The 144179-nt window shown below is 42.0% G+C and overlaps 1 protein-coding gene across 1 annotated transcript; it reads right to left on the bottom strand.

Annotated features, from left to right (window-relative positions):
- Positions 1-841: 841 nt before the first annotated feature.
- Positions 842-59042, bottom strand: LOC139370753 (pleckstrin homology domain-containing family G member 4B-like). The gene is made up of 24 exons (XM_071110440.1): positions 58743-59042; positions 35213-35410; positions 32821-34429; positions 31509-31718; positions 31227-31350; positions 28061-28154; positions 27355-27441; positions 26698-26814; positions 26423-26521; positions 26187-26335; positions 25560-25698; positions 25217-25339; positions 24372-24569; positions 22865-23916; positions 20350-20599; positions 19611-19700; positions 12129-12353; positions 8365-8535; positions 7634-7811; positions 6398-6514; positions 5950-6222; positions 3130-3383; positions 2684-2734; positions 842-2477 (listed from the first exon to the last, which is right to left on the bottom strand). Exons 1-23 carry the CDS (start codon positions 58743-58745, stop codon positions 2696-2698), a joined length of 5799 nt encoding a protein of 1932 aa, XP_070966541.1. The 5' UTR covers positions 58746-59042; the 3' UTR covers positions 842-2477; positions 2684-2695.
- Between the last annotated feature and the right edge of the window lie 85137 nt (positions 59043-144179).

A 144179-nucleotide genomic window follows, 5' to 3' on the forward strand; every position in this document is an offset into this window, starting at 1 on the left:
GGCACGATTCCTACGGTGAAGCATGGTGGTGGCAGTATCATGCTGTGGGGATGTTTTCGAGGGAAAGATGAACTGAGCAAAGTACAGAGAGATCCTTGATGAAAACCTTCTCCAAAGCACTCAGGACCTCAGACTGGGGTGAAGGTTCATCTTCCAACAGGACAACGACCCTAAGCACATAACCAAGACAACGCAAGAGTGGCAAAGGTGCTTCAACAAAGATGCTTCAACAAAGTACTGGGTAAAGGGTCTGAGTACTTATGTAAATTAACTATTTCAGTTTATATTTATTTAGACATTTGCAAAAAATGCTAAAAACTTATTTTTGCTTTGTCATTATGGGGTATTGTGTGTTGATTGACGAGGGGAAAATAACATTTGAATACATTTTAGAATAAGGCTGTAACGTAACAAAATGTGGAAAAAGTCAAGGGGTATGAATACTTTCCAAAGGCAATGTAATTTCTATGACATAAAATGTTTCTTCATAAACTACCTATTTGATGGATAATTCCTTTAAAATGTTGGGCACCATATCACAAATCAATTTCCGTTTGGAATTAAATAAAATATTTTTTAATTTATCAAAGTAAAGAAAAAATACAAACACACAAAGGCTAAATATTTTGACCAGTTTCATAATTTAATACATAAAATTGAGCTAACAACATGGAAATAAGAGTAAAAAGATGTTAATGTTGAGGAATCAAAGTGAGAAATGTTCATTAGTCTCAGACACCGTTATGAACTTGTTACGAGACTAGCCATATTGTCATAACAGTCCAATACTGTGCTTATACCTGTACTAATAAAATCCAATAAAACACATTACAAGCAAGCACAAGTTAACGTTAGTTTAATTGAGTTGAGAAGCCCTATTCAACATAAGATTTAAAAATCATGGACAGATCTTGTCATGGCTCTCCTACTGAATGGAAGGCATGGAACCAATTTATGGTTCTGCTGTTAAAAGATGTTTGGTCTTACACATTTGATACAACAATGTTTGTCGATCAAATAGCTTAAACTAGTTTGCAAGTTTGGGCTATTGTAATATTGTTATTGCACGTGACGCACCATACCTAGGGTCTAAAGCATGGCAGGTGTAAATGTAATGTCATGCCAGAACTGCTTATTTCATGTAATAAGAGCATATGTAAAAAAATAAAATAAACATATCTATACTGAACAAAAATATAAACGCAACATGCAACATTTTCAACTGAGTTACAGTTCATATAAAGAAATCAGTCAATTGAAATAAATTGATTCGGCCCTAATCTATGGATTTCACATGACTGATCAAGGGCCTAGACTTGGGTGTGCCTGGGAGGGCATAAGCCCACCCACATGGGAGCCAGGCCCAATCCACTGGGGAGCTGGCCCAGCCAATCAGAATGGGGTTTTCCCCACAAAAGGGCTTTATTACACACAGAAATACTCCTCAGCTGTCCGGGTGATTGAGCTCAGACGATACCCCAGGTGAAGAAGCCGGATGTGGAGGTCCTGGGCTGTAAGTGGTTACACATGTTCTGCAATTGTGATACCAGTTGGACCTCCTGCCAAATACTCTAAAACGATTTTGGAGGCGGCTTATGGTAGGGAAATTCTCTGGCATCAGCTCTGGTGGACACTCCTGCAGTCAGCATGCCAATTGGACGCTTCCTCAAAACTTGAGACATCGGTGGCGTTGTGGTGTGTGACAAAACAGCACATTTTAGAGTGGCCTTTTATTGTCCCCAGCATAAGGTGCACCTGTGTAATGATACTTCTGTTTAATCAGCTTCTTGATAGCACACACACACACACCTGTCAGGTGGATGGATTATCTTGGAAAATAAAAAATGCTCACTAACAGGGATGTAAACACGTTTGTGCACAAAATATGAGAGAAATACACTTTTTGTGTGTATGGAAATCTCTGTGGTCTTTTTACTTCAGCTGACGAAACATGGGACCAACACTTCACATATTGCGTTCATATTTTTTTTTTCAGTATTCATAAAAAGAAAGTTGAAGTTGATTTATTGATTGATTCACCACTGTATTTATGAAAATGTTACCCGCACAGTTTACTGAGATCATGTGTTATTGGTTTAGCTTGGCAGATAACATGCCTGGCATGACATTCACACCTGCCGCTCCAGATCAGAGCACCGCTCAAGGACAGGTATGATGTTTGCATCACGTGCAACAATTTCTTTGTGACATTTTGCAATTCACTATAACCTGTTGAATCTGAGATAACACTAAGGTTAATTACATGTTGAATATACTTGTCTTACACAACACAAACACAATTCAGACGCAGATGTTTAAATTGCAAAACAATATAAGAACATATGTGAAATACAGTACATTTTAGTGGTCAGATAAAAAAATAATAGAAAAAGTAGAGTACAGTAAATGTCATATAATAGTCCCCTTTATACAGTGACACAGTTCATGGTGTCCTTCTGTTGTCGATAGGTCCAATTCTGTGAGGAGGGACAAATATAGGATTGTATTTGGATAACCTGGGGAAAATGACTGAAAACATCCATGTGTAAAATACATTACATACAGTAAATACAGTTACATACAAAACAAACATGTGGATTTTTTTTTTGTTTAACTCCCCAGACATGAATACAGGCAAACTACAGATGGTGAATCGTGACCTCATTATTACAAACAAACTTACCAAACTCAGAGCTCAAACCTCAGTTGACTTTCTAATGGCCACATTTTGAACCTGTGGTGGAAAAAAATAAAAACATAGCAAAATATAACATAACAAAATATAGCTTACCAGATCACAAAGAGGTGAATTTTCACTTAGCCTCCCATTGACATCAGTGTATGACTTAATTTTTTTTACTATTGTTATTTGCCATTTTTATGCTTTATTCAAACAGTGCAGAAGTAGATGGTGATGCAGGAGGTTAAGAAGGGAGACGCAGGCGGTAAGGCCGGACCTGGTCTTCAGTGGGGAGGCATACCTGCGATAGCGCCAGCCGTGTTTCCACTATACCACAGGCTCTACACCACCCCAATGCATGACTAGGTTGACGTTTGATTTAGAATTCACCCTAATAGTATTATAATCCTTGCGAAGTTGTACAACTTATGGTTAGGCTAAACCCACACCTTAGGTGGATCCTTAGTCATGGCTGGTGGTCTGTGTGGGAGCAAGGGCGTGGTGGTTCTCTCTGTGGACCGGGTGGGACTCTTGGCCTTGTGGAGGTTGGCTTCGGGTCTGCGGGCTAGCACCTCCTTCAGGCCGACGACGGAGGCGCACACGGAGGAGGCGTCCTCCGCCTCTCTACCAATTGCGGAGTGACAGCTGTGGCTGGAGCTGCTGAAGCCGCTCACGCTCTCTCCTGAAGACTCGGAGCTGTTCACTGGAATAGGAAGGGGAACCCGTAAGACTTGTCCACATTCTAACCTGAAAGGAGTGCTCGGAGAAAGGAGTGCTCGGAGAAAGGAGTGCTCGGAGAAAGGAGTGCTCAGAGGACTGTTGATTTAGGATCAGGTCCCACCTCTTATTCATTGTGACTCAAATGGTCCAAACTAATCCGAGATCAGCACTCCTACATTACTAGACGCTTAGTAAATATGGGCTCAGGGCTTTTAAATGACTGATCCTTTATACATTGTCTTTAGTTCAATCATAAATGAGAACATAGATCCTCTGTCATATCAATAAAGCATTCCCACATGCAATAAGTTATCTGCCTGGCAGTGAGACTCAAGTTTGGGAAAGCACATATTCACCATAAAAATTCCCCTTTATAATAAAGCATTCCATTCATTGTTGCGTTTGCAGACTTATGTAAGATAGGCTACTATTGCTAATGTGATGAGTAAATTGGAAGGTCATAATTTAAGATAATAACATAACTCTCTCTCTCACCTATTGTCTCGACCTCTGAATGCTCAGCTATGAGAAGCCAACAGACATTTACTTCTGAGGTGGTGACCTGTTGCACCATGTATAACAACTGTGACTATTACTTGACCCTGCTGATCATCTGTGAATGCTTGAACATCTTGAAGAATGATCTCGCCATGTACTCTTATAATCTCCATCGGCACAGCCAGAAGAGGACTGGCCACCTAGGTTCCTGCCTTTCTAGGGAGTTTTCTAGCCAATATTCATCGTTTGCTCTTTGGGTTTTAGGCTGGGTTTCTGTATAGGCACTTCGTGGCATCTGATGATTGAAATTGTATTTATTTGTTTACAGAGAATTATGGGGGATCTGTGATTTCTTAATCTGGCCCTGTGGATTTAAGTAAAACGTTTTGGGGGAAAAAGAATACTACATTTATTTATGTTGAGTTTCAGCAAATCCAATCAGTTTTTCACATTGAATCAATGTCATCAGCTATGAATCAATGTGAATCAATGATATTGAATCACCAGATATTACTTTGCCCAGTGGGTTGTGTGCATGATTTATTCTATGAAGTAAATTATCCCATGTCAGTTTTTGATTCCCAAATGGTGGGTTGGGTTTGGGACCAAGTGCTGGGCCATCATGACTGCGTGGCCACGCACGCCTCCAACTCAATCATCAAGTTTGCAGACGATACAACAGTAGAAGGCTTGATTACCAACAATGACGAGACAGCCTACAGAGAGGAGGTGATGGCTCTGGGAGTGTGGTGCCAGGATAATATCCTCTACCTCAACATCAACAAAACATAGATGATCATGGACTTCAGGAAACAGCAGATGGAGCACACCCTTATCCACATCGATAGAACAGCAGTGGAGAAGGTGAAAAGCTTCAAGTTCCTCGGTGTACACATCACTGACCATCTGAAATGGTCCACCCACACAGACAGTGTGTTGAAGAAGGTGCAACAGCACCTCTTGAACCTTAGGATGCTGCAGAAATTTGACTTGGCACCAAAAACCCTCAAACTTTTATAGATGCACAATTGAGAGCATCCTGTCGGGCTGTATCACCGCCTGGTACGGCAACTGCACCTCCCATAACCGCAGGGCTCTCCAGAGGGTGGTGCGGTCTGCCCAACGCATCAAAGGGGGCAAACTACCTGCCCTTCAGGACACCTATACCACCTGATATCACAGGAAGGCCAAAAAGATCATCAAGGACATCAACCACAAGAGCCACTGCCTGTTCATCCCGCTATCATCCAGAAGGCGAGGTCAGTACAGGTGCATCAAAGCTGAGACCGAGAGACTGAAAAATTGCTTATATCTCAAGGCAATCAGACTGTTAAATAGCCATCACTAACACATTAGAGGCTACTGCCTATATACATAGACTTGAAATCACTGGCCACTTTAACAATGGAACACTAGTCACTTTAATAATGTTTACATATTTTGCATTATCCATCTCATACAGTACGTATATACTGTATCTTAGTCTATGCCGCTCTGACATTGCTCGTCCATATATTTATATATTCTTGATTCCATTCCTTTACTTAGATTTGTGTGTATTGTTGTGAAATTGTTAGATATTACCTGTTAGATATTACTGTACTGTTGGAGCTAGGAGCACAAGCATTTCGCTACACCCGCAATAACATCTGCTAAATACGTGTATGTGACCAGTAAAATTTTATTTGATCATAGCTGCTTAATTTTGGGCTGTGGTATGAGATTAGGTCCTCTCTAGAAATAGATCACTCGCTCTTCATTTTTGGGGTCACAGAAAAATCCCCACCATTTTTGGAGGCTGGGTCACTCATAGCACAAACATTTCTGAGAACCACCTAGCCTCTCTCAACAGTAGCTGTGTCTTACAACAAATAGGAATGATAGGAAGAGAGTCTGACCCTGTAAACAGCATTTGGACAAGGAGACAGCAATTCATGCTTTGGATTTGTTTAACTGGCTACTGTCAAAACCAAATGCAAACTTCTCCCCAAATTAGCATGTTTTAATGTATATTCCCCAAACGAGCTACCCTTCTCATTATATCCACTCACTCAGTAGATTCTGACTTCCGCTCTCCTGGTCCATGTCATCCTCCTCCTGGACCCCAGGGGGTGGGGAGTACCCCCCGTGACCCCCTGCCCCCCTCCGCTTCGGGCCACACAGGTACCCCTCCACGGCGGACGACAGGGACCCTCTCCCAGAGGACGAAGAGGAGTGGCTGCCGGAAGACGACGAACAGCTCCCCGAGCCAATGGAGTTAGGCCGCAGCACAGGACACCCGCCCTGCGAGCTAGACGTCCCCGAGGAGGCCAACGCCTTGGATTCTGGGAGGGCCAGATGAAATCAAATTGTGTAAGACGGGACATGAATGAGACAAAAATAGAAATTCCAGAGGATCAACCAGGACCTCGGAAACACATATTTATGATGGTGTTAATTTGTTACTAAGAAGAACCATTCCAATTATATTCTAATTGAAATTCTATTATGGGTGTGTACCTCTTCCCATCAGAGCACAATTGACTGCCCTGTCGTTGATGGCCGCATCGCTAGGCTGGATGTCCATGAAGGGCTTGTTCCCAATACCCATGAACACCCTCTCCTGCATACGAATCTCTAGAATATAGCAAACAAAATACTGTTTAAACATTGACCTATTTTGAGAAATGGGCTGGCCGAGATACATTTGTCTTGGAGCAAGGCACAACATGTTACCATGGACAGAGGGAAGTGGAAGGATCTAATTTTGGCCTTACATATGTGACAAGGGAATGAAAATGATTTAATTGACATATAAGGGTAGGAACACAACACCAAAACTCAAACATTGACCCAATAAATACTATGGCTGTGTACTAGTCTCATTCCAAGATGTGTATTTGAACAGTACATCAGGTAGAGTGCTTTAATTTACTACTTTGTTGCAACAGCTTCCCGTCATGACCCTCGCTGCTTCTACTTAAAATCCAGGTTAATAGTACTGGCAAGGCGAGCTGCATGCCAGACGCCTGACATTTTTATTTTCATTGCCTCTATTCCTTCATGACCACCTGACCAAATGATCACAGTTGAAAGTGTTGGATTGGTGTACGTCATATTGCACTCACCCATCAATTCCATTCACATCAGTGGGAATGCGGGAAAGAGAATGGCATACTACATGACTGCGAGAAACCAATAAAACCTACAGGTGTTGGATCTTAATTTGATCACTCTCGTTCAAATCTTGTTGCTGCAGGATCATTTTGCAGTGACAATACAGGTCAAATTAAGATCCAACATCTTTACTACTACTACATACTTCACTTCTGGCACATGAATGTATGACAGTTCTGAAAATGTTACCACAGGTGTAGGATCTTATTGTGGCCAGTATTGTAGCAGCAAATTCATTCTGCAGAAACAGGATTTTATCATTTAGTCCATAATGTTGCTTGATCAGTGGTAAGGCTATTAGCTGGCCAAAATTAGGCTACATGAAAAGGGGAATACTGTTCATATAACCGTGTGTTGTTCTATTTATTTCAGTGCATTTATATGAATCATGAAACTACATTTCTTCAGTACAGAAAAATTCTCAGCAACAAAAACTGATCCAATTAAGATCCTACATCTGTAGCTTTCAAATCCTTGCTCCTCAATTGACGTTTAGTAATGTTTTCCGTCACAGACCAGATCACCTGAGGACTCTTTCTGGTAATTCTGAGAGACCTGAATGGCTGGGTGACTTCTGACCTCTATTGTGTACAGCCTGCTCCCAGAGGATGCGCTCAAGGTCTTTGGTCCAGGCATCCTTCACCTCACTGTTCCCGGCCTGCAGCGTGTACGTGTCCTGGGACTTCCTCCTTCGGAACCAGATCTCAAAGCACAGCCCGCTGTCCCCCGAGTTATGGGTCATCCCAATGTCAGAGGTCTGTCAAAATAGACATGGCTTTTACATAAATACAACGTTATGAAGACTATAAAGGCCTACACTTTACGGATATTACTGTGTACAACTTCGTCTTAATTTCTGCTTAGAAATTAATCACCCTAGACCACGTGTCAAACTCATTCCACAGAGGGCCGAGTGTGTACTTGATTGATAAATTAAGGTCACTAATTAGTAAAGAACTCCCCTCACCTGGTTGTCTAGGTCTTAATTGAAAGGAAAAACCCAAAACTCGCGGACACAAGGCCCTCCATGGAATGAGTATGAAACCCCTGCCCTAGACAGACGAGGTCATCTGCAGTGCACGGTTCCCTTCTCCATTTTAAAGTAGGGGTATGTGTTAATGTATCATATACAGTTCTGCTAAGCAATAGTGGAAGTTAAATGTTAGGAGTGTAGATAATGGGACATTCCATATAATGCTCTTTTGTGTCACACAAGGCCTTTTTATAACTTAAACATGTGTTTCAATGAAAGCCAAGGGAAGTGGCTTTAGCAAAATATTCATATTGGGGTATATTGACTGTCTGCACACCTTAAATGACTGTTTGTAGACATAAGTGTCATTGCCCACATCAGTCCACTTGGTCTTGCTGAAGAGGACGAGGTCCTGGAAGAGGAAGATGTGGCGGAAACATTTCTTCTTCCTGAAGGACACCAGGAACTCGTCCTGACGAATCAGCTGCCCCTGCTCCTTCAGGTTGACCTAGAGGCAAAAAAAGATGACATTGAGGGCAGGCTGTATTCTGCCAGGATATTTCTAAGGCAAGATAAACCATTTCTAGTACCTTGACATTTGACAATATACTGTAATTCACCCCCTGATAGGAACAAACTAGCATGTTTTTTAGGTTCCCGAACAACCTCACAAATGTGGTAGATGGTTATCTGGGTCAGGTGGGTAAATCATTATGCCAAAGTGAGTTTCACCTGAAAAAAAGGTTGATGACCTCTGCACTATACTGTATGACCGCAAGGTCAGTTGCCAATGCACAGTAGACCAGAGCCAAGTGGTGCATTGAAGTTCAGAGATAACAAGTGCGGTCAACTGCATGGGAAGTATACAGGTCTAAAAGGAGTGAAAGGTTTAAACAAGCTTGTGATCTTACAAAAAATGAACGCAACCAAACTACCTCACAAACTCGTTATCTCTCTCAGAACGATCTTCTTGGCCCTAACCTAACTTCAAGGCAGGTCACTCAACTGAGACTGCTCTTCTCTGTGCCAGAGAGGCTCTCCGCACTGCCAAAGCTGACTGTCTCTCTCTCCTCTGTTCTCATCCTCCAAGCTCAATCCACCGCCTTAGACACTGTGAACCATCAGATCCTCCTCTACACCCTCTCAGGGCTGGGCGTCTCAGGCTCTGCACACTCTCTGATATCATCTGTCATGACTCTCCTGGCTGAGGATACAAGGCCCCAGATCAGATTAGCAAATGGCTGACGATGACCAGGGTTTCAAGCCCTTTCGGAGAGCCTCTGACACAGAGAAGAGCAGTATCAGTTGAGATATTGGATAAAAATGTTGCTTTTCTATGTCTTGTCACAATAAAACCAGGATCGGTGCTAGAACATTGGTCGTGGATGAAGTGAGTTCCCTGGGCCACAATGAAAATGGCTTTGAGCACTTGTTTTTTTTTAAACTAACAATATCGGACCACCTATTACTCTTGTCCACTCCCCCATACCCCAATCCATCGTAATTTCCTATTCTTCCCTATCTATTCTACAGTTTGTTCTTACATACTGGAACTGATATGAGACAGACAACTAGCATCCCACACAGTTGTTCCAAGGATAAAGTTGCCTCGGAAGTAGTATGTCCTATGCAACACTACAACAGTGAAAAACCAACAGTCCAGTCTAGTCCTGTCCTGTCCTGTCTTGTCTTGTCTTGCCCAGACCTCTCCTCTACTCTCAGATGACCTCATCCCCCACCCAACCCCACATGTCTACTACGGTACACCCAGAAATAAGAGGATGTGTAAGAACGTAATGTTTAGATAGGGACATATACTACCGGTCAAAAGTTTTAGAACACCTACTCATTCAAGTGTTTTTCTTTTTATTTACTATTTTCTACAGTGTAGAATAATAGTGAAGACATCAAAACTATGAAATAACACATATGGAATCATGTAGTAACCCCCAAAAAATTAAACAAATCCAAAAATATTTTATATTTGAGATTCTTCAAAGTAGCCACCCTTTGCCTCGATGACAGCTTTGCACACTCTTGGCATTCTCTTAACCAGCTTCATGAGGTAGTCACCTGGAATGAATTTCAATTAACAGATGTGCCTTGTTAGAAGTTAGTTTGTGGAATTTCTTTCCCTCTTAATGCATTTGAGCCAATCAGTTGGTTGTGTTGTGACAAGATGGGAGGAGGGGGGGGGGGGGGGGGGGGGGGGGTATACAGAATATAGCCGTATTTGGTAAAAGACCAAATCCATATTATTGCAAGAACAGCTCAATAAGAAACGACAGTCCATCATTACTTTAAGACATGAAGGTCAGTCGATATGGAATATTTCAAGAACTATAAAAGTTTCTTCAAGAGCAGTCCCAAAAACCATCAAGCGCTATGATGAAACTGGCTCTCATGAGGACTGCCACAGGAAAGGAAGACCCAGAGTTACCTCTGCTGAGGATAAGTTCATTAGAGTTACCACCCTCAGAAATTGCAGCCAAAATAAATGCTTCAGAGTTCAAGTAACAGACACATCTTAACATCAACTGTTCAGAGACTGTGAATCAGGCCTTCATGGGCAAATTTCTGCAAAGAAACCACTACTAAAGGACACCAATAATAAGAAGAGACTTGCGTGGGCCAAGAAACATGAGCAACAGACATCAGACCGGTGGAAATTTGTCCTTTGGTCTGGAGTCCAAATTGGAGATTTTGGTTCCAACCTCCATATCTTTGTGAGACGCGGTGTGGGTGAACGGTTGATCTCTGCATGTGTATTTCCCACCGTAAAGCATGGAGGAGGAATTGTTATAGTGTGGGGGTGCTTTGCTGGTGACACGGTCAGTGATTTATTTAGAATTAAAGGCACACTTAACCAGCATGGCTACCACAGCATTCTGCAGCGCTATGCCATCCCATCTGGTTTGCGCTTAGTGGGACTATCATTTGTTTTTCAACAGGACAATAACCCAAAACACCTTCAGGCTGTGTGAGGGCTATTTTACGAAGAAGGAGAGTGATGGAGTTCTGCATCAGATGACCTGGCCTCCACAATCCCCCGACCTCAACCAAAGTGAGATGGTTTGGGATGAGTCAGATCAGAGTGAAGGAAAAGAGGCCAGCATATATGGGAACTCTTCAATACTGTTGAAAAAGCATTCCAGGTTCCAGCATTCCTGGTTGAGAGAATGCCAAGAGTGTGCAAAGGTGGCTTTTTGAAGAATCTCAAATATTGTCACGTTGTATGAGACAGGAGCAGGAATAGGAAATAGTTTTTTTTAAATCCTCTACTCAAAATGGAGTACATCATGAACATGACGAGGACGAAGCTCAAACCAAACACATATATACATACGTGTGTGTGTGTGTGTGTATGTATATATATATATATATATATCACATATATATCACATATATATCACATATATCACATATAAAATACAGGGCTGTAATCCAAACAAAGAGCTAGGTATAAACCTGTAATAAATACACAGGACGAAACCCGTAATAACAAGTGCACACTAACACGGTAACACGCAAGCCTATACAACAGACCACAGGCACTCACAAGACCAACAGACATGGAACAATAATCAACAAGAGCAATGGGGAACAGAGGGCACATATATACACATGCTTATCAGTGGGAATGGGAACCAGGTGTGCATAATGAGACAAGACCGTCCGGGGTTGGTGGTAATGATCGAGTTCAGTGACGCCTGGAAAGCCGGTGATGTAGACCTGAACGGAATGAGCACAGGTACTGGGGGAACAAATATTTGTGACAAATATAAAATATATTTTGAAATGTTTAACACTTTTCTGGTTATTACATGATTCCATATGTGTTATTTCAGAGCTTTGATGTCTTCACTATTATTCTGCAATGTAGAAAATAGTAAAAAGAAAGAAAAACCCTGGTATTAGTAGGTGTACTAAAATTTGGACCGGTAGTATATATGGAATAAAGATGGAGTTTCTGCCTCTGCTTGCTCTTTAGGGTCTAGCCCAGGTTACTGTAAAAGCACACGTGACAGCTGCCGATAACCCCCACTAAAAAAGGGATTCATGAATACATGTGATTGATTGGCTTCACCCCCTAACACTCACGTCACAGTCCTGTATGTCGTCCATGGCCAGCAGGTTGTTGCCATGGCGCAACTGGAACTGGATGACTTCAAGGGCACGCCTGACTTCGGCCTCCTCGCGGCCCCGGTGGGGCCCGCAATCCCTCACCATGTCCTGCAGCAGCAGGCTGTACTTGCTGATCCGCTGCACCGGCTTCAGCAGATATGATGACAGGTCCATCTTGTCGCCCAGCTCTATCTGTTTTTGCTAAAGTGTTGGGAAGATATACAGTGCATTCGTAAAGTATTCAGACCCTTTGACTTTTTACACATTTTGTTACGTTACAGCCTAATTCGAAAATGTATCAAATATTTTTTTCCCCTCATCAATCTACACCCAATAACCATACTGACAAAGATAAAACAGGTTTTTAGAAAAAACTGAAATATCACATTTATATAAGTATTCAGACCCTTTACCCAGTACTTTGTTGAAGCACCTTTGGCAGTGATTACAGCCTTGAGTCTTCTTGGGTATGATGGTACAAGCTTGGCACACCTGTATTTGGGCAATTTCTCACATTGTTCTCTGCAGATCCTCTCAAGCGCTGTCAGGTTGGATGGGGAATGTCGCTGCACAGTTATTTTTAGGTCTCTCCAGAGATGTTTGATAGGGTTCAAGTCCGGGTTCTGGCTGGGCCACTCAAGGACATTCAGAGATTTGTCCCCAAAGGCACTCTTGCATTGTCTTGGCTATGTGCTTAGGGTCGTTGTCCTGTTGGAAGATGAACCGTCGCCCGAGTCTAAGGTCCTGAGCGCTCTGGAGCAGGTTTTCATCAAGGATCTCTCTGTACTTTGCTCCGTTCATCTTTCCCCTCGATCCTGACTTGTCTCCCAGTCCCTGCCGCTGGAAAACATCCCCACAGCATGATGCTGCCACCACCAGGCTTCACCGTAGGGATAGTGCCAGGTTTCCTCCAGACGTGATGTAGGGTCAAGGAAATGGTTTACACTAGAGAAAGCTTGCTGACAATGACTTGTTGATAAAAACACAAGCTGGCAATCCATAGACAAGATGTTGGTGTGTGTGACCCGAGATAGCCTGGATGAGTTTAGAACACTCTCTCAACAATCTCAGATCTTCTTCGAATCTGGGAAACTAAGCCGGGTTGGGAGTAAAACAACATCCCGTGCGGATAACCAAGAGATGGACCAAGGTGGCTTATGGGAGGGGTTGAACCAGCCCTCACTAAGCATTTTTAGGTCCTATATTATATCTGTTTGTTAATTTTCAGTTAGTCAAGACTGTTGGTTGGACCAGTCTCAATATTGCAGTAATTAATCCATAATGAATAAAGATGATCGTCTGAAGAAATGACAAAGTCTCTCTCACTTGATTAGAATATTCCACCACAGCTGTCATGTGCCTTTTACTGTGGAGTGGCTTCCGTCTGGACACTCTACCATCAAAGGCCTGATTGGTGGAGTGCTGCAGAGATGGTTATCCTTCTGGAAGGTCCTCTGTGGAGATGAGAGAAACTCTGGAGCTCTGTCAGATTGACCATAGGGTTCTTGGTCACCTCCCTGACCAAGGTCCTTCTCACCCAATTGCTCAGTCTGGCCAGGCTCTAGGAAGGGTCTTTGTGATTACAAACTTCTTCCATTTAAGAATGATGGAGGTCACGTTGTTCTTGGGGAGCTTCAATACTTCAGGAATGTTTTGATACCCTTCCCCAGATCTGTGCCTCGACACAATCCTGTTTCGGAGCTCTACGGACAATTCCTTCGACCTCATGGCATGGTTTTTGCTCTGACATGCACTGTCAAATGTGGGACCTTATATAGACAGGTGTGTGCCTTTCCAAATCATGTCCAATCAATTTAATTTACCACAGGTGGACTCCAATCAAGGTGTAGAAGCATCTCAAGGATGATCAATGGAAACAGGATGCACCTGAGCTCAATTTTGAGTCTCATAGAAAAGGGTCTGAATACTTACGTAAACAAGGTATTTCTGTTTTTGTTTCTAATAAAAAAAATTCTTAATCTAAAAACCTGTTTTCAATTTGTCTGTCACGACTTCCGCCGAAGTTGGCTCCCCTGCCTGTTCGGGCGGTGCTCGGCGGTCGTCGTCACCGTCCTACTAGCCACCATCGATCCCTTTTTCGTTTGTCTGTTGGTTTTGTCTTATTAGTTTCACCTGTGTGTATTTTAGTTTATTGACGTCCTTATTTATAGTAGGTTGTCCCGCCCTTGTTTCGTGCGGGATTGTTTTGGTTTCATGTATTTTAGTGATTACGTATCGTGCTATTTGCTCCGATATATCTTAATCCTGTGTTGGATTATTTCACCCGTGTTTTCGGGTTTTCAGTGTTTGTTCCGGAGAATAAACTATCGACTCATTGCACCTGCTCTCTGCGCTTGATTCCACCTACCTTGTGAATACGTGACAGAATCCCGCACCGCCCATGGAATCAGCAGGAGCAGCCGCGTCTCCTCTCCCATCGATGGAGGAGAGAGTCCTCCACCACACCAGCGTGCTCCATCGGATTGGTTCTGCCATGGACCAAATGATGGAGAGGATGGATCGATGGGAGAGGAGTGGTCTTCCCACATCATCACTAGCACCCCCTTCTCCAGCACCTCCTGTTCCTGTGACCACATCTGGCTCCGGGGCTCTGCGGTTGACGCTCCCACGGGAGTATGACGGAACGGCGGCTGGGTGCCAGGGTTTCCTCCTTCAACTGGAGCTATACCTGGCTACCGTGCGTCCTGCTCCCTCTGGAGAGGAGAGCGTGAGCGCCCTCGTCTCCTGCTTGACTGGGCGAGCCCTCGAGTGGGCCAACGCAGTATGGAATGGCCCGGACTCGGCGAGGGATAATTACCCAGAGTTCACCCGCCGATTCCGAGCTGTTTTTGACCATCCACCAGAGGGTCGGGCGGCGGGTGAACGGCTGTTCCACCTGCGGCAGGAGACGAGGAGCGCTCAGGACTTTGCTCTGGAGTTCAGGACCCTGGCCGCAGGAGCAGGATGGAACGACAGGGCCTTGGTCGACCATTTCAGATGCAGTCTCAGGGAGGACGTCCGCAGGGAGCTGGCATGTCGGGACACCACCTGCACACTGGATGAGCTCATTGACTTGGCTATCCGTCTCGACAATCTGCTGGCTGCTCGCGGGCGTTCGGATCAGGCCCTGTCGTTTCCACTTCCCAGCCCTCCTGCCCCTATCCCTATGGAATTAGGAGGGGCAGCTTCGAGGGAGACCGGAGGAGGAGTGTCCTCCTGCACCAGTTGTGGTCGACGAGGGCACACGTCAGACCGGTGCTGGAGGAACTCGTCTGGGAGTCGGGATGGCAGGCGGAGCACTGCTCGATCACCCCAGGTGAGTAAGCACCAGACTCACCCAGAGCCTCCTGTCGGTCATGTGTATGTTTTGATTTCTTTCCCTGGGTTTTTCCCCTCTCTACAGCATAAGGCGCTAGTCGATTCAGGCGCAGCTGGGAATTTCATGGATCGTGGGCTTGCGTTAAGGCTAGGGATTCCCCTGGTGTCGGTAGATCAACCTTTCCCCGTGCACTCATTAGATAGCCGACCATTAGGGTCAGGAGTGATTAGGGAGGCTACGGTGCCACTGGACATGGTAACGCAGGGGGATCATAAGGAGCAGATTAGTCTGTTCCTTATAGATTCACCTGCGTTTCCGGTGGTGTTGGGGGTTCCCTGGTTAGCTCAACACAACCCGGTGATTTCCTGGCGACAGGGGGCTCTTAAGGGGTGGTCAGAGGAGTGTTCAGGTAGGTGTAGAGGAGTTGCCGTTGGTGCGACTACGGTGGAGAGTCCAGACCAAGTTTCCACCGTGCGCATTCCCTCTGAATATGCCGATTTGGCTATCGCCTTCAGTAAAAAGAAGGCGACCCAATTACCACCTCATCGTCGAGAGGACTGCGTGATAAACCTTCTGGAGAACGCTGCACTTCCTAGGAGTCACGTGTATCCATTGTCCCAGGAGGAGACGGTAGCGATGGAAACATACGTTACTGAATCACTGAGACAGGGGTACATTCGGCCCTCCGCATCACCCGTCTCCTCGAGCTTCTTTTTTGTGAAGAAGAAGGATGGAGGTCTGCGTCCGTGCATTGATTATAGAGGTCTAAATTCCATCACAGTGGGGTTTAGTTACCCACTACCTCTCATCGCCACGGCGGTGGAATCATTTCACGGGGCGCGCTTCTTCACAAAACTGGACCTGAGGAGCGCGTATAATCTGGTGCGTATCCGGGGAGGGGATGAGTGGAAAACTGCATTCAGTACTACATCTGGTCATTATGAGTACCGCGTCATGCCATACGGGTTGAAGAATGCTCCAGCCGTTTTCCAATCCTTCGTAGACGAGATTCTCCGAGACCTGCTCGGGCAGGGAGTGGTAGTGTACATCGATGACATCTTGATCTATTCTGCCACACGCGCGGCGCATGTGTCTCTGGTGCGTAAGGTACTTGGGCGACTGCTGGAGCATGATCTGTATTGCAAGGCGGAGAAATGTGAGTTTTTCAAACAGTCCGTTTCCTTCCTGGGATATCGTATTTCCACCTCTGGGGTGGTGATGGAGGATGACCGCGTTACAGCCGTGCGTAATTGGCCGACTCCGACCACGGTGAAAGAGGTGCAGCGGTTTTTAGGGTTTGCCAATTACTACCGGAGGTTTATCCGGGGTTTTGGTCAGGTAGCTGCTCCCATCACCTCGCTGCTGAAGGGAGGACCGGTGCGCTTGCGCTGGTCAGCAGAGGCGGGCAGAGCATTCACTCGTTTGAAGGAGCTGTTCACCAATGCACCCGTGTTGGCGCATCCGGACCCCTCTTTAGCGTTCATAGTGGAGGTGGATGCGTCCGAGGCTGGGGTCGGAGCCGTGCTGTCCCAACGCTCGGGCGTGCCACCCAAACTTCGCCCTTGTGCTTTTTTTTCGAGCAAGCTCAGCCCAGCGGAGCGAAACTATGATGTGGGGGACCGGGAGTTGTTAGCTGTAGTCAAGGCTCTGAAGGTGTGGAGACATTGGCTTGAGGGGGCTAAACACCCCTTTCTCATCTGGACTGACCATCGTAATCTCGAGTATATCCGGGCAGCGAAGAGAATGAATCCACGTCAGGCTAGATGGGCCATGTTTTTTACCAGATTCCGGTTTACCCTCTCATACCGGCCCGGCTCCAAAAACACCAAGGCCGACGCGCTGTCCCGCCTCTATGATACCGAGGAGCGGCCCGTTGAGCTAACTCCCATCATTTCACCGTCATGTCTCGTGGCACCGGTGGTATGGGAGGTGGACGCAGAGATAGAGGGGGCCTCACGGTCAGAGCCGGCCCCCCCCAACTGTCCAGTAGGAACCCAGTACGTACCGAGGGGGGTCCGGGACAAGCTGATTCGGTGGGCTCATACTCTCCCCTCCTCGGGTCATCCGGGCATCGAGAGGACAGTGCGGAGTCTGAGAGGGAGATACTGGTGGCCCACGCTAGCTAAAGACGTGAGATTTTATGTCTCCTCCTGCTCCGTGTGTGCTCAGAGCAAGGCTCCTCGGCACTTGCCTAGAGGGAAATTACAACCCCTCCCCGTTCCACAACGGCCGTGGACACACTTATCGGTGGACTTTCTTACCGACCTTCCCCCGTCCCAGGGAAGTACTACAATCCTGGTCGTTGTGGATCGGTTTTCTAAGTCCTGTCGTCTCATCCCGTTGCCCGGTCTCCCTACGGCCCTGCAGACTGCTGAGGCCTTGTTTACCCATGTCTTCCGGCACTATGGGGTGCCTGAGGACATCGTTTCTGATCGGGGTCCCCAATTCACGTCCAGAGTATGGAGGGCGTTTATGGAGAGACTGGGGGTCTCGGTCAGCTTAACCTCAGGTTTTCACCCCGAGAGTAATGGGCAGGTGGAGCGCGTAAATCAAGAGGTGGGCAGGTTTCTGCGGTCCTATTGCCGGGACCGGCCTGGTGAGTGGGCAAGGTATGTTCCCTGGGCTGAACTAGCTCAGAACTCCCTACGCCACTCCTCAACTAACTTGTCTCCTTTTGAGTGTGTGCTAGGTTACCAGCCGGTCCTGGCTCCATGGCATCAGAGCCAGACCGAGGCCCCTGCGGTGGAGGAATGGGTACAGCGCTCCAAGGACACATGGAAAGCCGTTCAGGACTCACTACGGTTAGCGGGCGAACGGCAGAAGAGGAGCGCTGACCAACACCGCAGTGAGGCCCCCGTGTTTGCACCGGGGGACAGGGTCTGGCTCTCGACCCGGAACCTGTCCCTCCGCCTGCCCTGTCGGAAGCTGGGGCCGCAGTGTGTGGGGCCGTTTAAAGTCCTGAGGAGAATAAACGAGGTGTGTTACAGGTTACAACTTCCTAGGTATTACCGTATTAACCCCTCGTTTCATGTGTCTCTCCTCAGGCCGGTGGTGGCTGGTCCCCTGCAAGAAGGTGAGGTGCCTGAGGTCCCTCCGCCCCCCCTGGACATCGAGGGGTCCCCGGCGTACACAGTTCGGGGCATTCTGGATTCGAGACGCCGGGTGGGGGGCCTACAGTACCTCGTGGACTGGGAGGGGTACGGTCCGGAGGAGAGATGCTGGGTTCCGGTGAGGGACATTTTGGACCCTTCTCTCCTGAGTGATTTCCACCGCCTCCACCCGGATCGCCCAGCACCTCGTCCTCCGGGTCGTCCTCGAGGACGGTGGCGGCGCGCTGCGGGGGCCGCGCGTCAGGGGGGGGGTACTGTCACGACTTCCGCCGAAGTTGGCTCCCCTGCCTGTTCGGGCGGTGCTCGGCGGTCGTAGCCACCATCGATCCCTTTTTCGTTTGTCTGTTGGTTTTGTCTTATTAGTTTCACCTGTGTGTATTTTAGTTTATTGACGTCCTTATTTATAGTAGGTTGTCCCGCCCTTGTTTCGTGCGGGATTGTTTTGGTTTCATGTATTTTAGTGATTACGTATCGTGCTATTTGCTCCGATATATCTTAATCCTGTGTTGGATTATTTCACCCGTGTTTTCGGGTTTTCAGTGTTTGTTCCGGAGAATAAACTATCGACTCATTGCACCTGCTCTCTGCGCTTGATTCCACCTACCTTGTGAATACGTGACATTGTCATTGTGGGGTATTGTGTGTAGATTGATGACATTTATTTAATACATTTTTAGTAAAGGCTGTAACGTAACAAAATATGAAAAAAGTCAAGGGGTCTGAAACTTTCCGAATGCACTTTATAGGTTACAATAGATTTAGGGTAGATACAATACATCAGGGCCCTACTTTAGCATTGATTTGTTAGGCCTTTGCCCATGCAAGTTATTCCTTCAATAGCGTCTTAGTAGGAATGTCGTACAATAGGAAAAGATTATGAAAATGCAGGAGTATTGGGAAGTTCATGTTAAAATATACTCTTAAAGGCCTCATAATTCTTTGCAAAACCGGTTGTTCCAGTGTTCCACTTTCACAACAAATGAATTGATCTCATATTAATGTACTGTGAGGGATGGTTGAAGTCCTCACCTTGAAGAAGTCATGGCCGTGGTTGAGGAGTAAGCTGTCTGACTTGGGTTTGTTCTTGCTGTAGAGGGCGTACAGACCAAAGCACTCTCTCTGGATAGAGGAAAAACAATCCAAGCAACAAAGTTGAAACATTGGATGAAAATGGGTCTTTCTGCCTCGTTTTCAATTTCCAATGAAAGACAACAGAACATATCCCTATGTTTCATATTGTTGGGAAAACAGGAAATGGGATAAAACATCTTAGGAAATTCCCAGGAACTCTGTCTAATCTCCAGTGTGCACATCTGGAATATTTTAGACAGTGGTAGACACTGCCTGCTTGTTGATTCAACAAGATTTTAATTGAACTGACTTGTGGCATGCGGTCCACATCACTTGTTGGTGACTGCAGATCACAGATAAGATACAAAAAAAGTCTGAATCGTCTCTCACCCCAATAGGTTGTTGTTGATTGTTTGTATAAGAGCAGTTGGATTACAAGATACTGTAATACCAGTGTTACTTTTCTTTTAACTTCCCTGTGAAGTGATGGGGACACTACCCTGGAAAGGGTGCCGTCCTTCACTTAAACCTATCATCATCATCATCATCATCATCACAGTTTTTGATCTTGAAAACTATAAAACAATTGATGTTTTATTGATGACTTATGAACAACATAATGAAAGATTTTTTTGAGTGAAATATCCCTTTAATGTTAGTTATCAAACGGTTAAGGCACGTAACTATGGGAACCCACATGTCGTAGGAAGCTGCGTCCCACCCTGAAGGGCTCTCGGAGGCAGCCCTCCAGCTCTTTCAGGAAGTGGTGTCGATGGAAGTCATGGAGCTTCTCCAGGTTGCCGAAAATGCTCCCCCTCTGGCCCCTTAGGTCCTGAGGCACGTCAGGCCTCTCCAGCTCGGGGAAGTAGTGCTCTCGGACATAACCTAGAGATCGTACATACTCCCTCTCAGTCAACAAGAGCTCCTCCATGATCCTCTGCAACTTCCTGTCCACACAAGAAACATGGAATAGGGATTTTTTAAAGATTTATACAAAGCATTCGCAACATTTAAGAAACATACATGCCAAATATAGACCATATATTGTGTTCCCTACAGGTTATAGAAAAGAAAATAAGCTTTCCATTCAGCCCTGCCTACCTACAGGTTATGGAAAATGTGATCTTTTAGTTTTTCACCAGTAGATTTTCTCAAGGAGAACGCTTCCACTTCTCAGCCAAAGATAATAAAACAAAAACACTACAGTAACGTCTGCAAAAACACTACAGTAATACTACATTATACCTCAATCAGCAAAAACACTACATTTATTACAGTATATACTACAGTTCTTTTACTACTTCAGACCCCTTTTTCCACATTCTGTTACATTACAGCCTTATTCTAAAATGTATTAAATGAACTTTTCCCCCATAATGACAAAATTAAAACAGGTTTTAGACATTTTTGCTAATTTATAAAATAAAAAATAAAAAAATACCTTATTTATGTAACTATTCAGACCCTTTGCTACGAGACCTGAAATTGAGCTCAGGTGCATCCTCTTTCCATTGATCATCCTTGACATGTTTCTACATCTTCCTTGGAGTTCACCTGTGATAAATTCAATTGATTATCATGTCTATATAAGGTCCCACAGTTAACAGTGCATGTCAGAGCAAAGAACAAGACACGAGGTCGAAGGAATGGTCCGTAAAACTCCAAGACAGGATTGTGTTGAGACACACATCTAGGGAAGGGTACCAAAACATTTCTGCAGCATTGAAGGTTCCCAAGAACACAGTGGCCTCCATTCTTAAATGGAAGAAGTTTGGCCGCCCGGCCAAACTGAGCAATTGGGGGAGAAGGGAGTTGGTCAGGGAGGTGACCAAGAAACCGATGGTCACTCTGACAAAGCTCCAGAGTTCCTCTGTGGAGATGGGAGAACCTTCCAGAAGGACAACAATTTCTGCAGCACTCTACCAATCAGGCCTTTATGGTAGATTGGCCAAACTGAACCACTCCTCAGATAAAGGCACATGACAGTCCGCTTGGCGTAAGCCAAAAAAAACAAGATTGAACTCTTTGGCCTGAATGCCATCTGGAGTAAATCTGGCACCATCCCTACAGTGAAGCATGGTGGTAGCAGCATCATGCTGTGGGTATATATTTCAATGTCAGGGACTGGGAGACAAGTCAGAATCGAGGGAAAGATGACTGGAGCAAAGTACAGAGAGATCCTTGATGCAAACCTGCTCCAGAGCAATCAGGACCTCAGACTGGGGCGAAGGTTCACCTTCCAACAGGACAACGATCCTAAGTACACAACCAAGGCAACGCAGGAGTGGCTTCGGGACAAGTCTCTGAATGTCCTTGAGTGGCCCAGCCAGAACATCTCTGGAGAGACCTGAAAATAGCTGTGCAGCGATGCTCCCCATCCAACCTGTAAGAGCTTGAGAGGATCTGCAGAGAAGAATGGGAGAAACATCTCAAATACAGGTGCCAAGCTTGTAGCATCATACCCAAGATGCCTAGAGGCTGTAATTGCTGCAAAAAGTTGCTTCAAAGTACTGAGTAAAGGGTCTGAATACTTATGTAAATGTAATACGTTTTTTTATTTTTAATACATTTTGTAACATTTTTGAAAAACCTGTTTTTGCTTTGTCATTATGGGGCATTGTGTGTAAATTGATGAGGGGTTTTTTAATAAGTCTAATCTAACAGTGTGGAGAAAGTCAAGGGGTCTGAATACTTTCCGAATGCACTGTATATTATAGTTTACTGTAAATTACAGTATAATACAGTACATACTAGTGTTCACTGTAGTGTCTTTGGAGACTTTAGCCCGCAAAAAACACTACAGTGAATACTATATTGTTTACACTATAGTATTTTTTCATGTAGGTATATCCTAATAAAGTGTGACTGGTATACTTAGTGTAGTTATTGTCAAGGTTTCAGGCAAATAATCTTCATCTGAAGACCCAAAGAAAAACCATCTCTATGCTGCCCTTCTACTAACACTGCATGCTGTAAATGTCATTTGTCACTCAGTTGCTTATTTAAACTGCCAGTAAGCATGATATCAAGACTTGTTTCCCAGATCCATTTCAATAACAATGCCATTTTGTTTGTCTGAATTGCAGATTGTGAATAACTCTTGGGTGACTGTTGGCATGTTGGTTTTATTGGAATTTATGGGGAAACATTTGCATGTTATTTTGGGATTGCTTTTCTCATAGCTGTTGAGAAGGGGGAGGTGCATCACTCACAGAACATTGTTGCCATTATCTTCAGCTTGTGTGTCGGCCAATGACGAGACATTCTGGGTCCTGTCACCAGTCGGGTCACAGGGGTCAAGGAAGGACACTGAAGACACCTCTATGGGGTCACCATCTTCTCTGTCATCGTCTCTTTCCCCATTTGTCCTACAGCAGGAGTTGCAAGAGCAGAAGCTTCCATTATGGGAGATATCATAAGGGTTTTGGGGGGACTGCAGGGCCACTACTGAGGGCTGACTATGGGAGTGTCTTGCCGACAAGGGGGAGGAGCCATACTTTGAGGACAGGGGAGAGCTGATACAGGAACCCTCACTCAGGGATCCCCCCAAAGTGCCATGTTTCCATGGAAACGCCTCACACCCAGCAACCAGATCCCCCGTTTTGAGGTCCGTCTCGCTGTGGTGCCTTCCTGGTCCACCATCTCCATCTTGGGACACCGCTGGTGTCAGTTTCCCCTCTATGCCGGGGGATTTGGCCAACTGGGATGCTTCTTTGGCTCCTTTGCTCCTTTTCAAGTCATCTTTGAAAGGGAGGTTAAAGCATGCAATGTTAGCGCTGTGCCTAGCACGGCTGTCTCTGCTCTCCATCTGTTCCACGGAGGCCCTCCCTGAGTTATTGGCCATATCGGCCACCCCTGGAGGGGAGTTTGAGGCTTGGGTTAGGGAGCAAGGGGCCACAACCACCTCCTCCTTGTCTTCCTCCTCTTTCTCCCTCTCCTTCCAAGTCTCCAACACCCTGTCTTTCACTTGAGCTCCACCAGCTGTGAGCTGCTGCTGGTATTTGTTGGCTGCATTCCCCTGCTGCAGCCTCTCCCCCAGCCGCTGGCTGACTTCCTGGCACTGGACCCAGGTCGCATTCCACAAATTCATCCCCCTGGAGCTCTTCACGCTGCAGGCTTTGATCTTCTGGAAGTGTCGGGACGAGAAGCAGTTACCCAATCTCTCCTCGTAGGTCTTAAGCATGCTTAGACAGGCTTTGGCAGGATAGCACCCTGTCTCTAGTTGCTCAAGATATTGCCTGCATTCCTTGGCGAGGGCAGCAGCCTAGAGGAAACAATACAGAGATCAGTGTTATTTCAGAAGTGTTGGAGAAGTTAGAAGTGTTTTTATTTGTGTGTATCTTGGATGGGGTGTCAGGGTTCTGAAAAGATTGATGGGAATATTGATGACTGTTGTGGCTAGGGGTTAAAGGGGTGGCCTGTCCGTATATTTTAGAAATGTATCAATCCTTCCTTCAGTTCCTCAGTTCATACGTGATATGAGTTACAACAGACAACATGGTAGTGGTGCTCAAAGTATGGTTGGAAAAAGGAAGCAGAGTTAAGGTCAATTTCATATCAATTCGCATTAGTTGACATTCCTCCATAAAAGTCAGATACATTTCTGGCAATTGGGAGGAATTTAAATTGAATTAAGAAGGTAAGGACTTAAGAAAGGAAGAGAAGGAATGGACTATTTTTCGGAGTATTTTGACAGGACCAGGGTCTTCCTCAACTAACCTCTTCACAGAAGCGGTAGACATGCACCATGTTGTCAAGCTCGGTACGCCGTTGCTCAGCGCGCAACATAAAGTCGGCCATATTAGATTTGAACGTGTTCATCACAGTCCTAAAAACCTCCGTCTCGGGGTTGGAGTTGGTGGAACCCAGAATCTTCTCCACCTCCATCACCAGGGTCAAGGTCTTCTGTTTCTTCTCCTATGATGAACAACAAAATATGTCAACATTTCCACCACCATATTTTACAGTAGGGTTATTTTCTGCCCATGCACCCTTATCTCAACGCTAAACCCACCACTGGTGTGCATGGCAAAATAACTCTATTTTCATGTCATCCTACAAATGTAGATGCCTGGAGTGTAATCGGTGCTATGGTCAAATGACATGAAAATAGAGCTCTATGGCTACACACACCAGTGATGGGTTTGGTGTAAAAATAAGGATGCATAAACAGGAAAGAACCTCAGATTTTTTTATGTAATTGGGCTCTTTTGCTTCCATTGACGGGCCTTGTTAAGGTCAACGACATCATGAACTTTACCCAGTACCAGGACATTTTAGCCAATAACCTGGTTGCCTCTGTCAGGAGGCTGAAACTTGGCTGCAAGTGAAACTTCCAGCAACCCCAAGCACACATAAAAATCACCAAAGAAATTGTTAATTTAACACAAAAATCTACATTTTGTATGTCTCCGGACTTGAAACCCATTGAAAACCTGTGGTTTGAATTGAAAAGTGCAGATCAAAGATATCAAGGATCGGGAAGGCTTTTGTATGGAAGAAGGGTCTAATATCCCTAATGTGTTCTCCAATATTATAAAACCATTTACAAAACCCAACTGTACCTTGGCTTGAGTGAGGATGGTGTCAAAGCGCTGAAGGGCTTGGTTCACACTCTCCAGTGTGTCCTCAGTGGAGTTGGAGAACTTCAGCCATTGCTCTCCTTCTGTATCAAACCATGCCTTGGCCTACAAAAGGTACAAATTCAGATATGCAATAATACATCATAAGGCATACGAACAGACCGGGGTGAAAAGAGTATTAGTTTTCTTTCAATAATGTTAGGTGTGCTTGATTCAGCAAGAGCAAGCAGGCACAGTTCCTTAGTGACAAGGAAGAAAGTATGTACTACACAATATACAGTACTTCTAGCTGAATGTTCTGTAAGGTTAGAACCTCCTGACCTACCGTGTTAAGATTTGACTCCGCCTCCCTGAGTTTGAGCAGGAAGTCCAGATACTGTAGTGATTCATTGGACTTCATCACCAGGGTGTGAACATTCTCCTCCACCTGGTTATATAGGACCGTCACCGAGTCCAAGGCATCCCTGTAATGAGAGTTGGACGTTGTCAAACATTCACTCCAGTCCCTTACCTCTCCAACTTGATAGATTATGTGTGGTCAGTGGTGTTCTGGCAGAAAAAGGCTGCCTTGGTATTACCTAGATCCCTCAAACTCATCTCCGGACCTCGGGGCTAGTTTCACTGCATTTTTATTTTATTGTTCCCCTCTAATCAGGGACTGATTTAGACCTGTGACACCAGGTGTGTGCAATTAATTATCAGGTACAACAGAAAACCAGCAGGCTCCGGACCTCGTAGGGGTAAGAATTGAGTACCCCTGACATAGATGGTTGCTACCATAGAGATGGATAGAGGGTTCACTTGCCAAGAAGCCTGTTTTAGAATGGGCAATGCAACGGACTGGGTAGGTGGGACATAGAAGCAATCAAATATAGTTGTGCCCTCTTTCCATCTCTAAGGGTGCTACACACAGTTAATCACAACCATTTATGAATCAGATAAATAACAGTACCTGTAGTCGTCGGACTTGGTAAATCGAAACTCCTCCCTCCTCATTCTGGTCAGAATGGCCCCACCTTCTCTCTGTAAAGGGACCAATCGGGCATCCTGCAGAACTTCTTTCATTGAGGTCTTCTGATCTTGAATAGATCGCTGAACATCCTGAACCAAAAACAACGCAATGTAAAAAAAAGTCGGCCCCGAAAAAATAATGCTATAGACTTTTAATTTATAATTGTAATGAGCTACCTGGGCGGTGTCCGTTTTTGGATTACCATCAATTTTCTTGATTGCTCTATGTAGTAAATGGGCTGCCCCTTGCAAGTCCGACACAAAGGAAACCAGTTTCTGAAACAAAGGAAAAAGATTTTAGGATCCAGACTCATCCAAAACAACGCCGATACAATAGATTTTGTCGATTGATGCTTCAGAATAGCAAAGACAACAGCCACACGAGTGCGAACAAGTTCACTTCCAAACCGATTTCTTGCCCACTAAAGCCATTTATAAATATTATACTGTACCTGGTGAAACTGCAGCCAATCAGTGTGGCTGTAGGGAAAGTTCCCACCTAGGTCAGAGGTCAGCTGTTGTCCCTCCACCATCTTGTGCAGGGCCTTTAGAGAGGTCACCACTTCCATCTGATTGACAGGAGGCATTTTTATTATTTTCCCTTTATTTAACTAGGCAAGTAAGTTAAGAACAAATTCTTATTTTGAACGACGGCCTCGGAACAGTGGATTAACTGCCTTGTTGATAGGCAGAACGACAGATTTTTAGGGCAATAGGGCTATATTCTGTATACCAACCCTACCTTGTCACAACACAACTGATTGGCTGAAACTCATTAAGAAGGAAATCAATTCCACAAATTAAATTTAACAAGGCACACCTGTTAATTGAAATGCATTCCAGGTGACTACCTCATGAACCTGGTTGACAGAATGCCAAGAGTGTGCAAAGCTGTCATCAAGGCAAAGGGTGGCTACTTTGAAGAATCTCAAATATAAAATATTTTGTTTAACACTTTTTTCATTACTACACGATGCCATATGTGTAATTTCAAATATTTGATGTTTTCACTATTATTCTACAATGTAGAAAATAGTAAAAATAAAGAAAAACCTTGGAATGAGTAGTTGTGTCCAAACTTTTGACTGGTACTGTATGTGCTTTCTGACCTGTAGCCCAGGGTGTCTTTCAGGGCGAGGGCTTGTGTCTTTATCCACCAGTATCAACACACTATGGACTGCATTCAGGGCTTGTTCCTTTGGGGCCGACCAATAAGGAAACATGTCAGGACTAAAGGCATCATGCAAGGTCATCATAATGTGTTCTTCACTCTCGGGATTCACATGTGTATGTGTCCCCCAATATGTGTTTAAATGGTCGGTAAATATCTATGATAGAAAATGATAGATCATTATCAATGACATGATTGACTACTGTGCAGTGGACAGAAATCCCTATGAATTCATATAGGATACATTTAGTGAAGTCAGTCACGTGCAGCAACCAAAATCTCCTTGTGAACTTCCCAAGACACGGCGATCCCCAAACTATCATTAACTGCAGCAACAATGCTTTATTTGACTCAGAGCAATAGCTTGTGTTGTATGACCTGTTGTTGTCATCTATGCCATGTTGTCTTTGTTGATAGTCTTTTTTTTTACCTCAGTGCTTGAGAATGCAAGAAAAATCTGGCAAAAGCCCAAAATGTGAACTAAACTGATCTGAACTGATGAACTGCTTGACCTGCCGCCATATTGCATTGGAACGGTGAGTAACTAGATACACCACAATCCGCTCTCTATCTCCAAATCTAAATGGGTGGATTACGGTTTAATAGTTGACTTATTGTGATGTGATGACTCATATTTTCCTAACCTGAACCATCATTAGGGCTTTGTAGAAGAGGGAGGGAGGGTGCATCTTCCTGGCATTGATCACCACTGTCATTCCCAGGTCCCGGACCTCTTTTCTAGAAAAGAAAAAACAGGGAAGCATGTTGTGGCACATTTAAAAGTTGTTCACACTGTCCTGGAATTCTCACTCATCAGATCGAAGTGTTATTTGAGCGTTTTTAGTGGTTTCACCTCTCCTCTCCCACTGACTGTGTCTGTCCGTCTCATGCACGCACATGCACTACATGCACTACATGCACACACAGTCCCCCCCCCCCCCCCCCCCCACACACACACACACACACACACACACACACACACACACATGCCTCACCGTAATTGCTCCATCTTAGGTTACCAGTTGGGTCTGTCTGTTCTTTAGAAGACATGCATACCAGATAGTTGGCAGTCAGCCTATGGCCTGCGGGCAATAGTGTTGTTATTGTGGTTTGTCAGGACGGGATGCCTCTTAAAAGGTTAAATGAGGAACATTCCCGGGAACGACGTTAAAGGGCCAATCTGTTTTAACGAGACAGCCGTCACCTTGAAATTCAATGTGTGTCCATTGAAGCTGTGTAAAGAGATTAGATTGTAAAATGTGTATTATGAGGACGTTTGGCTTTTAAACACCTCCGGCTGCGAGACCAGTGTCAGCTGGGGGTAAAGCTATAGGGTTAACTGAGAACACAGTGGATGACATGTCTTTGTTTCTTCATCAGTTTAAGAAGTGGGAGACTATGGCCCTGTTCAAATACTTTACAACTGCATCTTTCCTTCCTTCCTTCCTTCCTTCCTTCCTTCCTTCCTTCCTTCCTTCCTTCCTTCCTTCCTTCCTTCCTTCCTCCTTTACCTCCTTCCTTCCTTCCTCCCTCCTTTACCTCCTTCCATCCTTCCTCCCTCCTTTCCCTCCTTCCTTCCGTCCTTCCTTCCTCCCTCCCTCCTTTCCCTCCTTCCTTCCTTCCTTCCTTCCTTCCTCCCTCCCTCCTTCTGCCATTGGAGTAATCACTGATATGATTGAACAATTTCACAACAAACCATGTCAGTTTCGCTGATAAGTTCAAGGAAGGGTGGAAGGAAGGATACATTATCAATGTATTCGAAAAGGGCATAGTAGGGTTGCATGAGACATAAGATTAGTGGTATTTCACTGCCCTCCTGTGGTGAAAAGATATAGCCACAAATCCATGTAAAATGTTTTGACGGCATGCATTAAAAAGTGATGAGAGGGTTACCTAAATGACTTCCAAACCATGTAGAATATTTACTTCCATTTCATAGTGTGTTTACAATACGTATTACAAGGACACACGAAAAAAATGCACGAATCACAATTATAGTAAGGTAAGAGTGGACAGAACAGGGCCTGGTTTCCCGATAGCGATGGAATTTAGGCTTCCGAATATGTAACATGATTCCCAAAACACCACAATGAAAGAACGTTTGGCTAAATGCGTTGTTGATACTGATATCATCAAAACAACAGCATTGCTGATCTCGGATCAACTTTCTCCAATCAAATCTTACTTTAACATTAGAATTATTACACAATACCGACGACGGATCAGCTCCTAGAGAGATATTATCGCCCAGGCTTATATCGCTGCAACTATTGTGGAAGCTTATTCTAAAGCTAAACCAATAATAATGCATTAAATCACAGATTTGGCACATCATTGCAGACATGTTACACATTATGAAATATACTGAACCAAAATGTGAACGCATGTAAAATGTTGGTCCTTGTTATTGAGCATTTCTCCTTTGCCAAGATAATATTAAGAAATTGATTAAACAGCATGATCATTACACAGGTGCACCTTGTGCTGGGTGCAATAAATGGCCACTCTAAAATGTGCAGTTTTGTCACAAAACACAATGCCACAGATGTCTCAAGTTTTGAGGCAGCGTGCAATTGGCATGCCGACTGCAGGAATGTCCGCCAGAGCTGTTGCCAGAGAACTTAATGTTAATTTCAATACCATTCTCCACCGTCTTCGATGGACACTGGCACGCTGGAGAAGTGTGCTCTTCATCAGATGAATCCCGATTTCAACTGTACCAGGCAGATGACAGACAGCATGTACGGCATTGTAGGGACGATTGGTTTGCTGATGTCAACGTTGTGACAGAGCGCCCCATGGTGATGGTGGAATTATGGTATGGGCAGGCATAAGCTATGGACAGCGAACACAATTGCACTTTATCAATGGCAATTTGAATGCACAGAGATACCGTGACGAGATCCTGAGGCCCATTGTTGTGCCATTCATCTGCCGCCATCACTTCATGTTTCAGCATGATAATGCACGGCCCCATGTTGCAAGGATCTGTACACAATTCCTGAAAGCTGAAAATGTCCCAGTTCTTCCATTGCCTAAATACTCAATAGACATGTAACCTATTGAGCATGTTTGGGATGCTCTGGATCAATGTGTACGACAGGGTGTGGGAAGCAAGTGGGACAACATTCCACCGGCCACAATCAACAGCCTGATCAACTCTATGCGAAGGAGATGTCACGCTGCATGAGGCAAATGGTGGTCACACCAGATACTGACTGGTTTTCATATCCACGCCCCTACCTTTTTTTATTAAAGATATCTGTGACCAACAGATGCATATCTGTATTCCCCGTCATGTGAAACCCATAGAGTTGGGCCTAATTCATTTATTTCAAAAGACTGATTTCCTTATATGGAAACTGAATGCATTCAACTGAAATGTGTCTTCCGCATTTAACCCAACCCCTCTGAATCAAGGAGGTGTGTGAAGGGGTGCCTTAATCGACTTCCACGTCTTCGGCGTCCGGGGAACAGTGAACTGTAACTCAGTAAAATCTTTGAAATTGTTGAATGTTGTGTTTATATTTTTGATCCGTGTGTATTGAGTCAAAAATAACAGACAGTGCAGCCTACAATTTGCAAAACAGAACTCATGCAGTCATTTCATTTTTCATTCATTTAAAAAAAAAAACAATCCTTTGCTTGTTTGAAACAGTTGCAAAGACATTGGCAACTTTGTATTGATAGTTAACTTCAGAAACATTGCTTTTGGGAAACTGGGCCCAAACCAGTTGATCACCTACACCCTATACAAAATCTTGAACCTTGAACTACCACCAAAGATGTTTAGGGATTGATTGGTATTACCTGGGGATGGAGTGGAGGTAAAGTAGCACTTTACACACCTCCTGGGCAGACAGCAGAGGAGACATCCAGGCCTGCCTGTTCCCATGGACCTCCAGCACGGCCCTGCCCACCCTGTCTCTGCTACCTGGGGGTGGAGGGGACAGTAGAGGGTGTCATGGAGAGGTTAGATAAAGAAAAGTGTGGACCAGGGGCGTATTCATAAGGGAACAACGTAGCTACATTTGTGTTTCTTATTGGACAACACTGGGTAACACTGGATGTCATGCAGAACAAACACAATACCTGGTAGACTGACGAAGCCCAGGTGAAGTAGGCCACTGATACTTCTGAAAATGGAGTCTTGGGAGGGAGGATATGGAGGAGCTCTGTGTATGGGGGAGGGGGGTAGGATTGGGGGCGCTGAGGGCTTGGTCTCTGGACTCTGGAGTTTGGTGTCAGGTCCGATGGAGGGTGCAGTAGCCTGCGTTTCAACTTTGCCAGAGGGATCTTGAACTAAAAAAAAACGACAGATACATTTGTCCAACCAGAAAGTGAATGTGTTCACGTCATTTATTGCATCTTCTCTAATAGGTATCTGATTACGTCTGTGTTTATCATTTTAATCAACTTAATCCGTGTTGTTCAAGACTGTGCTTAGACTTCTGTTCTAGCCTAACCCCAACACATCGCATCCAACCAAACAACTAATCATCACATACTGTATTTTAGTGCTGGGATAAAACAAAAGCCTGCACACAGTCTTGAACAATACTGATTAAGTTGATTAAAATGATAAACACAGAGGGAGACATCAGTGACGCATTAATAGATGTCTCACTAACCAGGATTGAAGAACAACGCTCTACTGTAAAGTCTTCCTGGTCAAGATTTGACCTTTTAGCATTGGGAGCATTTATTTGGGGGACATAGATCTCAATGGCTGTCTTTCATACAAATCTTAACCTTACGTGCTACAGTTGCACTATGTAAAGCCTTTAAACATGGCACATGCTCTCTCCCTGTAACCAAACACTGCCAGGCTGTTAAGCATGGCTTTGATTTCGAGCACTCTAATTGGCTTCTTCTAGAGCCAACAAAGGCTTGTCTGTGCTCCCTCTCCCTCACCAGTCCATTAGTCTTGAGTCCTCGGAGGGCCCTTGTGAGGGTGTAGGGAGGAAGGGTTTAATAGGGAATGGGGACAGTCCCCTGTCTTTCTTCCCTAGCCCCTGCTAGACCTCTGAGCGCCCTTATGAGTCCTCGTGTGAGGGTGTAGTGAATGGAAACAGTGCCTTCTCCTACCTCACCACCACTCTCTCTCCATAAAATGAATGTCTTGTTTACTACCATAGCTAATAGCCACTGGCCTAAGGGCCCCCTTCGACACAGCACACTCCCTTCAGCAAAAGGGGGCCGAGGTTGAGTTTAAATTAATTGGTGTACACAGAGATGGTTTCAGTGTCCCTTTGAAACATGCACTATTTATGAAGCAAGACAGTAAGCTGGATGGGGTACAACAATACTAGTCTATGTTGCAATGTTGTTGCAATACCAAAAACATCACTGTATGGTTCAGGTCAGTACAAAAGTGTGTAAAGGGAACAGTAGTCCCTCTTACCATTCTTTGCAGACTGCCGCCTCTCCAGCTTGGGGGACACCAGGCCGAAGGCATTGATTTTCTTACACTGCACCTCCTGGACACAAACGGGGGTCATCTCTGGACAGATGTCACTGTGGCTCCTGTTGTTCAGTTTGTGGACCAGAGGACTTCCTCTGGCAGTCTCGGACACAGTGGAGAGTGCCCTGGGCTTGGCCTTGTGTTTACCAATGGTTTTCACTGCCTCCGGGTTCCAAACTGGCTTGGAGTTGAAGTCACAGTCAAAGGCATCAACCACACCCTGGTGATGGCCCACCAGAGGTAACATTAGCATTGAGTCAGGTCCTGTTTGATGGGCTTTGTGGTTTGTTTGAAGTTCCTGGTTATGAGGTTCCACTTGGCAGAGTTTATGAATGACTTGATGTTCTTTAGTATGTTTTCCTGGTTTGTGAGTTATGGCAGGTTTGATAGATTTGTGTGGTATCTGATTTAGGTTTGGGGATTCCTTAGCAAAGTGCCCATGTTGGTGTGGCTCGTGACTTACAATAGGCTCCTTATAGTGGTTACAGCACTCCCAGTGATCCTGACTCAGACTTCTGGCGTGACCATTGAAGCCCGACTCCTCCCCTCCACAGGGGCCGGACTCCTCCAGAGCAGCTAGCAGTCCTACGCTCCCCCTCTCAAACTGAACTGGGTTGCGCAGTGCTGCTAGGTAAGAGTCCCTGTACCTGCACTTTAGTTCATGCCCACTAGGCTCCTGCCCTAGCCTCCTCTGGCTGCATGGTGTGCAAGGCTCCTCCGAAAACCTGAGGGTGCACACACAAGGGGTGCTGCTCCCAAGTGGTATAGGAGGAGGGGGCCTGACCGGTTTGAACAAAGGGGGAGGGTTAGAAGGTTTGGGAGTCCTACTGCATCCCGCAGGAGACTCTTTCTCCTTGGAGAACTCCACTAAATCCACATAGTCACCTTCAATCTCGCAGTACTTCCAGCTGGTGTCCCAGGTGTTGGGCGACACCCAGCCCACAGGCTTGACTAGTGGTTTGGCATGCGGTTTGGTGACAGATTTTTCATGGTCACCCTTGATTAGTTTCGAGGTACCGTCCATGAGTCGCAAGGACACAGATATCCCGTCCCTGGCAGGAAGGATCATGGTCTCCAGAGAAAGGGCGGAAGCGGTAGAGTCGGAAGAGGATGGAATCTGCAACTGCCGTGACTCAAACGGACCGTCCCGGATAACACTTGATGTAGTCATGGTCTTGTGCTTGACCAGAAACTCGGGGATTGCCACTTGCGCCCAGGGCACCTTCATCACTCCCTGGTCGGTGGAAAGCAGGCATTGGGACAGCGGGGTGCCATGGCGGCCGTCGTTCACCTCCCTCAGCCAATCAAGGGTAAAGATATAGGGGTAAGTGGTGTCGGGGATGGGGGTCTCCTCCACCTCGTGGCAGCCCTCCTCCAGGAGACTCTTGAGGACAATACGGGCTGCCTGTTCGCCAAAGGGCTCCACCTGCAGGTAGAAGTCTCCGGGGCGCAGCAGGAGAGGGTTGAGGGGGGCCAGCTGGATCACGGTCCTGTCACGGAGGCACAGGGGCCAGCCCTCACAACGGAACAGCACATCCGAGTATGCAGCCTGGGGAGAGGGAGGGAGGGATTGGAGAGGGGGTGAGTTGCATGGATTTATGTTCCCTTATGTCAGAGTTTCTCATCGTCAGCACTGCAGTAGGATGGCACTTTTTTGTTCCAGCCCAGCACCAGCTCAAATGATCTCAACCAATCATCAACTCCCTTGATAAGTTTAATCAGGTGGGTTAATGCTGGACTAGATGAAAACATACTAAATGATCCAACATTTAAATTCCTGTGGTTCCCACTAGGGGTGTTCTTCAGTTATGTATTATGTGACATGAGAAGACTATAATCCAAAACAAATCAGGCTTACTTCTACTTTAAATTGCATTTTACAGACTGGAATGCAATGAGGGAAGGATGAATAACTAAAATTAATCTTCACATGTGCACTGCTGAGCTGTGGTTATGAAAAACTGAACCCCAGATTCTGGCCTAACCCCAACTTTTCTTCAGCCTCAAACAAATACAAATGGAATCCTAGACTGTGTTTTCTCTTTTCTATTAAACACTTTGAGGAGAAACAATCAAATGTGATCCTTTGCTGAGCGATGTCAGCTCAGTTGCATGTCTGGCTAGGATCCACAGAAAATTCATAAAGCATAAACAATAGCTTGGATGTATCCCGCGACAGACAAGTAAACCTTTTGTAGATGTCTTTTGTTTCAATACAGTTAGAACCACAATGTGAACCCCTGCGGTTTTACTGTTACTGAACTCAAGTTGCTCCGTCTATTCTGTGTGTGCGTGTGTGTGTGCGCATGCTTGAGTGCTTCTGTGTACTCACACACGCCGCCTGCTGCACACTCTCCAAGAGGTGTTTGGACGGGATGAGGAAGTCCAGCAAGCAGTGCAGTGCGTCACCGTGGAAGCGCTCCTCGATGGTCCTAAACAGCTGACTGAGGACAGTGGGCGCTGTGACCTCAAAGGGTGGGAACAGAGCCGACAGGGCACTCTGGATGGACGAGTCCAGGGATTCTGGGTTCTGAGGGACGGGGCAGAGTAGATGTTTTTTGTTTCAAGTCACCTCCCACATCAACAAACATGTTCACACAAGTCCCTTTTTATTTCATTTCACTTTCATATAAGATAAGAGAACAAAGAGTGAATGATAATGTCATTGTACCCTGACCCTTTTTTTCATTGCAGAAATTGGAATGCAAGTATGTTTGCCAGAGTGCAAATCCCCAAGTGTGTGTGTGTGAGTAGCTTCAGAGGTCCGTGTCAATTTTCACTTCCACTGGTGTTGACAGCACCACTTTGTTTGAAGAAAGTAGACATAACCGCAGAACTTCCAAAAATATCAACACACGGTAAATGTCAAGCCACAGGACAGCTATTTATCTTGGCCTTTACCCCTATACTGGGCCCTTTGGAATGACTCTAAGCAAATCACTTTAGCATCTGCAACCAACAAATGTTGAACTTTGAAGTACTGTACGTTAGTGGAGGTTCCTCAGAGGAGGAAAGGGAGGACCGATTTTATATATTTTTTTCAAAAAATATATACAAATGTATCCTTTTAGATAAAACTATACTAAATATATTCACGTCACCAAATACCTGATTAAAACACATTGTTTTGCAATGAAGGTCTACAGTAGTCTCAACAACACACACTAGGCAAGCACCATGGTGTAGCCGGAGGACAGCTATTTTCTGTCCTCCTCTGGCTACATTGACTTCAATACAAAACCTATGATGCTCGTGCTCCTCACCCCCTCAATTATGACAACTTCCGGAGGATGTCCTCCAACCAATCAAAGCTTTTGCAGTAGGAACTAACTTGTTGTCCATCCAATCAAAGGATCAGAGAAGGAACCTAATACTACGCATGTGTGATTTAGAAGTGTGGTGCGTTGGATAGATTGATATTGAGATAGTGAATAGTACAGTGAATTGTTGTTGTTGAAGAACCCTTTTCATTCTCTGGAGTACACAGAAAGAGATGCCCACATCAGATTCAAGCTTCTGGAAAAAAGCTGCATTGATCATTTAATGGACAAAGGTCTGCGTAATTCCATCTGTGCAACACAACGAAAAGGTAAGAAACGGGTGTTGTCTTATCGACGCTACTGCATTTTTGGGCAAGCAAGAGTTGTCTTTTAGGGGGCACGATGAGAGGGAAAGTTCCGCTAACCAGGGCAACTACAAGGAGCTTGCAGAGTTGCATATTATGATGCTTTAATTACTGAGCATATAGACCTTTCTACTGTCTTCTCTGGGATGTCAAAGTCAATTCAGAATGACTTGATAGCTTCCATCGCATCATCCATTAAAAGGGAGATAAAAAGAGGTTGACGCAGTGCCTTTTCTCACACGGCAAATGGAGAAACCACAGACATCAGCAGTCACTAGCAGTGGTCAGTTATCATCAGGTATGTGGACGATCGGGTCTTTATTCAGGAACGTTTTTTTGGTGGGGCTACTTTGATGTGTCAAGTGGGCGAGATGTGCAGTCTGTGTTTGATTTAGTGAAATCTGAGATGTCAGAGTTTAAGTTCATGGAGAAACCTGTTGCCCAAACCTATGAAGGCGCTTCTGTAATGGCTCCTGACTTAAATGGCCACCTTTGTGCATTGCCATGCATTCTCAAAGATAAGGTTTTCCTTGTGACACTTGGAGGCTTCACCACTTTTTTGGGGGGGGGGGAGTCGACCAAGAGGGTGATGTTGCTTGAACAGGCTGGATGTGCATGCTTGACGAAAAATGCACAAACGCATTGGAGTTTCACTTCTAGAATTGTCAACCCTGTTGCGAATAATTGTGAGCAATGGAAGGACGCCGTCACCCTATTATAGAGCACCCTACCATGGATGATGATACTGTGTCATGTGCAGATGAGTTCAAGGCAAAGCTGGAAGATATTTGTATTTTCACTTTTGATTAAATATTTTTTCAGCGACATATATGAGAAGGCAGCAAGCATGACAGAGGTTCCAGAGATCATGAACAGAAGAAAAGCATCGGCAGGTACACCTAAAATGTACTGCATGACTCAATTCACGATAACATCAAGTCTCAGATAGCACAGAGGTACAAAAGCTTGGACACCACGCGATTCCTGTAGTTGTTAGATGGTAGTATTAGATTAATTCAAGAGAGAGTTCCCAGATGACGCTTTGACAAGCCTATCGCAGACCTTTTGACATTTTTTTTCATGTCTGAAAACAGAGCAGCACGTGTTTTATGGTGATGGGGAGATTCAGGCCCCTGGTCCTCTGCCCTCCTGGCCTACCCAAGGCCCTCTGAAGAACTGAAGCACCTGGTCCTCTGCCCTCCTGGCCTACCCAAGGCCCTCTGAAGAACTGAAGCACCTGGTCCTCTGCCCTCCTGGCCTACCTAAGGCCCTCTGAAGAACTGAAGCCCCTGGTCCTCTGCCCTCCTGGCCTACCCAAGTCCCTCTGAAGTACTGAAGCCCCTGGTCCTCTGCCCTCCTACATGTGTAACTCAATGCATCTGCTATTTGTATTTGACCGCTCTACTCCCAGTGTCAATTCTCTCCTGACATGAACTTAAGCCATGTCACATGTGCCCTCTCATCCACTGGCTCTACATGGTGCATGTATAGTCAATCACATACACATACACAAACACAAACACAATCACATTATTACACATCAAGTTAATTTTACTTCTTGCTTGGACTAAGTCATTCTTAGATATTTTGTCTAACTGTGTTGTGTCATTGTTTTTTTTAATCTTCCCAGTCAAATCCTGTCCGCTCATCCATGATGAGCCTGTCCAGCACTGAAGACAAGCCTCTGAACACCCCAACCCCTGTCCAGCACTGAAGACAAGCCTCTGAACACCCCAACCCCTGTCCTGCGCTGAAGACAAGCCTCTGAACACCCCAACCCCTGTCCAGCACTGAAGACAAGCCTCTGAACACCCCAACCCCTGTCCTGCGCTGAAGACAAGCCTCTGAACACCCCAACCCCTGTCCAGCACTGAAGACAAGCCTCTGAACACCCCAACCCCTGTCCTGCGCTGAAGTCAAGCCTCTGAACACCCCAACCCCTGTCCTGCGCTGAAGACAAGCCTCTGAACACCCCAACCCCTGTCCTGCGCTGAAGTCAAGCCTCTGAACACCCCAACCCCTGTCCAGCACTGAAGACAAGCCTCTGAACACCCCAACCCCTGTCCTGCGCTGAAGACAAGCCTCTGAACACCCCAACCCCTGTCCAGCACTGAAGACAAGCCTCTGAACACCCCAACCCCTGTCCTGCGCTGAAGTCAAGCCTCTGAACACCTCAACTCATGTCTCATACGTCCTTTAATCACTGCGTAAGTAGCCCTCTCATGTTTGGATAAATACCATAGTCGACCAGTAACTTGAAAAGATCTTGAAAGATGGGACAATCTCAACTTTTTTCACAAATATTTTTTCTTATTAATAATAACAACATTTGAAGTATAAACTGTATTTTGATAGACAAAAGTATCAGCTATTAAACCATGTAAAGGATCAACGTCCAAATGTTTTAGTTTTTTTCCATAAAACGCAACTAAATGGATTCATGTCCAATCCGTCAGACACAATAAAAGGGATTCAATTCTTAAATCTATTGTCCAACAAGTGTAAAGGCCTTGATTGTTTGATTCTAACATGGGATTCTTCAAATATATAATAACAATATCCAAACTTTTTGGGGTTTTATTTTATAGCGTTATATTATGCTCCAGGGCTAATTCCGTTAGCATTTTGCCATGTTTTTCTAGATTCGGAACATGAAACAACATTTATAAAGCAAAGATTATCCCTTTGACCAGCACAGCAAATACCTCAATAGTTTAAGGATATATAATGTTGCAGAACAGTGATTAAAATATATATTTTTTGAATATTTACAAGTAAATCGATCTTATGGGGGTTAGCCATCAATGACGGAGTTGACATGCCACTGATGGAGTTGACAACAAATACTCAAAACAGACATATTTTTGTCTCTAAAAAGAAAAGTTCAATACTAACATTTGTAAAATAGAGAAAATTATTCATAATAGTAATAAATATATACATAAATAATCATTCTATCAGATCTTTCAGCACCCTGACGGAGTTGACGTTAGACAAAAATCTGACGGAGTTGATGTTTTATGGAGCTACAAAGTAGCAATTTAGTTTTTCCCTCAGTTGCTTTATGACTCTAAAGCCTATTTTAAAAGAAACCTATTTGAACCAAAATGAACATCCTTTCTTAATCTATCAGGGAGATGGAGTTGACCATTTATGATTGTGACCATGGTGATTTCAATATTGTTTGTTTAAATCTATCAAAAGTAGAGAAATTTACAGACCATGAGTGGTCTTGTTGCACTACATGTAATGAGGACATGAAGAAGGGGTCACTATGGTATAGCTGCCCCTGCTCATTCCTGATCAATTCAGGATTTTAGACAAATCTGACGGAGTTTACCAATTTTTTTTTTAGGAGTCACAGTTTTGAGATAAATATTATTTAAAGTTAGAGTCTACCATCCTCCTAATTTTTACAAGTCACCAGCCTCCACTGCTGCGCAGTAAACAGTACAGGTTTAATTTTGGGGGCTTTGTAGCCTTTAGTTTTGTCTTCATGTTCGTCATAGACATCCACATCATACAAAAGTGATTTGAATGCTGAAAAGGAGGAACAATGTACCCAAAATCAAAACATTCCTCTGAAATGTAAACATTTCAGTCTATATCTTCGTTCTTAGTTCAAGAGGGAAATAAAAAACAGACATTTGGAAAGATAAAGGTTTCTGTTTGAGTAGTGAAATAAACTCATCAGAAAGCCTTTGCCATGCTCTGGATATGATTTGAGCTCTGTCCTCTGTGAGTGTTTCATGTCCTTCCAAGATACACCTCATTTGAGTTGGTATACTTCAAGCTGGGGAAGGGTGAGGTTCTGATCAGATTCAAGCGGACAAGTATGAGCGAGAGAAAGAAGAAATGCACGGTCTCCATCAGAGGTCCCTGTCGAAAGAAGGCTGTATAAAAGGACACCATTGTGCGCTTAAGTCATGCATGATGGCAGTGTTTACAACATATATGCTAGGCTACACATGTCTGTTTCAGATAGTCATGGCAATAAGAACTAAAAACAAGGCCACATCTGTGATTATGCCCCGGTTTCTGCTACTTTCGACCAGCTGTGGAGAATAGTGGAAACAAAACACACAGAAACAATTTGGGAAAAGGTTGAAAAGGATGTTACACGCAAAATCAAAAGTCCAACGGGTCGTTCCAAGAAATGAGTGCCCTCTGCATCCCTTTGACATTTTATGTAGAAATTGTGCACCAATTTTACATTTTAAAAGCCTGTTATATTCAATGAAGTGCCGTTTAATATAGACCACATGGAGTATTCAATATATTTTTTCTATGAATAAAGACTTGCTAATGTGCATTTCGACATGTCCATCCATGCACCCTCTGTGACTTACAGCAAGATTTAAGCCCACTTCACCCCAACATTTATCCACGTTTTCCCCATGTTAAAGCCCTAGTTATAATGGTGCCTTGACAAAGGCATTTGCTGAAGATCCTTATTTATTTAATGCGATTAGTGATTCAAGGTCAAGCCTACTACGTAAACTGATCTCTCATGTTAATTTGTTGGAGGAGTAGTTTCACCATATGTTTTACCATATGTTTTACAAAATAAACATTTGAGAGTCAAATCATAGTGTAAAAGCAACTTTTTGGTTGTTTTGTGGTGGACAACTGAGTGGTTGAAGTTTAAAACGAAAACTCCTCACGAATAGGTCCTCACGAATAGACAGTCTAGAAATGTTTTAAAAATCCTTTGCGAACATTTGTAAAACATTGCATTCAATTGCCCTAACCTGTTGTACCCAATGTTTATAAACAAAGTATATGTAAACAAACAGCACATAGCCTCAAAACATTTAAAAACAATCACTGTGATATCATGGATGATCAGTCCTTGCATCCATAGCGTTGTCTATGAACGTGAGAGTGGTAACATTTATCCAGACCCATCCCTCAGCTTTTTATCGAAACAGGGGCGGGGACACACCATTCTGTGTTTTTCTCTTTTTCACACTACACTGAACAAAAATATAAACGCAACATGCAACAATTTCAAAGATTTTACTGAGTCACAGTTCAAATAAAGAAATCCGTCAATTGGGAAAAAATCATTAGGTTCTAATCAATGGATTTCACATGACTGGGAATACAGATATGCATCTGTTGGTCATGATGAATGGTACGACTGTGGGCCTCGGGATCTCGTCGCGTGTTCAAATTGCCATCGATAAAATGCAATTGTGTTTCTTGTCCGTAGTTTATGCCTACCCATACCATAACCCCACCGCCACCATGGAACGCTCCGTTGACACAACGTTGACATCAGCAAACCACTCGCTCCTACCACGCCATACACGTGGTCCGCGGTCGTGAAGCCAGTTGGACGCACTGCCAAAAGCCCTGGTGGACATACCTGCAGTCAGCATGCCAATTGCACTCTCGTGAAACATGGGATCAACACTTCACATGTTGCGTTTATATTTTTGTTCAGTATATTTCTATTATCTTTTAAGACTTTTTCTAAGACCCTTTTTCCATCTGTTTATCCATAAATCAAAGCCTTTACTTGTGCCAGATGTTTTAGAACGTCAGTGGTTGAAAGTTAGCTTTCATTTGACACCCAATTTGATATGCTACTATGAACTTCAACCTCATAAAACACACTCTTTTCACGCCATTTCGCCCCGGTGGGTGGTGCTATACGTCACTGTGCGCATGGGTGCAAGGGCACCTAGCTAAAATGGCAAACACACCAAAAAAAACTGACAAGGTCTATTTTAATCCAGACAGGCTAAACTCATTGGACATTTCGGCTCCAACCTTCACTCACTCCACCTCATGGGTGGCTTGGCTGGTGATATATTCTGGTGAGTGGGACCCACTTGAGATACAGTAAACATACACTAAATGACCAAGAGTATGTTGAACATCTCATTCCAAAATTATGGGCATTAATATGGAGTTGGTCGCCCCTTTCCTGCTATAACAGCCTCCACTCTTCTGGGAAGGCTTTCCACTTGATGTTGGAACATTGCTGAGGGGACTTGATTCCATTCAGCCACAGGAGCATTAGTGAGCTAGGACACTGATGTAGGGCGATTAGGCCTGGCTCGCTGTCGGCGTTCCAATTCATCCCAAAGGTGTTCAATGGGGTTGAGGTCAGGGCTTTGTGCAGGTCACTCAAGTTCTTCTACACCAATCGACAAACCATTTTTGTATGGCCCTCATTTTGTGCATGGGGGCATTGTCATGCTGAAACAGGAAACGGCCTCCCCAAACTGTTGCCACAAAGTTGGAAGCACAAAATCGTCTAGAATGTCATTGTATGCTGTAGCGTTAAGACGTCCCTTCACTGGAACTAAGGGGCCTGGCCCGAACCATGGAAAATAGCCCCAGACCATTATTCCTCCCCCAAACTTTACATATTTATTTATTTTTACCTACCTATTTAACTAGGCGAGTCAATTAAGAACAAATTCTTATTTGCGGTGATGGTCTACCCCGGCCAAACTCTAACCCGGACAACGCTGGGCCAATTGTGCGCCACCCTATGGGACTCCCAATCACAGCTAGTTGTGATACAGCCTGTAATCAAACCAGGGTCTGTAGTGATGCCTCTAGCACTGAGATGCGGTGCCTTAGACCGCTGCGCCACTCGGGAACCTAGTTGGCACTATGCATCTGGGCAAGTAGCGTTCTCCTGGCATCCGCCAAACCCAGATTGGTCCGTTGGACTGCCAGATGGTGAAGCGTGATTCATCACTCCAGAGAACGCGTTTCCACTGCTTCAGAGTCCAATGGCGGCGAGCTTCACACCACTCCAGCTGACGTTTGGCATTGCGCATGGTAATCTTAGGCTTGTGTGCGGCTGCTCGACCATGGAAACCCATTTCATGAAGCTCGCGACGAACAATTATTGTGCTGACGTTGCTTCCAGAGGCAGTTTGGAACTCCGTAGTGAGTGTTACAACCGAGGACAGATGATTTTTATGTGCTATGCGCTTCAGTACTCTGCGGTCCTGTTCTGTGAGCTTGTGTGGCCTACCACTGCACATTATGCTGTTGTTGCTCCTAGACGTTTCCACTTCACAACAACAGCACTTACAGTTGACCTGGGGAGGCTCTGGTAGGGCAGACATTTGATGTACTGACTTGTTGGAAAGGTGGCATGCCACGTTGAAAGTCACTGAACTCTTCAGTAAGATCATTCTACTGCCAATGTTTGTCTATGGAGATTTAATGGCAGTGTGCTCAATTGTATAACACCTGGTAGCAACGGGTGTGGCTGAAATAGCAGAATCCGCCAATTTGAACGGGTGTCCACATACTTTTGTGTATATATAGTGTAGCTCCGCAGCTGGACCTAGTTCAGACTGCCCCTAAGCCAAGTGGAGTGAGGATGAGGTGGTGTTATGAGTTATTTTGTATCCTGTCAACTTTGACAAACTGCCAGCGCCACATGCTAAAGAGGCCGGGGCCATTTACATACACTTCCCAGGGAAAACATGTTGTGTTTGTTGGCAGATGGGTCAGGTATTTTCATAAAGGAGCCATCTCTCTGATGGGGCTCTGATAGCAGCCTATTTGGCCTCAGACTACACGCTAACCATTGAATTAGACCAGCTTTGGACCAGGCTTTGAGCAGCTTTACATTTTCGTCATTTAGCAGACACTCTTATCCAGAGCGACATACATGAGCAATTAGGGTTAAGTGCCTTGCTGAAGGGTACATTGACCGATTATTTTTTGTTACCTAGGTGCCTCAGGGATTCAAACCAGCGACCTGTCGGTTACTGGCCTAACGCTCTTAACTGCTATGCTACCTGCACTCTAAAATCAAATGAGTTGTGATTAAATGGAATGTGATGGTATGAGCAACTCGGTAACAATAGCAAATCACCTAAAATTGGAAACCAGAATGCAAACCCTACTGCCCACAATAACCCCATACTTTTGTGTAGGGGGAGGTGAGGATACATTTTTTGTTGCTTTGTTTTAGGCTGTGTTTCTGTATAAGCACATTGTGACAACTGCTGATGTAAAAATGGCTTTATAAATACATTTGATTGATTAGTTGATTGATTGATTGATTAATAGTGTAACTTGTACCGTATACCTCACACATCAAGTGTCAGCAAGTAGAGCTACTTTCCACCACCGCACAACATAAATGGGCTCTATATACTGTAGGGCAAGATACTTGTTTTAGTGAAGACATGTATAATAAATGTGCAGTACATTTATAAAAAAACTAATATTTTTAAAACTGCCTTAAGGTATAAGAAGGCCTGTATTTCCAGCTTCCAACGTGCAACAACCCCTTTCCCTGTTTTCAGCATCTCATCCCCTCCTCCTTTCTTCAGGAGAGCGTTACTCCTGTTGGTTGGTGGGACAGTAATGTCTTTGTCTGAGACCCTCTTGTAAACCTCGGCTCAGGGCTTTGGCAAAGGGGCACACAATTGAACCAAGCCATTTGAAATCCTTTAATGCTGAACGGACCTAATAAAAAAGTCCCCCAACAAGACAAGACCCCCTGCATGTTTCCACCCATTCATCTATCTATCTATCTTGTTTTGCGAAGTCTTGTGTGGTGCCTACAATTGGATTTGGCAGGGCCTATATAATACTAGTTTTAACAGGCCTGTAAGACTCTCAGGCTGTGTTAGGGAAATTAAGAGGCCACATAGAGGACATCCGTTAACGGGTGTCTGATGTTTTGTTTGTCCTTGTCCTCGGAAGGGCCAGCATTAAAAAGGTCCCTGTGGGTGTGCTGGGATTCCAACTCAAAAACAAATGATTTGAATCTTGAGTTACAGATGAAAAAAATTATATAGGCCTTTACTGTACTGTAAACATTAGTCATGCAGAAAATATGTGAGTATTGTGCCATGGCTATGAGGACCATGGGCTTAGAGTAATTAAATGGCACCATAAACCATGATGATTGCTTTGTATGACAATCTAATCAAATCATATTTTATTTATGACATGCTTCGTAAACAGCAGTGGTGACTAACAGTGAAATACTTACTTACTAGCTCTCTGCTTACTTACTATGCTTACTTCCTCTGGTAATTGAAATCAGTTTATTCCATCTTAAATTTGATTGGTTACTTAAGTTTAAAAATACCTAAAGTTGGATTAGGAAAGTTGTTTGAAATGTTTGGATCAAGTTTACAGGTACCTAATTAGATAATGTTTAGTCATGTTGGGCGAGTTGGAACCGGTGTATTTTCTGAATCATACGTGTCAAATAAATTGACTTTTTGGATATAAAACGATATATTCGAATTTATCGAACAAAAGGACAATTTGTGATGTTTAATGGACATATTGTAGTGCCAACAGAAGAAGATCTTCAAAGGTAAGGCATGAATTATATGTTATTTCGAACTTTTGTGTTGTGCCTGGCGGGTTGAAATATGATTTTCATGTGTATGTTTGATGGGGTGCTGTCCTCAGATAATAGCATGGTTTGCTTTCACCGTAAAGCCTTTTTGAAATCTGACACTGTGGCTGGATTAACAAGAAGTTCATCTTTAAACCCATGTATAACACTTGTATGATTTATTAATTATTATTATGAGTATTTCTGTTTTTGAATTTGGCGTGCTACTATTTCACTGGGTGTTGTCAAATCAATCCCGTTAACGGGATTGGCACGCGAAGGGATCACTAAGAAGTTAAACTCATTTTTCAACCACTCCACAAATGTTTTTGTTAACAAACTATAGCTTTGGCAAGTCGGTTAGGACATCTACTTTGTGCATGACACAAGTCATTTTTTCCAACAATTGTTTACAGACATATTATTTCACTTATAACTCACTGTATCATAATTCCAGTGGGTCAGATAATGTACATACACTAAGTTGACTGTGCTTTTAAACAGCTTGGAAAATTCCAGAAAATTATGTAATGGCTTTGGAAGCTTCTGATAAGCTAATTGAGATCATTTGAGTCAATTGGAGGTATACCTGTGGATGAAAAGGGGGAGGCTTGCAAGCCAAAGAACACCATCCCAACCGTGAAGCACGGGGGTGGCAGCATCATTTTGTGGGAGTGCTTTGCATGCAGGAGGGACTGGTGTACTTCACAAAATAGATGGCATAATGAGGTACGAAAATGATGTGGATATATTGAAGCAACATCTCAAGACATCAGCCAGGAAGTTAAAGCTTGGTTGCAAATGGGTCTTCCAAAAGGACAATGACCCCAAGCATACTTCCAAAGTTGTAGAAATCTGTGGAAAGAACTGAAAACTGCTGTTCACAAATGCTCTCCATCCAACCTCACTGAGCTCGAGCTGTTTTGCAAGGAGGAATGGGAAAAAATGTCAGTCTCTCGATGTGCAAAACTGATAGAGACATACCCCAAGCGACTTACAGCTGTAATCGCAGCAAAAGGTGGCGCTACAAAGTATTAACTTAAGGGGGCTGAATAATTTTGCACGCCCAATTTTTCAGTTTTTGATTTGTTAAAAAAGTTTGAAATAGCCAATAAATGTCGTTCCACTTCATGATTGTGTCCCACTTGTTGTTGATTCTTCACAAAAAAATACAGTTTTATATCTTTATGTTTGAAGCCTGAAATGTGGCAAAAGGTCGCAAAGTTCAAGGGGGCCGAATACTTTCGCAAGGCACTGTATTCTTAAAATAAAGTGGTGATCCTAACTGACCTAAGACAGGGAATGTTTACTAGGATTAAATGTCAGGAATTGTGAAAAACTGAGTTTAAATGTATTTGGCTAAGGTGTATGTAAACTTCCAACTTCAACTGTACATGGGGTACGAGGTAATTGAGGTAGATATTGAGGTAGATATTTACATATAGGTATGGACAAAGTGACTTCGCAACAGGATAGATAATAAACAGTACCAGCAGTAACAAAGAGTTCAATGCCGATAGTCCGGGTAGCTACTGGTTAACAACTGAACACAATTTCAACAATTTTACTGAGTTACAGTTCAAATAAGTAAATCAGTCAATTAGGCTGTATCACATCCAGCCGTGATTGGGAGTCCCATAGGGTGGCGCACAATTGGCCCAGCGTCATCCTAGTTTGGCCGGGGTAGGCCATTGTAAATACTAATTTGTTCTTAACTGACTTGTCTAGTAAAATAAAGGTTAAATTAAAAAAATAAAAAACAAAAAAATTATAATTAGGCCCTAATCTATGGATTTCACATGACTGGGAAGGGGCACAGACTTGTGAGCCAGACCCACACATTAGTTTTTCCCTACAGAAGGGCTTTATTACAGACATAAATATTCCTCAGCACAGGTTCCTTAGCTTAGTGATGAGCTTGGAGTGCAATATAGTCTTGTACGGTGAGTTGTAGTCAATGAAAAGCATTCTCACGTAGGCGTTCCTTTTTTCCAAATGGGAAAGGGCAGTGTGGAGTGCAATAAAGATGGCATCATCTGTGGCTCTGTTGGGGCAGTAAGCAAATTAGAGTGGGTCCAGGGTGTCTGGGAGGATGGTGTTGATGTGAGCCATCTGTGATCACACAGTCGTTCGGAACAGCTGGAGCTCTTATGCATGGTTCAGTGCTGCTAGCCTCGAAGTGAAGATAGAAGGTATTTAGCTCATCTGGTAGGCTCACGTCACTGGACTGCTCGCGGTTGGGTTTCTCGTTGTAATCCATGATAGTTTGCAATCCTACGAGCGTCAGAGCCGGTGTAGTAGGATTCGATCTTGGTCCTGTATTGATGCTTTACATGTTTAATGGTTCGTCGGAGGGCGTAGCACAATTTTTTATAATCATCAGTGTGGATGTTGCCTGTAATCCATGTCTTCTGGTTGGGATATATACGTATGGTCACTGTATGGTCACTGAATCCAGGAACTTATTCCAGTCTGTGCTAGCAAAACAGTCCTGTAGCTAGCATCTGCTTCATTGGACCACTTCTGTATTGAGTGCATCACTGGTACTTCCTGTTAGAGTTTCTGCTTGAAAGTAGGAATCAGGAGGGTATAGTTATGGTTATATTTGCCAAATTGAGTGTGAGGGAGAGCTTTGTATTATGTGTCTCTGTTTGTGGAATAAATGTATGTAGAGTTTTTTTGCCTCCAGTTGCACAGGTGACATGCTGGTAGAAATTATGTAAAACGGATTTGATTTCCTGCATTAAAGTCACCGGCCACTAGGAGCGCCACCTCTGGGTGAGCATTCCCTGTTATATTTTGGCCAAAAGCAGCAGTGGTTATGATTTAAATGCAGAATCCTGAATAGTGGAAATGGCATGCTTCCTTTCTCCTGTCCTTGAATTTAGTGTCATGCTATGGTACAGTAGGTGCAAGTAATATAACGTTCAGCCTGGCTTTCATCTATTCAATCATGTATGTTTTATGTTTGCATGGAAGAAAGTAAGGATAAAAAAAACTTTCCAAGTGAGCTCCTTACATCTCAACACCATCACCAATGCCCGACATAGATGCACACCTGTGGAACTGGGTCAAATGGAACGCAGGGTTGCCAGGAAGTGGGGCAGGATTTGCACTGGGCTCACCACAGGTTTGGCATGCAAACAATCAACCCTCACCCTCAAATGGGGCAATTTGGCCCAAAGAAAAAGTCCCTAGTGTGAGAGCAACAGCTGGCAGCTTTTAAGATGTTTAACAATTTTTTTCTGGCACTTTTCTTACAGCTGAACTCTGATGACCCACTTAGCATGACAAAACAATAACATTTCCTCATCTTCCGAGTATTCCCAGAGCTTGCTTTTTGGGAAAAACATCAGTAAAATGACTTGTTTGTTTTTGGGGAGTATTGGCTCCCTGAGTACCGTTCACCAGGTTCAGTAGGCCAATGCAGTGGACGCAGCTCCAATAGGGGTGGTCCCATTTACCCTAGGCACTCCAGATATCACAGTGAATGATTTACCGTGTGTAAATGTTGTTGTGAAGACACTGGGGTGTAGTGTGTGTGTGTGTTTGTGTGAGCGAATGTCTAAGTACTTTGTGACATCTGCTGATGTAAAAAGGGCTTTATAAATACATGTTATTTCATTTTATTTGAATGGCACTGACAGTTGCTGTGTTTTTTCTCACTCTCTGCTCATGCCAAGTTCTCTCTGAGGCCAAAAAGTTCCTAGAGCAACAGTTCCTAACAGTGGGTGAGCTATGGAGTTGCTCCAACAGCTGGAGTATTGCAAGACATGGAGCACAAGAAACATAGGGATCCATAACACCATGCTAACTTATGACTGATGTAGTGGAGCGTGTTCAGAGTTCCTTGGTGTCCACATCACCAACAAACTTTCATGGTCCAAACACACCAAGAGAGTCGTGAACAGGGCACGAAAACACCTTTTCCCCCTCAGGAGACTGAAAATATTTGGCATGGGTCCTCAGATCCCCAAGATATAAGACTGCTGAACAGCTAATCAAATGACTACCTGGAATATTTGCATTGACCCCCCCCTTTTTTTAAACTGCCTCTACTCCCTGTTTATTAACTATGCATAGTCACTTTACTCCTACCTACATGTACAAATTACCTCGACTAACCTGTACCCCCGCACATTGACTCTGTATCGGTACCCTGTGTATATCTTTGCTAGGTAAAGCCCTACCTTATCTCAGCTCATTGGTCACCATAGCAACACCCACCCGTAGCACGCACCCCAGCAGGTATATTTCACTGGTCATCCCCAAAGCCAACACTTCCTTTGGCCGCCTTTCCTTCCAGTTCTCTGCTGCCAATGACTGGAACTAATTGCAAAAATCACTGAAGCTAGTCTTACATGTATATGTATATCTCCCTCTAACTTTAAGCATCAGCTGTCAGAGCAGCTTACCGATCACTGTACCTCTACACAGCCAATCTGTAATAGCACACCCAACTACCTCATCCCCATATTGTTATTGATCTTCTTGCACTTTTGCACCCCAGTATCTCTACTGCACACCATCATCTGCACATCTATCACCCCAGTGTCTTGTTATTTTATAGTGTTACTTTTTATTTAAAAAATTACGTTTGCTTATTTAGTAAATATTTTCTTAACTCTATTTCTTGATCTGCATTGTTGGTTAAGAGCTTGTACGTAAGCATTTCACGGTAAGGTCTACACCGGTTATATTCGGCGCATGTGACAAATAAAAATATATTTGATTTGATCATCTCTGAAAGTATTAGGCACGGGACAATAGTTATATCACAATGTTTTTTCTATGGCAAAAAATGTAAACACGAAGCAGACCAGAGTCCTTTAAAAACCTAGATGTAAAATATTGTCTGCTGTAGCTTGGAAAAATAAATAAATGTGACTCTGGATGACAACATAATGATGTTTGTTTCCATTAGGGCTGTTTTCTTAAAGAAGTTAAATCAGCTTCGTGTTTTGTTTCCTTACCACAATACTAACGACTATCGCAATACTGGTATCGTCCTGACCCTATAAAGTATACTACTAAGTTGCATGGAGTCTCCTCCTGAATGTTTTTTTTTTCTGTTTATAACTTCTTACATTTTCATAAATTGAGGTCAAATTCTAATTTGGATGAGCTATCACTTTAACCTAAAGTAAGGAGAAGACCCACCATTGCAAAAACCACAGTATGCTTAGAAGACAACAATGACCTACAATCATTCTCTTCCTGAAAAGACAGACTGCTATAACACCTTTGATGCTCAGTCTAGGCAGGAAATCACTTCGTTACACTCTCACTTGGTCCCTGGAAGGACTTCACACGAGAAACTCACTCTTAGAAAAGTTATTGCCACATACTAATACTTTCTCTGAATAGATGCCAGTAAATCTAGATCACAACGGTCTAGACTTCCTCTGGCCTGACCCACATTGAACTAGAGACAGTAAACCCGATTCAGAGGGGATGGGTTAAATGCAGAAGACACATTTCAGTTGAATGCATTCAGTTTTACAACTGACTAGGTAACCCCCTTTCCCTTAATACACTGTACCAGTGGTGGAGTATTAATCAAATCACATCAAATGGTATTGGTCACATACACATATTTAGCAGATGTTATTACGGGTGTAGCTAAATGCTTGTGTTCCTAACTCCAACAGTGCATTAGTATCTAATCCATACACACAAATCTAAAAGTAAAAGAATGGAATGAAGAAATGTATATATGCTGTAAATATTAGGACGAGCAATGTCGCAGTGGCATTGACCAAAATACAGTAGAATACAGTATATACATCTGGAATATAACATGGTCTATCGAGATTTCAACCCCGGCCAGGGTATTTCTGGGTCTGGGGCAACGGTTCTTCAGTTTTCAGGAAGGCAGAAGTGATGCTCACTTACTTAGCCATCCACTACATTAACACCAGTACTCTGCCCTACCCTATGTCAGTTATCTGAACGGGCTAAACAGAAAGAAAAGTCCAATTTTACAATAACACACTAAATGCCCATCCTGTACACTTTTATCTGTAGCTGCTGAGATGGGATTATTCGACTGAATCGGAAAACTAGCCGTCAAATCCTTGCTTCCTCCGTACTTGTTTCCTCAACTCCTCTGAAAGCTCATTGGGAGAGAGGATCCAAGCTCCCTTCCTCCCTCAGATCTCCTTAAGTGTGCTTTGAGAGGATTTGAGGAAACCAGGACGGGGGAAGGATTTCACAGCTAGTAATTTTTTCACATAGCCCTGCCAACACATAGAATACATCCTGTGGTCTGAAGTGAAGTAGTCTGAACTCTTGGCTGCCAAAGTGAACACAAACAGCCTCATTGTTGAGATGCGATGAGTTGTCAAATGGCTGGGGAGGGAGTTGTAGGCTTAGATGGCTCAGGCAGGGCTGTTTACATGCCATGACCACTTCAAACGTCTGCTGACCAATCAGCATCCAGAAACACACACACACACACACACACACACACACACACACACACACAGTGTGTCTGTTTCTGTACATCTATTATGTGATCTACTGTATGTAGCCTATCATGTGTTACTGTACTGAAATGTGGCATTTGTAAATATGGATCATTGCCACATTTGCCATTATGTAGAGAATCTTGGAAACTTACATTGACTACAGTCATAATGGAATGTACAGTATTTAAAACATTTATTTTATTTTATTTAACCTTTATTTAACTAGGCAAGTCAGTTAAGAACAAATTCTTATTTACAATAACAGTCTACTAGTATGTACTGTATGAGTGTCCTGTTGTGGTAGTGAGCCATGATATTGTGGAACATCCTTCATGGATCAAGTAGTTATCACATACTGTATCTCCAATAGGGTTGGTTCAGTAAATCAAATATTGTGTTGTCATCTAAAGAGAACTTAATGCACATGCAGAAGAAAGAGTTCCTAAATGTATGTTACGGGCAATTCCACAGTAATGGCATTTTGCTGAGACTGATTTTTTTACTTAAAAATGTATGTAAGTTTAACAAACCGTTCAATTTAAACTGACATTTTAATTTAAAAAATCAGTTAAAAAAATATGTTTATGTGACCAGTGTCAGCTATGAATATCTTTTGAATATGTGTTTATTATTCTACACACACCGCCCCCCCAAAATATCATATTTGGTTGGTCCGGACCCTAACAAAGCTGAACCAACCATAGACGTCCATGTTTCACAAGTTTGGACAATAAAGTACAGCACAATAGAGATTAGTAGAGTACAGTACAGCACAGTAGAGTAGAGGAAAGTAGAGTATAGTTCAGTACAGTACATGGAACTGTGCTGTCCAAAGTTGTAAAACATAGACTGGACTAAATTTTAAACCAATCATGGATGTCTATGCTTGTGCCAAATCAAGGATGGTCTGGACCGTACCAAAAATCAAAGTCTGTGGATGTTGAAATTTAAGCCAGTCTGGACCGTACCAAAAAACGATGTCTGTGGACGTTGAAATTTAAGCCAGTCTTGACCGTACCAAAAAACGATGTCTGTGGACGTTGAAATTTAAGCCAGTCTGGACCGTACCAAAAAACGATGTCTGTGGACGTTGAAATTTAAGCCAGTCTGGACCGTACCAAAAAACGATGTCTGTGGACGTTGAAATTTAAGCAAGGGTGGATTGACCAAATTTCAACTACTTTTCAACGTCCACGGATGTCCGGTGTTGCTCCTCAGTGGGTAAGGATGCTGGTTTCAGTAAATGGAAAGAGAGGTGGCTCATGTGTAAGTGTCAGTAAGAGCCGGGAGAGGTGACATTAACTGGAGAGAGAGGCAGAGAGAGAGGGAGGGAGGGTGAGAGAAAGGGAGGGTTGTCTAGACTATCTTGCCCTTGGTTTAATCATGAGATTCTAGAATCTATACAAGCTTTTATGAATATGTCAACAAACAAAGTCTAATGTGTGATTTTCAGTCGGGTTTTGGAAAAACGTACTTCACTGATTCATGTCTACTTCACTTGACTGACTTCATCAGGAAACAGATTGATGAAGGAGATCTCTGTGGAATGGTACTACTTGACCTTCAAAAGGCCTTTGATACAGTTAAGCACTGTCCCCTAATCTCCAAACTGAAGGCGCTGGGGTTAAGCAATATCCCTCTAGGCTGGGTAAAGTTATATTTATTAGGTAGTGCGCAAGTAGGAGAGGTTAATGGTTCACTGTCTCAGGCAAAACCAATGATTTGTGGTGTCCCGCTTGGGAGCGTGCTTGGGCCTCTACTGTTTTTACTGTATATTAACGATATGAAAGATGCTGTTCTTGTCATCTTTTCCTTTATGCGGATGACTCCACACTTCTGGTGTCTCACAAAAGTAAAACTATGTTGGAGAGCATACTGAGCACAGAGCTTACTAACATTAGTAAATGGCTTGGAGATAATAAGCTATCTCTGCACTGAGGTAAAACTGAGGCAATTATTTTTGGATTCAGACTTAAATTGAGTAGGTCCTCTGATATCACAGTGGAGTTAGGGGGTGAGGTGCTGACTACTAAAACCTCTGTTTTTTACCTGGGATGCATCCATAATGGAAGCTTGGGAGGTGTGAGCATGGCCACTAAAGTGCTAGGGAAGGTTAATGCCAGGACTAATTTTTGTCTAGAATGCTCCATATAGCCAAGAATAAGCTGATCAGGGTAGTATTGAAGGTGAGTCCACATACTCACATAGGCAGGAGCTGCTTTCAGGAACTCAACTGGCTGCCTGTTGAGGCTAGGGTGTCTCAGATTAGACTGGGTTTGGTTTACAGGAGTATCTATATCTATCTAGTATCTAGATTCTGCGTCAAGATATCTATCTTATATTTACCTGTGTTAGGGATGCACACAATCACAGCACCAGATCAGGTGTTGCTAATGTGTGCTTATACAGGTTCAGGAGTAATGCTGGGAAAGGTACTTTCTTGTATACTGGAGCCTCAGAGTGAAATGAGTTGCCTCTGCCCATAAAAACAACGTCCTCTCTAGCCAGTTTCAAAAATGAAGTAAAAAAAACTGTTTAACGTCTTCTGTGCCAATATGAATGACCCCTATGATGTAACTGCAACGATGAGATAGATGTTCTTCTTCCTTGAATTTTGGTTTCATTATCTTGCTGTCATACCATGTTTGATCTTCCTAATACCAGTATGCCAGTGGAAGGGAGGACTGTAAGCAGGTGACCCAACTGTGGTTTGTGACTATGAATTACTAATTGCAGTAATTCCGTTACAGATTTTTAGAAATTCTGTTACAGATTTGGTAACAGAATTTAGAGTTTTTAAGAGATTCTCCAGTACTTTTGTATACTTTTTTAGCCAGTAGTTCTGAAAGTAGTGTTCACAAGCCAAAAGTGGTCCCCGAAAATGGCATACTACGCAGAGCCGTCGGAAAACGTGTGGCGAGACAGCATTTGCCCCAGTTTCAAAGCAGCAGCACCGACCGTGCCAGTAACTTCTTCGCATATTTTTGCATACCATTAAAACATTTACCTGCTCTGTCGCAGTCTGCCTTTGAAAACCATTGAAGACTACATGCAGAAACGTTTGAGCAATACGATTGGCAGTTCATTCAAACACCACAACTTCTTGAGCAGTACAGAAGTTGATAGCTACGTTCACACAGCACACAAAAGCTGCCCTGAGCAAAAATAAATGCCCACCAATCTTCTCATTGAGATTATTTATTAAAGAGAAAGTGATTTACAAAAGTTAACCTTCATTAGTGACCATACTAGCAATATGCTGGCTACTGTTGATAGTCTGCATAAAGAAAGCTACAAAAATAGAGATTATCTTTTGTCTATAGCCAGGTTGATGTCTCTTTTGGAACCCAATTGTCTTAAAAGTGTGGCGTCTTATTTTGAGATGTAAAAAACAATATTCTCAAAATGACATACTTTAGAAACAACAATGTATGCAATTAATACAATTCAAGTCTAAAGAATAAAGTAATGACTGACATTGTTTAATTATATTAAACAGCTATTTAATACATGTCATAATACCCAAATATAGCCTATTATCCCCCTAGAGCCGATGTCCGTGCCCAAGGGAAAATCGAATTGGCATAATAAAAAAATCCCATGCGTGGGCTACGTTTCAATCCGCCACATCCGCCTCTGTGGTGGAAAGTGGTCTAGCTACACCTGTGTTTGTCAGACCATGAGACATCCCGAAAGTCGGTCTTCTCATGAAAACGTCTGTGGTGTCTGAACGGTTTGACCACTCTATGGAAATATGTTTTTCCATGTATGAATCTGTTATTCAATTCATTTCTATCGGCTAATGGCAGTAAGACCAAATTCAGTGTTTCATCAAATTAAAGATTGCAATTGTGTCAATATGTTTTGAATATTGTAGAAAAAGTCCTCACAGCCATTTTCCATACAAAAATATACCATGTACAGTAGGCTCCAGGCAATGTGTTCATCCACCATGTGAGTCATAGAAATTACGATCCAGTCTTTGTGGTTTTTATATGCAGGGAGCATACATTTCACAATTGTAAACTAATAAAGAATTTTAAGTTAGAACCCTTTAAATATAAACTGGGTGGTTCGAGCCCTGAATGCTGATTGTCTGAAATCCGTGGTATATCAGACCGTATACCAAGGGTATGACAAAACATTGATTTGTACTATTCTAATTACGTAGGTAACCCGTTTATACAGTGCATTCGGGAAGTATTCAGACCCCTTGACTTTTTCCACATTTTGTTACATAACATTAAATAGTTTTTTCAATCTACGCACATTACCCCATAATGACGAAGAAAAAATAGGGTTTTAGAATTTTTTTGCAAATGTCTTAAGAATAAAAACTTAAATAATACATTTACATAAGTATTCATACCCTTTACTCAGTACTTTGTTGAAGCATCTTTGTCAGCAATTACAGCCTTGAGTCTTCTTGGGTATGACGCTACAAGCTTGACACAACAGTATTTGGGGAGTTTCTCCCATTCTTCTCTGCAGATCCTCTCAAGCGCTGTCAAGTTGGATGGGGAGCTTTGCTGCACAACTCTTTTCAGGTCTCTCCAGAGATTTTTGATCGGGTTCAAGTTCGGGCTCTGGCTGGGCCACTCAAGGACATTCAGAGATTTGCCCCTAAGCCACTCCTGCGTTGTCTTGGCTGTGTGCTTATGGTCATTGTCCTGTTGGAAGGTGAAGCAGGTTTTCATCAAGGATCTCTGTACATTGCTCCATTCATCTTTCCCTTGATCCTGACTACTTCCAGTCCCCACCGCTGAAAAACATCTCCACAGCATGATGCTGCCACCACCATGCTCCACCGTAGGGATGGTGCCAGGTTTCCTCCAGATGTGACGCTTGGCATTCAGGCCGACGAGTTCAGTCTTGGATTCATCAGACCATAGATTCTTGTTTCTAACGGTCTAAGAGTCTTTAGGTGCCATTTGGCAAACTCCAAGCGGGCTGTCGTCTGCCTTTTACTGAGACTTGGCTTCCGTCTGGCCACTCTACCATAAACGCCTGATTGGTGGAGTACCGAAGATATTGTTGTCCTTCTGGAAGGTTTTCCCATCTTCACAGAGGAACGCTTCAGCTCTGTCAGAGTGATCATCGGGTTTTTGTTCACCTCCCTGACCAAGGCCCTTCTCCTCCGATTGCTCAATTTGGACGGGGGCCAGCTCTAGGAAGGGTCTTGGTGGTTCCAGATTTTTTCCACTTAAGAATTATGGAGGTTACTGTGTTCTTGGAGACATTTTTTTGTACCCTTCCCCAGATCAGAGCAGTGTGAGCAGTGTGATCAGACACAGGGAAGAGTGTTTCATTCCATAGCTAGAGGACAACTGATATCTCCAGGAGTGATGAGTATGATTTGTGTCTTTTTCTGTTGTCTAGCAGTGTCTTTTTGCTAGCTAGGGCCATGTATTTTATTAAGTGCTGCCTGTCTTCCCACTATCCTACTTGGTGTGTGAAATGCAGCCTGCTATTAACTTGTTGATGATTATTGACACATAATCGATGATTATAGATGTACTATGCAGAAATTGCTCCATAAAAGTTTGCTTAATTTCAGTTTATGTGGCAAAATAAGCAAGTGTAGTGTAGAGAATCATTGTAAAATCTAAACCGCTGTGAAAATATCTTTATCATACCCCCAAAAATATTGTATTTTTAGATGTTTGAAGCTGGTGTCCAAAACCGAAAGTAAAAGACTCCAAAAACTCAACTTAAGAACGGGGAGCATAGAAATAGCGCACATAGAACAGATCTACCGCCTCTTAGACATACTTTCAATGAGAATGACATACATTTCTTTTTGAATTCGGGTTGCCCAAAAAAGTGACATATTGCCATTGCAAAAAAAAACAAAGACTCTTTGCTGCAGCTTCTTTTCTCTCGAGTGGAGGGACACTTAAGGGGCTTGAGATGCTGTGTTCAGTTCGCTGTGTCCCTAACAACATAAACTGTGCTTTAGGGACAACATATTGAATATATTGAATATGTGTCACTTTTTTAGGAGAGCAAAATGGTCAATACTTGTAGTGACTGTTAACTTTAATCTGAAATAAATATGTGTTTAATTAACATTATCAAGGCTATATCAAAATGCAGTACTTTCTACAGTAGAACTGCTAGCTACAATGATTTAAATTCTTCTTTTTTTAAGTCAATAGGTAACTTGCTTTGCTATTCATCTATCAAATCTGCAATGTACTCTGTGTCTCAAAGTTTGCAGACAGTGTGCTTTGAATACAAAATCCATACAAGATACTCTCAATTTATGCATTACGGGAGAAGCCACTGAGAAAGACAAACCCGTAAGTTATTCACTCAGTAGGTCAGTGGAGCACCGCAACTCACAGACCTGGAAGAGGTAACATGAGACAACGGAGACAAAAGCACATGACAGCTCAATAGAAAAAGTATCATTAGTTACCATCTTTCCGACAGTATCTCTTCTATCCTGCAGAATGTTTCTTCACATTTTCTCCTGATAATTCCGTCCAGATAATTGACTCTAGTGAGAGCGGTCTTCTTCTCATGTTTCTTAATCGCCAAGATAATGCCATTGATGAAGGTAGGTCCACATGACAGTTAGTGGTCTGCGAGTAAGTAGGAAAGTTCCCATCCCTTAGTGACTTTCCACAAGTTTGAGTGAGTTGAGCTCCAAGCGATGAAGTGTCTTGCTTCCTGTTGCTTCGCTGGCTCCAGTCTTGAGCTTCTCTGGCAGCACTGTCTTTTTGGAGCAAGTGGGAGCGTGAGAGAGGGAAAGACTGCTGGAGAAGGGGGAGGAGAAAAGCTTTGCCTTTCAGAAGGAAAATCCCCTCTAGGCTTTTCAGGTTTTTTTCAGAGGCAGCAGCAGCTTCAGACCAGTGTGGGATTCACACAAGCTCACACATACACACTTGAAAACTTTATTTAAATTTGTATCTCAATACATTATTTAAATGAGTGTCTGGGACACCACACACATTCATTTGAATACTGTATTAAGATCTAAAATGAAATCAGTATTCAAATGTCGGCACACACAGACACAACACAATAACAAGACACACTCTATCCCCACACAGCCAGCATCAGCGAGAACAAAAAAATCCAACCCCTCCTTCTAGTAGACCCCTTCTCTCTATTTGAATCATTAGGGCTTGGGTAGGGTATAGCTTTATAGCTTAGTCCCCTTTAGAGTCTCTTCTCTTTACTCTCTTCACCAAAGACATCCAGTGGCTGCTGCAGGCTATATATGCACCCCAAATGGCACCCTGTTCCCTACATAGTGCACTACTTTTGACCAGGGCCCATAGGGTTCTGCATTATAAATTCCATTCGGGAAAGTATTCAGACCCTTTGACTTTTTCCACATTTTGTTACGTTACAGGCTTATTCTAAAATGTATTACATAGTTTTTTCCCCCCTCATCAATCTACACACAATACATGTTAATGACAAAGCAAAACAGGTTTTTAGAAATGTTTGTAAATTAAAAATTAAATATCACATTTACATAAGTATTCAGACCATTTTCAGTACTTTGTTGAAGCATCTTAGGCAACGATTACATCCTCGAGGCTTCTTGGGTATGACGCTACAAGCTTAGCACACCAGTATTTGGGGAGGTTCTCCCATTCTTCTCTGCAGATCCACTCAAGCTCTGTCAAGTTGGATGGGGAGCATTGCTGCGCAACTATTTTCAGGTCTCTCCAGAGATGTTTGATCGGGTTCAAGTCTGGGCTCTGGCTGGGCCACTCAAGGACATTCAGAGACTTGTCCCAAAGCCACTCCTGCGTTGTCTGAGGTCCTGAACGCTCTGGAACAGGTTTTAACCAAAGATCTCTCTGTACTTTGTTCCGTCCATCTTTCCCTCAATCCTGACTAGTCTCCAAGTCCCTGGCACTGAAAAAAATCCCCACAGCATGATGCTGCCACCACCATGCTTCACAGCATGATGCTGCCACCACCATGCTTCACAGTAGGGATGGTGCCCCAATTGCTCAGTTTGGCCGGGTGGCCAACTCTAGGGAGATTCTTGGTGGTTCCAAATTTCTTCCATTTAAGAATGATGGAGGCTACTGTGTTCTTGGGGACCTTTAATGCTGCAGACATTTTTTGGTACCTTTCCCCAGATCTGTGCCTCGACACAATCCTGTCTCGGAGCTGTACAGACAATTCCTTCAACCGTATGGCTTGGTTTTTGCTCTGACATGCACTGTCAACCGTGTGCCTTTCCATATCATGTCCAATCAATTGAATTTACCACAGGTGGAATCCAATCAAGTTGTAGAAACAGCTCAAGGGTAATCAATGGAAACAGGATTTTGAGTCTCATAGCAAAGGGTCTAAATACTTATGTAAATAAGGTATACAAATACTTAAAACCTGTTTTCGCTTCGTCACTATGGGGTAATGTGTGTAGATTGATGTTTCATTTAATACATTTTAGAATAAGGCTGCAACGTAACAAAATGTGGAAAAGGTCAAGGGGTCTGAATATTTTAACAATGCACTGTATAGGGAATACTGTATGGTGACTTTTTGGAATGGTTTCCAGCATTTCAACACTTCATGCAGGATCATGTTTTTGCAACAGACATTGATAATGAATGTTGATTTTTGAACTTATTAGACCAGGTCCATCTAGTCCCTCCTTGTTTCAGTCCATTTTATTCCACTTGGTTCCTAATGAACAGGACCCGTTGCACCAGCAGGACATTAGCAGAGCGCTAGGCTATCTGTAGCTAGCTGCTTCCACAGCAGACAGATGGAATGCAGGGTTATGATGAATGAAACCCAAGAGCTAGTGTGTGCGTGGCAGTGTTGTTTGAACAATTTCGTAGCGGGAGACATTGAGAGAAAGATAATTGTGTTTATTTCTAGCAGCCAAAAGCTACAAGGAATTAAAGTGAAGGACTTAGAATAAGGTGAAATTGAATATGGCTGCTCTCTCTCCCTCAAGTCGGTGGTTTTGAGAGCCGGTAAACAGCATTCCTTAAACATTTTCATTTAGAACGAGAGACAAAACTGAGAAAAGTGTCAAACGCACAGGAAGAATGCAGATTAAGTTGGTGGAATGGAGAGCATTTCAGCTGTTCACTTTCTCGATGTGGTTCAATATGGCATTAAGACCCAACTATATGCCGCAAACATTGTCATGAAGAGCGAGAGAGAAAAAGGCATAGATGTTTATTAAAAACATATCAAAAGAATGTACACTACTGTTCAAAAGTTTGGGGTCACTTAGAAATTTCCTTGTTTTTGAAAGAAAAACATTGTTATTGTTGTAATGACTATTGTAGCTGGAAACGGCATATTTTTTATGGAATATCTAAATAGGGGTACAGAGGCCCATTATCAGCAACCATCACTCCTGTGTTCCAATGGCAAGTTGTGTTAGCTAAAATGCTAATTGATCATCACTTTTGCAATTATGTTAGCACAGCTGAAATCTGTTGTGCTGATTAAGAAGCAATAAAACTGATCTTCTTTAGACTAGTTGAGTATCTGTAGCGTTGGCATTTGTGGGTTCGATTACAGGCTCAAAATGTCCAGAAACAAAGACCTTTCTTCTGAAACTCACCAGTCTGTTCTTGTTCTGAGAAATGAAGACTATTCCATGCAAGAAATTGCCAAGAAACTGAAGATCTCATACAACGCTGTGTACTACTCTCTTCACAGAACAGCCCAAACTGGTGCACAACTGAGCAACTGAGCAAGACGCCTCAGACGCCTCACGTCCTCAACTGACAGCTTCATTAAACTGACAGCTTCATTAAATAGTACCCACAAAACACCAGTCTCAACATCAACAGTGAAGAGGCGACTCCGGGATGCTGGCCTTCCAGGCAGAGTTCCTCTGTCCGGTGTCTGTGTTCTTTTACCCATCTTAATATTTATTATTATTGGCCAGTCTGAGATAGGGCTTTTTCTTTGAAACTCTTTGCAACAGCATCCCAGAGTCGCACCTTCATTGGTGTTTTGCGGGTACTATTTAATGAAGCTGCCAGTTGAGGACTTGTCTGTTTCTCAAACTAGACACTCTAATGTACTTGTCCTCTTGCTCAGTTGTGAACAGGGGCCTCCCACTCCTCTTTATATTCTGGTTAGTGCCGTTTTGTGCTGTTCTGTGAAGGGAGTAGTGCACGATGTTGTACGAGATTTTCAGTTTCTTGGCAATTTCTCACATGGAATAGCCTTCATTTCTCATAACAAGAATAGACTGATGAGTTTCAGAAGAAAGGTCTTTGTTTCTGGCCATTTTGAGCCTGTAATTGAACCCGCCAATGCTCCATATACTCAACTAGTCTAAAGAAGGACAGTTTTATTGCTTCTTCAATCAGGACAACAGTTTTCAGCTGTGCTAACATAATTGCAAAAGGGTTTTCTAATGATCAATTATCCTTTTAAAATGAATAACTTGGATTAGCTAACACAACGTGCCATTGGAACACAGGAGTGATGGTTTCTGATAATGGGCCTCTGTACCCCTATATAGATATTCCATAAAAACATCTGCCGTTTACAGCTACAATAGTCTTTTACAACATTAACAATGTCTACACTGTATTTTTGATCAATTAATGTTATTTAATGGACAAAATAAATGCTTTTCTAAGTGACCCCAGACTTTTGAACGGTAGTGTATACTGAACAAAAATATAAACACAACATGTAAAGTGTTGGTCCCATGTTTCATGAGCTGAAATAAAAGATCCCAGAAGTGTTCCATACGCACAAAAAGCTTATTTCTCAAAAATGTTGTGCACACATTTGTTTACATCCCTGATATTGAGCATTTCTCCTTTGCCAAGATAATCCATCCACCTGAAAGATGTGGCATATCAAGAAGCTAATTAAACAGCATAATGATTATGTGCTGGGGACAATAAAAAGCCCCTCTAAAATGTTTTGAGTTAGCGTGCAATTGGCATGCTAACTGCAGTAATGTCCACCAAAGCTGTTTCCAGATAATTCAATATTAATTCCTCTACCATAAGCAGCTTCCAACATAGTTTTAGAGAATTTGTCAGTACATCCAACCGGCCTCACAACCACACACCACGTGTTTGAAGTTGTGATGGCGAGTAGTTTGCTGATGTCAATGTTGTGAACAGAGTCCCCATTCATCAATTCCTGCAAGCTGAAAATGACCCAGTTCTTCCATGGCCTGCATACTCACCAGACATGTCATTGATTGAGCATGTTTGGAATGCTCTGGATCAACGTGCATGACAGCATGTTGTAGTTCCCGCCAATATCCAGCAACTTCACACAGCCATTGAAGAGGAGTGGGACAACATTCCACAGGCCACAATCAACAGTCTGATCAACTCTGTTCGAAAGAGATGTTGCACTGCATGAGGCAAATGGTGGTCATACTAGATACTTACTGGTTTTCTGATCCACGCCCCTATGTTTTTTTAAAGGTATACCAACAGATGCATATTTGTATTCCCAGTCATGTGAAATCCATAGATTAGGGCCTAATGAATGTATTTCAATTGACTGATTTCCTTATATGAACTGTAACTCAGTAAAATCTTAGAAATTGTTGCATGTTGCATTTACATTTTTATCAGTATAGGTAAAACTACTTTATATGTGGAATTTAGAAATATGCAGTCTCTCTCTATCTCTCTCTCTCTCTCTCTAATCTAATCTATCTATCTATCTATCTATCTATCTATCTATCTATCTATCTTTGGTTCCGAGAAGTGCAAGAGCATTTCCACAGATGTGTGTACAGATGTGTGTCACTCGGGGAGAGAGGGCCTTTAAAAGGACAGATGTTTTGGCAGAAGGGATTAGGACAACAGAGAGAGAACCAGCAGGTACTGTACTCCGACTCCCACTCTTCTTTTTCTTCCCTTCCCCTTTTTTAAAAGGTAAAAGGTTTTCTCTCTGGTTCTAAAACATCTGAAGTTCACACACTCTCTCTCTCTCTCTCTCTCTGTTTTCCTCCTCTCTCTCTTTCTGTCAGCTTTCTGCATGAGTAAAAGGACCAGGGGGCATATTGAAAATCCATCATGGAATGCTCAAGACACAGTACATATTCACCATAAAGATTCAGAACCTCTGGCAGTGAACCATTTTCCATTCCATTCATTCTACTTCTGTACAGAAACATTCCTCAACACTGCACTTCCTAACCCATTGAATGTGCCTCAATATGCCACTGGTCAATGTGCACATGTAGAAAAGTTGTCTGTCTTGTTTTGGTTTCACTCATCGGCTAAGAGGCGATCCCTCCTGGTGCTGTCGCCCAATATGAAAGATGCTTGTCTGGTCAGGCTGTGTAGGATCAAAGAGGCCACACCAGCTGACATTAATCTCAAATCCCCCCACGGTCATGCCGGCGAGGGATGAGGTAGAGCTGGGCCAGTCATTTCACACACAGACACACATGAAAATATACAAGACATCAACACACATGAAGACACATGAACACAAGCACTGAATCAGATGTAATGTATGTAGACACAGAGAAAGACAAGCGCATGCCGCGATACTGGTAGCCAGATACAGATGATGACACGCAGATGGGCGCGCACACACACGTGCACACACAGCTAGGTGAGCACACACAAGCACCAGGTTGAGACACACACACAAACACCCTTCACTCCCCCATTCCATCCCTTTCCTGCCGTGATTTACTTTAAACAAACAACCCCCTCCCTTGCTCCCTTCCATACCCTGCAATTGCAATTCAGAGTGTGTGTGTGTGTGTGTGTGTGTGTGTGTGTGTGTGTGTGTGTGTGTGTGTGTGTGTGTGTGTGTGTGTGTGTGTGTGTGTGTGTGTGTAAAACTTTAGGTGAGATGACAGGGTAGACATCAGGGAATAGTCAAGTCACATTATCAGATACACTGAGTGCACAAAACATTAAGGACACCTGCTTTTTCCTTGATATAGACTGGGGAATTCAGGTGAAATCTATGATCATTGTTGATGTCACTTGTTAAATCCACTTCAAATCACTCATTCTTAGTGGTTCCCAAACCTTTTATAGTCCTGTAACCCTTATAACATTCAACCTCCAGCTGCCTACCCCCTCTAGCACCAGGGTCAGCTCATCATTGTTAGCCTGCCACACACACGATACATTTATTAAACATAAGAATGAGTGTGAGTTTTTGTCACAACCCGGCTCGTGGGAAGTGACAAAGAACTCTTATAGGACCAGGGCACAAATGATTATATAATAATCAATAATGTTGCCCTTTATTTAGCCATCTTACATATAAAACCTTATTTGTTCTTAAATAATCGTGAATTACTCACCACAGGTTAATGAGAAGGGTGTGCTTGAAAGGATGCACATAACTCTGCAATGTTGGGTTGAATTGGAGAGAGTCTCCGTCTTAAATAATTCAATCTGTCCCCATATTTTGTTTTCATGTTAGTGAGGGCTGAGAATCCACTCTCACATAGGTAATTGGTTCCCAGCTCACTCAGGTGCCTCACTATATAAGCTTGAGTTCATTTGCACAAATATATTATTCAACGATGGAAAGACCCATGTGTTGCCCTTGTTAAGGCAGACAGAGAAAAGCTCCAACTTCTTAACCATAGCCTCAATTTTGTCCCACACATTGAATATAGTTGAGGAGAGTCCCTGTAATCCTACATTCAGATCATTCAGGTGAGAAAAAACATCACCCAGATATGCCATTAGTGTGAGAGACTCATCATGCAAGCGGTCAGACAAGCGAAAACGATGGTCAGTAAAGGAAACTTTAAGCTCGTCTCTCAATTAAAAAAAACATGTCTATGCTCTGCCCCTTGATAACCAGCGCACTTCTGTATGTTGTAAAAGCGTTCCATGGTCGCTGCCCATATCATTGTATAATGCAGAAAATACACGAGAGTTCAGGGGCCTTGCTTTAACAAAGTTAACCATTTTCACTATAGTGTCCAAAACATCTTCCAAGCTTTCAGGTATTCCCTTGGCAGCAAGAGCCTCTCAGTGGATGCTGCAGTGTAGCCAACTGGTGTCGGGACCAACTGCTTGCTCACGCTTTATGACTCCACTATGTCTCCCTGTCGTGGCTTTTGCACCATCAGTACAGATACCAACACATCTTGACCACCACCAAGTCCATTTGATGTCACAAAGCTGTCCAGTACTTTAAAAATACCCGCTCCTGTTGTCCTGGTTTCCAGTGGTTTGCAGAAGAGGATAAGTCTTAAGTCTTCCTTAATAGACCCCTCATGAATGTAACGGACACATACCAGGAGCTGTGCCAGGCCCGCCATGACTGTTGACTCATCCAGCTGTAACGCATAGAATTCACTGGCTTCTATGCGAAGCAGTAATTGTTTCAAAACATCTTTCCGCCATGTCACTGATGCGTCGTGAAACAGTGTTGTTTGATGAAGATAGTGGCTGTATATTCTTTGGGGTCTTTTCTTTCAGCATTGTCCCAGCCATATCCACGGCGGCAGGAATAATAAAGTCCTCCACAATAGTATGGGGCTTGCCTGTCCTTGCCACTCGGTAGCTCACCATATAAGACGCTTCTAGCCCCTTCTTATTAATGGTATCTGTTGCTTCTTATTAAAGGTATCTGTTGCTTCTTATTAATGGTATCATATACAGGGGTACATGTCTTAATACTTGAAAGTCATCTTAATTCTCGCTCAACAAACTCCTATGGCTTATTTTTCAAACAGGCATGTTTAGTTTCTAAGTGTCTGCGCAAGGTTTCCCGCGAGAGAGTAACAGTTAATGTGATTGGATGTTAATTATTTGTGTGCCTTTCAGAGGGTGAATGGGCAAGACAAAATATTGAAGTGCCTTTGAACAGGGTATGGTAGTTGGTGCCAGGCGCACCAGTTTGGGTCAAGAACTGCAATGCTGCTGGGCTTTTTACACTCAACAGTTTCCCGTGTGTATCAATAATGGTCCACCACCCAAAGGGCATCCAGCCAATTTGACACAACTGTGGGATGCATTGGAGTCAACATGGGCCAGCATCCCTGTGGAATCTTGACACCTTGTAGAGTCAATGCCCTGATGAATTCAGGCTGTTCTTAGTGCAAAAGGCAGGGTGCAACTCAATATTAACCAGGTGTTCTTCATGTTTTGTACACTCAGTGTACGCGTGCGAACAACAGGCACTCTAGTTACCACAGCCACAACGTCAAAATTGGCTATAGCGTAAAAAATATTTTTGGTCATAATTTAAGGTCAGGGTTAGGCATAAGGTTAGCATTGTGGTTAGGGTTAGGTTTAAAAGCATATTTTAAAGAGCCACTGAAAAAACGGGATTTGAGTTTTGGAGGTGTGTTTCCTGACCGATTCCACATTTGGTTAATGATGTTTGTCCCCCATGAGGCACTTCCTCAAAATCTCCCGAATGAATATAAGATAACTTAAGAAATCTGTAATTAATTTACGTTTTTGCCGAGGTTGTTTTAGTTGCGCTATTTTACATACATACAATTGTGATACTAGAATAACTGTTTCTGACTCATATCGGTGTCACATATGCCATTTTCAAATGGATGTGTTGTTTTTTAAAGGCAGCCGCCCTTATAAGAGGAGACGTAGAAACAGGTTTATGATTTTGTAGCTGTGGTAACTAGTGACGGCCAGGCACAACTCTGATTGAAAGAGTTTTTTTCTTCTCAAAGTTGTCAGGACGTCACATGTCCTACCTATATCAGCACACTTGCAACAACCTAATCATTACGGAACTTGTATTCGATCAAATAAGCCACATGTAGCAAATAAGCCATTACATTTTTTGTTCACCAAATTCGACACCCATTGACCTCCATACAAAAAAGTAAAAACGCCACCTGATGGAGAAGAAAGATTTTGGGCCCATTTATCCCTGTCGCTTTGCCTCTTCCTCTGATGCTATCTGTTTTCCCCTTCTCAGTTCACTTTTCCCAGGCAGAGTGTCTTGTTATCTCTGTCTGGAGATCTGCAGCTATATAGACTATGACAACATATCCTTCTTGGCCTGGGGTGTCATAGTGGTGATGTAGACCTTCTAGGTCGTATTCATTAGGGCACTCTACTGCAAAAGGTTTGCAACGGACAATGAAATTTAGTCCCATTTAGTCCCATCCTGTTTCAGTCCATTATCTTCCGTTTGGTGCATAATGAAAACCAACTTACATTCTCTCTCTTAACAGACAGCAGGCAGTAGAGCAGACCGTCGTCTACTATCTGTCCTCACTCCAGATGTGATTCTGTGTGAGGTATTCACATGGGGCATACCTCTTTTAAGAGGGTCTTACAGGGATTAAGAGACTTGTTTGGACTGCTAGTGTGTCATTCGCTGTGTTTCTTATAGGTTATAAAGGTCATATTGGGAAACACTAAGGAGTGCATTCCTGAGGGTTGAGTAAAACAGCCTGGAATTCTGCATTTATGTATGTGCGCCTGCCTGCCTGCATGTGTGTGTGTGTGTATGTGTGTGTCTGTGCCTATGTGTGCATGCCTACATTTGCGTGCCTGTACTTCTGTCACACCCTGATCTGTTTCACCTGTCTTTGTGATTGTCTCCACCCCCTCCAGGTGTCGCCCATCTTCCCCATTATCCCTGTGTATTTATACCTCTGTTCTCTGTTTGTCTGTTGCCAGTTCGTCTTGTTTGTGAAGTCAACCAGCGTTTTTGTATTCAGCTCCTGCTTTCCCCCAGTCTCTCTTTTATCGTCCTCCTGGTTTTTGACGCTTGCCTGACCTGACCCTGTACCCGCCCGCCTGACCACTCTGCCTGCCCCTGAGCCTGCCTGCCTTCCTGTACCTTTGCCCCACCTCTGGATTACCAACCTCTGCCTGACCTGAGCCCGCCTGCAGTCCTGTACCTTTGCCCCTGTTGCTGTAATAAACATTGTTACTTCAACATGGTCTGCATCTGGGTCTTACCTTGATTCCTGATAACTTCATTGTTCAGTCTGGTATAGTAGACTGTCAACCAGAAGTGTCATGCCCATAAGGGGCACAGGGGCACGTGCCCCCTCAGATTTGTCCTATGAATAATAATATATTTTTGTTAAATTTGTTGTTTCTCTGTAATACTACTAGCCACCTAGCAATGTTATGACATTGGCTTTATCTAGCCAAGACAGTTTTCCAATCTTCCAACCTCGCTACCAAGATGCCATTTCAGACTATCAATCAAGTTAGAGTAGCTAGACCGGCAAGACTGGTAGAGTTTAGAAAAGCAAGCAATTACTAAATGTACTGAATGAGACTCACATTCCTTTCAATCTTTTACCCAGATTTTAGTAAGGAAGCATATTTACTTTCTTAAAAAAAAATAACAACCAGTGAAGGGGATACAGACAGCTCAAGAGGTATGCTTAGATATGCAGAACAATAAACACGTTTTTTTAACATGAAATTAAGCATAATGATTATGACTCTAGATTGCAGGAAAAAGCTGACCCTCCCCCAAGCCATCCTCACTTACTTTGTGCCCCCTCAGATATTTGCCATGCATGACACCCCTGCTGTCAACTATCTAAAAACCAGACTTGAGTGATATACCATGAAGTTAAAGTTTACCAAATATACTCCGTCTGTAATTGTAATTCCATAAATCTATCATGTTTCACAAATCTGACCGTAAGGCGCTACAGAGGGTAGTGCGTAAAGCCCAGTACATAACTGGGGCCAAGCTTCCTGCCATCCAGAACCTACACCACCCGATGTCACAGGAGGGCCAAAAACATCATCAAGGACAACAACCACCAGAGCCACTGTCACGCCCTGACCATAGAGAGCCCTTTGGGTTTTAGGTCAGGGCGTGAATAGGGTTTTTTCTAGGTATTACATGTCTATGTTGGTGTGCGTGTATGGTTCCCAATTAGAGGCAGCTGAATATCGTTGCCTCTAATTGGGGATCATACTTAGTGTGTCCTTTTTCCCACCTGCTATGTGGGATATTGTTTTGTATGAGTGCCTATGTGCGCTACGTAGTTCACGATCGTTATATGTTTGTTGTTTTGGAATTTTAACTATCATTAAAATGTGGGACTCTACTCACGTTGCGTCTTGGTCCAATTATTTAGACGACGGTCATGACAGCCACTCCCTGTTCACCCCGCTACCATCCAGAAGGCGAGGCCAGTACAGGTGCATCAAAGCTGGGACCGAGAGACTGAAAAACAGCTTTTATCTCAAGGCCATCAGACTGTTAAACAGCCATCACTAACATTCAGTGTCTGCTGCCAACATACTGACTCAAATCTCTAGCCACTTTAATAATAAAAAATTGGATGTAATAAATGTATCACTAGTCACTTTAAACAATGCCACTTTATATGTTTACATACCCTACATTACTCATCTCATATGTATCTACTGTACTCTATACCATCTACTGCTATGTCAGAGGAAAGACCATAAAATTGTCAGACTCCAGTCACCCAAGTCACAGACTGTTTTCTCTGCTACCGCACGGCAAGCGGTGCTGGAGCTCCAAGTCTAGGACCAAAAGGCTCCTTGACAGCTTCTACCCCTAAGCCATAAGACAATTAATCAAATGGCCACCGGACTATTACAATGGCCACCGGACTATTACAATGGCCACCGGACTATTACAATGGCCACCGGACTATTACAATGGCCACCGGACTATTATTATGTACTTTGCTGCTACTGTGTGTTTATTATCTATGCATAGTCACTTCACCCCTACCACATGTACAAATGACCTCTAATCTGTGCCCCCGCACACTGACTCGGTACCGGTACCCCCTGTTTATAGTCTCGAATTGTGTTACTTTTTATTATTTTGTATTTTTTTTTCACTTTAGTTTATTTGCTTAACTCTTCTTGAACTGCACTGTTGGTTAAGGGCTTGTAAGTAAGTATTTCACGGTAAGGTCTTCACTTTCTATAATGAGACATAATTTTTTTCTGGTTTAAACTCCGGTTTATCCCTTACTATTACAATGTCGTAGAGATATTATGGGCCAATGTATATGAAAGGAAGTATAGAAGAATGCATCATTTAGAAATACCACCAATGCCAATAGATATGAAAGTAATTATATGACAGGAAGTATAAAATAATGCATTGTTTAGCAATGTCACATGCAATATGGCGAGTGGCTAAGTTAGCATTGCACCCATGCATAGACATGGCTTTTCCGAGACTTTAAGTTGTCATCATGGACCAATAAATGCCTTGGATTTTATGGGTCAATGACATGGACAGTGCTTCCGAGTGTGTTGTTTGGGATGCTAGATCAAATCTCAGGTCTGCCATGGCAGAGATGGATCACGTTATACTTACACATCATACATAACATTGTTTTCCATCATAATGGTCTCCGGAGTGGTCCAGTGGTCTAAGGCACTGCATCTCTCAGGCAAGAGATGTCACTATAGTACCTGGTTCAAATCCAGGCTGTATCACATCCTGCCCTGATTGAGAGTCCCGTAGGGCGGCAGACAATTGGCCCAGTGTCGTCCAGAGTAGGCTGGTATTGATTGTAAATAAGAATTTGTTCTTTGCCTAGTTACATAAAAATATATATATTTTATTTTTAAGTAATAAAAAGGGACCTTGCTATCTAAGACCATGCTAACAGGTCCAGAAACTTACATTTGACTGAACAATGCTAGCTAAGTTTGTTTGCATACGCGAGGACTCAGTAAGTAATCCCTGACATCCATTGTCAACATAGAGTGCAGTATCATGTCACACACATATTTAATTCCACAACAGTTTATATATGCTGAGGATAATACATGATTATTATACTTTATTCATGTAATTAGAAACCCCAAAACCATGTTTTGTGGAATTCTTGGTTTTTCTATTTTTCTAAGATGATCTTTCAGAAAACAGTAGAGCCAACCATTACAATTTGCAGCATTGTCTGAAATCTGCGAGAGTTTGGTGGATCTGACACAGAGATTGCACCATGCATGCTCTGGCTGAAGAAGACTAGATACATTACAAACTTTCCGCAGTCTGGAAAACTGGTTCCTAAAGATGGGAAGAGAGACATAGATGTTGGGTATTTTATATAGGCTGTATGTGTTAAAGTAGGTCAATGCAGGGGTAGGTTTTGAGAGACACGCTATTCCATCTATTTTTGGTCCCTGAGGAGTTTTGTATGGGCATGAGTATCAGTGCTGATGTAGGCCACCAAGTGCTAGCAGTCAGTATCTGGGTAATATGTGTCAAATGCTTGATAATGTGTGTGATGTCAAGAGGTCTATTTTCTGCATGACCTGAATATAGAGTAGTTTTCATCAAGCTGTCAACTCAAGAGGAAGCTTCTTATTGTAACCACTGCCGGTAAACTGGCTCAAGTTATTAATCAACCTACCAGAGTGTTAACAAACAGTACAGGAACGACATAATTCAAGTGTATTGATCGTATATTTGCTAATGGTGCTGAACTTTGTTCAAAAGCTGTATCCACACCCATTGGATTTAGTGACCATTAATTGAGTGGCTACATCCATAAAAGCCATGGTTCGAAAACGCTAGGCCTACAGTAGTGTATAAGAGATCATACAAAAGGTTTTGTAATGATTCCTATGTTGAAGATTTGTTGGCCTGATGTTTGTAATGAGGAGCATCCAGACACAGCACTTGACGTTAAAACCTGCTAAGGCCCCTGGATTGATGAGAAATGAAGCAAAAGTGGCAGATAAGTCGGTCAGCTCATCTGATTGGCAGACATATGCAAATTTACTGCGTAAATTGAGAAATGATGTGACTAAACTGAACAAAAATAAGATATTGTATTATGAAAGATAATGAAAGATATCTATAGAAAGATAATTATAGAAACTATGATGGGAAAAAAGCTTTGGATTACTTTAAATTAAATTATGGGCAGAAAGAATAATTTGACTCCATCTTTTGACATTGCCAATTATTTTAATGACTATTTCATTGGAAAAGTTGGCAAACTTAGGCACTAGATGGCAAACTGTTAGCTATTGTATTCATGCATAAAATTCCCTAATAAATTAAAGAAAAGTATGATAATTTTGTAAAGTTAATGTGGGAGAGGTGAAGTTTTGAGTCATTCCATGTCATTTCAGCAAGCCATAACACACATCCTCTCAGATTGTTCTGAAATCATTTCTGTATTTAGAAACAGATAAGATAAGTATTTCTGTTACAATTGTTGAAATGTTATTTGATCTCTGAGAAATTAAGCTAATTTATTGCGCCAAATTGGCCATTTTATTTGATAGAATTCACATAATATTGAATAAGTATAGTACCTAGCATCTGATTTGGACCAAACTTTTCTAACAATGAGTTAGACACGAGGAATAAAAAGAAATGGCCCAAAAACCACCCACAGATCTCCCACACCCCACACCAATTCCATCCCAACAACCCAGTATCAGTTCTCTATGTCTGACAAGTAGTATGGGCTGTGGCTTGGAGTATTGCTTCTTCATCCTTTGTAAATTTATTCCCTGTAAATCAGATTTCTTTTCTCCTGTTCAGAGAAATGACTCATTGAAGTCGTTAGGTTTATGGCCCATCATACAACCTGATATTATCAGATTCTGACCACTAGATGGTGCTGTTCCTGCCATTAGGTTACGTTTGAATTCCTCCCCCCCAATGTCATTTTAAAATTTAACCTTCAGATTATAATTATTTATATACGTAGATTTAAGAGTTAGTTAGAACAATTTATTTGTTTGAATACATCTATAATAAAATCAGATGAAAACAGCATTGAAGACTACTCATTTTTCATTTAATTATTTCACTTTCTTTCTTCTGGTGCAGTGATGTCTCTACATCTCAAATTATATTGACGACCAGTTGCAGTGGCTGGTGCCTTAAAGGTGCAGATGATGCTTGTTTTTGGTACATAACTGTTTGGCCAAGAAAATGACCTTGCTTGAATAACTTGAAAGCCTGAATTTCACCTTTCCATCCACGTTTTCATCATCCACAGCAACCGCAATTCCAATCCTGTACTCCTCATCATAGCGGCAAACTAGAATATCAGATGCTCGCACATTCACCACTCTACTCATCTATGGGTTTTCCAAGGACCAAGTCAAACTTAATGGCATAATCTGTGCCACTGGAAACTCTTTGCACCTATGAGGCTTTTGGAGAGTGGAACAAAGTGATGGAAGCTGTGGTTCCTGGCAGAGTTCTTGTGTTCCCATGTCTTTCACTGAGTTCTATGCAGTAAGTTTCCGTGTCCTGTTCTATGAAATATACTTTGATTTCCTCTGTGCAAAATTCAGACACTTGTCTTGCAGTAATAATTCGATTGCTCTTGCTGTAAGACATTTTATTGTTCCTCCTATCCAATCGTATGGTGATTTTACTTTACTCCAAAATCACTCTTATTGTGGCACAAATTCATTATTATTATTTTTTTTTTTTACAATTCTTGTACTGTCCAGCACAGCCGTCACTGAACTAGTGAACATTTGTAATAGGCACAATAATTTCCGCATTCTTCTCGACATTGTCCATAACCATAGTCATGGCCTTGTAGACAAAACATGCAACATCAGGGCGTCTTCATCGATATGGTCATTTAACCTATATGACCTTTCTATGAAAATTTGAGACTCTCACGAACACGTTTTGCTGCAAGCTCTGGTTTTGTCGGATCTTGACTATTGCCCAGTTGTATGGTTAGGTGCTGCAAAGAAATGACCTAGAAAAGCTGGAGCTGGTCCAGAACAGAACAGCATGTCTTGCCCTTGAATGTACACAGAGGGCCAATGTCAATATCATGAATGTCAGTCTCTCCTAGTTCAGAGGGGAGGACAGATTGACTGCTGGTCTTTGTAAGAAGTATTGACATGCTGAACATACCAAATTCTCTGTTCAAAAACCCATACATACCCCACATGACATGCAATCAGGGGTCTCTTTACAGTCCCTAAGTCCAGAACAGAGGCCGGGACATACACAGTACTGTATCGAGCAACGATGACATGGAATTCTCTTCCACCTCAGGTAACTTTGGCAAGCAATAAACATCGTTTTAAGAAACAGATAAAACAACACCTCAAGGAACAAAGTTTGCCTGTGAAGAGACACACACACCCTCTAACACACACACGCTACACACACCCACACATAGTTCTTAGTGTGAAACTGTGCCTGTGTTTGTGCACCTGCATGTCATAACCCTATAACCCTCCGTACTAGTGTGTTTTCCTAAATGCGGACAGGCCGAACAACTCCAAATGAGCACAGCCTTATCAAATAAATGCCACATGCCGAGTTGAATCAATGGGTCATATTTCCTTAGCCTAAACTCCTTTGATTGATTTGAAAACAACAACCTGAGATAGATATGGGCATTTCCATGTAAAAAACAAAATGCCCCATGAGCAGTAACGTGAAGTTCAAAGAAGAATATAAGATTTTCTGTCAAATGAAAGCAAAGTGTCTATTTTTTTTCTCCATACTTTTTCCATCCAAAACATTTGGACTAAGCAAAAGCTTTGATTTCTGGTCAAACAGATGGAAAAGGGGTCTTAGCAAACATCTACCAGAAAAAGTCTTAAAATATATTAGCAATACAAAACACTATCATGTTGAAGTTAAGACCCCTGACAACTAATATCAACATTCAAGTTTAAGAAAACATGTCCGAGTGTCTTGTCATTCTGTTTACCAAAACCCCACATGTCTTTAAGAAATGTTCACATTTCTGTCCTTCATTAGGAGAGGGAGGATAACGATAAAGTACACAGAAGTAACAAGTGAAGGTAGACCTACAAATTTGTTTTTACTGATAACAATTTTGTTTATTATTTCTTTTTCATTTAACCTTTATTTAACTAGGCAAGTCAGTTAAGAACACATTCTTGGGAATTCATAGTAGTCACAAACCACAGTTGGGTCACCCGCTGCTGGCATACTGTTATGTTCAGCTCATAACTGTTTTCTTTGTCTTTCTGTCATCTGGTGATCAAAGCAAGAGTGTGAAAACCGTCTGGACCCACTCTCTCTCCCTCTCTTTCCTCTCCCTCTCCAGTTAAGGTCACCTCTCTCGGCTCTTACTGACAACTACCCATGAGCCCCCTCTCTTTCCATTTACTGTAACACCAGTCCTCTCACTCACTGAGCCCCGACCGACACCGGATGTCCATGTAGTAGAAATTTGGTCAGTCCAAATCTGAAACAATCATAGACGTCCGTTTCACAACTTTGGACCGCACAGTAGAGTACAGTAGAGCACAGCACAGTAAATAAAAGTATAAGTTAGTACAGTACAGTAGAGCACACTAGAGTAGACTGCAGTATAATTTACTGCACTGTACTGAACTATACTCTTCTGTGCTCTACTGTGATGTCCAAACTTGTGAAACATAGATGTCTATATTTGGCACAGATTTGGTCTGGTCCGGACGAACCAAATGTGGTCTTGTTTGGGATCGGAGCTCATTAGAATAATAGCCAGAGTGTAGAATCATTTCCGAACACGCAAAGGAGGATATTACATTTTTCTACATTTGTGTACCTATTCAGGATACATCACCATGAAGAGAATTACTTTCAGAATTATGCATCATGAACCCATGATGTCATTATGTTTAACATCACTCTGTTATCGGGTGTTAATCCACTTCACTTACTATAGCTCAATAACCAAAATAGATTTTTTTTCAACTCATGATGTTATATCATAGCTGACACCACATTCGTTCTGCGGGGACCTGTAAACCTTAATTCAGAGTAGATGTTTAATAGTTTTTGGGAAACGTGGTCTTGTAAAAAACAGATTAACCGGCCTTACACAATGACATGAACATCTTTGGACAGTCAGTGCAGTCATTGAGCTGAGGCAAACTCGGAACAGAACACCCAAGAAGCTAGCTAAGAGGACCTCAGCTTGCTAGCTAAGAAGGCACATGCTTGCTAGCTGCACTGGGGCTGAATAAGCAAAGCTGGGAACACAATGGTGTTTGGGAAAGCAGCATGTGAAAACATTTCACAATGTCTCTGCTGTTAGGCCATGGGAAAGTCAGGGCCCAAACACAGACCTTAGTGAGAGACGGTCATGTTTTTAGTTCATGTAGAGGGCAGCAGGTGTGAAGGGTTTAAAGGGGAGCAGCCTCCGAGCTTCTCTCAGCCTTCTCACACCCAACAAATGCTGTTAGCAATTACTCCCAGACGGGCCAAATACAAGCAGTCTGAAGATGTGCTGAGACTGTTTAACTTATTGCTAATAGAAGGATACTGTAGCTTCATTGTCAATCTCACACGCGCACACATGCCCCCGCACAGATACACACACACACACACACACACACACACACACACACACACACACACACACACACACACACACACACACACACACACACACACACACACACACACGTGCACGTACAAACACAAAATAAAGGATAATGTCACAATAATAACATTTGTGGATACAGAACATCCAAAAACAGGCATGACTGAAATGAAAACTGCATACTTGTTCATTTATATATCATCTTATTACATTGATTTATGAGTAAATTGAGTTTTTGTGTACTGGGGAAATCATAGACAATAACACCCCTTACAAATTCTACTGAGTCACTAACAGTATTCTAGACATCTGCAGATCAGACATTTGTCACCGCTGTCGCTCTTCCGCTATACACCCTTTCGCTCTTTCTCTCACCATCTCCCACACTTAGTATGTCTGGCTGCCTGGATAATTGTGCACAATTGCCTAGGGCAGGGATCATCAACTATATTCAGTCACGGGCCGATTAAAAATAATATTAGAACATAATTACAAATCATTTATAAACTGCAAATTGAACCCAGGAAGCCCAAACAGATATAATATTTGACTAAAACATAACCATTTCAAACCTCGCTTACATTTGTATATGATCTATTATGCGTGAGAATACTTGGGAACAGAATTAAACAATTTAGGTGACTTCGAGTTGATTTCCTGGTGTTTTTATAGTCTTTAATGTCCAACAATAACAAATAATAATAATAATTTGCTCTGAAAACTTGGGGGGCCAAATTCATAGGTCGAAAATAAATGCAACATGTCACATTGGCTTCAGAAACTGCCAGAGGTTTCTGTTTATTACCACAGAGAGAGTTTGATTGACTTTGTTCTGCTCTACTGTACCTTTCCTGGCTGGGAAAGTACACGGATGTTGTTTCTGGTTTTGAATCTGAATTTAGAGAACTGCATTTGAAAACTGAATACGGATGCATCTGAAAGGTTGAATGTATGAAACTTTGATTAACTTGAAATTAGGTTTTTGTAAACTTGACACACATGCAATGAATGCATGAACCTGAATATATATATTTTGAATTGGAATAGTCAATTAAATTGAAATTAAATTGTTAAACTGAATGCAATATTCATTCAATTCAGTTTCAAAACGTGAAATACAAGTTCATTAATGGATTCAATTTGTGCATTACAAATTCAAAAATACAAAATTCAAATTAATTATCCAAATACAAATGTTAAATTATAGATTTCAAAAACTATTTATGTTGGCACTGAAATCACTCCATACTAGGGGTTGTCTGGACAGGGCCGCTCTCTCTCTCTCTCTCGCGCTCTCTCTCTTTTTCCCAGTGTTGGTTGGTGTATCAGGCTGACTCTCTCTCCGCCCTTGCCTCTCTCACTCCCTCTTTTTCCCACTATCTCCATCTTTTCCACCTCTATTCCCCTCTTCCTCCACGTCCCTTCTCCCCATTGTAGTATGTTGTGGGCTGTGTACAGGGCCTGACAGGCCAGCTGTTGAGGAAGGGAGCGCAGTATGGGAAGGAGTTAATCTCCTGGTGATTTATCACCTCTAAAAACAGAGAGGAGCTGCTAATCCCTGACCGAGAGATGTAAAGGGTGTGAAAATCACTCTGTATCTCTCTATTTTCTCAAGTCTCTCCCGCCCTCTCTGTTCTGCATGCGTCTTTCTTTTCCCCCTCTGTTCAACAGTCTCACTCCATGTCCTTATCTTAATATTTCTGTCACACCCACATTGGCCATTCTCAATTTCAATACAAGAGGCTTTACTGGCCCCAGAAACAACTCTCTCTCAACTTTACTCTCACTCTTTCACCCCACCCACCATACCTCTCCCTCTATTCTGGCACGCACTCTCACTCTACAACCTCTCAACCCCCCTGTCTCTGTGGTTTGGGATGCATGCAGCATATGTTTTGGCTGTACCCAGAGACTCAGTGTAGCAACAGTCCAGTCCAGACGCAACAAACATGAACAAGATTTACTGGCCACCATGGTGGGTGCCTCAGACATCAATAACACAATTGTTTGTGTCCAGAAGATAGGGAGCCCAGTCAGCCTGACACATCCAAACTAAACATTGAACACACCCACTGCCAGATGCACACTGAACACACGCGCACACACACACACACACACACACACACACACGCACACGCACATGTACATGCACACGCGCACACACACACACACACACACACACACACACACACACACACACACACACACTAAACTAAACTAAACTAAACACCGAACAACCTCATACTGCCAGGTAGCCTGCAGACACGGAAATACAAATTCAGTAAACAAACACACACACACACATCCTGCGACAACATAAATTATATATTGCAATCACACAACTACACACCCCAAACAGACACACACAGAGATCAGCCTGGCGTGGGCAAACTCAGACACGCACATACTGACATACTGAACAAACATTGTATAAACATACAAGGCACACCCATACCCCCATACTGCCATACACCAGCACACTACTCTTGAAGACTCATACCACTGTAACACTAGGTAGCATATTATATCCACTCTGTAAAGGTTTTGACACCCACTCAATGCATATTGTATACCTGTATTCCTTTAGAAATGGACCGGGTTCTGCGTGGCTGAGATGGTGAGAGCATGGTAAAAGCATGGTGCGAGCACTGCTAGGGTTGGGAGTGTGATTCTCATCGGGACAACATAGAACGTTTTGCACTCACTGTCCTGTACTGTACGTCGCTTTGGATTAAAGGGCCCGCTAAATGGCATGTTATTTTATTACTGTAAATATGTCTCTTTATGAATGGCAATCCGTATGCTTAAATTCATTACAGAATTGTGTGTGTACAATGTTAAAGAAGACAGGGTAATTAACGATGACAAGAAGTGTCATTCAAGGAAATGCGTTTAGACAATTGTAGACGCATTCATTAAATCTAATCAATTTAGTTTTTAATTAAGCTTCGTCAATTTATCAATTTATCTTTGTAATTTTGAGTTAGTAGGAGTAAATAAAGGTTGAATGAAAAAATGTAAATAAAATTAGTATATGAAGGTAATTAGAAATGCCCATTAATGATCCTAATCATAGTTGTGCTGCAGCCTACAATGATGTAGCCTGTCTTGCAAAGCAGGGTCCCATATTATTGTTCAATAGGGCCGTTCAAATTGTGAAGTAGAGAGTTCTGAATAGCTACATTGAGAATGACTGTATTGAATTGAACTGAACACAACTGAACTGCACTAAAGCCTACTAGAAGGTCACAAAGGTTGCCTAACATGGGTTTGGTCTGAGTAAAGGAGCCACCATCCCTCACCTGTGTGTGTCTGTCTGCATGTGTGTGTGTTTGGAGCCGATCCGTCTGCAGCTGTGGAGACCACAGAGGGACTCTGGTAACAAAGAACCTGCAGGAGTAAAATGTACACACACTTGACACGCAAGCACGCACGCGCGCACACACACACACACACACACACACACACTTGACACGCATGCGCGCGCACACACACACACACACACACACACACACACGACAGGGTGTGTTCTAAAACAAGTTCAAGACAGCTGCAGAGAGAAGCAGGGTAGATTGTGATAAAACAGTCTTCACTGTGGCTGTCTTTTAGTTACATGCAAATTACTGCAAGAATGACACAGGTCGTTCAATACCCCTTTGAAAATTGTCAAGCATATTGTTGGTTTGACCTATTGGACTCAGTTACTCTTTGGAAACAAACAACATATTTATGATTGTCATAGAATGATATACAGTACCAGTCAAAAGTTTGGAAACACCTACTCATTCAAGGATTTTCTTATTTTTACTATAGTGAAGACATCAAAACTATAAAATAACACATATGGAAACATGTAGTAACCAAAAAAGTGTTAAACAAATCAAAATATATTTTATATTTGAGATTCTTCAAAATAGCCACCCTTTGCCTTGATGACAGCTTTGCACACGCTTGACATTCCCTCAACCAGATTCATGAGGTAGTCGGAATGCATTTCAATTAACAGGTGTTCTTGTTAAAAGTTACTTTGTGGAATTTCTTTCCATCTTAATGCGTTTGTGACAATCAGTTGTGTTGTGACAGGGTAGGGTTCGTATACAGAATATAGCCCTATTTGGTAAAAGACTAAGTCCATAAAATGGCAAGACCCTTTTTACTCCACTTCCTGTCTGAATGACGTGCCCAAAGCAAACTGCCTGTAGCATAGGCCCTGAAGACAGGATATGCATATAATTGGTACCATTGGAAAGAAAACACTTTGACGTTTGTATAAGTAATAAAATAATGTAGGAGAATATAACACAATAGATATGATAGGAGAAAATCCAAAGAAAAGCCAACCATAAAAAAAAAAAATTGTGAGACCATCCTCTTAGAAATGCAAGAGAAAGTGATATTAAAAATGAGCTCCCTGGATGCAATTCCTATGGCTTTCACAGTGTGTCAGCAGTCTATGTTCAAGTTTTCAGGTTTGTAACTTCAAAAACAAATACAAAATATCAGTTTTAGTAAAGGGACAGTCTTGGAAATTCGTGGTTGCGCACACCAAGACATTACACACCTGCTAAAATTGGTTTCCTATTGAGCATACGTCTTTCCGAAATAAATATGATAGTTTTATTACATTTTAGGGTATCTGAGGAGTAAATAGAAACTTGACTTGTTGGAACAAAGTTTAGGGGTAGATTTTCGGATTCCTTTCTCTGCAAGTTGAATGAGTGGATTACTCAAATCTATGGCGCTAATTAAACATATTTTTGGGGATATAAAGAAGCATATTATCTAACAAAATTACACTACATGTTATAGCTGGGACCCTTTGGATGACAAATCAGAGGAGGATTTTCAAAATGTAAGTAAATATTTAATCGTTATATGTGAATGTATGAAACCTGTGCCGGTGTAAAAATATTTAAATCTAAAAATATTTAGATGTGGGCGCCGTCCTCAAACAATCGCATGGCATGTTTACGCTGTAATAGCTACTGTAAATCGGACAGTGCAGTTAGATTAACAATAATTTAAGCTTTCCGCCAATATAATACACTTATATGTACATAAATGTTTAAAATCCATAATATTTATGATAATTTATTTGAATTGCGCAAAAATAAAGAAAACCTCTTGAATGAGTAAGTATGTCCAAACTTTTGACTGGTACTGTATATCTGCCATTCTTTGAACAATGATGCACCTACTTTATTCTGATTTATGTATCAGAAAACTGTACACAGGCCTGCACTTGTCTGTGTGTGTGTGTTTACCATTAGTCTACAAAACGACGAAACTATCTACTGTTGTCTCCTGTTAAAAAGCACAAGGGCCTGTGCATGCGTGTCTTTAAAGGCTCTTCTGACACACCTGTCTGCCTGTGTTTGTGCTGAGCTTAAAGGCTTTCCGTCCAAGGAACCCTCGAACCCTCCAAAGCCATCAAGGGGGAAATGAGTTTGGGACAGACATTGTCAAATGGAGAGTACGGTGTCCATATTAGGACAGCCTCAGTCTCAGCGGGACTTGTTGCAGAGAAAGAAGGCTGATTGTTGCCTACTTGATATATCTGAAAGATTTTTTTTTTCTCCCCGAATTGACATTTTGGATGGTTGTTTTGGCCAAGTCTGTTAAGATAGTAAGCAATTTATTCAAGGTCTATCCGGTGATGCAGTCAGATCTCTTATCTCATTTGGGGAATAACAGTAATGACGTTTGGCTGAGTCACTTCCATATTCATTGAGGTACATTTGCCCAGCCTTGCCCATCCTCTGACTAACCACTCATATGTAAGGGGGTTTCTATGAGACAGCTCAAATCTCACAAACACAATATTGATATACAACTGAAGTCAAGTCTGAGTGTCACAAAGAGATTAACTCTATATAATGGTGTTTGCTCACAGGCCCAGCATTGAGCCATGAACTGGTGTTCATAGGAACTGGTTTTCATAGGAACTGGTGTTCATAGGAACTGGTGTTCATAGGAACTGGTGTTCATAGGCCAAATTACATGTTGAAATGTCATATATGGTACAGGCCTAACTGCGCTGTTATCTGAAAGATGAATAGAAATAATGAGCGGTTCAAGCTGGCTCTCTGTTTAACACAAAGCTGAAATTGACCTGACATTGAACGACTCCCAACCATTTGAGAAAGGCCCCCTATTCAGAAAATAAATGATCAGTGCGGCTATTGTACAGCAAAAGAGGGGTATTGAATGTATCCTTTTATTAAAGTTCACCTCATGAATGACAGGAGGCTTAGGGATATGAACAAAATAATATTAAATATCCGTAATATAATATATTATTAGCACCTCGCCCTTTGGGCTTTGGCTTTCATTACATTGTGGTGATTCTAGAAAGCCAGTACATTACCATTTTCAGGATAGTCATTTGAATTAAGAGTTGGTTTAACAATTCATTACAAGGTCAATTGCAGTAAGCTCAGTAAGTGGTACTCGTGAATTCAGCATTAAAAAACAATGGACCCACATCAGGATAAATCGCTCCCAGATAATTTAGCTCTATTCAAGTCCATTGTAGGCACTGTCATTAGTATTGTTCCCACCCTGTACACATTGCACGAAGTCCACTTTGACATGCCACATCTCTGATCACTACCACACATACAAAAGGATCCTATTTTCTGTGATCACTCCACCACTAAACTCACATTAGTGACATTTATTGCACCACATAACCCATATGACTCAAAGTCCATGTGTCTTACGAATGAAACAACTTTTAAAAAATCACAAAATGGTGGAGAACATGAAAAAAGGAAAGCACTGTCAATATTTGTCGCTTGAGCCTCACCTCCACATTGCCTAACACTCCCACCGACTATGATGTTGAAATTCCTTGTACTTAAGCAGAGTAAATTAATTGATAAATATTTTAACACCAAAGAAAACCTCAGTGGTGACACCCTTTATCAAATATTAACAATTAAAAATACAAAAGACTGTGACTATTAAAGACAGACTGTGCCTGAGGCTGAGTATTTCCAGAGTTTGAGAGAGTGTGTGTGTGTGTGTGTGTGTGTGTGTGTGTGTGTGTGTGTGTGTGTGTGTGGGGGGGGGGACTGGTTTACTCGGTTCATATTTATAAACACTAAATATATTTATAAACACTTTCTCTCACTTTGTTTCACATACCAATTCAGAGCCAAACAATGCCCAACAGTAAAAGGTTCTGTAGCTAAAGCTCTTGGACAAGAAAACACACATTTTTGTGGTAAAGATGTGATATAGGCCTAATAACTATAACCCTCCCAAAATATTAGTTACCTAAACTTCAATGTCCTGTAAACGTTTTATGTAGACTGAGCTTTTCTGTACAAAATAATAGGATACACAAAGTGAATATAGTTATTTACCTTGTCACTTAGTTTTTCCTCTCTTGAAACTTTAAGCGTTCGAAATGCCAAATGATGAGAATGGTTTCCACACACCGTGTATGCCTTTTTGGTTTTGAGGCAGTGTGCACAGCTGCAGCAACATAAGTTGTGTGTGTAACAGGTGCAGCTCAGAGAGCGAGAGAAGAACAGGGGCGGGATCTTGAGTCATTGCAGGTAGTGATAAAACTCAGTAACACTTTATTACGATAGTCTATCTGTAGATTCTTTATAGGCTATCAGTAACATTTCAACTAAGTAATCTACTAACACTAGCTCTAACCCTAACCGTAACCCTTATTCTAAACCCTTACCTTGGCCCTAACCTTAATCCTTACTCTAACCCTTATTATAAACCTAACCCTAACAGTAACCTTAGCAAGCAGTTGCTTATCAACAGAAAATCTGGACTATCCAAATAAAGTGTGACCTAAAACTCATAATTAAAGGTGCAATATGCAGAAATTGATCCGCCATTTCCTGGTTGATAAAATTCGAAAAGTTCTGTTTATGTGACAAAACTAGCAGTCATTCTGTAGAGAATCATTGTACCATCTAAACCACTGTGAAATATATTTTCCATAACTAAAATATTGTATTTTCAGCTGTTTGGAGCTGATGTACAAAACCGAAAGTAAAAGATGAAAAAACAAAACTTAAGAACGGAATGCATAGAGATAGTGTACATAGAACAGATCTACCGCAGATTAACACAAATTTAAGCTTTCAACCAATATAAGACACTTGTATGTACCTAAATGTTTAATATCCATAATTTGTATGATTATTTATTTGAATTGCGTGCCCTCCAGTTTCACCGGAAGTTGTCCCACTAGCGAGATGCCTATATAACCTCTGTAAGTACATGTAAGGGTGCTGAATGTGCTGCAGCACCCCCTGGTAAATGTAAAATTGACAAAATTATATATGTAAACCTGTTTGTACATAAATAAGTACAATTATTCAAAATACTACACCAGGCAGGATAATTTTGTCAAATAGGATTTAAAGTACCTGTGAATTGTTTTTAATCACAAGTGCAGCGCATAGGCTACAGCCTGCAAATTGGGCAGCGTGCGTTATATCTAACAGCTAAATGTGGAGTTGAGGCTTTCAATTGAACAGTAGCCAAACTTGACCTTATATTTCAAAATACAATCACGGAAAAACACAGTTTGGAAATCAAATGGTTACTGCTGAAAAGAGAAGACTCTAATCTGTCTGTAGTTAGGCTACATAAATCATTTCTTAACTTCTAATAATGAGCGACCAGCGGAGCACATCCATCCCCGGTGAGTGCACATATTCCCAGAATCCCAGCCTTCAACGTCTTTACCATTGGGGGAGATGCTTCTGTAAAAAAATGTTTAGGACTATAACATCCTCAACCAGACAAGACGGATGTCATATTGTACAATCTGTCTGTCTCCCCTCTTTTTATAGGCCTAGGCTATTGGTGCATTCAAGACGAGGTTGTTCTTATTGATCTCAGATTGTCACTGTCACAGTAGCCTGTCATTCTGGTAATGTGTACACTCTTAAAAAAAATATTTTGTTCTGTCTCCAGTCTAAAATAATGTAGTTTTGCATGAAATGCGTTTATAAAAAGGTCAACATTTTCCTGAACCTCCGAATATGCACTCTGTTCAGAACAGTCTTTTTTTTAACAAAAAGTGCTGAGTTAAAGGAACGTATTTGACTGCAGTGACTACTGTTATAGAATCTAGGCCTAGAACAACAACAAAAAGATAGGGTTTAAAATGATTGGCTCCCATCTTTTTAATACCTTTCAATACCTCACCTTGCGAGGATAACGGGACTGAGCCTATCTCTAAAATGTTTTACGAGATTGGAGAACACATTGCGATGGCTCTTACTGTAGACCATTTCATACAGAATCTTTCCAGATCCTTGATATCCTTTGTCTGCGCTTATGGACTGCCCTTTTTCATTTAATCCACAGGTTTTCAATGCGGTTCAAGTCCGGAGACTGAGATGGCCATTGCAAAACATTTATTTTGTGGTTAATAAACCATTTCCTAGTGGATTCTACTGTGTGCTTGAGGCTATTGTCTTGCTGGAAAATCCACTTGTGACTAAGTTTCAGCCTCCTGGCAGAGGAAACCAGGTTTTTGGCAAAGATGTCCTGGGCAATATTCATGATGCCCTGATCCTTTTGAGATTTCTTTAAAAAACACATGTTATTAAACAAAATCTCTGTCTCAGAACAATTGTATGAGCAGAAAATAATATCCCCCAAAAAGTAGTATACAGTATAGATCAGTATTTGTATTATGTATTTTTGTGTATTTCATCTTTATCAAGGCTGCCAAACAATTATGGACCTGACTGTATATGTACAAAACAGATTGTTCAATCAATTAAACAAAGCATACTAATTACAATTTGAACATGATAAACTGCTCAGAAAACATGTTTTGGTATGTTGTGAGTTACGCTATGCTACATGGAGGAGGCTACTGGGTAGTTTAGTTCATTAGGCTATTCATGAAGCTATTGAGGGAGGAGGATGATGTTTTGACAATGTGTCGGGTGTCCAATCGAAAATGCACATTTTGACCAATGGGTACAATAACATGTTAATTGTCTGCCCCAATAAGAGGGTAGATGCATCGGAAATCATTCAGTCGCATTGTCAAATGTAGTTCACATTGTCAAATGTAGTTCACATTCTCAAATGTAGTTCACATTGTCAAATGTAGTTCACATTGTCAAATGTAGTTTACATTGTCAAATGTAGTTCACATTGTCAAATGTAGTTCACATTGTCAAATGTACTTCACATTGTCAAATGTACTTTACATTGTCAAATGTACTTTACATTGTCAAATGTACTTCACATTGTCAAATGTACTTCACATTGTCAAATGTACTTCACATTGTCAAATGCTTTTCCTACCTTATTTCTACCAGTGAGCCTCTTTTGAGAAAATGCAGTCCCATGAAAACGCAATTCCCTAAGCCAACAGTAGATGGGAATACATCCCTAAACCAACAGTAGATGGCAATATAGATCACTCTGTAACGTTGACATTGATATAAAGTGACTGCATTTGATTTTTTTGTAAATGGAACAACGCAAACAATGTTTACACAGCAGCCTTTGCTTTCTAAGTTCTCTGTATGAGGTTAGGGATCATAAGTCCTACATCAATTCTTAAGTCTCAAGAATTTGTAGCCCAATACACATTATCAGGAGAAACATTAAAGGGGCAATCTGCAGTTCAAACAACAACAAAGCAGTAACTGTTTTGGTAAACAGCTGACGCATTGATGGGGTTGGGGAAATGTAACCAATCTCAAATTCATAGACAGAGCTATTAGATGAAAATGTTAGTTTTGAGGTCATAAAGTCTTAACAATGAAAATATATATACAGTACCAATCAAAAGTTTGGACACGCCTATTTAAGGGCTTTTCTTTATTTTTTACTATTTTATACATTGTACAATAATAGTGAAGACATCAAAACTATGAAATAACACATATGGGACTCCACCTGGATTCGGTCTTATGTAGCAAAATCTGAAATTGTTTTTTTTTTTTACATTGGATAAAAGTAGAGACTCAGAACTACAAAATGGAATATCATACACAGCATTTTTGAGGAACAATGGGAAAGTATTTCTGCTTTGAAAGTTGATACACTTGTAAACTCACTTTTGAGAAAAGGATATTTGAATGTTTTGGTACCTACTGGAGAACTCCTCTTTGTCTACACCCATTCAGCATTGTTCACGCCCTCTTAACCCAGCCCCACCTATCTCTTTAAGGATTCTCATGTGAGGTCATGTGCTAAACAGCACAGGAAAGGTTAAGACTAAGTGGTAGTAGCCTACAATAAGGAAAACATCCAGGTAAACAGAAAGTGTCCAGATAAAAATATTGAATAAATGTTAGATGACACTTACCCAGACACAGTTGTCTAAATTGATGGGTCATGTGAAAGAAATGCTAGAACCCCCAGCCACATCCAGTGGTGGAAAAAGTATTAATTTGTCATACTTGAGTAAAAGTATAAATCGTTTCAAATTCCTTATCATAAACCAGACACAATTGTCTTTTTTTGTTTATTATTTATTTATTGACGTACAGCCAGGGGCACAATGTAGTTAAGTATCAAAAGTAAAAATATAAATAATTTCAAACTCCTTATATTAAGCAAACTAGATGGCACAATTGTCTTTTCTTTTTATTTGTTTTATTTTTTTTTGACGGAGAGCCAGGGGCACACTCAAAACCTCAGACATAATTTACAAACAAAGCATTTGTGTTTAGTGAGTCTACCAGATCAGAGGCAGTAGGTATGACCAGGGATGTTCTCTTGATAAGTGTGTGAATTGGACCATTTTCCTGTCAAAATGTAACGAGTACTTTTGGGTGTCAAGGAAAATGTATGGAGTAAAAAGTACATTATTTTCTTTACGAATGTAGTGAATGTTGCCAAAAATATCAATAGTAATGAACAGATACCACAAAAACCTACGTAAGTAGTACTTTAAAGTATTTTTACTTAAAAACTTTACACCACTGCCCAAATGCCTTCACACCAGTACATTAGCATACTTTATACACTGTTACACACGCACTTATCACGTAGTATTCCATACATAAGTTAAGACCTGAGTGGAAACCGGAGTGAGTTAAGTGGATAAGTGGATGGTCACTACAGAAGGTGTAAACGGCACAGCCAAATGGTTACTTGCATATTAGCAATATCAGAAATAGATAGTAACAACATACATAAAATATACAGTATGTACAAGAACAATATCAATAACGATATCAGTGATAGACAAGGGAGGTATATGCATACAATCAGGGATAAAGTGGCTGAGCAGCGGGATAAACAAAAAATATAATAGCAGCAACATATGACGTGCGTGTTAGGAGAGAGTCAGGTGAAGAGAGGCACTGCAGATAGTGCTGATGACTGGTCTGTCCAAACCACGCATAAACAAGGGATCTATATTTGGAGAGTCTGTTTCTGTTCTGCCCTTGACTTTGGTGCAGGGCATGTGATGTCCATAGCCTCTTTGTCGCAAAACTCCCTGATCTTGTCAAAAAGTTAGCTAGTTAGCTAGATAACATTAGGCTATAACAAGCAATGCGAAATGGCATTCTGAGAAAACATCACTAATGAGCAAGCCAGCCACCTAACCTCAGCTAACGTTAGCTAGCGAACAGCAAGCTTAAACTTGGGTTCTTTTGTTTAGACATGTCACGTTAAAGTTAGCTAGCTAAAAAATTAACTATAATCCCAATCCATAGAGTAACGTTACTGGCAAAACAAACTGATTGTCATACCAAGCTAAAGTTAAATAAATAACGTTAGGTTTAATGTTAGTTAGCAAGCCAGCCATCGAACTCCAGCTGGCTAGCTACAAGAAAGCTTTAGCTTGTAATGAAAACAACTTTCTGACAAAATTAGAAATGTATAATATCTGAATCTGTAGCCAGATTCTTAACTGTATACATAGATGAAAGCTTCACGGTAGACTGCAACCCCTTTTATAAGACATCCTGTGTTGTTTCCGTTTAGTTTGCACAGCTTGTTTGGCCCGTTGCGTTGTGTTGAACTGATTTCGAGAGAGTCAGCATTCGCCATCCAGAAAGTAATCCATCACAACTTTTTCCCACTGACCTTTGTCAATAGCGCCTGATAAATTCAGGGAAGCAATGTTCTTGAGAGCAGTAGCAACATATTTGCAGTTCTCCATGGCTAATATTCTAACTTAAAAAAAATGCATGAGAAAGGATTATCTAGGCATTACGAGCAGCTACATTTATTGACACAAGATGCAACACCGCAGACCAATCCAAACTCATCTCTCGGCATTTCCAGCCCACTTATTATCTCGGCCAATCATGTCTAGCGGGAAGGTTACTGACTTTCTCTGTGGCTAAACCAACTAGGCTCATAATTTAACATTTGTTTTCTTATTTACAGTTAACATACTAGTTTGATATGAAGGCACATGAAAGTTCACATGTTCGAGAAGGCATTTCTGCCCAATAAAAACACACATTTTGATTAAAAAAATATCTTGACTTGCGACATACGCCCAGTTTCCTGAATCGGGTCACATATGGAATCATGTAGTAACCAAAAAAGTGTTAAACAAATCAAAATATATTTTATATTTGAGATTCTTCAAAGTAGCCACCCTTTGCCTTGATGACAGCTTTACTCACTCTTGGCATTCTCTCAACCAGCTTCATCGTGGAATGCATTACAATTAAATGTGTTTGAGTCAATCGGTTGTGTTGTGACGAGATAGGGGTGGTATACAGAATTTAGCCCTATTTGGTTTAAGACAAGCTCAAATAAGCAAAGAGAAACGACAGTCCATCTTTACTTTAACACATAAAGGTCAGTCAATCTGGAAAATGTGAAAGTTTCTTTAAGTGAAGTCGGGAAAAACCATCAAGTGCTTTTTTTGGTTACTATATGATTCCATATATGTTATTTCATGGTTTTGACGTCTTCACTATTATTCTACAATGTAAAAAATAGTAAAAATAAAGAAAAACCCTTGAATGAGTGTGTCCAAACTTTTGACTGGTACTGTATATAGATATTGTCTTTGTATCTCAAAATCGTTGTAATGTGGTTAACCTAAAAAATCTAAATAAAAGTTATTTGAAATCTAAAAGATAAAATCCAACCAGAGTGCCTTTAGATTGTGTGGATAGGCCCCACTTGACCGCTGCGCTTGAGTAGGAATGATTCAAGTGTGGCATTTTGAGATGTCATGTGACCAAATGCTGCAGTGAACGCATTCACAGGTCAAGAGGAGGAGTTTTGGTTCCTGGCTCAAAGGGAATACCCTGCCGTCTCCCTTAGAGCATTAAAGCTCATGGTACCCTTCAGCAGCTCATATCTGTGTGAAGCTGGATTCAGCAGCGCTCTCGTCTGCATTAAAACCAAATATTGACTCAGGTTGGATGTGACAACAGAGATGAGGTGCGCACTGTTGACTTTGAGAAGCTCTGACGCGACATGCATCAAGAACTCCCATCTCATTAGTGGTGGTGAGATAAGAGACATTATGTCAGACTAAATTGCAATTGACTGTCATAGCCCCACATTAGAAGTATGTGATCGTGAGTTTTCGAAGACAATCAGAAATACTATTCAAATGTTCCGCAATCTTCTGCCTTAGCCCCCCCCCCCCCCCCCCCCCCCCCCCCCCCCCGCAATGATTTTCAGATATCAAAATGGGGTCGTTGATGAAAAAAGTTTGGGTACCCCTGATATAGTACTATATTATATTATATATATACTGTATATACTGTACTGTAGCACCACAATACTGTAAATACACTGAACACAAATATAAATGCAACATGCAACAATTTCAAAGATTTTACTGAGTTACATTAAATTAATTCATTATCAAATCAAATGTTATTTGTCACATGCGCCGAATACAGGAGGTAGACCTTACCGTGAAATGCTTACCTAAAAGCCCTTAACCAACAATGCAGTTTTAAATTAGAGTTTATAAAATATTTACTAAATAAACTAGAGTAAAAAAGAAAGAGCAAACAATAAAATAACAATAACGAGGCGGTATACAGCGGTACTGAGCCAATGTGCGGAGGTACAGGTTAGTCGAGGTAAATGAGGTAATATGTACATGTAGGTGATGTACTGGGCCGTATGCACTACCCTCTGTAGCACCTTGCGGTCGAACACCGAACAGTTGCCATTCAGTCGGTGATGCAACCAGTCGGCATGCTCCCGATGGTGCAACTGTAGAACGTTTTGAGGATCTGAGGACCCATGCCAAATCTTTTCAGTTTCCTGAGGGGGAAAAGGCATTGTCGTGCCCTCTTCACAACTGTCTTGGTGTGTTTGGAACATGATAGTTTGTCCAAGGAACTTGAAGCTCTCAACCTGCTCCACTACAGCCCTGTCGATGAGAATGGGGACGTGCTCGGCCCTCCTTTTCCTGTAGTCCACAATAATCACCTTTGCCTTAATCACGTCGAGAGAGAGGTTGTTGTGATCGCACCACACCTCCGGGTCTCTGACCTTCTCCCTATTGGCTCTCTCATCGTTGTCGGTGATCAGGCCTACCACTGTTGTGTCGTCGTCGCTAACTTAAAGATGGTGTTGGACTCATGCCTGGCCATGGGTGAACAGGAAGTAGAGGAGGGGATTAAATGTGCACCCCTGAGGGGCCCCATGTTGAGGATTACAGTTGCAGATGTGTTGTTGCTTACCCTTACCACCTGGGGGTGGCCCGTCAGGAAGTCCAGGATCCAGTTGCAGAGGGAGGTGTTTTAGTCCCAGGGTCCTTAGCTTAGTGATGTGCTTTGAGGGCACTATGGTGTTGAAGGCTGAGCTGTAGTCAATGAACATCATTCTCACATAGGTGTTCCTTTTGTCCAGGTGGGAAAGGGCAGTGTTGAGTGCAAAAAGAGATTCCGTCATCTGTTGGGGTGGTATTCAAATTGGAGTGGATCTAGGGTTTCTGGAATGATGGTGTTGATGTGAGCCATGTCCAGCCTTTCAAAGCAAATCATGGCTACAGATGTGAGTCCTACGTTAGGCATGTTACCTTTGTGTTCTTGGGCACAGGGACTATGATGGTCCATTTGAAACATGTAGGTGTACAGACGCGGCCAGGGACAGGTTGAAAATATCAGTGAAGGCATTTGCCAGTTGGTCAGCGCATGCTCAGAGTACACATCCTGGTAATCCTTGTGAATGTTGACCTGTTTTATAGGTCTCTCTCACATCGGCTACAGAGAGCGTGATCACATAGCCGTCCTGAACAGCTGGTGCTCTCATGCATGCTTCAGTGTTGCTTGTCTGGTAGCTTGTGCCACTGGTCAGCTCGCGGCTGGGCTTCCATTTGTAGTCTGTAATATTTTGCAAGCCCTGCCACATCCGACGAGCGTCGAAGTCAGTGTAGTAGGATATAATCTTAGTCCTGTATTTACGCTTTGCCCATTTGATGGTTCGTCTGAGGGCATAGTGTGATTTCTTATAAGTGTCCAGGTTCCCTTTTTGCTCATTGCGGACGTTAACTGTGATCCTTGGCTTCAGGTTGGGGTATGTATGTACAGTCACTGTGGGGACAACGTCATCGATGCACTTATTGATGAAGCCGGTGACTGGTGTGGTATACTCTTCAATGCCATCAGATGAGTCCAGGAACATATTCCAGTCTGTGCTAGCAAAACAGTCCAGTAGCTTAGCATTTGCGTCATCTGACCAATTCCGTATTAAGCAAGTCACTGGTACTTCCTGCTTTAGTTTTTGCTTGTAAACAGGAATTAGGATTATAGAATTATGGTCAGATTTGCCAAATGGAGGGCAAAGGAGAGCTTTGTATGCATCTCTGTGAGTGGAGTAAAGGTGGTCTATAGTTATTTTTCTCTTGTTGCTCATTGCTCTTGTTTTTACATGCTGTTAAAAATGAGGTAAAACGGATTTAAATTTCCCTGCATTAAAGTCCCAGGCCACTAGGAGCGCCGCCTCTGGATTAGCATTTTCTTGTTTGCTTATGGCTTTATACAGGTCCTTGAGTTTGGTCTTAGTACCAGTTTCTGTTGGTAAATAGACACCTATGAAAAATATTTATGAAAACTCTCTTGGTAAATAGAGTGGTGTACAGATTATCATGAGATACTTTACCTCAGACGAGTAAAACCTCTTAGTATTTGATTCTGTGCACCAGCTATTATTGACAAATAGACACAGACTGCCACCACAAACCTCTTAATATTTGATTTTGTGCACCAGCTATTATTGGCAAATAGATACAGACCGCCACCCCTTGTCTTACTGGAGGCAGTTGTTCTGTCTTACCGATGCACAGAAAAACCAGCTAACTGTATATTATCCATGTCGTCGTTCAACCACGACTCTGTGAAACATAAGATATCACAGTTTTAAAATCCCATTGGTAGGATATTCTTGAACGGTGCCCATCTAGTTTAATCTCCAATGATTGCCCGTTGGCCAATAGGGTGGATCGCCGACAAATTCTCACAAGGCACCCCGACCTGCGTTCCCTGTATCGGCGTCTTCTCTTCATGCGAATGGTGGGGATTTGGGCCTGGTCATATATCTCAAGTAAATCCTTCACGTCCGTCTCGTTAAAGAAAAACTCTTCAGTTCGAGGATAGCAATCACTGTTCTGATGTCCAGAAGCCTTTTTCGAACATAAGAGACGGTGGCAGAAACATTATGTACAAAATAAGTCACAAACAACGCGAAAAAACACACAAAATAGCACTATTGGTTAGGTGCTCATAAAACGGCAGCCATTTTGTCCGGCGCCATTCAGCCCTAATCATTGGATTTTCATTACTGTGAATACAGATATACATATGTTGGTCGCAGATACCTTAAAAAAAGGTTGGGGCGTGGATCAGAAAACCAGTCAGTATCTGGTGTGACCACCATTTGTCTCATGCAGTGTATTTGCCTCATGCACATCTCCTTAGCATAGGGTTGATCAGGCTGTTGATTGTGACCTGTGTAATGTTGTCCCATTCCTTTTCAATGACTGTGCAAAGTTGCTTGGTATTGTCGGGAACTGAAACACGCTGTCGTACACATTGATCCAGAGCATCCCAAACATTATCAATTGGCGACATGGGTAATGCATTTTCATACTGAAACATAAGGTGATGGCGGTCGATCAATGGATCTCATCACGGTATCCCTGTGCATTCAAATTGCCATCAATAAAATGCAAATGTGTATTTCAGCTCATGAATCATGGGACCAACACTTTACGTGTTGCCTTTACAGTTTTGTTCAGTATATGTTCTCTACTTTATGTAGACGCTCCGGGGTACATTTCCTCTACATACGGTTCTAGAATCAGCTTCCCCTTCCCCAATCCTAACCCTAACCATTAGTGGGGAAAATGCTAAACTGACACTGGATCAGCATCTAGGGGCAACATAACCCTACTCCTATTTAGAATGTCTCCACATCTTAGCCACACATGTGGTGGTCACAGATCCCCTGTTGTGTTGATCATGCTGAGATGTAGGCTAGTTAAACATGTCCTAATCCCTGTTGTTTAAAGCGTTCATTACTGGCAGACGTTCAGAGAGGGGCCAAACCACACATGGCAACCCCTCACCGCAGTCAGTGCCTCAGCTGGGCCGAGGCCAGTTTGCTTCATAGCTACAGTAACACAAGTTTCTATGCTAATCCTGCTAATCACTATGCTAAGCCACTCTGAGCAAGGCTACCTGTACACACTAAGCTAAGTTTAACTAGACACTATACAATGATAGAACGTAGGATATGGTATTCCCCCTGAAAAATGGAAGTGGGTCTCCACTCAAGTATATTTTTACGTCCTACTTTGTCCTCTCTGCTCTTTTTTTTCTTAATCATTTTTGTTCTTAAAGATTTATTCCATGACAGACATTTCCAAACAACATTATGGACAGGACGAAGAAACAGAATGATGAACAATGTCATAAACATCAACATCCACCTTTATGGCTAAAGACTTTTGTGTTTCCCAAACAAGCATGTAATAAGTGCGTTATTAGACCACGTGTTGATATTGACAGTTTCAAAAGAAAACCAGCGCTGCTCTCAGATCAGCTTTCTCCATTCAAATCTTACCGTAACATTATAATTATTACACAATACTGATGATGGATCAGCTCCTAGAGATATATTACCACGCATAAGCGCATGAGCAATGGAGCAAACGGAGCAGCCGCATCCCCGCTTTTGAAATAGGGGTGCAAACGTATACTTTTGCACACCCAGTTTTTTACCAGAAAAGTATCATGACCCATTGAGTAATTTGCCATTTTCAATGATAAGTCATGTTTTGAGCAAGTCTGTCTTAAAATAGATATGTCCATTTGACATATTATATAATAATAATGCCAAATGATTATAGATGACATCGCACATCCCGTAGCACGTGCACAGGGTAGCCTTTTTGTCTTCCACCAAGCCAATACCAAACCAATCAGGTGGTTGATCGACAAAAAAAAGCTTCGGACGTTATTGATCACGCTTCTGATGAAGTGTAACAAGCATCTGCACACTGCTTCCAAGTTAACTGCGATGTTGACGCATGCCTCGGAGCTCTGATATCAAACATACCATCACTACTAGTTGCACTACTGGCGTTTAAAATGAAAAGGCATCTGCAAAATAAATCTATTTACATGATTAAATCTGTTAATTACTTTTTCTCTCCAATCTGTTTAGAGCCATTTAACACCATTCTGCATTTTTGCGATCTAGTTTCACAACATTAATCAGTTAAATCACGTTGTTAAAATGTTTTCATACAGTAACAAAATTAACAATCCTGGATGAGCACCATATGCATATGCGAGTGCCTCATTCACATAAAAAAAAACAGTTTAAGCTTGCTCCGAAAATGTGGTCAGAGGCTCTGGAGGCATGTGACGCAATTGCAGAGCCTCTGGAGGCATGCAGAGGCCAAATTGAGCTCCGTACTGCATCGCCGTGCACCTCCCAAATTTTGTAACAATGCGGAGGACATGATTGGTTGATGGTAGATGGGGGCGTGTGGTCCAGTATGAACCCAAACTCACTTCCTTGACAACTTCCTTCACAACAGCTCTGCTCTGCACAGCGAAGTGCAACAAGTATAAATGCCCTGACTTCTGCAGTAAATCTATACGGCCCACTACAGATTTCGGGTTGAACACTCCATTATGGCACTCCATTAAGTTGAGCCAGATGTCATGCATTTCAATGGAGACGTTCACAACGGAGTGAAAATACAATGCCCCCTTGCGGTTGAAGGTTCGAGACAGATACCGCATACTTTGACATTTTGTGAAATGTTGTATCTTCTTCAGTCTAGCCAGTCTGTCAAAGAGCAGGAAGTTAACAAAACAGAAGAAGATAACAAATATGTGGTATTCGGTGAAGGCTTCATGGGATAGCTAGCAACTTGTAAACAATTACCCATTCTTACAAGTGAATACTATTTTAATATTAATGTTAAATAATACTCATTGCCTGTTAAGCCAATTATGTAATATACCTTTTGCCTCCTGTTGAAGTTGATAGTGATGGTAATGACGTTTCTTTTTGATGATAATTGTTAAGTGGAGTTCGCAGGCTACAATGGTGTCTTCAACCTCACCTAGCTTTTAGCTAGCTAGCTGCAGTGTAATCTAGCTTGACTTGCAATAACATTAGAGAAACAAGTTGAGGAAAACTTAACTTAACAAAACCTGTCTTATCACCTGAAACAATTTATTTATCCTGTCTCGAATGGTCATATTTTGCAATCTCCTAAAATAAATGCCTTCTCTGATGAGAGACAGGCTAGGCTCTCCTCCATTTTGCGTCACAAACACTCAGTAGCGGGGCAAGACTCTATGAAAATGACAACCAGTGTAATGAAATACGTCACTATGTGAACGGGGCATTACAATGTAGCCAAGCTGCATGTGCCTACAGTATGTGTAAAATGAAAAAGAACAGGATATTTGTACCTCGATAAAAGAGCTCTGCTTTGCTTGGTAAGTAAAATTGACCAAATAATCCATTTCTATCCTCGTTTCATCAAATGTGTATGCTGCTGAGACAGCTCTTCAAACAAACAAAAGTCCATGTCAGATGTAGGGATGGGCATGAGTTTCGATGAACATCAAAACCAGATCTTTAACCAGAGATCAAATTGTTTTCAAATACTGAACAATTATTTGGTGGAATGTGCTTAGAAATATTTGTTATTTTGTGAGTGTCTTGTCTGCTAATTTAACAAAACAAGGCACTCCATTCTGCAACCTCTCGTCTCTTGGCCCTCCCAACCCCACGGGACTGCAGCTCCCGCCCAACCCAGTTAAAGCTCTTCTCTGTCCTGGCACCCCAAAGGTGGAACAAGCTTCCCTCTAACGTCAGGACAGCGGAGTTCCTGCCTATATTTCGAAAATGTCTGAAACCTTACAACCCCCCCCCCTTTACCAACTAGCACTGACTTTGCTGATAAATACTTTGTTGAGAGAAAATGTACATGATAAGAATGTGATGTGTTATTGTCTCACCTAGCTATGTAAAGATGAATGCATTCACAAGTCATTCTGGATAAGAGCATCTGCTAAAGGACTCAAATGTAAACATTTAAAATGTAAGGCTATGCCATTGCACAGCCATAGGATCCTACAAGTAAGCTCCACTACTGAGGTTACTGCCGTTTTGAAAATTGTATTGCACAATATAGTTGATATTATGGTTTCAATAAATCAATGTTAAATGGCACTTTTTTTATTGACTGAATATATATGGGGCAAATTAGCCATTAGGATGGTTATGACAAATTAGGCATTGTTGCACACTGTTGGTATATAGGCCTAGATAAATGCACAAATTGTTTGTTGGCATTGTGTTCCAAAAATACATATTTTTTTTCATTTGAGGACTCGAGTTCAATATCATTTGTGTCAGAACCAAAGAAAAATGGTTGTGTTCTGTTCATAAATATGGATCCCCCCGGTTAAATAAACACTGTAGAATTGTAGGAAATGTTTAAATCTTTTTTTGTTTTTGTTTACCCCACTTTTACCTATGGCTGGAAATAGGTTATTGAGGAGTCTTATTGTGATTACCCAATAATAATGCACTAAATCACAGATTGGGCACATCATTGCGCATGTCATACATCATAAAACACATTGAGGCAAACGTTTTTGACAGTACCCTAGTTGCAAAATAGAACTCAATTGATTTAACATGGCGCCGGAGGTGATGGCTGCCTTTTTACGGGATCCTAACCAGCTGTGCTATTTTGTTTGTTTTTTCACATTGTTTGTAACTTATTTTGTACATGATATTGCTGCTACTGTCTTTTATGACAGAAAATAGTTTCTGGATATCAGAATAGCGATTACTCACCTCGAACTGGATGAAGATTCTTTCTTTAATGAGTCCGATGCGAAGGATACACTGCTTCCCTGAGACCAGGCCCAAATCCTGTTATTCGCGTGAAGAAAGGATGGAAATACAGGGGGCGGAGGTCAGGGTGCTTTGTGAGTGGGTAAACTGCCTTTACCATCCGTTCTATTGGCCAAAGTGCAATCACTGGATAATAAACTGGATGTTCTACGATCGAGACTATCTTAACAATGGGACATTAAAAACTGTAATATCTTATGTTTCACAGAGTCACGGCTGAACGACGACACCGATAATATAGAGCTGACTGGGTTTTCCGTGAATCGCCAGGACAAAGCAGCTACGTCTAGTAAGACGAGGGGTGGGGGTGTGTGTCTATTTGTCAATAACAGCAGGTGCGCGATGTCCAATATTAAAGAACTCTTGAAGTATTGTTCACCTGAGGTAGAGTACCTCATGATAAGCTGTAGATCACACTATCTACCAAGAGACTTTTCATCTATATTATTCCGAGCCTTCTATTTAACACCACAAACCGATGCTGGCACTAAGACCAGACTCAATGAGCTGTATAAGGCCATAAGCAAACATGAAAATGCTCATCCAGATGTGGCGCTCCTAATGGACGGGGACGTTAATGCAGGCAAACTCTGTTTTACCTAATTTCTACCAGCATGTGACATGTGCAACCAGAGGAAAAAACTCTAGACCACCTTTAATCCACACAAAGAGACGCATTCAAACCTCTCCCTCGCCCTCCAATTGACTGACCTTTATGTCTTAAAGTAATGATGGACTAACTGGTCACAACACAACTGATTGGCTCACACACATTAAGAAGGAAAGAAATTCCACAAATTAACTTTTAACAAGGCATACCTGTTAATTGAAATGCATTCCAGGCGACTACCTCATAAAGCTAGTTGAGAGAATGCCAAGAGTGTGCAAAGCTGTCATTAAGGCAAAGGGTGACTACTTTGAAGAATCTCAAATATAAAATATATTTTGATTTGTTTATCACTTTTTTGGTTACTACGTGATTCCATATGTATTATTTAATAGTTTTGAGGTATTCACCATAATTCTATATTGTAGAAAATAATTAAATAAAGAAAAGCTCTGGAATGAGCAGATGTATGAGTAATTTTTGACTGGTACTGTACATCTTATTCAATCATTGCACCCACACTGCTCGCGCACGTTAACAAGCCTCTGCGTAGCCAGGCGCTAAAATAGAAATTGGATCGATTTGTGACACTTTATGCGCTGCAAGTCCCATCTCTCCCATCTCCTCATTGGTTTTTAGGAGCATATACGTGGGTGAGGTCCACACTCCAGTGCAGTTTATGGTGGTAATGCAACCTCCATATAAAGTCCAAAGACGAAGAAGTCTGAAGGAGAAGAGAGCCCATTACTGGTGGAGCCTGAGCCCATTACTGGTAAGTAATCTAAATGAACGAAAAGTAGCAGAAGCAGCATGTACTGTACATGGTAGAAAGTGTTGTATTAACACTGATGTATTGTTTTTGTCAGTAATTTTCAATGCAAAGAATCCATTCAACCACAGTGCTCTACCACCGCCGCCACCACCTCCACCGATACGGCCCCCAGCTCTACTGCCGCCACCTCTACCTCCATCACATCTACCTCTGCCACAACCTGCACCTGCAGCCTACCCTTGCTCAAAATGTTGGTCATTTTAGGGAATATATACACTACCGTTCAAAAGTTTGGGGTCACTTAGAAATTAGTATTGTTTTTGAAGGAAAAGCACACTTTTAGTCCAGTAAAATAACATCAAATTGATCAGAAATACAGTGTAGACATTGCTAATGCTGTAAATGACTATTGTAGCTGGAAACGGCTGATTTTTTAATGGAATATCTACATAGGCGTACAGATGCCCATTATCAGCAACCATTACTCCTGTGTTCCAACTATTTATCATTTTAAAACTATTTTTGAATTATGTTAGCACAGCTGAAAACTGTTGTCCTGATTAAATAAGCAATAAATCTGGCCTTCTTTTGACTAGTTGAGTATCTGGAGCATCAGCATTTGCGGGTTCGATTACAGGCTCAAAATGTCCAGAAACAAAAGTACTTTCTTCTGAAACTCATCAGTCTATTCTTGCTCTGAGAAATTAAGGCTATCCCATGCGAGAAATTGCCAGGAAACTAAAGATCTCGTACAAGGCTGCGTCCTACTCCCTTCGCAGAACAGTGCAAACTGGCTGTAACCAGAATAGAAAGAGGAGTGGGTGGCCCTGGTGCACAACTGAGCAAGAGGACAAGTAAATTAGAGTGTCTAGTTTGAGAAACAGATGTCTCACAAGTCCTCAACTGGCAGCTGTTTGCGCTGTTCTGATAATGGGCCTCTGCACAACTATGTAGATAATATATATTTTTTACATTCTGCTACAATAGAAATTAACAAAGTCTGCACTGTATTTCTGATCACTTTGATGTTATTTTAATAGACAAAAAAATAGCTTTTCTTTCAAGGACAAGGACATTTCTAAGTGACCCCAAACTTTTGAACGTTAGTGTACTTGCACATAGTAATTAGAAATGTTTATTGTACCAATATCATGTGTTCTTGTTGTTTGTTTTTTCTTAAACCAACAACCAACAGCCTCAGTAGTTCTATTGTAGTTTTCCCCCAGGCTGAGGCTCCAGGAGTTGAGGCCTAGGAAGAGGAAGGCGGAGTCTGCGGCTGTACTAACAGCCTCACCTTAAAAAAAAGGTTGCTGGAGATAAAGGTTTGACAAAAACATCAACAAGAAGAAAAGAGCGTGAGTAAGAAAACGAAGCAGGTTCTTCTATAAAAGGTTGTCTTAAATAAGGTTGTTGCAACACATCAAGCCACATCAGCCACCAAAGAAGGGGATGCGGAGTGTCTTTTCTGTGAGGAGCTGTTTTCAGTCACAGGTGGGGACTGGATTAGGTGTGGGGACTGGATTAGGTGTGCGCACTGCAGAAGGTGGGCTCATGAGTTGTGCTCCAATTTGACTGGGGATAACTTCATTTTGGACCTATTTACAAATTAGAACAAGAGATGCAACATCAATGTTTCACTGAATTATATAGTTAAGTTATGATTTATTGTTATTAAATGTTATATTCCAATGTTATTTAATGTTATTAATTATATTCCATTTCATTATTATATTCCAATAAATATATATTTAAAATCTAACTATTGCAAAACTTTTGCTCATTTTAAAGACTGCTGGGATTTAAAATCTTGCCTTATTCCAATAATATTTAGTGCAATTGTACATAAGGGATTGTAAGGAAAAGGAACAACAAAGAAAGAACAATGAAAATGAATGTGCAGGTGTGTTAACCTCTTATTAAGGATCGGACCCTTTTTTTCAATTTTTATCCAAATCTAACTGCCTGTAGCTGAGGACCTGAAGCAAGGATATGCATATTCTTGATACCATTTGAAAGGAAACACTTTGAAGTTTGTGGAAATGTGAAAGTAATGTAGGAGAATATAACAAGTTAGATCTGGTAAAAGATAATACAAAGAACATATTTTTTTCATCATCTTTGAAATGCAAGAGAAAGGCCACAATGTATTATTGCAGTTTAAGCACAATTTAGATTTTGACGACTAGATGGCAGCAGTGCATTTGCAACATTTTAGACTGATCCAATGAACCACTGCATTACTGTTCAAAATGTTGTATCAAGTCTGCCCAAATGTGCCAAATTGTGCCAAATTGTTACATTTTTAAGTATATAACTGTAGCACTCTCCACAAACAAAATAGCATTATTTTACTGTAATAGTTTCTATAAATTGGACAGCGCAGTTAAATTAACAAGAATTTAATCTTTCTGCCCATATCAGATATGTCTATGTCCCAGGATATGTTCTTGTTACTAACAATGTCATGCTAATCACATTAGCGCACAAAAGCTCAACCGTCCAGCATTAAAAAGAGGGACTTTACATCAAATCTCCTCATAGTGCAGATATTAATAGTGACATGTAAAACACCATTTCTTGCAATATGTTATTTAACTCATTAAAATAAGACAACTAGACTTCACTTTTAAGTATTACTTACTAAAGAATTTCTCAATAAAACTGATTAAATGGATTTTAATACACTTGTGTGAAATCTTATGGCATAATCTTCTACCGGGGTAACTGAAATATGTGTAAACTGTCGCATTTATTTCCCTTTATAGTTTATTCGCCTAAGCATGACCTTCATCCACATACCAATTTTTTTCTCCAAATATGGCTTTTTTTGTCTCAGCAATTAGACATTGTTGTTGGGGGGGGGGGGGGGGGGCTAGTTTCCACCTAGTACCATAAACATTATCAGCTAACAGTACATTGGAAAATACGCCCTTCTGCTGCTTGACAGGCAGAGCCCCCAAATGATAGGAAATTAACCTAAACCCCTCATACATGTCAGGTATAGTCAACTTTTATTTAATATAACCAACCAATATCCAATTAATGGTGGCCAATAATGAGAGACACCATGAGGCTACCCTCACATATCTGAAATTACATGATCAATTGATGTTTATTGATCATGAAAAGCATGCATTTACTTGCTGTATAACTCTGATAGAGCTAAATGTGCGCAATTGTTTTACATGGAGTAGTTCTGACTTTGCTCTTCAAGAGGTGAAGAGGACATTACAACCAAATAATCATAAAATGTTTTTAACAATCCCTTAAACGGTATGCAGTTGTCAATGGTTTTAGCAGAGCTGCCCCCTTGCAGGCAAATTCAACGTTCGTCACCTTATTGTGACGTTTTAATGATAACGACCTTTTGTACTGTGCGCTACTGTACAGTACAAACTTGTGAAACATAGGTTCAAATTTGGTCAAGTCCAGTCCGTCTGTGGACGTTAACATCACGGCCAGGGTGGACTGACCAAATTTCAACTACTTTTCAACGTCCATGGAGGTCCGGTGTTGGTTGGTGCTCAGTGGGTGAGGATGCTGGTTTCAGTAAATGTAAGGAGAGGGGTCTCAAGGCATTGGTAGGTGTCAGTAAGAGCTGGGAGAGGTGACATTAAAGGGAGAGAGTGAGAGAGAGAGAGCGAGAGAGAGAGAGAGAGAGCGAGACAGAGAGAGGGGGGGTTACTGACTTTAACACTTTTGGTTTGACCACAAGACAACAGAAAGACAAAGAAACAGTAATGAGCTGAACACAACAGTATGCCAGAGGAAGGGAGGACAGTACCAGGTGACCCAACTGTTGTTTGTGACTATGATGATTTCCCATTGTAGCCAACTCAGTTGCAGTAATTCCCTTAGTGATTTTCTAGTAATTCCGTTACCAATTTGGTAACAGAATTATGAGTTTTAATCACGTAATCAGTAAAATCCATATAACTAAATGGTAGGTCTACAATTACTTGTTACTTCTGTGAACTTTCATTATCCTCCCTCCTCATGAGGGAAAGACATTTGAAAATATCTTAAAGATACTCTACACTACCAAAAGTATGTTGACCCCTGTTAGTAGAACATCTCATTCCAAAATCAAGGGCATTAATATAGAGTTGGTCCACCTTTGCTGCTATAACAGCCTCCACTCTTCTGGGAAGGCTTTCCACTAAATGTTGGAACGTCAGCCACAGGAGCATTAGTGAGGTCGGGCACTGATGTTGGGCGATTAGGCCAAGCTCGCAGTCGGCATTCCAATTCATCCCAAAGGTGTTCGATAGAGTTGAGGTCAGGGCTCTGTGCAGGCCAGTCAAGTTCTTCCACACCGATCTCTACAAAACATTTCTGTATGGACCTTGCTTTGTGCATGTGGGCTTTGTCATGCTGAAACAGGAAAAGGCCTTCCACAAAATGTTGCCACAAAGTTGGAAGCACAGAATCATCTAGAATGTCATTGTATATTGTAGCGTTAAGATTTCCCTTCACTGGAACTAAGGGGCCTAGACCGAACCATGAAAAACAGCCCCAGACCATTATCCACCAAACTTTACAGTTTGAACTATGCAGGTAGCTTTGTCCTGGCACCCAGATTGGGTCCGTTAGACTGCCAGATGGTGATGTGTTATTCATCACTCAAGAGAACACATTTCCACTGCTCCAGAGTCCAATGGCGGTGAGCTTTACACCACACTAATTTGAAGGGGTGTCCACATACTTCTGTATTTACACTGCATTCAGAAAATATATTTCCATATTTTGTTACGTTACAGCCATCTTCTAAAATTTATTTTACAAATCCTCATCAATCTACACACAATACCCCATAATGACAAAGCAAGAACAGGTTTTTTTTTTAATGTTTGCAAATGTATTAAAAATAAACAACTGAAATATCACATTTACATAAGTATTCAGACTCTTTACTCAGTACTTTGTTGAAGCACCTTTGTCAGTGATTACAGCCTCAAGTCTTCTGAGTTATGACGCTACGAGCTTGGCACCCTTATATTTGGGAAGTTTCTCCCATTCTTCTCTGCAGAACCTTTCAAGCTCTGCCAGGTTGGATGGGGAGCATTGCTGCACAGCTAATTTCCAGATCTCTCCAGAGATGTTCGATCGGGTTCAAGTCCGGGCTCTGGCTGGGTCACTCAAGGACATTGAGATTTTTCCTGAAGCCAATCCTGTGCTGTCTTGGCTGTGTGCATTGTCCTGTTGGAAGGTGAACCTTCACCCCAGTCTGAGGTCCTGAGCACTCTGGAGTGGGTGTTCATCAAGGATCTCTCTGTACTTTGCTCCATTCATCTTTCCATTGATCCTGACTAGTCACTCAGTCCCCGTCGTTGAAAAACATCCCCACGGCATGATGTTGTCACCACCATGCTTCACCATATGGATGGTGCCAGGTTTCCTCCAGATGTGACACTTGGCATTCAGGTCAAAGAGTTCAATCTTGGTTTCATTCAGTAGTGGCTTCCGTCTGGCCACTCTACAATAAAGGCCTGATTGGTGGAGTGCTGCAGAGATGGTTATCCTTCTGGAAGGTTCTCTCATCTCCAGAGAGGAACTCTGAAGCTCGGTCCGAGTGTCCACTTGGTCACCTCCTTGAGGCCCTTCTCCCCCGACATCTCAGTTCGGCCGAGTGGCCAGCCTCAGGGACAGTCTTGATCGTTCCAAGCTTCTTAATTTTAAGAATGATGGAGGCCACTGTTCTCTTGGGGACCTTCAATGCTGTGTAATGATTTTGTACCCTTTCCCAGATCTGTGCCTCGACACAATTCTGTCTCGGAGCTCTATGGAAAATTCCTTCGACCTCATGGCTTGGTTTTTGCTCTGACATGCACTGTCAATTGTGATACCAATCAATTGAATTTACCACAGGTGAACTCCAATCAAATTGTAGAAACATCTCACAGATGATCAATGGAAACAGGGTGCAGATAAGCACAATTTTGAGTCTCATAGTAAAGGGTCTGAATACTTAATATTTAAATAATGTTTTCATTTTTAATCCATTTTGCAAACATTTCTATAAACCTTTTTGCAAACATTTCTATAAACCTTTTTATGGGCTATTGATGAGGAAATGTTTTACTTTAATCCATTTTAGAATGTTTATTTTACCTTTATTTAACTAGTCAAGTCAGTTAAGAACAACTTCTTATTTTCAATGACAGCCTAGGAACAATGGGTTAACTGCCTTGTTCAGGGGCAGAAAGACAGATTTTTACCTTGTCGGCTCGGGGATTTGATCTTGCAACCTTCCGGTTACTAGTCCAACGCTCTAACCACTAGGCTACCTGTCACCAGAATAAGTCTGTAACGTATGAAAATGTTGAAAATGTCAAGGGGACTGAATACTTTCCAAATGCACTGTTTTTATATAAAGAAATCTGTGGATTGTTTTAAATTGCAATAGGTGGGCCCACAACATGCACAGTGCATGCTGCAAATACCAAATAGATGATTGTTGAGTTGTGACTGTCAGTGAAAACTAGAGACACCCAGATAGTTATCGCAATATTCAAAAATACGATTGTGGAAAAACTGTCTAAAAGCAAATGGCTAGTGCTGTAAAGAGATGACAATGAAATGACTTCAATCTGTCTTTTAGTTATCAAAATGCTTAGGCTAATGTCACCCGGTGAGTGTGCATATTCACTGTCTTTATCATTGGGTCAGTGCCACTTTTGTTTGTTTTTGGACAATAGTTTCCTCTTCCAGGTTAATAAATGGACATCATATTGTGTTTGTGACACCCCTTTTCGTAGGCCGAATATATGGATCAGACAACATTGTTTTTATTGATCTGTTTGTCAGTGTCAGCAGAGTAGGCTACCGTGTCATTTTTTGTACTATTACATTTTTTTTATTGTGCTCACTTGGGTGTCCCGTACCAGTAAGAAATTAAATCTACTTTCACCCCTGCATGCTGTATAGTTATAGTAAAATGTCACTGTTTTTACATACTATTCTAATGACACCATATAGACGCACGGTATTATGTAACAGTAAGAGATGTGTCAGGTGTAAACTGACTTTCTTAATCCTGTCCGTGTCTCCTTCCTTTCTTTGTTTGCTTCATTCACACTGTTTTGAGAAGATGGGATGGGTGAAAGCAACATGGTGGATGGTGGAAAGCACTGGGCTTACTTTCACATGTCCAATCCTTGTTACAGTATATCAGCGCTGGTAAAAAACAACAACATGGCCACTATTGACCAATGAACATTCATGTGGGCATGGTATCTCACATAAATGCATACATATCAGACAAGGATCTTTGTATAGTGACTAAAATGTGTACACATGTTCCGAACACTGTCAGACTCAACATATATAAGCACGATCACACGTTGGCGCAAAAACGGGCACACGTTTATGTCTCTTGATCTGTTTGACTCAGAGTGATGAAGTTTGGCACACACGCTCAGGGTGGTGAATCTAGCTAACCTGTAGAGTATGGTTGAGTTTGGCCGCATGGTGGCGGTGTTGGACAAGACAAAATGTTAACGCAAGCTTATTGGTTCATGGCGGCCACGTTGTTTTAGGTAGACTTGTAAGTAAGCAGACATTTAAAGAGGTCAATATCATTGAAACTTGTCAAAAATAATTGAAAAGCATTTTGCATGACTTGGTTGACATTGAGTTCTGATTTGCCAAGAGTGGTAAGGACTACAGAAGTAGCTCATCCTAGGGTGATGTGTCCTGATGGTGGCACAGTGGTCCCACAGCTTGAAACCCAGAATGTATTATTATTGTAGCTGTAGTCACTGAGTGATTGCAATAGCATCCATAGCAAAAATGGTAAGTAGCTTAACAAGGTAGGTCAACCACCGGTTTGCATAGTACGACATAGTACTACCACCGGTTTGCATCCCCTCTAGATAGTCTTAGAAATATGCTTCATGTGGAGTATACACATTATCACTTGACTGATAATAACCACCTACCGGCCACCACCTCAGAAGCTAGGGTCTTCATCATTGCCCAATCGATGGCAACAATCAAACACTGTGCATTATGGGCTTGTGAAGGGTTAAATGCTTATCTTATGTGTTAAAAATGTAATAGGTTCTACATTAAATACAGTATTTTGTTGCCCCCCTTCCTGACCCACACACATACTGTATAACTCCCACCGCGTAGGCCATTTGTAGCCCATTTGTAGTCCTGTCAGGCTTCAGCAACGTCTGAGCTCTGGAACACGACCCAAGTTTGATTTATAATTTAAACGTAACCAAACCTTTGTCCATCACCTTATTACTTCCCCCCAGTGGCATGAAGTAACATCCCCAAAAAACACAAACTATAATCCTACAACACATAAATGGCTCCTAACCTCCTAAGCATAGGCTACTTTCTATCCCTAACACTAAAACTAAAACTGAAACTAAATAATATTCAAACGAAATAGAAATGTTTTTATCAAACTGAAAGTAAATAAAAACGAATAAATCAAATCTGAAATCCAACAAACTAAACAGAATATCAAATAAAAATCCCAAAATGAATAGAAATAAAAACTAATGTGAACACACACACACACAAATCAAATGTATTTGTCACAAAATGGATGGTGTTGAGAGATAGATGGGAGGGTTGAATGGAGATGAAGGATGGGACTAATATCAAGATAACCTAAGTGTTATTGTTTATTAGTTTACTCCAATTGGGGGAAGGGTGGTAGGGTTTGCGGGGAATAATAAAGGTATATTCTAAAAAAAAGTATGTATGTCTACATAGGTATGTATATATGTGTATATGTATGCATATGTGTATGTTTATTAATATTTATATTTACAAAACATATTAATGGGGGATTGGAAATGATGCAGACAATTACACTGATGGAAGTAACAATCTTTCCGCAATATTAAGCTGATCCACCCCTTAAAAGAAAAAAAAGAAAAAAAGAAAAGAAAAGAGAACAAAAGTATTTGTCACATACACCACTAACAGCAGGTATAAAAGGTGTAGCGAAATGCTTGTGCTAGCTCCCTCAACATTGTAGTACATTAAAATAATTACCAATAAGGTAACACCTCATTTTGAGGTTTCCTTATTAGACTGTAAGTATTGTAAGTGTAATAATTCATAGTTACACCGTAATAACAACATACGGTATAACTGGTAGTAATTACAGTCTGTAATTACAGAGGGGTAACAATGAATGCTTGTTACCATGCTTGTTACAAATGTTAAAGACTCCGATAGCATCCCAACGCACCACATTTCAGCCTGTACAACCCAAGGCCAATAGCAAAGACAGGTTCAAAATTTCACATCAAAAAATACTTTAAATTGTAAAAATGTTAAACTGTGCATTTGACAATGGGTCAATTACTTTAACTGGCAATTAAACATTTAGATATTAGACACATTAATAAACGGTTGTGGTTGAAATTGTGAGATCATCATTCGTGCTTGCCAAAATGTAAGCCTATTAAGCTTGGTTGAATAATGGTTTAGAAATGCACTTAACCTCTTTGATCTCTAGGGGCGCTATTTCATTTTTGGATAAAAAACGTTCCCGTTTTAAGCGCGATATTTTGTCACGAAAAGATGCTCGACTATGCATATTCTTGACAGTTTTTGAAAGAAAACACTCTGAAGTTTCAGAATCTGCAAAGATATTGTCTGTAAGTGCCCCAGAACTCATTCTACAGGCGAAACCAAGATGATGCATCAACCAGGAAATGATCAGAATTTCTGAAGCTCTGTTTTCCATTGTCTCCTTATATGGCTGTGATTGCGCAAGGAATGAGCCTACACTTTCTGTCGTTCCCCCAAAGTGTTAGCAGCATTGTGACGTATTTGTAGGCATATCATTGGAAGATTGACCATAAGAGACTACATTTTCCAAGTGTCCGCCTGGTGTCCCTGCGTCGAAATTGGAGCGTAAAGCCAGGTGCAATTATTTTTCCATTTGAGAGCAAGGAGAAACCAGGCTTCCACGAAGGATATATCATTGAAGAGATATGTGGAAAAACACCTTGAGGATTGATTCTAAACCACGTTTGCCATGTTTCAGTCGATATTATGGAGTTAATTTGGAAAAAAGTTCGCGTTTTGAGGGCTGAATTTTCGTTTTTTTTTTTTTTTTTTTTTTTTTTTTTTGGTAGCCAAATGTGATGTACAAAACGGAGCTATTTCTAATACACAAAGAATCTTTTTGGAAAAACGGAGCATCTGCTATCTAACTGAGAGTCTCCTCATTGAAAACATCAGAAGTTCTTCAAAGGTAAGTTATTTTATTTGAAGGCTTTACTTGTTTTTGTGATAGTTGCCTGCTAAATGCTAACGCTAATGCTAACGCTAATGCTAACGCTAAATGCTACGCTAGCTAGCTACTGTTACACAAATGATTGTTTTCCTATGGTTGAAAAGCATATTTTGAAAATCTGAGATGACAGTGTTGTTAACAAAAGGCTAAGCTTGAGAGCTAGCATATTTATTTCATTTCATTTGCGATTTTCATGAATAGTTAACGTTGCGTTATGGTAATGAGCTTAGGTCTATAAATAGAATCCCGGATCCGGGTTTGGTCGTCGCAACAGGTTAAATGGTCATAAGACAAACTATTATTCCATCATGAAAAGGTATTACTGATGAGAAACATTCTCACTTTTGTATGCATTGATAAAACTATTTATTTATCCCAGGAGGCATCATGGCAAGATCCGCCCATCTGCGCAACGCGCTTCAAATAATGACGACATTGAGTGTGCCCACATGTGTTGACACTTACGTCATGTGACAGTGTGCAAAGAACGGAGTCAAGAAAAAGGTGGGTATGCAAAATCCAGACATGAGAGATTGCCTCGAAAGAAACAAAGACGTCAACATAGGAGAGAGAAAGTAGATTTTCATTGCAATTATTTGTTTAGCTTTTTGGATACATTAAATTCTGCTGGACGATTTAGCATAGCCAGTTAGTTAGCTAATTAGCGTTTGCCAGCTAGCCTAGACTTGCTTTGTTAGGCCTACCAACTATGCTAGCTAGCTGTATTTAACCCCTTATTTTTGGCACTAAACAGTCTCTACACTCTTAGAAAAAAGGTGCCATCTAGAACCTAAAACGGTTCTACATCTGTCCCCATAGGAAAGCTGGTCAGTCACATGAATGAAGCAAACATTTCTGATGAATTAATTATCAATGATGAATAAGTTAAACCATGCAAATATGACTTTCTGCAGTATGTAAAAGAACTAACGGGACTTCCCCGGCAGAGCTCCTGACAGACGTGTACTATGTTGCATCAAGTTTGTTAGAAACTCTCCAGTTAATTGTTAATAAACAATGATTCATTTAAGATTGACTTCCAGTGTCCCATGAGTAGAATTTCCACGACAGTAGAACCCTTTTGGGTTCCATGTAAAAACCCTTTCTACAGAGGCTTTTACATGAAACCCAAAATAGTCCTACCTTGAACCAAAAAGGGTTCTCCTATGGGGACAGCCAATGAACCATTTTGGAACCCTTTATTTCTAAGAGTGTATATACAGTGGGGCAAAAAAAGTATTTAGTCAGCCATCAATTGTGCAAGTTCTCCCACTTAAAAAGATGAGAGAGGCCTGTAATTTTCATCATTGGTACACTTAAACTAGGACAGACAAAATGCGAAAAAAAATAAGTTACAGGTCTGTGAGAGCCTGAAATCTTGCTTGTTTGTAGGTGACCAAATACTTATTTTCCACCATAATTTGCAAATAAATTCATTAAAAATCCTACAATGTGATTTTCTGGATTTTATTTTCTCATTTCGTCTGTCATAGTTGAAGTGTACCTATGATGAAAATTACAGGCCTCTCTCATCTTTTTAAGTGGGAGAACTTGCACAATTGGTGGCTGACTAAATAATTTTTTGCCCCACTGTATACTTCCATTCATTTTTTTAACTGGTACCGGGGGACCATCAGACAAGGCCTGTGGGCGTCCTAGAGCAAGACAACTGTACGTGTTCGTGAGAGTCTTACCTTTCCACAGAGGGGTCATACAGCCGAGAGCTTCCCAGTGACAAAAGCCTACCATATGAGCTGAAAATCTTCTATGATCGCTTCGAGGAAAGTAACACTGAAACATGCATGAGAGCATCAGCAGTTCTGATGACTATATGATCACGCTCTCCGCAGCCGATGTGAGTAAGACCTTTAAACAGGTAAACATTCACAAGGCCGCTGGGCCGGATTACCAGGACATGTACTCTGAGAATGCGTTGACAAACTGGCAAGTGTCTTCACTGACATTTTCAATCTCTCCCTGCCTGAGTCTGTAATACCAACATGTTTCAAGCAGACCACCATAGTCCCTGTACCCAAGAACACTAAGGTAACCTGCCTAAATGACTACCGACCCATAGCACTCACGTCTGTAGCCATGAAATGCTTTGAAAGGCTGGTCATGGCTCACATCAACACCATTATCCCAGAAACCCTAGACCCACTCCAATTTGCATACCACACCAACAGATCCACAGAATATGCAATCTCTATTGCACTTCACACTGCCCTTTCCCATCTGGACAAAAGGAACACCTACGTGAGAATGCTATTCATTGACTACAGCTCAGCGTTCAACACCATAGTGCCCTCAAAGCTCATCACTAAGCTTAGGACCCTGGGACTGATCACCTCCCTCTGCAACTGGATTCTAGACTTCCTGACAGGCCAACCCCAGGTGGTAAGGGTAGGTAACAACACATCTGCCACTCTGATCCTCAACACGGGGATCAGAGTTCAGTCTCCACCTGTATTCCCTGTTCACCCATGACCGTATGGCCAGGCACAAGTCCAACACCATCATTATGCTTGCTGATGACAACAGTGGAAGGCCTGACCACCGACAACGATGAGACAGCCTATAGGGAGGAGGTCAGAGACCTGACCGTGTTGTGCAAGGACAACAACTTCTCCCTCAACGTGATGAGGACAAAGGAGATTATTGTGGACTACAGAAAAAGGAGGACCGAGCACGCCCCCATTCTCATCGACGGGGCTGTAGTGGAGCAGGTTGAGAGCTTCAAGTTCCTTGGCGTACACATCACCAACATACTAACATGGTCCAAGCACATCAATACAGTCGTGAAGAGGGCACGACAAAACCAATTCCCCCTCACGAGACTGAAAAGATTTGGCATGGGTCCTCAGATCCTCAAAAGGTTCTACAGCTGCACCATCGAGAGCATCCTGAATGGTTGCACCACTGCCTGGTATAGCAACTGCTCAGCCTCCGACCGCAAGGCACTACAGAGGGTAGTGCGTACGGCCCAGTACATCACCAGGGCCAAGCTTCCTGCCATCCAGGACCTCTATACCAGGTGGTGTCAGAGGAAGGCCCTAAAAATGGTCAAAGACTCCAGCCACCCTAGACATAGACTGTTCTCTCTGCTACCGCAAGGAAAGTGGTACTGGAGCTCCAAGTCTAGGTCCAAGAGGCTTCTAAACAGCTTCTACTCCCAAGCCATAAGACAGCTAATCAAATGACTACCCAGACTATTTGGGGAGATTACAGTCTTGTGACAGTTATTACAGAATTGGGATGCAGCTGACAAGAAACAAAAAACAAAATTGGTGAATTTAGTGGAAACTTGCCCATTTGTAACTAGCACGTAACAAGCATTCATTGTGACACCTCTGTAATTTCAGACTGTAATTACCACCAGTTACATGTTGCTATTACAGTGTAACTATGATTTGTTACAATTAACTACAATACGTGTTATAGTGTAATTACACATGTAATCACACTGTAAGAAGGACCCCTTAAAAATAAGTATTAGTATCAATAATAATAATGAAAAGAGTCAAGTAAAAATAAAACAGAAGTAGTAGAAGAGTGCATAGTAATAATGGACTGTATTTACAAATACGAAGTGGATAGTTCAATAAATAGTAAACAATAAAAAAAGCAGCGTTGACTGTCTGTGTATGATACACGCACGTACACACACACACACGCACACACACACACACACACACACACACACACACACACACACACACACGCACACAATGTGTATCAGCTCAACCTTAAAGCCCCCCACAGAGAGAATTTGGAAATCAATAGGAGGGCATGGGGAAAGAATCAAGGCTGAGGCTGTCTTAGCCGTGATATAGTTTGAGTTCCAAATGACACTCTGATCCCTATATCACGCAGTACTTTTGACAAACCCTATGGGCCCTATGGTCAAAAGTAGTGCACTAAATAAGGAATAGGGTGCCATTTGGGATATCGCCTATATCAAGCCTAACACAGAGGGAGGGCAGAGTGTGTAAACTCCACGGAAGAAGCACAGCATGGGTGGGGTGTGTGTGCGTTCCTGTGTGTGTGTACACACACATGTGTATGCAGAGACACAGTATTACAAGTGTCACTCAGAGACCTTCTGAGGAAAATGTAGTACAGTATGATTTCAAGGATCTCTAGGCAATGATGAGAGGGAACAGAATGTTCAGCAGGATATGTTTAATACAGCCACCACATGAAGCCTTATGCTGCGCAATAACTGCAGTACTGGTGTGGTGTAAGATTATGCTTTCCATCCAAATAGTGTCCTACGGTTATTGGCATCCTAGAAATAGAATGAGTAGATTGAAACCACTGGCTTTGGCAAATTGACTGGTAACTCATGAGTACACTTAAAAGGGCAAACCTGGATGTCCGTTCTATTAAGTCTCATGTTGTGAAGCTGCTGAAGATACGACTGCCACTTATTGCTTTTTTAAAGGTGAAATGCCACGCTCTGACACATTCTCTAATATAATAATACGCACGCAAACATGTAAGCATACACTTCCTCCCTCTCTCCCACCCACAAATGTCTGATTTCGCAACGCTACAACAATCTCACGCTAATTTACACAGATTTCCGGCTGGTGTGTTATACTAGGAGACACCTACGTCTTCTTCCGTAGTGTCCCTGCTAAAGACGACACCTGGCTGTTGATATTCAAATCTAGTCCTCTGATGATGTATACATTGTCAACGTAACTGAAAGACAGCCCCAGTGAAGACTATTTTATCACAATCTACCCTACTTCTCTCTGCAGCTGTCTTGAACTTGTTTTAGAACACACCCTATCGTGTGTATGTGTGTGTGTGTGTGTGTGTGTGTGTGTGTGTGTGTGTGTGTGTGTGTGTGTGTGTGTGTGTGTGTGTGTGTGTGTGTGTGTGTGTGTGTGTGTGTGTGTGTGTGTGTGTGTGTGTGAAAAGATTATTATAATTTTCAAATTTCATATTAGTTTTCATTTCTATTTGTTTAATTTTAACTTTAATTTTAATGTTTATTGTAAGTTCGTTTTCAGATTTGATTTACTAGTTTTTATTTACTTTTAGTTTGATGAAAACATTTCTGTATGTGTGTGTGTGTGTGTGTGTGTGTTGTTAGCTACCTAACTACAGTTGCTATCTATTTCTTCAGAAGGCAAGCTACTGCTGTTATCTATATCACTCAACAACAGCTACAGTGTACCTTTCCTCTTGACATACAACTTTTAGATACAAACCACAGGATTAAAATAGAAGGGAATGGTGAGATGGTTGTTGTCTGGAGGATTTCTGTATACATTCTGCATACATTCTGTATACATCTGGCCCTTCTGTGGACACTGTGTTAACAAACCTCCAAACGAGCTTCAATGCCATACAATACTCCTTCCGTGGCCTCCAACTGCTCTTAAATGCTAGTAAAACGAAATGCCTAGGTGTCTGGCTAGACTGTAAACTCTCCTTCCAGACACACATTAAGCATCCATAATCAAAAATTAAATCTAGAATCGGCTTTCTATTTTGCAACAAAGCCTCCTTCCCTCATGCTGCCAAACATACCCTTGTAAAACTGACTATCCTACCGATCCTTGACTTTGGCGATGTCATTTACAAAATAGCCTAAAACACTCGACTCAGCAAATTGGATGCAGCCTATCACAGTGCCATCCGTTTTGTCACCAAACCCCCATATACTACCCACAACTGCGACCTGCATGCTCTCGTTGGCTGGTCCTCGCTACATATTCGTTGCCAAACCCACTGGCTCCAGGTCATCTATAAGTCTTTGCTAGGTAAGGCTCTGCCTTATCTCAGCTTACTAGTCACCATAGCAACACCCACCCGCTCCAGTAGCACGCGCTCCAGCAGGTATATTTCACTGGTCATCCCCAAAGCCAACATCTCCTTTAGCTGCCTTTCCTTCCAGTTCTCTGCTGCTAATGACTGGAACGAAGTGCAAAAAGCACTGAAGTTGGAGACATATATCTCCCTCACTAACTTTAAGCATCAGCTGTCAGAGCAGCTTACTGACCGCTGCAGCTGTACACAGCCCATCTGTAAATAGCCCATCCAACCAACTACCTACCTCATCCCATATTTGGTTTTGTTTTTCTGCTCTTTTGCACACCAGTATTTCTACTTGCACATCTATCCCTCCAGTGTTAATTGCTAAATTGTAATTGCTTCTCCACTATGGCCTTTTTATTGCCTTACCTCCTTACTTCATTTGCACACACTGTATACAGATTTTTCTATTGCGTTATTGACTGTACATTTGTTTATCCCATGTGTAACTCTGCGTTGTTGTTTTTGTCGCACTGCTTTGCTTTATCATGGCCAGGTCGCAGTTGTAAATGGGAACGTGTTCTCAACTGGCCTACCTGGTTAAATAAAGGTGAAATTAAAAAAAATGAATAATAACATCTGCTTTGACTTGCTTTCTTGTTGGCTAGCCAACTAGCTAGACGCGATAGCTAACATTAGCATTTTAGCTACTGCTTTTAAATAGCGAGTAGGCCAACTCTTACAAACACCGTAATTTGAAATAGAAGTAACTGGCGAGACAGTTGTTGTATAGGCTTTGTCCTTTTAGCTAATACCAGTTGTGGATTGCTTGGCTTGCTAAATAGCTAGCGTGTTTGTCTGCAGTGAGCTTGTGTCTTCCCTTGTCTCGAGAAGGAACCTTCTAAACCACTGGAGAATTTTGAAAAAAATGTAAAGCTGCTGGACAAATCACATGCAGGCTTGTCTCGGCCAAAGCATATGATGTCATTATCCAAGCAAATTTCAAGTGTTTTATGTAACGATTTGTCTCAAAACAAGTTTGAAATGGGGTTTTACAGAGTGGATTTTCTCTAATTTATGCTTACTACAGTGGTTACTACAGTCCTCCTTTAAAAGTTTTGCCATTCTGCGGCACACTTTGCGTGCTGCTGCAGCATTCTGTGGCACATCATTTCATTTTCAGCCATTTTTTCTGTTACTGCAAGTTATAGCTCGTTTGACCATCAGAGGGCATCTTTGAGAAGCATTTGATAGTATTCCATATTGGCATTACCAGAGAATTTAAACCCTTTTTTTGTAATAACATAGTATATGGGACTGATTTTAAGAAATTTGGCTTAATTAATTTGATTAATATTATGGTGTTTCTATTCAGAGAAAAACAAAACCCTCAGGGTTTCCGCTGTACAACGTGATGGTCAGGAGTAGGCTACAGGATTGAAGGATTCTAAATTGTTTGCCTTCATTAGACAACTTTGTTCCAATATTTCTGAAAAATCAGTGATATTTATTCCCATAGTATGCATTTTGAAAGAGTATTTTTTTATTACTATTTCATTAACGAAATATGTTTATTTGTTTATTAGGCTACTGTGCAGTCTAGAATACATACTGTAGTAAACATATTGTAGTAAACAAGTGCCTAATTCCTTACATAAGGGAGAGCAGGCCATGTCTGTACTCACGAATGTGGGGCATCTGGGAGACTTGTGTTATTTCATAGTTGTGATGTCCTCACTATTATTCAAAAATATTTAAAAAATAAAGAAATATCCAGGAATGAGTAGGTGTGTCCAAACTTTTGACTGGTACTTGCTTAATTAATTTGATTAATACCATGATGTTTGTACTCCATGAAAAATGAAAAACCCTCTTGGTTTCCGTTAGGATGGAACATAAAATATATCACTGTACAACTTGCCGCTCATAAATTCAGTGTTGTCAGTTTGTAAATTCAGACCGTTTCACTCTCGAAGCCAAAGAGCGTTCTGGCCTTACAACGGCAGGCAAGCACCCAAGCTAACGTTGACTAGCTTGCTAGCTACATCCAGACACAAATGAGACCACTCTGACCATTTTACTTGCCCTAGCAGAGCTGTTAAGGCCGTTTTCGTGTTAATGAGGGCGTTGGTGACTGTTACTGTGCTGCTTGAAACAATTAAATTACGCTTTTTTGCCGACGTTTACTTACACCGGCCATATTCAACCGTTGTTGAGCACTCATAAAATAATTATACTGCCCAATGGTACACTCAGACGAGAGTGCTCTGAAATCGGTGTAGATAGCCAGAGCGAATTTACGACAATGGCAACACAGGTCATCATGGTAATTGTAATTTCTGGTCACAACTTGCAGACTTGTTTACGTGCTGCTGTGCATTTTGTTGCTAACCTTACTTTGCTACCTGACAACTTTACAGTTTTAACTTTTTAATTACCGTTTATATTTTTTGTTTTTCCCTCACTAAGCTTTTTTTTAATTCAACTTTTTGACATGGTTCGTCAAGACCTCCAACAGCCGAAGCTAAGTATTAACATTAACTGATTTTTGTACTCTGACGTCCTTGGGTAGGCAGAGGGAGTCTGGAAGGGCATCAAGGAATCTTTGGGTTGTCTGAGAATTTATAGCATGACTTTTGATGCTCCTTAATTGGGGTCTGAGAAGATTATATGTTGCGATTTCAAATGTAATAATAGTCCAGGATTATGAGGAAAAACATTAAGATCCACAACATTTATTCCATGGGACAAAACTAGGTCCAGAGTATGACTGTGGCAGTGAGTAGGTCCGGAGACATGTTGGACTAAACCCACTGAGTCGATGATGGCTCCGAAAGCCTTTTGGAGTGGGTCTGTGGACTTTTCCATGTGAATATTAAAGTCACCAAAAATGTGAATATTATCTGCTATGACTACAAGGTCCGATAGAGGGAACTCAGGGAACTCAGTGAGGAACGCTGTATATGGCCCTGGAAGCCTGTAAACAGTAGCTTTAAAAAGTGATTGAGTAGGCTGAATAGATTTCATAACTAGAAGCTCAAAAGACGAAATCGTCATTTTTTTGTGTAAATTGAAATTTGCTATTGTATATGTTAGCAACACCTCCGCCTTTGCGGGATCTGTGGGGGATATGGTCACTAGTGTAACCTGCATGATTCAGTCAGGCCAATCACATCAAGATTATGATCAGTGATTAGTTCATTGACTATAACTGCCTTGGAAGTGAGGGATCTAACATTAAGTAGCCCTATTTTGAGATGTGAGGTATCACAATCTCTTTCAATAATGGTAGGAATGGAGGAGGTTTTTATTCTAGTGAGATTGCTAAGGCAAACACCGCCATGTTAAGTTTTGGGGATAGCTGAGCTGACTACACTGACTGTGCTAGTGGCAGAGTCCAATAAGCTGGCAGGCTGGCTAACAGCCTGCTGCCTGGCCTGCGCCCTATTTCATTGTGGAGCTAAGGGAGTTAGAGCCCTGTCTATGTTCGTAGATAAGATGAGAGCACCCCTCCAGCTAGGATGGAGTCAGTCACTCCTCAACAGGCCAGGCTTGGTCGTGTTTGTGGGTGAGTCCCAGAAAGAGGGAGGGGCAGAAAACAGTTTTCAACCAGCGATTGAGATGTGAGACTCTGCTGTAGAGCTCATCACTCCCCTAACTGGGAGGGGGCCAGAGACAATTACTCGATACCGACACATCTTTCTAGCTGATTTACACGCTGAAGCTGTGTTGCACTTGGTGACCTCTGACTGTTTCACCCTAACATCGTTGGTGCCGACGTGGATAACAATATCCCTATACTCTCTACACTCACCAGTTTTAGCCTTAGCCAGCACCATCTTCAGATTAGCCTTAACGTCGGTAGCCCTGCCACCTGGGAAACAGTGTATGATTGCTGGATGATTTGTTTTAAGTCTTATGCTGCGGGTAATGGAGTCACCAATGACTAGGGTTTTCAATTTGTCAGAACTAATGGTGGGAAGCTTCGGCGTCTCAGACCCCGTAACGGGACGAGTAGAGACCAGAGAAGGCTCGGCTCGCTGCTTAATGGGGAGAACCGGTTGAAAGTTTCCCTCGACTGAATGAGTGACACCGGTTGAGCATTCCTACAGCATTTCCCTCCAGAAGCCATGAGAAAGTTTTCCGGCTGCGGGGACCGTGCGAGGGGATTTATACTACTATCTGTACTTACTGGTGGCACAGACACTGTTTCATCCTTTCCTACACGGAATTTACCCTTGCCTAATGATTGCATCTGAAGCTGGGCTTGCAGCACAACTATCCTCGTCGTAAGGCGATCGTTCTCCTGTATATTATGAGTACAGCGACTGCAACTAGAAGTCATCATGTTAAGTCTTTATTGAAGACTCATCTCTTCAGTAGGTCCTATGATTGAGTGTAGTCTGGCCCAGGAGTGTGAAGGTGAACGGAAAGGCACTGGAGCAACAAACCACCCTTGCTGTCTCAACCCACCCTTGCTGTCTTGCTGTCTCTGCCACTCTCCACTGGGATTCTCTGCCTCTAACCCTATTACAGGGGCAGAGTCACTGGCTTACTGGTGCTCTTCTTGCCGTCCCTAGGAGGGGTGCGTCACTTGAGTGGGTTGAGTCACTGACGTGTTCTTCCTGTCTGGGTTGACGTCCCCCTTTTGTTTGTGCCGTGACGGAGATCTTTGTGGGGCTATACTCGGCCTTGTCTCAGGATGTTAATTTGGTGGTTGAAGATATCCCTCTAGTGGTGTGGGGGCTGTGCTTTGGCAAAGTGGGTGGGGTTATATCCTGCCTGTTTGGCCCTGTCCGGGGGTATCATCGGATGGGGCCACAGTGTCTCCTGACCCCTCCTGTCTCAGCTTCCAGTATTTATGCTACAGTAGTTTATGTGTCGGGGGGCTAGCGTCAGTCTGTTATATCTGGAGTATTTGTCCTGTCTTATCCTGTGTCCTGTGTGAATTTAAGTATGCTCTCTCTAATTCTCTCTTTCTTTCTCTCCCTAGGACCATGCCTCAGGACTACCTGGCATGATGACTCCTTGTTGTCCCCAGTCCACCTGGCTGTGCTGCCACTCCAGTTTCAACTGTTCTGCCTGCGGCTATGGAACCCTGACCTGTTCACTATGATTACTATTATTTGACCATGCTGGTCATTTATGAACATGTGAACATCTTGGCCATGTTCTGTTATAATCTCCACCCGGCACAGCCAGAAGAGGACTGGCCACCACTCATATCCTGGTTCCTCTCTAGGTTTCTTCCTAGGTTTTGGCCTTTCTAGTGAATTTTTCCAAGCTACCATGCTTCTACACCTGCATTGCTTGCTGTCTGGGGTTTTAGGCTGGGTTTCTGTACAGCACTTTGATATATTAGCTGATGTAAGAAGGGCTATATAAATACATTTGATTTGATTTATGAAAGCACAGGAATGTCCATTGAGAACGCACAACTACTATACCATTTAGCTAAGCTTTAAATGACGGGAATAATCAAGTCAATAAACGTTGGGTAGTTAGATAGCCCACAGTTAATATATTGGCAAGTTTTATGTATAACTACTAACGTTAGGTAGCTAGCTAACATACCGGTACATACTGCTGTAATGATATGCTATGTGGTTCGTAAGGACAGCATAGCTAACAAATTGTCAGCCAACATAACGTGTAAGGTAACATATTTGGAAAGTCATTACTTTATAACATTGAGTAGCAAGCTACCCCTTGGTCGTCAGGGCAAATCTGGTCTGGATAGCTGAGCTAGGTCTGAACCCCCCCATCCTATTAGACTTCTTTAGTAAAGGTTGAATAGTCTATTGTTCAGCTACTAGCCCCCCTCCCCAACTTGCAACAAATTGTTGTTGTTACCATCTCGTTCCCTTCCCTCAACACCTGCACAGGATCGGTACATCCGACCTGTGGGACAGGTACAGAATAGCAACAACAACTGCCCGAGTTACACCAGGAATGCACAATCCATCCATCAGTACTCAGACTGTCTGCAATAGGCTGAAAGAGGCTTGACTGAGGGCTTGTAGGTCTGTTGTAAGGAAGGTCCTCACCAGACATCACCGGCAACAACGTTGTCTATGGACACAAACCCACCATTGCTGGACCAGACATGACTGTCAAAAAGTGCTCTTCACTGACGAGTCGCGGTTTTGTCTCACCAGAGGTGATGGTCAGATTCTCGTTTATCGTCGAAGGAATGAGCGTTACATCAAGGCCTGTACTCTGGAGAGGGATCAATTTGGAGATGGAGGGTCTGTCATGGTCTAGGGTGGTGTGTCACAGCATTCCTGCAGTCTCATCCTGACATGACCCTCCAGCATGACAATGCCACCAGCCATACTGCTCGTTCTGTGCGTTATTTCCTGCAAGACAGGAATGTCAGTGTTCTGCCATGGCCAACGAAAATCTCGGATCTCAATCCCATTGAGCACATCTGGGACCTGTTGGATCGGAGGGTGAGGGCTAGGGCCATTCCACCCAGAAATGTCCGGGAACTTAGAAGTGCCTTGGTGGAAGAGTGGGGTAACATCTCACAGCAAGAACTGGCAAATCTGGTGCAGTCCATGAGGAGGAGATGCACTGCAGTACTTAATGCAGCTGGTGGCCACACCAGACACTGACTGTTACTTTTTATTTTTGACCCTCCCCCTTTGTTCAATGGACACATTATAAAATTTATGTAAGTCACATGTCTTTGGAACAAATATTTACACATGTTAAGTTTGCTGAAAATAAACGCAGTTGATAGTGAGAGGACGTTTCTTTTTTGGCGTTTATATTACATACATACCGGGATTGATAAATCATGCAATTATTATTCTCAAGCTAACCAAAAGCATTTAGCTACGAACGCCTGTTCTCGCCATTTTCAGCTGAATTAATCAAACTTTCTTTCATGGCCACTCATAAGAAGGCCAAGTCATACGTTTCATAGTCGATATATAATCATATTTCATGACAGTGTAACGGTTAGCTTTTTTTTTTTTTACAGAAGGATGAAATAACAAAATATGTCTGTCAGGGAATGCTCTTCTGATATGTCAGATGAAGAGTTAGACCAGGAAGTCAGCACCATTAAGGCAAGGATGCCCCATGCACGCTTTAGAATGGTCAAAGGAAGTCTCAGAGCAATGGGCCATCGTGTACAATGACGAAGAGTTATGGAGTCTTTTCAGCGTGCAGATGGTGCAGGTATCATTGCATATTTCCCATCGCCTAATGAACAACCACAATACCAGTCTGGCGTTAAGCTTTCTGTGCTGTATTGACGTATCCTGAAAATGACATCTGCTGCTTTAGATTGAACAACCATATCTCAGTTATTGTTTTCATGTCTGCAAAATGTAAATAATTTTCTTTACTTTCAGAGAGCGAGCTGATCCAGGGGTCAAAAATGTTGATATTGCCAGATGTTCACTATCTGAAGGAACAGGCCGTGGAAGCTTTATTGCTGGCAAAAGTGTCCATAACCAGAGGTAAATAGACTGTTCTGTGTTCTTTTTCTCTCTTCCTCTCTGCCTGTCTTGTTGTACATGGAACCAGTCTCACATGCATTAATTAAAAAACACTTAAGATGTCAGCTGCTAATTTTCAGATTTACACTGGACTATCTTTTGCTATCTGTTGCTGCCAAGTCATGATTTCCCCGGGGGTTAGCCTTGCAATAACCAGGTGGTGAGACACATAGATAGGTTCTGAACTAGTATTCATACCAAAGGTTTTAGGGTCCATACACAGATCGGCTACATACTGTAGCTTGCTACACATCCATAGGCATACAGTTATTTTTATCCTCCACCACACAATAAGAAAGTAAATAGTTAGCTAGCTACGTTACTTCAGCTGCATTGCAAGGCAAGCTTACACAATTGTACATTAAATTTGCTGTAAATGCTATATTTAGCTAGCTAGATTCTTTACATCCACTGTTTCACAAGACAACAGCCTGGTTTGCTGATTTTCTCAGGAGTCCCTAAAACATTAAACAACACGAATTACACGTTCATTCTCATGTCACAACACTAGCTAGCTAGATGGCTAATGTTAGCTAGTCAGATTTGCTAACTTGCTAAATAGCACTTTATGTAAATTAACTTTAACAAACATTTATCTCTACAATAACTAACATATTCCTCTCAATTGTACATTTTTTGCTTGACTCGTTATGACATTACAACTACTTACATTTGGTTCCACCATAATGTTTTGTCAGCCATCTTCACCCAGGGACCGGGTGGCTCGTGTCAAATTCATCATTGGAACCACTCGATATGATTGGTCATATAAAAACCTTGGGACCCAAGTGCATAGTGAGTGCTCTAACTCCCCCTTGTGGTGGTCTGGAGCAATGAAGCCGTGACGCTGGGTACCTCTAAGTCCCGCGGTGTAAGCTCGCAACTTTTAAAGGAGGAACCACTGTACAAGTAAGGGGCGAGTCAACAACGTGATTTGGGTAAAACAGAATATGAGCTTTTAAAAATCAGACTTTCACAGGACAGTTACTTTAAGTAAAGTGTTGGCAGTAAATTCTACCTATAAAATGACCAACTCGCTTCACATTACCAATCTATCACAGACCAAATAACACATAATTTCCCTCTCTCTAGATGCTAATCATGATTGGGAAATGGATGTTTCTGGTTGAATATCGGCCAGGGATGGGCAACTACAGTCCTCAGGGCCGGAGTTGTGTCACGCTGTTTCCCCGTCTAGGAAACACATCTGATTTTAGGCTGGGTATAGCACTTTGTGACATCGGCTGATGTAAAAATGGCTTTATAAATGCATTTGATTGATTGATTAAACTAATGCATTCTAAACTGAAGATCATAATTAGTTGATTATTGTAGGCAGGTGTGTTACCTGGGGCTGGGGAAAAATTGTGACACCAATCAGGCCCCCGTTGCGCATCCCTGATACAGACCTACATGTCCTACTGTAAGCAGTGTGATCACACTCCGTTCTGGATTTGTCTCATTTGCATTAGACACACAGTGTGGAGTCCCTTGGGGGGCCAGCTGTCTCTAACGTGAGATTAGGAGAGAAGTCTGATGAGTGCTGGAGCAGCATACACACAAGTTAGCACAGATACAAACATTCACGCAAACACGCACACACACACACATGCTAGTACAGACAATAACATGCGCACACACATGCACGCACTCAATGTCACAAACACACAGACACAGATACCTTTGAGGAGTCCTGGAGACCACAGGAGGTTGGTGGCACCTTAATTTGGGAGGCTGTGGCGGAATAGGTGGAATGGTATCAAATACGTGGGTTCCATGTGTTTGATGCCGTTCCATTTACTCAGTTCCAGCCATTATTAGGATCCATCCTCCCCTCAGCAACCTCCACTGCGGCAGACACGTACATTCACACACACACTCTCCCCATGGACATGAGCTGCAAGCACTGCGTGAAGCTAGTACTCACTGGGGTCTGCCTCAGCGTGCGAGCCTCCCCACTATCTCCAATCTTCACTTGTGTGCTGTGCCATTATACACGCTAACTGACACACTGTGTATGTTAGCACACGCACACACACACATACACACACACACACACACACACACACACACACACACACACACACACTGATAGACATGACATGCGTGTTTCAGTCTATGTGTTTATATACTTATTGACATATCTCGTGCCACACCATTACGCAGGCTTATAGCCATCAGCATATTTACCAGCAGTGTGCCAACTCATATGACCATCCTCAGTTCCAGAACTATGTGCATTACATGTAGCCATTAAGAAACATGGTTGTCAAAAGGGTTTGTGGAAGGTTTATGCGTAACACAGGAAGTGGGTTGGAATGGTCCGACAGTGAGTAGCATCTGTTTAAGATCGCAGATGCATTTAATGCCAATGTAAGAAGGTAATTGTGTTTATGGTATTATAATCGGAGGCAAAGCAATATCAAAACAGGTGCAGATATAAAACAGGTGAAGAGAGGGTGGACGGTTTTCATTTGTTTTCTCATTAGATTCTCACACATTTTCCTAGTGCATTTTCACACATTTTTCTCCAATAAACAGAAACAGGCAGCTTTTTTTTTTACATGTATTTTTATTTTATTTAACCTGTATTTAACTAGGTTAGTCAGTTAAGAACCATTTCTTATTTACAATGACGGCCTACCCCGACCAAACCCTCCCCTAACCAATTGTGTGCCGCCCTATGGGACTCCCGATCACGGCTGGTTGTGATACAGCCGGGATCAAACCAGGATCTGTAGTGACGCCTCTAGCACTGAGTGCCATTAGACCGCTGCACCACACAAGGAAAGTTTGGCCTAGTATCCATCCCGCCACCACGTGTGCTTCAGTTGGAGGCACATGTCAAGTGAGTGAGGCACGTCATCACAATTAGTTAATGTGCTAATGTGCAGGACAGAATAGTCCTCATCTGGTCAAAAATCCCATCTGTTAATCTTCTCTTAAACCACATGCAGCTAATCCTGCATTGGCCTGGTGCTGGACAATAACTATGGCCAACACTAGTTTTGTTAAATTAGAGGTGGCAGGTAGCCTGGTGGTTAGAGCGTTGAGCCAGTAACCAAAAGTGTTGCTAGATCAAATCCCTGAGCTGACAAGGTAAAAATCGGTTGTTCTGCCCCTGAACAAGGCACTGCTCCTAGGCCATTCATTCCGAATAAAACATTTGAGAAATGAGTTTGAAGTTTACAGCCATTTTGGCCTTTTAGCCTGTCAAGGAAAGCCGGAGGTAATGTTAGATCATGTTAACCGACCACTTTACCACTTAGACAGACAGGTCCACCTCTTTTATCCCATGCTACAAATGTTTCTGGCCTCAATTTCCCAGATTTAGTTTTGAGCCCTTTTCCCCCTGCTTTGTGCATGTCCATGCTAGAGATAGAGACCCAGTGCAGTCAAAAACGTGAAATTGCTGTGTTCTATATATATTTCCACACCATGCGGTTGGAATAATACTGTGAAATATTGTAAAAATTAGGATAATGCCCTTTCAGTGTACAGCTGTTTGAAAATAGTTTCAGTCTGTTTTGGTGGGATGGAGTTTTGGCCTGGCTGGTGATATCACCAACAATAATCAATAGACCAATGAGAAAGAGTTCCAAACCTTTCTACCAATAACAGCTAGTTTTCAATTTCCCCCTCCCCACTTAGACCACTCCCAATTGTCCTTTGCTAAGAAGCTATTTTTGTTTATTTTTTACCATTTGAATTGAAAACACTCACATTAAGGTACTTAATTGTTACCCAGAAATTAAATGACATTGAGATATTCATGTATTGATACTGTGTGTGTGTGTGTGTGTGTGTGTGTGTGTGTGTGTGTATGTGTGTGACAGCTCAAAGAGAGGGAGAGAGACTCATCTCATACGGTGAGCTTGCATATTCTCTCCATCCCTCTTTTATCCCTCTTTCCCCTTTTTATCCTCTTCCTTCTGCGCCCTTCTTTCTCCATCCCTCTTTCTCTCATTCTACCTTTCCTCTGTCTCCATCCAACCCTCTCTCTCTCTACCATTTTCTACCATTTTCCTTCTCTACCGCTTTCCCGCTTTCCTTTTCTCTCTCTCTCTCTCTCTCTCTCTCTCTCTCTCTCTACTTCCGTGTCTCTCTAGGAGAGATAGGTGTTTAATCAGGATAAAAGCGTTCCTGTCAGAAAGCTTCGCTGCTCAAAGCCAGATTACACTCAGTTGGCATTACCTCTGCAATGCCAGTCACAGTGGAATATGGGTTCTCTCTCTCATATCTCTTTGTCTCTCTCTCCACTCTGTTACCTTCATTGTTGCTCCTCTGATCCAAGCTTCTCGACAAGAGACGCATCACCTCTATAAAAACGTCCTCAATTCCCCTATAGTGCGGTCGTTATTTCCATGTACTGATAGAATAATCATTGGCAAACCTAGGACGTAGACAGTACTAACCTACTCCCTCCCTCCAGCATTTGTGATAAGCAGGGTTGGGGTCAATTCCATTTCAGTGACAGTCAATTCAGGAAGTACACTGAAATTAGAATTAGAATTCTCTCCATTGTTTTTCAGCGAGGAACTGTGGAATTGGAATTTGGTTTACTTTCTGAATTGACTGGGATTGGAATGGAATTGACCGGTGTGAGTGTGTGCTTGTGTGTGTGTGTGCATTCATGTGACAGAAGACAGGGGGGATGTGGAGTGTCTACAAATCACACCGGAGAAAGAGAAAGAGAGTAAAAACAAGGTGAGAAAGAGAGCGAGCGTAGGTGCAAGGGAGGCTGAGCTAGAGATGGCAAATGTTTCTAACATCTGTTTCACTGGCATTTCCAGTCTGATTGAGAAGAGGAAAGAAGGAGGGAAGAGAAAAATATATATAACTCATCACCCGGTCTTGTCTTAAGACAGACCTCCATAATCAGTCCTCACTCCTCCTCATCCTCCCCCTGACTCTGTGCTTCTCCTACACACTGATAATAATTGGGCTGACCTCTCAGAGTGTAAGAGAGATCCATGATGTGGTTTGGATGCGAGTCTTGTCTTTTCTTTCTCCCCGACCCAGGCAAAGGTCATTCATTGTCAGTTGGGGCGTTGCAGCCAAGGTGTGCATTGTGCTGTGTGTGTCTGGAATCTAACGACTGATATGAGGAGGATTCAGGGATTCTTACTTTGCAGCTGTGACACCTATGATCTTAGGATAAAAAACCTGGTTGTTTGACGACATGGTTGAGTAATTATCATGGTTATTAACAAATGAAGGACGCAACTAATATGTGTCAGCATGTGTGAGTGGGGGGTACCCAGGAAGTGGACAATTGTATTGTCCACTTCCTGGGTTACGACCTTGTAGGTGGAGGCCAAGCACTGAAGCCACGCGATTGGCTCTCAGACAGCACTCTCTTTGTGCCAGTTAAGAGACTGCTTGTGATTCTCCTTTGTTCCTTCTTCACGTGAACTAGAAATAGACGAGGGGAGAAAATAACTTGAGGCAGGCATCCTCTCTCAGCTGCGAAGTCACCTCCCACACTCAGAATAGACTTGTTTGCAGATTTAAAAGTGCAGCACTGGGGGTGATAATTAAGCAAACGAGCTGAGAAGAATTCAAAGAACCTCTAACATCCAATTCGAGAGGTGTTGACAGTGGAAATACATAGCTGTGAAAGAATCACTCTGGGGGCGAATACAATGAGGTCGGAATACATTGTGCATTCACATTGCGTCCCACTCTTATCTCTTTGGGGCTTTCCTGGCTTTACTTATTCTTTTACTTCCATTGTCTGAATAAGTCACTGGTTGGGAGTCGTTAGGCTCGCCTGCCATCTTTTGACTCAAACCTACTGTTGAGAATAGGATTATTTGAGATGTTATAGAAGCGTGTATTTTTTTGGCCCAGGCTTTTGTGTTGCGGATTAAATACATTCAGTACTTTGAAATCAAATAGACATGCTCAAGGGTTTAAATCAAGCACACCCATAATGCACAACAAGATAGTATTGTATCTATTGATATTTGGATCAAAGTCAATTACTTTTGTTTCCTTTATACCCAAACTTAATACCCAAACTTAATCTGAGTACTTACATGATGACATAACCCAAGGCACACAAGTTTTTTTTCCTTTTTTGATTTGAATCCGTTCGAGCTGCCCAAAAGAAACAGAACCAGCATATACAAATAAAAAGTATCTCTGAGTGATCAGCTTTCTCTCTATATCGTTCTCTCGTCCTCTCTCTCTCTCTCTCTCTCTCTCTGTGTACTCTCCCTGTCTACCTCTCTCTAGTCAAAAAAGGGCAAAGGATTTGATGTTTAATTAACGTTGCACAATGCGAAAGGCCTTTCATTGACACCAATGACAGCCAGATCAGATGTTAACATTTGGCTGAAGCATTTGATGGGGCTCTGTAAATTGGAAGTGCACCACGGCTGTGTGTGTGTTGACTCTATCAAACAGGCCTGTGTGATTAAACAGAGGGGCCTGACAGCAGTGAATATACAGTGCATTCAGACCCCTTGACTTTTTCCACATTTTGTTATGCTACAGCCTTATTCTAAAATGTATTACAGTTTTTTTCGATTGCTAAACGACAGTGAGCACAACTGGAGTCACATGTGCAAAACTCTAACTACAGTCTGCACTACCAACAGTCACCTGAGCTAAACAGTTCACATCACCTGCAAAACTCATACCAAGCAACACAACTCTTAACACATGGCTCAAAACATGCTCAGTGCAGCCAAACACTATGCACAACCCTCACTGAGATAACACACACTGTCACTCAGAACACACTGAGAGTAAAAACACTAGCATCAAACACCAATACAGAAAATACAAACTTTTCATCTTTACAGTTTGAACAATTTCAGTGACTTCATACAAAGTAATATTTTCTTCAAAGAAAAGACATGACATGACATTCTTTCACATGATTTATTAAAATTTTTAGAACATAACAATTCTTTAAGGTAAATGAAAATTAGCAGTTTGCTTCAACAGTCTGTAGTAATTTACGGAATTACAGTAATGAGAAAAAAAAGGTAGAAGCTAAAAGTACATACTGTAATTCGAACAAATAATTGAGGGGCTAATTCTGTCTCTCTCTAGCATCAGGCCACAGGTTTTCTTCAACATCACATCTAATGTTTTCTCTTGCCATGCACCTGGGGAAGAACCTTCTGGAGTGCCTTATCCATCCCTGGCAGTCCTCTGGACTCGTGTCCTCACATCCGGCACGCATGGCTTCCAAAAGAGACATTTGGTCATGTGGGTGGTGACCAAACACTTTCCACCTCCAGGCAGAGAAAAACTCCTCTATTGGGTTGAGGAAGGGTGAATATGCAGGCAGGTACAAAACCATAAATCTGTGATGTGCTGCAAACCAATCTGTGACAGCTGCAGAGTGGTGAAAAGCAACGTTATCGCAAACTATGACAAAAACTAAATATTTTGTATAGCTGTGTACGTAACCTCAGACGTCTTACCTGGACATATTGGTATCTTTGCTATTTTACCCGTTCACTGTTTCTCTCGAACGGTACAGTGTATAACTGTTTCATTGTAACTTGATGTTTCTTTAGGACTCAAGCAATAGTTGTTGTGCTGACAGAATTAACATTTTCAAATATATCATTATCAGCCAGCACTCTATCTTGAATCTCCCGCAGTTTTATTGCATTGCTGACAACAACCATGTCAACAATAGCATTTGCCTACGCATCTGAAAATATTTTTCCTCTTCCCCCTGTTGGGGGCAGCCTTTGGGTCCTGTTGTAAAAATATATTTTACTGTAATATATATCTGTGTAAATATTCTATAATTGCAATACAAAATAGATTCCTGTAATGTTTTCATTTACTTTAAGGATGTAACTCTCACCTGTTTGCATGATGGAGAATTCGCATTACAGATGCCACTGGGGATCTTTGCAGATTGGGTTGCACCCTCAACCCTGCCTCTCTCAATGAGAGACCATGGTTCACGACATGGTCTATAAGTGTAGCCCTTATTTCTTTGTCTTCCTCCACGCATCCGCCCTCTCCCTGCCACCCTTCTCCCTCCACGAACACATCTTCCTTGTTCCATTTCCAAAATGAGTCTTTCTGAGCTCTACCTATATATACTGTAATATGCGTGTGTGTTCACTAACAAGTCTAAAACAAGACACCTGCTTAGCCTTTCAGCTGAAATTGCAATCAGCAGTGTTTGAAAGGCACAAGGCTGAAATCTATTCCGTTTTGAATGTGTGGTTCACAGTTTTGACAGCAGTGTGTTAGCATTTGAACAAAGTGCTGTAAATCCACAGTGTTGTGCAGGTTGTGGTTAAAGTCATGGGATAAGTGTGTAGAGTTTTGAAAACTGTGTTCAAGCAATGAAAAACGAACTAGAGTTTGGTCCACATGAACTGCTGCTGTGCAGACTGTAGTTAGAGTTTTGCACATGTGACTCCAGTTGTGTCCACTGTCGTTTAGCAATCGAAAAAAACTGTAAATCATTATTTCCTCATCAATCGACACACAATACCCCATAATGACAGAGTGAAAAAAGGTTTTCAGAATAAAAATGTATAAAAAATAGACATTTTAGCAAATGTATATAAAAAAAACTGAAATACCTAATTACATAAGAATTCAGACCCTTTTGCTATGAGACTCGAAATTTAGCTCAGGTGCATCCTGTTTCCATTGATCATCCTTGAGATGTTTTTACAACTTGATTGGAGTCCACCTGTGGTAAATTTAATTGATTGGACATGTGGTGGAAGGATTCTCTACGTAGAGCTCAGAGACAGGATTGTGATGGGAGAACCTTCCAGAAGGACAACCATCTCTTCGGCACTCCACCAATCAGGCCTTTATGGTAGAGTGGCCAGATGGAAGCCGCTCCTCAGTAAAAGGCACATGACAGCCCACTTGGAGTTTGCCAAAAGGCATCTAAAGGACTCTCAGACCATGAGAAACAAGATTCTCTGGTCTGATGAATCCAAGATTGAACTCTATGGCCTGAATATCATCCATCACGTCTGGAGGAAACCTGTCATCATCCCTACGGTGAAGCATGGTGCGGGCAGCATTATGCTGTGGGGATGTTTTTCTGCGGCAGGGACTGGGAGACAAGTCAGGTTGAGGAAACGATGAACGGAGCGAAGTACAAAGAGATCCTTGATGAAAACCTGCTCCAGAGCGCTCAGGACCTCAGACTGGGGCAAAGGTTCACCATACAACAGGACAATGATCCTAAGCACACAGCCAAGACAATCAGGAGTGGCTTTGCGACAAGTCTCTGAATGTCCTTGACTGGCCCAGCCAGAACCAGGACTTGAACCCGATCGAGCATCTCTGGAGAGACCTGAAAATAGCTGTGCAGTGACACTCGCCACCCAACCTGACAGAGCTTGAGAGGATCTGCAGAGAAGAACGGGAGAAACTTCCCAAATACAGGTATGCCAAGATTGAAGCATCATACCCCAGTCGACTCAAGGCTGTAATCCCTGCCAAAGGTGCTTCAAGAAAGTACTGAGTAAAGGGTCTGGATACTTATGTAAATGTAATATAATAATATCACTAATCACCTTTCTACTCCTTCACACACGTTCCTACTCTTTTGCCTTCTAGTTTTAGGCATGATTCCTGCAGCATTTCCAACACAAGTCAATGCTTTCTCACAGTATCTAGTAAATGTCTGGTAAATATCTGGTAAATGTCAGACCATTCCCAGACAGTCCTAACCAAATTCTTTAATGAGAAAATGTACGTTTTTTTTTCCTTTATTTTTTGACCATTTCAATTGAAAACAATCACATTAAGCTACTTAATTGTTACCCAGAAGTGATATGATATTGAGGTGTGTGTGTGTGTGTGTGTGTGTGTGTGTGTGTGTGTGTGTGTGTGTGTGTGTGTGTGTGTGTGTGTGTGTGTGTGTGTGTGGTGTGTGTGGTGTGTGTGTGTGTGCTTGACCTCCTGCAGGGAACACATATCTAACGTGACACTTGTTTTTTATTTAACATCCTACTCTGCTCTTAACCTCTATTACTCCATTCTGTTGTTATATGGCCATCTAATAGCGGCGTCATCTTACGGTACCGTACAAGAAAAAATGTAATGTATAAGAAGAAATAAAATCACCTGAGTATTTTTTTATTGCCATGTTTTCTTGTAAGCTCGTTCCGAATCATCAGTCCTTATGTAAATCACCGATCAAAGCAAGTGCAAAGTAGCCTGCTCCTGTCTAGACGCCCAGTGTGCTGTCCATGGTGCTGATTATAATTTCTATCTCCCCGTTCCCCCATCTCTCTCTCTCTCTCTCTCTCTCTCTCTCTCTCTCTCTCTCTCTTTCTCTCACACACACACACACCCTCCTCCGCTCTGTTTTCCCAAGTGCACCATCTCCCTGCCTCAACTGCCTTGCCTCACAGTGCCCATGTCTAGGCTGTCTCCCTTATGCAAACGTGAATTAACTTCTCAGTAATGGGGATCGCTGTGAACCGGGGCGCTCGCATTTCCACCTAAGCGGAGAGAGACAGACAGCACGGACGAATAACAGACTCGACGTCGATGAAGTGTGTCATTTAATAACTGGAGCACCGCGTCCGTTTATCATACTCGTGCTTATAAGCGTTTTTTACTCTCAAAAAAGAGCCCCACTCGGCAAGTTATCGCCAATAAGACCAGGATAACAAGTCTGTTAAACCTCTCTACAGACCGACAAATAGCAAAGTTGATGACCCAGAAGGTATGATTTCAAAAAAATGTTGAATTCATTGTGTTATGTGGCGTTTGTTGTTTCGGCAAATAGCCTCACCAAAAACATGACAGTAATATTCATGTTTATATGTGTGGAGAAAGCCAGTTATAATGTTGTTCAGCGACTGCATACGTGTTTTTCATCAATTTATTCTGACTGCAGTAGTCTAGACTGTAGATGGGGTTTGAATCATTGTGTTTTGAATTCACAGGAATGAATTGATGCCGGTTGACACATGTAAAAAAAAAAAAAGAGAAAGTGGGTTATTTCAGCCGCTTGTGTGACATGTAGCCTAGTCGTGTTGTCCATCCGTATGAAGCTTCATTTACAGCGATCATCACTATTCAATGAAATAAATAATATGAGCAATAATGTTGAACATAGAGAGGTTTTTCCATTGGCGAGAGAGGGGGGGGTTGGGCGACGACCAATTTGAATGCAGGAGGAAAAAGTGTAATATTAGTAATTTATTGAGATACAGTATAGTTCTCCTAGTTTTATTTTGCGCATGCCAATGAAACTTGTATGATCAAAGTGTGGTCACAGTTTAAAAGATGCAGTCCCAAATGCTATCGAGCATCTTGCCTACTCATGCGGAGCAAATAGCCTGGCTGTTGAAAGCGCAAGTGAAACAAAAGCACGTTTGGTTTTGAAGGTAAGAGGAGGAAGTGCGAGAGCTGTTACAATGTCAACATTGATCCTCGCAGTAGCCTTATCCGTGGTTTTTGAGTTGGCCCATTTATTGTTTTGCGCAGCCTGAAAAAGATTGCAATCATTGGATGAAACCAAAGCTGGGCAGGGGGGGAAAATTGAGCTTACCACACGCTGGGTTGTCAGGTGGCACTGATGTGAGTCTTGTTAGCAATGCTTGCCTGCTTTCAACACCTATGAGTCGTTCATGGGCCAGAGTACCATATGTCCACCTACTTTGAAGGTTGATACATTATCCAGAGCCGGCTGGAGCTTTTTGGGGGGGGCTTAAGTGAGATTTGGGTTAGGGTTAGGGGGGGGCACCAAGCGGGCACATAAGAGGCGGAGAGAAGATGTCGCAATTTTAGAAGGAATTTCCTGCAATTCTACACATTTAGCTATGACTTATGCCATGTTAATGATATCTGAGTGAGAGTGACTAGCAAAATCGATGGTGGTCCCCTGGAATCAGGGCCCCTGGGCACGTGCCCTGTGATTACTACATGTTTAGTTAACTGGCTAGACTAACTTACCAATCTAAAAATTGTTAGCTGACATGGCTAATTGAGTGGCTGTCAGTCAGTGACTGACAGAACAAGAGAAAAACTGCTGAAGCGCAACCAAATTTCAAACTTGAACCTTGTATTTTCCTATTCTAACTTTCAACAGTAAGTTGAGACCCCGACTGAGTTCCAAAAGGTTATGTTGCTTATGCCTGGAGCCGGCCCTGACATTATGTAACTAACTTCTCTTGCCTCCCCCTGTGACTTTGTCAGTGACATAGAACCCTTGAAGCCACCTATCCTACCACCCTCAGGGTATAGGGGTGTGATGAGGATGTAGAGTTATTCACATGTTTTCTGGAAGGGAGCAACGATGACTCGTCTAACTAGAGATGATGACCATGTCCTCACTCTGGCACAGACTCAGTCCCACAATTATAGAGTAATTTATACTACGAGGCAAAATGAGTCACCGCATCTAATTCACAGAGTGACAGACCCACCACGCACCTGGCCAAAGATAGACCGCTAATCAAGATAAATCTATAGCATTTTTCCACACCATTCATTTATATGTAGTCCATTATATCAAATAGACTTCAGCAGCTCTCCCTCTACAGTGAGATTGGCATGAGGATGAGAGTTATGTTTGGCACTGAATAGTATGTGCGCCATAATGTTCCCGACTCTACAGTATTAGGTCACTGTGTCTTTCATGCCATCAAATTAACATTGGGTTTAGCGCCGGCGCCCTTTGAACATGGGCTTTTTTTTCAAATGACCTCAATAGCGTGGCGTAACTGCATTAGTGGCTTCAGTTAGAAAAAAATGTCTGGAAAAGAGAAGAGAGCTGCCTGGCTATGGAAGCTTGCAGGCAGTTTTGAGTCTCTCTTTCTCTCTCATTTTCACTCTATCACTCTTGTTTTCATTCTATCACTCTTGTTTTCACTCTCTCTCTCTGGCTGCACTCATGTCAAACTTTCAGTACCTCCCATCGTGCTCCCTCCCTCTTTCTTTCACACACACACACACACACACACACACACACACACACACACACACACACACACACACACACACACACACACACACACACACACACAGGTTATTATAGTTAAGCGTGTATATATTCATTTTTTTAGACGTTTTTTATTTGATTTGAAATTCAGTTTCGTTTATGTTTTTATTTAGTATTAGTTGTATAAAAACATTTTTATTTCATTTTATATTATTTTGTTTCAGTTTTCGGGACACAAAGCATGCTTAGGAGGCTCGGAGCCATTTGTGTTTTATAGTGTGTCACTTCTTGCAAATGGGGTCAGTCATAGGTTAGAGGCTCGATTCAATAAGCATTGCCGAAGTTCAGCGCTATAGCGCTCCTAACAGCAAAAGCACATGATTTCACGTGGAAAATGTGAAAGCGTGTTTTTGGAACACCTCACATGTGAAATTCATGTGGTTTTCCGTAAGGGGCCTTGTCATGCCAAATAGTGTCCCCCTCTATGTCACAATGGGATTCGATAAACTATTAGCGTCCGTTGCTATATCAGCGGTGTGACGGCCTAACGATTCAAATTTTGGAGATCGTTACAGTCTAAATCACGTTCTTTTCATCATCGCCCTGCAAACCAGGCCGTTTTCCACGACAATTTCCCTGTTTAAACAAGTTGCGTTCGGCTAATTAAATGAAAACATTCATGCAAACTACTTTTGTGTACCTTGTTAACATGACAACTTGAAGTCCACGTCTTAAACGTTGCTACGTTTCGGGAAATGGCAAAAGAAAACATGTAATCTGCTTGACACATTAGAGTGACCTACCTTACAGATCAGGAAGTCCGCTAATTTCCCACTCCATTCATACACTGGCTTGTCTGGCTGTCATGCATTTATTTTATCCTGCCCTTCCCTTATCTACAATTTCAGTAGTCCTCCATTATGATCTTGCATAGCTCATATATGTATCTATTGTAGGTCCGAGGGTACAACTATGAATAATGTGGAACAAATAAAGGCCGTGAAAGGACGTCTTACAACTTACAATAGTGACCACCTTGAAGAGGGAGACTTCAAAGTCCAGGCACTGCCGCTCTCTTTGTTCTGAGTGTTTGAAGTGCTAGTGTTTTTAGTTCATCTGTGTACCTCACATATTATGTGCCCAGTTTCATAGAGCGGGAAAACTTTCTTAGCAGATAATAACAACAACAGTAGCTGTAGATGATGTAATGAAAAGTTGGAGGGTGGTTGGTAATGGAGGACATCTGGTGGATCCACGTCTGGGTGTTGGGCAGGACCCCTCGGTCCTGGAGAACAGGAGCAGAGCTAACAGAAAAAAGTAGGAGATGTAAACAAGCAAACAGACAGGTTACACTTCACTGTGAGAACATGTGATGGATTAGTGCAGCGTTTTAAAATAAATTAACAGCAGGCTATCATTTCTACCTGGTCAAAAACATCCACATCCTTCTCAGTCCGTGCCTGAAGGTGGTCCTCGAAGGCGCTCTGATCTGGTTCGAAAAACTTCCACCACATCAGGTGGGGGATTCAGTGATCTGAAAGTACGTTATACAAAAAATAGCAATAGACAAACAACACTAAGTCAATCACAAAATTGAAAGACTACAGTTTATGCAGTAATTGTATATACAATTGCATTGTTTACCTCAGTCAATAGCTGCGGCTCCCGTCCGTACTCGGCCTGGATGCTGCTGTTGTCTGCAAAGAGAATTACCTTCACGTTGTTCTCCCACCATTCCTGGTACCAATCAAGGGACTTGTCCATGGCAGTCTTGAGCGTCTGGTTGGTCAATTCACCAAACCTGGAGGAGGGGGAATTGAAGCGATATTTATTGAAATATTTCTGATTATGTACCATGGGAAAAACAAAAACTAATTTGACATATTGTTAACAAACAACATTTGATTTCAAACCCTGTTTTAAATAAGCTTTTAACTGGTGATGTTTATACCACACTAATTCCTTACCGGCATAATTCTTTGTATATCGATTCAGTGTTTAGAATGTTTGTTTACATTATGACCTGCCCCAAACCCTGCTGTGCCCATTCTTATATAAAACCTATATTTAACTCCAATTGTTTTACAGTGACCTACATAATGGGTAAAAATAAAGCTCATATCTCCTAACCCCAGGAGTATAAGGGCAGGTCATTACTATGTCCTTGATTTGCGCATAGAGGCTTGGTTTCATAGGATAGTATATGGCAGGGGCAGGACATGCATTATGTATAGCTCATGCTGTATTGAATATCTGCCGAGATGGAGGTGTGCATTCCAGTTCTCAGATGGACAGCTAGATTACACCATGTTGCATCAATGAGAAAAAGCTGAATTCTGAGATTGAAATAAAAAAATAAATAAAAAATCCAGGGCTCCCATTCCCCCAAGATAGCTTTTGCAAACATTTTCTATATTTTCTTGTGAGCTGGTAGATTTTGAAACCATTAATTAGTTAGTGCATCCATTGCCAAGTGATGGTTGTGGATGTGAGTTATTACGGATGTCTGACAAGAGAGGGAAAAGAGAGAAATAATGTTGGAAGTCATTATATTGACTTCCCGGGCCAAGGTATGCGGAAGGAAAGGGGAAGCAAGCACAGGAGGATTCATACACAGAGGAAGCTCTTGGAATTTGAAGCTTACACAAACAGATTAAGTAGCAACTGTTTCTATTTAAACAACCTTACTCGAGGTAAGATGTCCTCCCTCTCTGCTTTTGTGCTAATCGGAGGCCTAGCATCTGCAGAGAAAAAAGACAAACTATGACTTCATATCAATATGTGTGCTTTGTTTTGGTGTAATATATCATTTCGGTAAAGCTATAACCTATTAAGAGCACAGCTTTGCTTTGTTTGACTTCAAACTAGGCCCACCTAGGGTGAATCGTTTTTCCTAGCTTGAGAGCAAAAACATTCGTTGGACTTTAAATTACTTTCCTGAGCATTTGCCACGTCTTGTCAAAAGAGTGAATAATTTAGCCTGTGAAAATGTCAAACAGCCATTCTCAGTATGCGAAAAGATGTTTTGGGGTTTTGAAAAGTCAGCCAAAGATGTTTAAGCACTGACAGGAGAGGCTAGCTTGGCTTCTAATGAGCCAGTTGAAATGCAACAGAGATGCAACAAAGAATATTGAAAAGGAAGTGATGTTAGTGTTGCACAGCGATAGTTCATGCTGAACAGAATTAATCAGCAGTCTGAGAACTCAAAGAGAACACTGTTTGCCCGGAAGGAAAATGTGAATTGTATCGAGCGTTTTTCCTAAACATTTGTCGTTAGGTGTGAAATGAAGCTATCTGCCATTGATTGTCTCTTCTTGTTGGTAAACAGAACATTTCAGGCTTGTACCCTTAAAATGATCACTAGCGTTGTACATTTGTTATTTAATTTAAAAAATATATATATTTTCTATGCATCGGAGATTGTAGGCTACCTTCTCAAGGTCAGTTACTTTGTTACAGTAGCATCATGTACTTTATAGGCCTTTCATTGTTTGTGGATATTTAGTACAGTACACATAAACACATACATATATGACACGAACAGGTTGGCTGTCTGTTTGCCTCTGCGGCGCACAGTTATGTTCCGGATTTCTGTGCTTGCCTCATAGACTGATTTGTACCTGGGAAACCAGGTGGGGTAGACTCTAGCCAAACCAGTATAGCATTCACCGATCAAATAAGCAAAGGAGAAAATGAAAACCAGCAGGTGCTACAGAACTGAAAACCAGCAGCACTGCAGAACTGAAAACCAGCAGGACTGCAGAACACAAGTGGTGCTATCGTGCACCCCTGCCTCGTTCCCTGTGGGTTCTTTCCCGAACTCTGGTGATTGGAGTGTGGTCCTGCTGTCTTCTCCAACCTTCTCCCCCTCTCAGACTTCTCCTGGGTCTCCGTGGAGACTGGATGGGGATAGAGTTAGTAAGAGACTCTTGACATCAATAAAGTACTCCCCAGTCATCCCAACACGAAGCGATATGCCTCTAATTAAAACGTCTGTCTTCACCAAGGTGTGTGTGTGTGCGTGTGTGGGGGATCTGCTTAGTCACGGGCGCTAAGGGTGCAAGTTACCTGCCAGGCCGTTAATAGCGACGCGAGCCGCCCAACTCTGAGAAACAAGACTGGCACGATGCCAAAAACTCATGGCATGGCAGGGGTTGGTCTATGTTGCTGTGCTGAGATGGTTGTTAATTCTACACACAGGCAGAAAGTACAGGTCTCAGGTTGGGGCGGTGCTAGCGAGTGATAAGGCTGGGTTTTGGCTAGCTGCTGAATGAGAGATTTAAGCCTAGAAGGTGGACAGGGGTTCTTTAGTTTTCAAATATGGTTTAAATGAGTTGTGTGTTTGGGTGTTTCCATACTGCAGGACTTGTTTTGTTATACTGTATGTGAGTTGTTGTTGTTTTTTTAAACGATTTTCCAAGTACATTGGCCTCTAGCCAGAGACAGTGAAGAATGACAGGAGAGCAAGGAGGAGAGATGGGGTGCTAGAAAGGCAGCGGCAGTGACTGCTCGACTACCACAGGCCACACTTGAGTTAACTAATGTTTTGAGTTTCAAAGTTTATTTGCCACGTGCACAGGATACAACCGGTGTAGAACAGTACAGTGAAATTCTTACTTGGGACAATGCAGTGATAATAATGATAGAGATCATAATAGAAAAAAAAGCAAATAAAAGTACAAATAAAAATGACGCAAGGACCACGATGAGAGTTAATTATTTTTTTTTAAACACAAGAATGCAAGTATACTGAACAAAAAATATAAACACCAAATGCAACAATTTAAACTATTATACTGAGTTACAGTTCATATAAGGAAATGAGTCAATTGAAATAAATTCATCAGGCCCTAATCTATGGATTCCACATGACTGGGCAGGGGCACAGCCTGGAAGGGCATAGGCCCACCCACTGGGTAGCCAGGCCCAGCCAATCAGAATGAGTTTCTCCCCACAAAAGCGCTTATATTACAGACAGAAATACTCCTCAGTTTCATCAGCTGTCCGGATGGCTGTTCTCAGATGATCCCGCAGGTGATGATGCCAGATGTGGAGGTCCTGGACTGCAATGGTTACACGTGGTCTGCGGTTGTGGGGCAAGTTGGACGTACTAACAAATTCTTTAAAACGATGTTGGAGGCGGTTTATGGTAGAGAATTGAACATTAAATTACCTGGCAACAGCTCTGGTTGACATTCCTGCAGCCAGCATGCCAATTGCATTCTACCTCAAAACTTAAGACCTCTGTGGCGTTGTGTGACAAAACTGCACATTTTAGAGTGGCCTTTTATTGTCCCCAACACAAGGTGCACCTGTGTAATGATCATGCTGTTTTAATGAGCTTCTTGATTTGCCACACCTGTCAGGTGGATGGATTATCTCGGCTAAGGAGAAATGCTCAATAACAGGGATGTAGCCAAATATGTGCTCAGAATTTGAGAGAATTAAGCTTTTTGTGCTTGAATACATGTAAACAGGGCAGAAAAGTGACTGGTTTGAGTTTGAGTTTAATTTATTTTCACAGGGACAGTGCACATTAATCAACGTTTCAGTAAAAGTGCCGGTTTTAGCCAGCCGGCTAATTTTCCACCGCAGTCCCTGGTAGCAGGAATGTATAAATACTTATAGTAATATATATACTGCATATTATATATATGGTTGCCTAGCCATAATATCTATGATAATGGCCTGCCCAGCATATTCATACATGACCCTAAACATGATGGGATGCTAATTGCTTAATCAACTCAGGAACCACACCTGTGTGGAAGCACATGCTTTCAGTATACTTTGCAGGCTATTCCTCATTTAATCAAGTGATTCCGTTATTTTGGCAGTTACAGTTTAGTCATTTAGCAGACACTCTTATCCAGATCAACTAAGGTTAAGTACCTTGCTTAAAGGTACATTGACAGATTTTCACAGAGGATTCAAACCAATTACTTTTCCGTTTCTGGCCCAACAATCTTAACCGCTACGCTACCTGCACCCTCTCAGTTACCTGTACAGTACATCTGCAATGAATTTTCCAATAGAGATAGTGACTTCATCATCCAATCACGATGTTATCATCTACCAGCTCTCACAGTCTCACGTCAGAATTAAACGTTCATCCATGTTTCTCAAACATCAAATTTCGAAGTTGTTCCAGACGACAATTGTTGATGTGTTTAAGGTTACGTTTAGGCATTAACTCAGAATTTTTAAGGTTAGGGTTTAGTTTAGGCATTAACTCTGAATTTGCAAGGTTAGGCATTAACTCAGAATAGTTAAGGTAACGGTTAAGCTTAGGGACAGGCTTAAAACAAAAATCTCCCAAAATTATTTTGAACGCACAACCTTTGGATCCAAAGGCAGATGCTTTTCCCCTTTCACCATGTACAACAGACTAGCAAAACTGAAACCTACGGTAGGTAAGCGTGCTCATTATTGGCCCTAGTGACC

This window comes from Oncorhynchus clarkii, chromosome 17 (assembly GCF_045791955.1).
Source record: "Oncorhynchus clarkii lewisi isolate Uvic-CL-2024 chromosome 17, UVic_Ocla_1.0, whole genome shotgun sequence".
NCBI classification, from domain to species: Eukaryota; Metazoa; Chordata; class Actinopteri; order Salmoniformes; family Salmonidae; genus Oncorhynchus; species Oncorhynchus clarkii.

Bases quoted from the DNA above. Each gene is read 5' to 3' on its own strand.
- LOC139370753 (XM_071110440.1), bottom strand. The intron at 27,442-28,060 runs GTTAGGAAAATA...TCGGCCCCAAAG, and splicing joins AAGCCCTAATGATGGTTCAG to GAACAAGCCCTGAATGCAGT. The intron at 2,735-3,129 runs GTGTGGGTTTAG...TTTCCACCACAG, and splicing joins TGACTAAGGATCCACCTAAG to GTTCAAAATGTGGCCATTAG.